Source organism: Periplaneta americana, chromosome 11, assembly GCF_040183065.1.
Source record: "Periplaneta americana isolate PAMFEO1 chromosome 11, P.americana_PAMFEO1_priV1, whole genome shotgun sequence".
NCBI classification, from domain to species: Eukaryota; Metazoa; Arthropoda; class Insecta; order Blattodea; family Blattidae; genus Periplaneta; species Periplaneta americana.
Genome location: NC_091127.1, coordinates 80586451 through 80730629, shown reverse-complemented (window position 1 = coordinate 80730629; position 144179 = coordinate 80586451). Strand labels below are relative to the sequence as shown.

The following is a 144179-nucleotide window of genomic DNA, read 5'->3' as shown; positions in this document are numbered from 1 at the left end:
TGACCCCGAAAATCCAATTCTTGTTTTCCTAGAAAGCAGACTGCGTTAATAAGACGCAGTAAAATCTCCCGATTTTTTTTCACAAGAGCATTGTGTTGGTTGATGTGTAGAGCTTTTTGCTTATCTAGCTGTAAATCAGTTCTTGTCTTCCCAAAGTTTGCAAATTTCATGCTACTATAAATATGAGCTTTTGATTTGTCGTGTTTTAGGACTGCCGTTCGAAGGGAGTTCATATTAGAAAACCCCTCTTTTGACCACCAAAGACGTTATAATAGTATACTAGACTCACACAGAGCGCTGGTGTGCTGTCCAAAATTGAAACCAGTCTGCGCATGTTTACGCCGCCATGCTACTGGTAGAAATAGAGCGGTAAACACGATTGTCATACTTGTCCTTTGTTTTGTCTCGGGTGTTTTTAGTGAATAGTGTGAAAGTAATGGCAATATAATTTTGAAAGATGATATATTATCGCCGCGGACTCATGCTTAACATGTCGGCATCATACAATAACGTGCGGTGTGGTTTAAAAAAATAATTTTGCCGACCGATTGTTGCTCTGTAGGTTTCACTCTAAGCGTCACGTTGTCACGTCTACTTTCTCGATAAGAATAAGCACTAGTTTGTTATATTGTTAAATGGCTATTATTATTATTATTATTATTATTATTATTATTATTATTATTATTATTATTTCATATACGAGTACGTTGGCTTTCTTAACTCTTAATAATAACTCTTTAATAATAATTTTTAATCACATACCTTAATGTTCGTCCTCAGCACAAGACATTGCAACCTCGGGTTTAGTCTACGTGGATTAGACAAGTAAGTGTCATTTAATAATAATTGAAGCAGCTTATTGGTTGCATTATTGAAATTGAGGCGAGTGATTGGAGCGCGACACAAGAAATTGAAAACAATAATACAATTAAATTTCAAAGACCTGCCGAACGCATGAGGCCGCTCAAAGACCTGCCGAATGTTAACCATGAGAGCGCGGCGATAATACCATCCCTGTTTAATTTTCCAAGCTATTTGCAAAAGGTACGAATAATATTATCTCTGTTGTTACAATATCAATATCATTAAAAATCAATCAGTAGTTTACGACAATAAAGAATACTTAATTGTTAGTACAGGTATATCAGACTGTAGAGAAATCCCACTGAGTAAATTATTTAGACTTACACATCAGATGTTAAAACATTAGTGGAAAGATAACTTTTTGTTTTTATTATGTAAATGAATTTATCTGCAAGATAACAAACTTTCATTCAAGATCCATATATGGATAAATAAATATACAGATAATAAATAAATAAATAGCTATAATAGCTAAGCCTCCTTTGTGAATTTATGATTCAGAGTTCACCTATAAATAACTCTTTTACATTTTTCCGGATATATTTTATTAACAAAAGCAAGGAATAGCATCTTATTGATATTGCATATGTGCATAAAAATTATGTACCATCACTCCGCAAGCAATGATAATATATCTATTTTATTTATTTAAAATAAAAATACAATATGTAAAAAATCCACACATAAAAAGTATGTGGTTTTTTATCTTGCATAAAGTGATTGTTTAGTTTTTAGATCTTACCTATTGTTTGCAATGTATTAGGTACTGATACTTTTTATAATTGATAGCATTCCCTTTATTAATTGAAGAATGAATTCAATGTAATTTGGCTAACTTCGCACATTATATTTTGCCAGATTATCTATGTCCTGTGGTCTAAAAGTACCGGTAATATAATTTATTTTTGATTCTCTAAAACTTAACAAGTCTATACTGATTATCGCATATTTATTTCACTTAGGAATTTGATTATAACAAGAACTTGTGTAATCAAGGTGCATATATTTATGTCTTGTGATCTAAGAGTTAATATGTTAATATAATTTTAGATTCTCTAAAACCTAACAATTTTCTGATTATCGTAAAATTATACAATCTATAATGTGTATTGTGTAGGCCTATTTATGGATGTATCAGTATGTTTTCTATAAATTGCTGCATACGTATTTTCTTTTCTTTAATGTTCTAACACATATCAATGAAACTTTGAATATGTTTATTTCGTCCTAATTTTACGTTAAACGTCGAAAATGGCCATAATATGTCAATTTTAGATCATCACAGCGTTAAATTGCATGATTTACGCACTGCTATTATTTGTCTGCTCTCCAATAATATGGCGGCAAGCGCAGCGTTCAATTTGCCCCGGTTTCCTCGTTTCGCGCAGCCGAGACTGTAGGGGCTTGTTGACCACACATTAGTTTCGCGGCTAAGGCCCGGTTGCAGAAACGCAAATCAAATCAGTCCCTGATCGCCAATCAGTTGATGTCTGATTTATTTGATTGTTCTTTGCGTTGCACAAACGTGAATCTCCAATCAACTTGTCTCAATTTACTAATTGCTGATTTGAGAAAGAAATACATTTGACAACAGCGCTATTTAGCAACCACAGCCAATTTGATGCTCTTTAAAAGTAGGGAAACGAATGCATCAAGTGGGCGGTGACTAGGAAAACAAGAGAATGTTCAAGTGAATGTTTTGCTGTTTTGTTGCTTTTTGTAGAAAGGAAACAGGCGGATTCTATTTGTATATAGACTACTCCGTTTTTAGTTTGTCTTTATCGAACATTGGAAAAAGCTTCACACATACATTTAGGTCATTTTCAGGAAATGAGCTTTGTAGCATTCAAATTTTCCTTGACACAGAAGAGAAGATAATATCAGATGATCTATGAAGTGGAATCGGGTGTTAGCTTGTTTGAAAATGAGGTCACACACTTCCTTGGCTGCCGCAACCCTTGTCTGAATCCCTTCGAGCTTACGACGCTTTTTAGGGTTTTAATTTTCACAGATCTCGCTGCTCATCTGTGCACTGTTCCGTATTGTCTGCATGGCATTAACAAAGCTTGATATGCAGAGTCGGCCTCGGTAGCATAGTCGGTTGCGGGTACGATATCGGCCCAGATCGATGGCATTTAAATGTGTTTAAATGAGACAGACTCATGTCAGTAGATTTACTGGTATTTAAAATAATCCTGTGGGATAAAATTCCGGCACACCGGCGACGCTGATATAACCCCTGCAGTTCCGAGTGTCGTAAAATAAACCATAATTTAATTTTTTATATGCAGATTTGAACCTTAGAAATATATAACTGGCGATGTTGTAGTTGGTTGTATAATATATCTAAATGATAAATCAATAAATGAAAAAAAACTGAGCCAGAAATTGAATTCAGCACCTTCAAAAGTACGCACCAGGGCGCTTGCCTCATTTATTGTGATGTTGTTAGATGTTTCAGATTCCATTATGGTTTGAAAATATTCTAGCAATGGCTCCTTCTTCTCATGAACAACATTTACTGTTCTTATTTTAAAACTCTAGGCCTATCTTGTTGCCCCAGCTGATGGAATTGTCTTTGAAACACATTAATCTAATACAGACTGTGTGGAGATCGAAAGAAGAAAGCAGGGATACTGGATAAATTAGCAAAAAATATGCGAGCTTTGTAGGCTATTTTGTTTAGCTGCTCTTTCCATTATGAGATTCAACTGATGGGCACTTAATTTCACATTTCTCCTGAATTGTTAAGGTACTGAACTGAAAAGACTGTAAATATTGCACAGAATTAAACATTGTTGCACTTGTTATACTCACAACGTTAAAGAAGATGTATTTAAAACTGCGCGCTACTGACAAACTGCTGCAAATTTTGCAGCGCCTGGAAAAACTGGATTCACGGCGAGGGGCAGCAGAGGGAGGGGTAAAACTAACGCACAAAAGCATCCGAGATGAGACTGGCAGCTCCAGGGGAGGAAGTGGCTTCACCAATCCGTCCTTGTCTCTCGTTTCGCTCTGGCAGCACCAGGGGAGGAAGTGACTTCACTAACGATTGCGTGCATGTCAATGAGAGAGAAATTAAAAAAAAAAAAATTCGAGCCGCTAAATAGAGACTGTATAATAAATGTATTTCACAACATAAAACGAGACATGAGCCACAAATGTCTGGGGGTGCTGCAGCTCCGCAGCCCCCCTTCGAAAGCCGCCCCTGATTAAGTTTAATAAATAATAATGTATTCTAGGACAAATAGCGAGAGTTCAGATAACCAATTAAACTTTATTATACAATAGGAACAACGTATAACACTTACTGTGCTAGATATTTTCTATGAAAAATCTTTGTGCACATAAATCAGAAAAAGGAAATCAGCTATATTCGTCCTGATGTCACATGACTCGTCTGTGTTTAGCTTTCTTTCGCTTCTGGCAACTTCTGAATATTGTTTCCTGGTGGTCACTATCTGGGCTTTCTCAGCATTCCCCAGGATTTGTTTTTCTGTTTCTTTTGCTTTTCTTTTAATGATGAAAACGTTGAATATTTTAAACGTTTGCTAAGCAAAGAAAATTGGATTGAAGTAACCAACTTAACAGATGTGGATGCGAAAACAAACGAATTTATAAACTCAATAACTCATTATTTTGATGTTGCTTTTCCACTAAAAAAATGTACACTTACAAATAAGCAGTTCAACAATTCAAAAAATTGGATAACGAAGGGGATTGTAACTTCTTGTAGGAGGAAAAAGGAGTTATATAAATTGTGCCAAATTACAAATAGCCTAGATCTTAAATTACATTATAAACGATATACCAGCATATTAAAGAAAGTTATACATGCAGCTAAACTGAAATTCAATGGAGAATTCATTATGAAAGCACAGAACAGAGGTAAAGCTATATGGGAAGTTGTAAAGAAAGAAACTTGTAAAAATACCAAAGTCTCAAATCAAAACTTTTCAATAATACATAATGGTCAAACAATTCAAAATTCCTTCGAAATAGCTGAAATTTTTAATAAATTTTTTGCAAATGTAGCAGACAATCCTAATAACCAGGTAACAGGTAGTCAGGAAACAAACTTACATGGAACAGGAAATGTAAACACCATATTTCTATCTCCCGTGACTGCAGATGAAATTCTCGATATAATAAAAAAACTAAAAAATAATCTTTCCTGTGGACCTGATGACATTCCGGATGGTATTGTAAAGAAATGTGCTGTACTACTAGTAGCTCCACTAGTACACATCTGCAATTCATCTTTAATTAGTGGTAAATTTCCCGAACAATTCAAACTCGCAAAAGTATGTCCTATATTTAAGAAGGGAGATAAACAAAATATTAACAACTATAGGCCGATATCTCTATTATCTACATTCTCCAAAATCCTTGAAAAAGTTATGTATAATAGATTAGTTCGGTTTTTAGATTGTAAAGGTGCACTATCAAATGCTCAATTTGGATTTCAAAAAGGCAAAGGAATTAATAACGCCATATTCACTTTCACGGAATTTATTCTAAATTCAAAAGACAACAAGAATCAAACAGTTGGGCTATTCCTGGACCTGAGCAAAGCATTTGACACAGTTGACCACATGATACTGATCCAGAAACTACAATGGTTTGGCATAAGGGGGTTAGCTAAAAGTTGGTTTGTTTCTTACCTAAGTGCAAGGCAACAATTTGTTGAAATAGGCTCAATGAAATCATATCCCACTATCATGAAAAGCGGGGTGCCCCAGGGTTCCATACTTGGCCCAATTCTATTTCTCCTGTATATAAACGACCTTCCCTCAAGGATAACACAAGCTAAAACCGTTCTCTTTGCAGATGACACCAATATTGTTTTCAATGCTCTTGATAAAAATAATTTACAGGAGAAAATAAATGAAACCTCAAGACAACTAGAACAGTGGTTAGCTAGCAATAGACTAAAACTGAATGTCAGTAAAACCGTTTGTATGTATTTCAGTCAGAAACAACTACATGACTCCATTGAAATACTACTTAATAATACTGGAATAAAGGACGTCGATTGTACAAAATTTTTAGGGATATGGATTGATTCCAACCTCACGTGGGAAAGTCATATTCAATTCTTAACTGATAAACTAAGTCGTTTGTGTTATGCTTTCCGTGTCCTAACCAATATAACTCCCAAGGAACTACTTAGAGCGGTTTACTTTGGCTATGTTCACTCTGTATTATCATATGGGATAATTATCTGGGGGTCGTCATCAAAACTTGCACAAGTGTTTAGACTGCAAAAGAGAATATTGAAAATTATAAAGAAAGTACCTATTCGCTCGGATAGTAAAAAAATATTCAAAGAGTTTGATATTTTGCCCCTACCTTGTATTTACATTCTTGAAACAGTCTGTTTCATCCACCAAAATTATGATAGTTTTAAAATAAACTCTGATTATCACAGCTACAGCAAAGAACATGCACTAATTTACATTTTAATCATCATAGGTTATCCAAGAGTCTCAATAGCTTATCACATACAGGGATAAGACTTTACAACAAACTCCCTGTTGAAACTAAAGCCCTTAACTATGCTAGATTTAAAAAGTCAGTGAAACATATTTTACTTTTCCACATGCCTTTTACTGTCAATGAGTATCTTAGTTTAGCACTCCAAATTTAGCTTACAGTAGTTAGTATCTCCTTTTGTGTTTACTGCTCTTCTTTTCTATCTGATTCATGTCTGGGGTGAGACTGCCCAAGAAGATAAGGAAACCAAGAACCTTGTACAAGTAATGGTCTGAAGAAAACTGTGGAGAATTGACTTCATTACTGAATGTGTTGATTGTATATTATTTGTATATTATTGTAGATATCTTGTATGTCGGAATAACATGTATGTAACCGCATATTTATTATGTATTCACTCTGACGATGCCATGAAATCATTGTATTTCCTAAGGCTAATAAATATCTATCTATCTATCTATCTATCTATTAAAGAGTCGGCCATGGTAGAGTAGTCGGTATAGCACTGGCCTTCTATGCTCGAGGTACGGGTTCGACCCCGGCCCAGGTCGATGGCATTTAAATGTGTTTAAATGCAACAGGCTCATGTCAGTAGATTTACTGGCATGTAAAAGAACTGTGGGATAAAATTCTGGCACACAGGCGATGCTGATATAACCTCTGCAGTTGCAAGCGTCGTTAAATAAACCATAATTTAAAAATTAATATTAAAGATTTTGTTACGTATTTTCCTTGAGCTGTTAACTGTTGTCAATGTATTAACGTTCTTCAAAGAAAAGCTGCTCAGCTTTTTAAGGCAATTCAGCAATGTGTCCTAAGCACATTGGTTACTGCAGGAACAGTTATTTTTATAGATACATGTGGAAAGGCTAGGATTAATTTAGTAGAAATTTATTACCAGTAGTGTTTCAGAGATTTTAGGAAACTTGAGATAAATTCTACTTCTCCTTGGCACCGGTACATTTCATTCTCCAATCATAAATCTGTTTAAACTACATGATTGTAGGCTTATAGGCTACCCTATTCATTCTTCCATTACTTTAATTTTTACTCATATACCGGTAAGTTACTTCATTTTTATGTATTTGTTTCATTAAATTATAAGTACGAGTATTATCAAAACATTATAATAAAATTCTTATAATGACAGAAATCTATAAGATATACCATAGAATTGAATAAGAACTAGTTAGATAATTATTGTGTGTCAGGGACTGAAAATAAAATTCCTGTTTTATTAGAATTTACAATCTCGTGTTCATAAATTTAAAAAAAAAAAAAAAAAAACTAATTGTGTTAATGCACTTAACAGGTTACATTGAAAATAATAGAAAATTTTCTTGCACTGAAGATTGGTGAAGTGTGGTCAGAGATAGAGTACGATTTGAAAAAGTTGGGTGTAAAGCCATTAGCTGGGGATGGAAATGTATTACAGAATTTATTGACACACCACCGTGATTGGTCTTTATGCGTCCAAGACTGGCAGAATAAAATTCTACTTGCAGCTGTTCAAAAGGTACATATTAATATTTTATTACATACGCCTACGCCTATTATTTCTTAACACTGTCAGCAATATAGTCATTAATTTTATTTTAAGTATAAGTACTGGCAGTGGCAAATATTAAACCTTTGAATAACTTTTAGATATAAAGTGATCAGAGGTGAGAGGTACAATTCTGTTTACATGAAAATGTAGGATACATTCAAAATTTGTTTTGACATAAAGAGAGAAATTAATCCACAGAACAACAAAATAATAGAAGTACAAGATGCATATTACGACAGGGAAGCAGAGAACAACTGATGCGCTCCTGGTGGCCTGGCTGTGAAGCTTAACTATTTGAGAGCAAAATTGGTGGTTTGTTAATCAAAATATAATGATTGTTAAAGGTGAATTTTATTATTTTTGTGTGTTTGTTATTTAATTAAGATAATAAGTAAAAATTTCATTGGATCAAATATAAATGAATCGGGGATTGCAGAAACAGCACATGTCAATATGCCTACAGCACACATAGTGACGTATTCAGATGAAATTTTCACTTATTTTCTTAATGAAATAACATAAACACACAAACGACTCAAATAACATTGTCATCAGGTCCTAATCTCAAAACAAATATGGTGGCTATTTTGTTGTTCTGTGTGACTTTTCACACCAGCATCCAATCAGAAAATTCCATTGAAACGTTTAGCGCCCCTACTGGTGGCCAGGCAACAAAACAACAGCGTGGAGTCTTGCTACCATAAACTATCTGGATAAATCTGATTCTCCCACAATTAGGTCCTATTATATATTATGGTTCGGAAGTTTATGTAAAGATTGATATGGATCACTCTTTATTATGTAGGCTACGTACCTACTACAATAAAACAGTATAGAAGATAAAATTTTAAGTGATGGAAGTATAACTTCTAGTTTCTCATCCAGCAAAAACTACAGTGCGTTCAACTATTCCATCTGCAATGCACTGCCTACTTACTAGGACGATACCAGTACACCTTTCTGTTTATTTTACCCTCACCCTTGTATTAAGATACACTTGACTCAGCGTGGACATGCAAAAATGAACCTTAAGAACTACACTTGACTTGTGGAGGAATTAGTTGAACGCACTGAGTCTTGTCTAGTCCTACAAGGGTGAGGGTGGAAGAAAGAGAAAGGTATATTGTCCTTACAAACAGGCAGTATGTTGCGGAGGGAATAGTTGAACCACAAATCACACACAGAGTTGAGCGTGCCATACTTTAGAACTTTAAGCATTATTGACAATCAACCTAATCCTGCATTCTGAGCCAGTAAGTGCATAGGAGCCATTCCATGGCAAAGTGAGCCTGACCCGAAACTTTCAAACATCTTGTATTACATCGAATTTTGAAGATTATGCATGAGAAAACAAATAAGTTATCTGTGAAAGAAGAAATATGGATATCAGATCATCATTTATCAAGAAATTACAGTTTAAAGAGAGCAGTGGAAATTTGCAAGCCTGAACTAGATTTTGTACTGTAACTCAGTATTAGTCTTTAAAGCTCTCCATTCCATTTGTTTGTCATTTTATTGTCCTGAATGAGAAGATAGTCCACTGTTGCAGCCACAATAATATTTTGTCCTGAAAGGTAGGCATATTTCCTAAAATTGGTGCATATTATACCGTAGTGCTTGTTTCAAGTGCCTCTGACAAAATAACTCAAAAAGTTTATTCCTAGAAAAAACAAAGCTGGAGGTGAAAGTTGAAGTTATGTATAAGTAAACTTGTCCTCACTAACATTATGAATCCAGTGTTTCAGATTGGTACACAAAGAGGTTTTCGAGATTTATCGTAATTATTGTGTCTCCCACCTGTGACAGATTTTATGGCAACATCTCTTTCAACACATGGGTGAAACGACATCAGCTGACAGGATGCAGAACTTGCTCAAAGAAGATAAAAGGAAGTATGAAAGTCATAAAGATAGAAAAATAGAGAAGGACAAAAGACGGCAGGAAGAAATGAGAAGAAATGTAAGAGAATCGAGAAGTGCATTAAAAGGAAACAGATGTAGAGGAGCTGAAAAGAAAAGATAATACTGGCAAAAGATGCAGGATAATATTGAAAAGAAACAAAAACAAGTCCGTTGTTGTTCCAAATTAGGACCATAATAGGACTCCTCAGGCATATGCAAAGCAGAGTTGAGAAAGTTCTTTCTCACATTCTGAGGAAAAAATTGGTTGTAAAGAAGCTTATGTTGGAATGTGTACAGTACCTAATATGCCAAAAGAGAGGCCAAAAAAGTGTATTCGCTAATTATAATTAAGAAGATATAGTTGCTAAAGTTCAGGAATTTTATATGGTAGTCTACTCAAGATCATATCAATCTGCAAGCCCCTGGTATCAAAGATGTTTGTGAACATTCTAAAAGTGGTAAGAGGATAGTTTACTACAGAATTGTCACATGATTGTTACTGTCAAAGAAGCATACAGTGTGTTGAAATCAGAACACCCACCAACCAAAATAAATTTATCAAAATACTATGAATTTCGACCAAAGGATACCCTTATGTCAAGTGAAATGCTATATACTGTGTAAGTTTCACATAAATTTTAGCTTGCTATCAACACTTCGCTTCTAATAGTACAGAACTTTTAGAGATAATTTGCTGTGATTTACAAAATGAACAGTGCTTGATTGACCTGATTGCAGTCAAAGCATTATTTCAAGGGCTATGATTCTGGCAACTTAATTATTAGCTTTATATATCTACCAGAACTAGTGAAATACAAGGTATTTAAGCCCTATCCTGACTCTGATAGAGACAGTGAATGTAAAAATGACGATTGCAGAAAACTGCAAGAACTTATGTAATCTTCATCTTACGATGTTTGGATGACGTATATACGTCCGTTGATGTGACATATTAATGAATTAAATACTATTATAGTCACAATCATGCCATGGTATGAAAGAGAAATTTCACAACCTCGAGCGGGAATCGAACCTGCGACTTCCTGTTTTCTGGTCAGGTGCTCTACCACTAAGCTATCGAGTTCGTCTCATGCCAAAGGCTCGGAATTATTCTTTCATACTGGCGACTCTGTTATAGAGTACTGTCCATAGCGTCTGATCTTAGTCAGCACTGCTTATGGGTGGAAAGAAACTTTACAAATGTAATCTTCATCTTACGATGATTCATTAATATGTCACATCAACGGACGTATATACGTCATCCAAACATCGAAAGATGAAGATTACATTTGTAAAGTTTCTTTCCACTCATAAGCAGTGCTGACTAAGATCAGACGCTATGGACAGTACTCTATAACAGAGTCGCCAGTATGAAAGGATAATTCCGAGCCTTTGACGTGAGACAAACTCGATAGCTCAGTGGTAGAACGCCTGACCGGAAAACAGGAAGTCGCAGGTTCGATTCCTGCTCCAGGTTGTGAAATTTTTCTTTCATACCATGGCATGATTGTGACTATAATAGTATTTAATTCATTAATATGTCACATCAACGGACGTATATACGTCATCCAAACATCGTAAGATGAAGATTACATTTGTATAGTTTCTTTCCATCCATAAGCAGTGCTGACTAAGATCAGACGCTATGGACAGTACTCTATAACAGAGTCCAGTATGAAAGGATAATTCCGAGCCTTTGGTGTGAGACGAACTCGATAGCTCAGTGGTAGAGCGCCTGACCGGAAAACAGGAAGTCGCAGGTTCGATTCCCATTCGAGGTTGTGAAATTTTTCTTTCATACCATGGCATGATTGTGACTATAATAGTATTTAATTCATGCAAGAACTTAGTTCAGGAACAACAGCATCAGCAAGTCCTGAAATTAATCCAAGATCATCTGTGCTAATGGAATTTATTAATGACACTAGAAAAACTCTATATCAAAGCATACATATGCAGCCATCTGGCAAAGTAATGTAGATGAGAATGGTGATGTGAAAATAACGTGCAGACGAACTGTTGTGATATGGTGAATCAGGGAAAGTTTCCAGAACTAGTGACTCTGATGTGTCATATGAAGATACGGAAAAATTGTGGGTGTCCTTTCCCAACCAGTAATGGAATAGCTATGTGAGAAATTGTATTTTCTATGATTTCAATGAAACTCTGGACATACATAAGAGAGGATAAATTGATAATTTACACCATATCCCACCTGCAACATTTGGCTGCCCCATCCATGACAATAATTAATCACTTATATTTTGCATGCACACTACTGGTCAAAAGTTTTAGATCAGTTATGAAAACAACTATATACTTTATTTCAATGTACAAACACATCGGAAAAACTAAATAGACCAGCAAAATAAATATTTTCTCTCTCTAGGATTATGGAGGAAATTAAACGCAGAATAAATATGGGAAATACCTGTTATTATTTGGTTGAGAAGCTTTTGTCATCTAGTCTGCTGTCAAAAAATCTGAAAGTTAGAATTTATAAAACAGTTATATTACCAGTTGTTCTGTATGGTTGTGAAACTTGCACTCTCACTTTGAGAGAGGAACAGAAATTAAGGATGTTTGAGAATAAGGTTCTTAGGAAAATATTTCGGGCTAAGAGGGATGAAGTTACAGGAGAATGAAGAAAGTTACACAACGCAGAACTGCATGCATTGTATTCTTCACCTGACATAATTAGGAACATTATATCCAGATGTTAGAGATGGGCAGAGCATGTGGCATGTATGGGCGAATCCAGAAATGCATATAGAGTGTTAGTTTGAAGACCAGAGGGGAAAAAGACCGTTGGGGAAGCCAAGATGTAGATGGGAAGATAATATTAAAATGGATTTGAGGGAGGTGGGATATGATGATAGAGACTGGATTAATCTTGCTCAGGATAGGGACCAATGGCGGGCTTATGTGAGCCTGCGGGTTCCTTAAAAACCATTTGTAAGCATTGTGATATGATAGAATATTCAAAACGAAATTCCTGTTTTAACCACAAATCCATAGTTGTAATAGGCAATCGAAAACTTTTGACCGGTAGTGTAAATGTTGTTGTTGTTGTTGTTTTCTAATGCCAGGCGTTTGACAATAAAGTCATTTGACCTCTTGCACTCCAATATTTTTCAAAGATATTATCATGACCAGCCACTGAAGCACAGATTTTGAGGTGTTCCGAATCCATTTCTTGGTTTGAGTTGCACAATGGGCAGTTAGGGGACTGCTATATATTCCAATTCTATGCAGGTGTTTGGCCAAACACTCATGGCCTGTTGCCAATCTAAATGCAGCTACAGACGATTTTCGTGGTAAATAGGGAATTAACTGTGGATTTTGATGCAGAGAGTTCCATTTTTTCCCTTGGGATTCTGTTATCAAATTTTGTTTGTTGAAGTCTAAGTATGTAGATTTAATAAATCTTTTCACAGAGTAGTAAGGAGATTTAGTAACAGGTCTGTAAGTAGCAGTGCTGCCCTTCTTTGCTAATGCATCCGCATTCTCGTTTCCCAGGATTCCACAATGGGATGGTATCCATTGGAATACAATTCTTTTATTGAGTGATATTAATTGAGAGAGCATTTTAGTTATTTCTGTTGTTTGAGATGAAGGTGTGTGTTTAGAGACTATTGATAGAATAGCTGATTTGGAGTCGACAATATAACTGCATTTTTAAATTTACTGATGTGGCATAGAAGATTCCTGAGACTTTCACTTATTGCAATGATTTCTCCATCAAAACTTGTTGTTCCATACCCAAGAGATCTATAAAGTGAGAAGAGACAGCACGTAACACCTGCACCAGCACCTTGTTCTCTGGAGATCAAGGATCCGTCAGTGTATAAATGAAGCCAGTTTTGTGGAGGGTATCTAATATTAATTGTCTCTAAAGACAATTGTTTTAGTATTTCAGTGTTTACTTCTGATTTCAGTATTTCTTCTGTTAAATTTAGATTATATTCCATATTTAATAGAGTTAAAGGGTTTAGTTTAATTTGTAGGTTTTCTTTTAAATTCGGGATATTGATTTTCTGTTTTAATTCTTGAACAATGGATATGAAACTTTTCTGAGTTTTCAATCTACAGAGAAGACTGTATGAATGCCAATTGTTTCCTGGTAATCTAATAAGTTTTTCATATTGAATCAGTGCTTTTTCTTCTATTGTCATTTTGATGCTGTTAATATTAGTGAGGAATCTCATAGAATCTATTGGAGTTGTTTTGATTCCACCAGTAATGAGTCTGAGAGCTTGGTTTTGAACATATTCTATTTCGTTTATGAAAGGTGAAGTAATTAAAATTTCTCCGCAGTATGTCAGCACTGGCTGTATAAACATTTTGTATGTAGTGTTCAAAGTATTCCTAGAGCATCCCCATTTCTTTCCTGCTAGTCATTTTAGAAGGGAGAATCTTTCACGAGCTTTTTCAGAAATGTATTTCAAATGGTTGCTCCATGTTAACTTACTATCGAAAATAACTCCAAGATATTTGGATTCATAAGTCCTAGGAAGGTGTTGGCCATTGTATTGGATATTGAATTCCCTTTCTTTTTTATCAAGAGAAAATATTTGGTAGTTACTTTTGCTTAAATTGAGTGTCATCAAATTTGATGTATTCCATTCATGTAGTTGATTTAGAGCTTTAAGAGCAGAATTTTGAATTTTGTCTCTATGCCTGTAAGATCCGGAAGTCCACAAAACTATATCATCTGCAAATAGTGCTGTTTTATGTTTGATTCCTCTAATAGGGAGGGTAAGTCATTTATATAAATATTGAATAAAGTTGTGCTGAGGACAGCGCCCTGAGGTAGACCTCGATATGTTTGTCTGTAACTAGAAAGTGAGTTATTGAATTTAGTGGCAATGAATCGTTGACTAAGGAATTCTGATATCCATCTGAACATATTGCTGGAGATACCTAATTTCTGGAGTTTTAGTAATAATTCATTTCTCCAAACAGAGTCATATGCTAGCTGAAAGTTAATAAATATTCCCAAGGTATCTTCTTTCTTGTTAAAACTGTCTTTTATTTCTTGGCCGAGGCGTATGACTTGTTCATTGGTAGAGTGTAGTTGTCGAAAGCCGGCTTGTCTTGGTGATAAAAGATTTTGGGATTCTAAATACCAAGTTAATCTGTTGGAGATCATGGACTCCATGATTTTTGCTATCATGCTTAATAGTCCTATTGGTCGATAGCTATTAACATCATGAGCAGGTTTCCCTTTTTTGTAAATTGGTACAATGATTGCTTTTTTCCAAGCTGCAGGAACTGAGGTGTTCCATGATAAATTGAAAATGGATAAAAGTACAGACTTGGCTTTTTCCCCCAGATGTTTCAAAAATTCGGAATGAATGTTATCGGGGCCAGGAGATTTCTTGGTTTTTAAATTTTGTAAAGCTAGAGTTAATTCTTTGGAAGTAAAATTTTGATGAAATATTTCAGGTTTTGTACTAGTAATATTGTTTTTATTATTTTTATGTAATTCTCTTTTGATAAATTTGTCAGTTTTTTTGGTATTGGGATGTAATCTGTGAGAGTTTGAGTAGTGTTTATTAAATGCGTTTGCTATATCTCTACTATCTGTTAGTGTTTTGTTTTGTGTAAATGTAATTATTCTTATTTTATGCAGATCATGGTGAAGTACAACTCCTCTTGTATCAGTCTGAAAGTGTTCTGAATTTCTTTTACCAAGCACTTCACAGAACTTAATGAAACTTCATACAGTGTCATGCTTCATGCCCATTTCGAAATTGAATAATATTAATACTGGAGCAAAGATTTCTTTAAAATTCACAAATGATGAAAGATTTTACTGTTAAGAGCGTAGAATATAAGATAGTGGTTTCTCATTTTTGTTCCTATTTAATTAAATATTTTTCATACGAGCAGAAAAACTACTATGCAAATGTTACACTCGTGAAAATGGAATGGCTCCTAGGTATATACAGTACTTATAAGACTTCTATGTTCGTTATATCGCGGAAATTAAGTGTGTTTTGTTTTGTTATATAGGGCCTATTTGGAATGGAATGGAATTTTTGGAGGAGGGCACTACGACCCAGCACTGCAACCTTTATAGGGCTTACTTAGTTTTTTTATATACAGCTTTGTTTCTTGCAGGATATGGACAATGAAGCAGATTTTTATTCATTACTTGAAGAAAACAGATTACACAGCTCTCTTGACGCACTACGAGAATTAGATTATATAGCACGAACCACAGATCACGAGTTCCTTGTCATGAAGAAGAAGTCTCACCTGAAAAATGCTAAAGAGGTCAACTATGTCCCTAGCCAGTTGGATGCCTTCCGAACACATCGCACATACAACGAATTAACCAATATCACAGTAATTAATTCTTTCTTCATTATTTTAATTTTTTATTTATTTTCAAATGGCCCTTAATGAGCTACTGCTCTACCTAGGGCAGTGCATATAAATATGTTTTATTTTGTGGCGGTAACTATTGCAAATGATTGTATATATACTGAATTACGTAAGATTGTAGAAAAATTAATATTAATTTAATTTATTGTTATTGTTATTATTATTATTATTATTATTATTATTGTTATTCTTATTAATTATTGTTATTGTTATTGTTTTTATTATTGTTGTTATTATTATTATTGTTATTCTTATTCTTATTCTTATTATTGTTATTCTTATTATTATTGTTATTATTATTATTATTATTATTATTATTATTATTATTATTATTATTACTACAGTTGATTTTTCTCATTTTTCTACACAGAAAAAAAATTGTACATGGCTTAATGATACGGATTTAATCAAGTACTTATCACAAATTATTCAGCATTTAGGAAATGTCGGACAATGTGACATAGGCCTATCTAAAATTACTGATTTTTGGAGTAGTGGTAAAATATGTTGTAGATGTAGAGAGAGTAGTTGCTGGACTAATGTCTTTGGTATGATGCCATTCGTTGAGAGTATTATTGGATGTATGGTGACTCGGGTGACCTTTACATCTCCTTCATTTCTGAAGCTAATTCCATGTACAGTAGAATCCCTCCTAACCAGCACCAATGGGGCCAGGCAAGTTCCGGATACGAGATTTTGCCGGATAATTGAATAAGTATTTTAACAAATTGCCTGTTCGTATTTTATGATGCCAATCTGTTGAAACTGCAGCCATATGAAGCTTATTTCTCAGTCACTTGATCATAACTAAATAACATAAAACTTTGTGGATTCTCTTTATTAAAACACATCACTTAACACAAAAATACACTAATTTTGGGTTCGAATATTCACTGAACGATTTTTGTTTTGTTTGAAGCCCTTGAGCGAGGTTTCTGTCGCACATGCTAGTGTTGTAGGAAGACACCTCCATAATAAATTAGTCTCATTAGCATTACCGGTATGTATTTGTTCCGCACTAACATTACTCTGACACAATTTTCTGGAACTGATTAATAAACTCATCCACGGACACTTCGAAGACATTTCTTTGTTCACCGGACACATCTAGTTTTTGGATTCCATGTCTCTCTTTGAATCTGTTAAGCCACCCAATCGAAAATCCACATTCACCTTGCAGTCTCATTTTCTGTGCAATTCCTTGGCTTTTTCTTGTAGCATCAGCCCAGAAATGCACAGTCCCTCAAAAATTTTATTTGCGAACCGTTCATATAGAACACGATCTAATTCTTCACAGTGGGACTGATGTACAGTTTTCCAATCTTCCGCAACTTTCGTAGATTCAGTGTTAGGCCTACTTATGAATCATTGGAGTTGACTGCCTTGTTTCTTTATATTGTATAAAATTGAACTTCCAACTTTATATCGTCCATTAATTTGGATCTACTAACTCCTCTCTCCATTTTCTCGAATAATTATAGGTTTTGCTTCAGTGTGAGGATGTTCCTCTTGCACTTAGCGGTAGTAGCCATGATGCTATCTATCACACGAATGAAAGTTTTACACGTTGTAGGAAGAGAGAATTTCACACTTTCCTACTTAGACTCATCCAACACCCCCTCGTGGTTATAACCAGAAGACTAATGAAAACGCTCGATGCAAACGAGTCAGTGGAACAAGCAGGATTTAGATCAGGATTTAGCACTACCGACCACCTCCAAACTGTGAACTAACTAATAGAAAAGACACAGGAGTTCAACCAACAAATTTATATCGCCTTTATAGACTAAAACAAGGCATTTGACTCAGTAGAGCATGAATACGTATTATAGGCACTAATTCGACAGGGAGTTCCAACCAAATACGTCCGAATCTTGGGGAAAATGTACAAAAACAATAAACCAAAAGTAAGGACAGAAAAAGAGGGAAAAGAGTTCCAGATAGAAAGGGGAGTGAAGCAAGTAACCCCCTGTCACCTAAACCAATCACTAGCCTCTTAGAGCACCAGTTTAGGAAAATAAAATGGAAGACATAATACGGCATAAGTATAGACGGGCAATGTATCACACATCTCAGGTTTGCTGACGACATCATAGTAGTAGCAAAATGTGCGCAAATTTTGGAGGAAATGCTCAAGGATATAGACATGGTCAGCAAGGAAGCAGGTCTAATGATGAGCGCCACAAAAACGAAGGTGATGGCAAATGCCAAAGAGGATCCAGTTCAGTTAAACCAGGTACCCTTAGAGTATGTACAGCAGTACATATATCTAGGACAAAACATATCGCCTCATGCAAGCACAGAGAAAGAAGTCAAATGGAGGATAGGTCTGGCATGGAGGAAATTCTGGTCCTTAAAATTTATCCTAATGGACAAAAAACAGAAAATAAGTATAAAAGCGGAGATCCTAGAGAAATGATATATGGCTGTCAAACGTGGTCCCTGACTGAGAAGCAAAAGCAGGCACTCCACATCTGTCAGCGACAGATGGAAAGAAATATCCTCCACATCTCACTGAGAGATAGAATCCAAAACGAAGAGGTACGCAGAAGAATAGGCATGTGCGACATACTCACTAAAACAGTAACACAAAAATGGAAATGGGGCGGTCATGTAGCACAGATGGATCACCAGAGATGGATACGAGTCACCATGTGGGACCCAAGAACAGGATGGAGGAACGTGGGCCAGCAAAGAACCAGATGGGCTGACCACTTCAAAAATGTAGCAGGACAATGGTCAAGAGTGGCAAAGAATAGAGAAAGATGGAAACACCTGAGTTGACAACCAGAACTCAATAACAGTGATTAGTGAAAGTGCGTCAGTGAGTAGTGAAAGTGAGAAAGTGAATAGTGAAAGTGTGAAAAGAGGCAAAGAGAAGGAACAGGTAAATGCAAACAAACCGCATAGGACCCCACTAAGCTCCCTAGGACTCGCTCACCTAAGAAGTGAAAGTTGAGCTAGTCCCTGCGTAGGCAGGAGACCATGGCTCTTAGGGAATGAAACAGGCTAGATTTATTTATTTATAACATCCCCTCGAAAGGGGCGAGTTAAAGTGGTAAATTTAAAGATATCGTCTCTGTGCATTGTTTGCAAGGCCCGAGTGGCAACTTACCAATGCACCCGATCTATTCCAGGAACATAACATAACTTCAATTATTGTGATTTTTTACTGACTGACCTCAATGTCAACCAGTCGCAAAAATTACAGCGTGTTCATAATTCTTGTGTTCACTTCGTCTGTGATGTCCGTCGCGCTGACCACATTATCCCATCCTTCCAAACTCTAAACTGGCTACAGCTTAACGAACATAGAAATTTTCATTCTCTTGTTCTCCTTTTCCAAGTCCTTCACACTTCTACACCTACCTACCTTGCCTCCCGTTTCAGTTACCTGTCATCGATGGAGGGATAGAAGTCATTCCTGAATGTTCAGAAGAATTTATGAGAGGGGGGATAACTTTCCAACAGGGGGAAATCCCCCCCATCCCTCCCGTTAATTCGCACCCTGCCTATAATAGCTTCTCAAATTTATCACGATGCTGGGTGGGCACTGGTCCCATATACTGACTGAAATTTCATGATAAAATTTCTTCTCCCGTGAGAACTCAAATCAGCACTCATTCAGTAATGCAGGACCTCAGAATGATTTCTTAGATCATGACGCTACAGCATAGGATTATTTTCATTTTACAATATACAAAAGTCCACTCCTGTGGAGTAATGGTTAGCGCGTCTGGCCGCGAAATCAGATGGCCCAGGTTCGATTCCCAGTCAGGGCAATTTACCTGGTTGAGGTTTTCCCTGGAGTTTTCCCTCAACCCAATATAAGCAAATGCTGGGTAACTTTCGGTGTTGGACTCCGAACTCATTTTACTGGCATTATCACCTTTATCTCATTCAGATGCTAAATAATCTAAGTGTCGTAAAATAAACTAAAAAAAGGATACAAAATAAATACTAGCAGCTTTTATGGGATTTCAATTTCTGATTTCACTGTGTAACAGTGCCAGAACTCTACTGGATTTTTTGCTACTTAAATCAATTCTATTTAAGACGTAAGTTCATACTACTAGCTGTGCTACTAGTTTGATTTTGTTCCTATAATTTATTGGAGATTAACAGAATTACATAGGCCTAGTAATCACTAATCATGTTTCCTCTTTTTCCTTTATCTCTTTCTGTCTCTTGTGTGTCTATCTCTTGCTCTGTGAAGCTGAGCAAGCAAAATGTGCTTACATGTTGAGAAAATTTAATTTCTTGTAAAAGTTTCACATCAAGTCATAGAAGTTTGAAATCTTATAATTCCTAAGACTTAATTTTGTTAAAAAAATGATCAGCACTTGAGATATAACATTATACTTAACTCTTAAATGTTGTGTAATAAATGATACGGTATTGTATTAAATAACAAATGTTGTTTTTAATAGGCAAACTGTAATCAGATGGTGACTATTAAAAGTGTCCATGAAAGAAAATCTGAGGAAGAGCTTGACCTTGTTTCTTTGGAAAGTGGACTACATGATTCACACCTTGGAGATGAGAAATGCAGCGACATTATATGAAATTGCACAGAATAATTTCCTTTTGATTTTATATGGGATCATGTATGAACTACTCCTGTAAGCATACTATTTATAAATTATTGAAATTAAACTTTATATGTCTAAATCATGTAAGAAATGACGAATAAAGGCTTTTGCGATATTTGTATAAATATAATTTAAAATTAATTAACGCATAATTAATTACAATCAGGGCTTTATTTAGGGGTGTGGTAAACAGGGCACTTGCTCATGACAATAGATTTTAGGAGGCAGCAAACTCCTGGGAACTTTTACAAAAACTTGAATGAATTGGGACATATCTTTGATATAGGCCTATAGTATAAATTGTTGTTTGCTAATGTCAGAGCAAAAAGAAAGCTCCTTTTGATATAATTTAGTGTTCTGGGCCTTAAAGAAATCCATTTGGAAGCTCATATAAATTTAAAGGTATTAAAATGACAGTGAAATAAGTAATATTTTCAGAATAAATTGTGTTTCAACAGGGGAGAACTATACCGTAACAAAACCAAGGTTCTAAATCAGTGTAGTTAGAAATGAGCAATGAAGTAACAACAAAATCTTTATTAAAAAATCAGCAGACGACAGCCTTATACCTACATGAAAATAGCCTACATTCAATATGTGAATTTTGAATTTTTGTGAAAAATGACAGAATACACCACTGTGATTATGAACACGTCATTTATTGCATTATTTTTAGGCAAGTGCAAGAAGTCAAAATTAAAATCCTATACAGTACCAGTATATCTTTTATTTGGAGGAGAGACTATACTACAATTTTTTTGTTGCCCAGGAGCCATAAATACGGTCCTGATTATAATTAATAACAATTCCTTGTTCTGTAACTCTGTCTTCAGAAAATTCTTACTCTTGGCATTTGGAATGTATATTATGGCACTGTAATAAATGAAGCGTGCATTTCCAGAACGTTGTAAGTGCCAATTTGTAAAGTTTACAGTAGGAACAAAAATAGTTTATACAGTACATACAACGTTGTAACTTGCACAACCTGAAAGTGCACTACTTTATTACTTGGAGCAGCACTTTCCCCATAACCTTTCGTAATATTGTCAAACAGGGCATCTACAACTGATATATGTGAAAAAATAGATTCTCCCGGTTTTGGCACTTTTTTTTAACAATTTATTGATCGATCAGCGCATTTAGCGCTATACAGATCATTTCTAAAAAATATAAATACAATATATGACACTGAATTGAGGGCAGCCTAGATTGGGCTCCTCAATGAACAAAAATAATTGTTAATAAATAATTATTTACATAAGTTGGTGTGATGATGAATTTTGATTATAATATGAGGTCCATTGGAAGTCAGCTCTTGATTCTGGTGGGAAATATGGATTTCCTTCCGAGAGAGTAATGGATGACGCCTGGAACATTTTCTAGGTTGTTATAGAACTTCTTAGCTTGTGAATGAATAAACTGTTTGATTGTGTCAATACCAATTTCTCTGTGTAGTTGGCTGTTACGGACAAACCAAGGAGAATTGAGTGAAATTCGTAGGACTTTATTTTGAAATGACTGGATGTGTTTAATTTCACTTATTGCAGCTCCTCCTCAGACAGGACAGGCATAAAGCAGTAGAAGTCGTAATAGAGATGTGTAAAGTAGCATGCAATTTTGTAGCTTTGTAGATGATTTCTTGTTGAGGAGTGGATATAATTTAGCGAGTCTTGAGTAGGCCAATTTAAGTTTGTTGTTGATGTGATGTTTCCATGATAGATGGCGATCTAAGTACACTCCAAGATATTTTACATCTTCATCCTTTGGTTTCCACGGTATCACGTTGGTTGAAAGATTTATGCATGGAGGATTAGCAGGACGACACAAAGTAAATATCATTGCTTCACATTTATTGTAGTTCAGTGCGATGCACCAATTTTCAATCCAAGGGCATATGATGTTTAAGGCTTCCTGAAGATGATTTGAGGCTATGTTAATGTTGCGATGGGTTGCATAAATAGCTGTATCGTCTGCATACATAGCAATTTGTGCGGTTGGTGTTGCAGGAATGTCCGAAGTATATACATTGAATAATATTGGACCTAAGATAGAACCTTGTGAAATGCCAGCACTAATGGGTCTAACAGAGGAGTGAGTACAACCCACTCTGACTGAGAATGTGCGATTTGACAAGAAACTAGTCATTATGTTGCATAGGTAGTCTGGAACGCCGGACTTGCGTAATTTGTACCGAAGACCTTTATGCTAAACTCGATCAAATGCTTGAGTGAAGTCAAGAAATGCGACTGCAGTCTGTTCTTCGTTTTCAAAGCCCTGTGCAATTTGTTCACTGATACGAAGCACTTGATGGTTAGTAGAATGATTTCGACGAAAGCCAAACTGATATGGATGTAGGATGGATGCTTGAAGTAGAAACTATCCAAGCATTTCAGCAAAACCTTTTCAAAGACTTTGGATATAGTTGATAAAAGACTTATGGGACGGTAACTTGTTGGATTTGAAGCAGGTTTTCCAGGTTTATAAATTACAATTATTACTGCATGTTTCCAAGTATCAGGGAAATATTCCAGACGAAGTAGAGCATTGAATAATGAAGCTAAGTTTGCTAGAGCTTTAAGAGTAAGATACTTCAATACAAAGTTTGGGATAAGATCGTATCCAGATTTCGAGATTTCTTTGTTGGAAGTTTCTGAATTATTGAGTGGATCTCATTTGACGAGGTGAAGTTTACGGGCAATGGTGCTGAAGGATAATTATTCGGAAAATATTCTATTTCTTCGTTGAATTCTTTATTCTTGATTGGGTTTGGTATGAAAGAGGCTTGAAAGATGTGTGCGAAAATTTCACACTTTTTATTGTCACTTGCATATTGACAACCGTCTTGTTGTAAAGGTGGGATTATACATGGCTCTTTCAATACTCTCTTTGTCTCTTTCCAAAGGGAGGAATCTTCTGGAGATAAAGTAGATAGATGGCGTTGATAAGATATGAATCTGTGTTCGTCCAACAATTTTTTTACCTCTCTGGTTAGTTGATTTAGGCGGTGATGCTGCCATGGTTCTCTATTTTTTTGCCACAATCGACGGGTTTGATGTTTTTCCTTTATAAGCCGTTTTATTTTTGAGGGAAGAGTTCCGTGATAAGATTTTCTATGTACCCGTATTGTCAGAACCGTTGCTGCTCGAATAGATGAAGTAATAGCATCAGTGAAAGTACGAACTGCTGCAACAGCATCGGTGATTGTTTTCAAGTTATTGGTGGGCTGCAAAACATCGTCTAGGTTTAGTTGAAAGTTGTTCCAGTTTATAGTACCCTCCATAAGTCCATTGGGAGGAGGGCGAAGCATAGGGTTGTCGTCAAATGAAATCAGAACAGGACAATGATCGGAGTCTAATTCATGTAATACACGCATGTTTGAGGTGTTCTGAATATATTTGTGTAAAGCTATGTCCAGTATATCAGGTAATATGTTAGGTCGATAGAACGTGGGTTCCAAAGGTGCATCGATATTAATAGAGTTTTCCTCTGAGATAGTTAGTAAACGTCTTCTGTTAGGTGTGGTTACACAGCATCCCCATATTTGATGTTTACTATTTAAGTCTCCTAAAAGTATTGTTGGTGTAGTATTAGAAAAAAGATTAACAACATCTTGAGAATTCAAAAGTACTTTTGGTGGTTTATATGCTGAAATTATAGTAAACTGTGGAAGGTTATGTGAAGTTATCTTAATAGCACAGGCTTCTAAACAGTTCAGTTCTGGCAGAAGTATTGAGTGATGCTGTATATTTTTCCTAATTATAATTGCCACACCACCAGAGGCTTCCGAAGCAACACCGTCAGTTCTATAAATATTGTAACCAGGAACTGTAAACTTCTCTGAGTTTCAGTAACACACGCTACAGCTACATTGTGTCGAGAGAGAAATTCTAAGAAAGCTCCTCGCTTAGCTTTGATTCCATTTGCGTTCCAGTTTAAAATAATCAGTTCAGAGAACGTTTTATTAACATTAATGTTCATTATTGAGAAGGCATGTGACAAGTTGGAGGAGGAAAGTTTTAATCACAGGTAGGTGTGGTTTCAGGGAAGTTATCACTAATTGAATTAAGTTTCCAATAACATCTGTAGCAGGAGAGGTATCTTGAATTGAAGTATTGGTAACTTACAACGTTATGGAAATGCACGCTTCAAATACGTAATTTGTGTCAAAGTCGGCTATAAACAATTGCATAACCTGTAGAATTAAAGGGCCGTATTCATAGACATTTTTAGCACGGGTTTCCGGTGGATGATCAGCGTTTTTCGTATTCATAAACCAGTGTTAGCAATAGGATATGATTTGAATTCTGTACAAGTAACCAGTCGATAGCCGGGGCTAGCTTAGTACGCTCGTAGCGTGTGCTGTGAAATGTCTATGAATAGCACCCACAAAGATCACAGATATACAGTGTGTTCAAAAAGTATGAAATATTACTTACAACTTCTTAAATTTTAATTTTACAAAAAAAAAAAAAAAAAAAAAAAAAAAAAAAGTTTTTTATACAAAAGATCAATCAATCAATCTTCTTAATGTATCCAGCTGTTTGCTGACAACATACTGTAAGGTCCACTATAGTCCACTGTAGTCTTTTCAGTTCTTGTTTTGTACAAAAGGTGTTGAAAATAAACCATACATATGACACCAGTGTTCGAAAAAAGTTTATTATTCAAGCATACAGAGACAGTAAATTTCATTTTCTTTTTAAAGGCCATCCTATATTAAAATTTACAAATTCCGAATCTTCATTAAATGTCATGTATCAACGTGTAAAAATTTACCCATTCACGCGTTTTATATCTTTTAACACTTCAGTACTTGTATGGGAGACACCTGTCAACCAACGTGTTTCTTTTCGTTGTTGTATTTTCTAGAAAAGGTTTACAACCGTGACGTTTTAGGTGCCTTCAAAACCAAGCTCACATAATAACATTCTTTAGTTTCAGTCTTGAAGTTGCTCTTATAACTTGTGTAGCTAAGGTTATATTCTTCTTGTCAACCACGCGACTTTTTACATTACAGATTCTGCAAAGTTTCGGTAAGTATTCATTATCGCTTTTGTGAGTGACAAACTATATCTTTAGGGATAATTTGTTTATTAAACTTTGAAGGATTGTAAATCTACGTTTATCAGATTTCTTCAGAGATTAGAAGGTGTTCTGAAGTATTATTGCAAATTCAAGAATCCGCTACACCAGCCCCAGAACAAAGGAATGGATCCAGGGGCCATTGTTATCAATTTGGTACCGGTACTGGTAGGTCTCGAGACAAAACGACTGGAAACAGTGTGTGAAATGTTCAAAACGGATATGCCGACCATTTGAGGGATATCTGTGTAAATTTCTTGTAAATAATTAGGTATTGTAAAGACATATCTGCAGAAAGTATTCAGGAATAAAGACTTTTCAAGAATAATCCAAGGACAATAGGACACATGCTATTTAGGTATTATTGTACACAAAGATTTTCACAACAAAGCAGGGATTGTAAACTTGTTTCCAGTGTTAATTTTGTAGGGAAATGTAGAAAGTATATTAAATTTACACAAATAATATCAGTGCTACAGTTAGAAAAAAAAATTAGGGGGTACTGTTGAAATAGACTCTGTACGGACTCGTACTGCACTTCTTTTTCAAGGTTATTGCATTGGCATGCAGTCTCTTTTGTAGATGTCATTCCAGATCGCAGCCACAATTGCATATATGGCATGGGGTTAAATACTGACACTGGTGGCCCAACACATTTTTGGAAACAAAAGCCTAGAACTTCTTTTACTAGAAGAGTACCAGTATTCCTTTTCTTAATCCAGATACCGTTCATTACACTAATGTGCCTTCGCATTCTGAAGTTGAAATTTGAATATAATCTATTATATGTAACAAACTACAAAGCTTTGGTGGTTTCACATTGAAGGCAGTATATTCCCTGATAACCTGAATGTACTTTCACTTGTCTTCAAGATGGAAATGTTCATATAATTTTGAGATGCATGTATCACTACAAGTTACATGTTTGTATTTACAATTTAAATGTTTCAACAGTCTCTTTTTTTTTCCATTTTGTATTAGCTACTAACCTTAGACTGTCAATATAAGTACGGTAGTATGTTTGTGTGGGATTGATAAGCCTCTGCTTGAAGTTTTCTGCCAGGCTTCTGTAAAATTGACCAGGGTTTATTTCAACTATCTTTGTCCTGCTGTGTAGCTATCTTTGAAAACTTTCTGTTTTGAAGCAACATAAGATCCTGGCGAATGTGCCATAGATTCAAAGACCTTAACAGTATAGTACTGGTACCTACGCTTTAAGTTTCTGGAATTGTTAGATCTCTCGTAATAAGGTCATCACAGACTACTGCCATATACCGGTACTGAACAAAATCAACAGACATCGTAATTTTAGCTGAACTTGAATATTTAGAGCTTTATTTAGAGTCTCTTTAGGCCTACTTATCATTGGAAGTTTCAGTCTTGAGGCGCCGTGTCATCAGATTGTAGGCTTATTAATTATAAATACCACGATGGTCTGCAAGTTTGAAATTAACAGATCACAACTATTTTTTAGGTACCAGACTATGGTTTCCTATAAAACAACGAATTTACAACGTTTAAGCATAGGATATGTGATGCCAGCCATTTCTTTTATGCCAGATACAAAATCAAATGTTTTTTAGACATCTTAAGGCTCAGTGGAATTGAACCGAATCGAAATGAAATGTCTGCCAGTGCTCACATCTAGTGGAATCGAACCGAAGCATGTAGGCCTACAGAATAAAATGGATCTCATAATGGCTTTAGTATATTTACGTGAAGGCGAAAACAGGGAAAGTAAATACTGGATACATGAAGAATGTTCACTTTGACTATATTATGAGAGGTGAAGCAAAATTTCGTTCTTTAGCGCTGCTTTGGATTTTAATTTTTACCTGATATTTGCGTTAATAATTTAATTTCTGTTCAAGCATTATCACAGGAATGATTATTGCGGTAGTACTTTTGTGTTTTGTCATACAATAGCGGGCAATTTGGAAAAAAATTTATTAATTTTTCGTTCATATTATTGAATTGTAATTTTCTGTATACATACTATTTCAGCAATAACTTTCAATAAATAAATTGCTACATCAAATATGGATGACTCATTTGTTTTTTCACGAAGGCTTCACAAGAACATACAATCATAGCCAAAACAAAAAGTTCTGTTCTGGCAGTGGAATAAATATTCAAGTTCATGAATTCTATTCAGTTCAGTTCAATTTGATGCGCCGTTTTCTGCTATCTTCCATTTAAATACATCGTGAAGAGAAATTCAAAATCAACTTCAAGAGAGTGTTGTTCATCTGGAGAGTGCGAGTGACAATGACAAGGATGACTAGATTTTCAAGCATTTCATGACTAGATTGCTTAAAGTGTATTCTTTTATAAACTTAATACCTATCCTACAAATTAACATTATTGACAAAAAAAAAATTTAGTTTGAAGATATACTGGCATGTAAACAGTATTTGACTTAAGTTTATTGGTATAAAAGACATTAATACATATTATTTACGTTAAAAGAAATTTAAAATAAAGCATAATTTGAAAAAAGATAAACCATATGCAATTGGCATTGTAAGAAACATTTTGGGACCTATGAATATGCTCGGATACTCATTTTGTTGACCAGGCCTTGGTCAACTTGTTTTATGGTGTGATCTACCTTTTCCCATTAAGACCAGCTGCAAGCTACTACATCTATTAACTCCTTCTCAGTACTACAAATAGATAAAGTTTACATACAATAGTACTGTATCAAAATAGATATATGTATGCATTTTATAACTAATACAAAATACTACAAATGACACAATATTTTAAGATACTGTACCGGTACCATGTTAATGAGAAGATTGTGGTTTCATGTCGTCTACTAAGCTTTCAAAATCAAGCATATAGCCTAATGTGGCAGGGCTAGTCTCAAGAAACTTTCCAAATGCAAATCCGTTAAACTGGAGCAATGTTTCGTCTTCGTTAGTTTCAACTATGAAAATGCAAATTCACATATATGTTGATTCAAAGCAAGAATGCATCATTTCACTACATTTTGTAATATTGTTATATTTGTCTCTGCAAACATATTCCCGAAATTCTTCTTCTGATGACTGAGCCTTTAAGAACAGATTATACTGAAGAGATTATTTCATTTTCAAAAGGAGCATTATCCATGTGATTTTTTTCTGCGATATTCTTTCTGTCTTTGCTGGCAGTGGCGGTGGTGTAAATAAACATCTATCCTGTCAAATAATTCACGCTTCGCCACTGCTGATACTATCCCAGTATTCTACCGGAAGGACTTTTGAAGCCTTGAAAAATCGAAGTCAAGATAGCCGATCCCTGGGATGGAACCCTGGACCTCCAGAATACTAGAGGGAAGTGATGACCACTACACCACAGTGATTGGTTTAAAAGAACTTAAAAAAAAAAAAGCATATAGAACCCTAGATTTAAGCTGAAAAATAATAAATATTCCGATGTAATCTTCATCTTACGATGTTTGGTGACGTATACACGTCCGTTGATGTGACATATTAATGAATTTAAATACTATTATAGTCACAATCATGCCATAGTATGAAAGAAAAATTTCACAACCTCGAGCGGGAATCGAACCTGCGACTTCCTGTTCTCCGGTCAGGCGCTCTACCACTGAGCTATCGAGTTCGTCTCACGCCAAAGGCTTGGAATTATCCTTTCATACTGGCGACTCTGTTATAGAGTACTGTCCATAGCGTCTGATCTAGTCAGCACTGCTTATGGGTTTGAAAGAAACTTTAATAGTACCGTAAAGTGGGGTGACTTTGAATGCCGAGGTGAGTTTGAACAGTAATTTAACGCCTTTCTAAATTAAATGCTGTACCCAATTGCGAAAGAACTGAACTAGTTTATTGACAACTTAAACAGTTTTATCGCAATAGGGTATAGCATTTAATTTAGAAAGGCGCTAAATTACTGTTCAAAGTAACCTCGGCATTCAAAGTCACCCCGCTTTACGGTATTTAAATTCATTAATATGTCACATCAATGGACGTGTATACGTCACCAAACATCGTAAGATGAAGATTACATTAGTAAAGGTTCTTTCAAACACATAAGCAGTGCTGACTAGATCAGATGCTATGGACAGTACTCTATAACAGAGTCGCCAGTATGAAAGGATAATTCCAAGCCTTTGGCGTGAGACGAACTCGATAGCTCAGTGGTAGAGCACCTGACCGGAGAACAGGAAGTCGCAGGTTCGATTCCCGCTCGAGGTTGTGAAATTTTTCTTTCATACCATGGCATGATTGTGACTATAATAGTATTTAAATTCATAAATATTCCGAGTTATGTTACTTAGTTTCGAAACTTGGACTCTCACTTTGAGAGAGGAACAGAGATTAAGGGTGTTTGAGAATAAGGTTCTTAGGAAATATTTGAGGCTAAGAGGGATGAAGTTACAGGAGAATAGAGAAAGCTACATAATGCAGAACTGCAAGCATTGTATTCTTCACCTGACATAATTAGGAACATTAAAACCAGACATTTGAGATGGACAGGGCATGTAGCACATATGGACGAATCCAGAAATGCATATAATGTGCTAGTTGGCAGGCCGGAGGGAAAAATTCCTTTGGGGAGGCCGAGACGTAGATGTGAAGATAATATTAAAATGTATTTGAGGGAGGTGGGATATGATGGCAGAGACTGGGTTAATATCTTGCACAGGATAGGGACCATGGCGGGCTTATGTGAGAGCGGCAATGAACCTCCGGGTTCCTTAAAAGCCATTTGTAAGTAACTACTTTCAATTATGCAATTTCGAAATATGGAGCTTGTATTATATTGCACGAAATTATATAGGAAATATGGAACTTCATGAATACATCATCCTATCTTAAAACTGTCACTGTGTTCCAGTTTTATTTTATTTATATTTATCAGTCACTTTACAAATTCAACAAGTTACAATAAATATTACATTATAAAATAAGTTACCTTTGAGATCAACTTGCAATGAAAATATATCTGAATAAATTAAGCATACATATAATAAATGCAAATGCATTATATTATTATTGTAAATATTAAGGAAGATTGACAAGTGAAATTATATAGCATGTTGGTGAAAAGCAACAGTGAATGACGTTTAATCTTAGAATGCTGACACACAGTTTCTTAGAATTTGAATTTTAACACAACTGGAAAGTAACAGAAAATAAAACAAATGTTATATCTCTTACATTCTTCTGACTAGTATAAAATATACAAACAAAGCATCACGTAATAAGTGTGAAAATAATTTTAGAGCTTACTGTTATGGTTTAATCACTATTCGGAACAAACTATTTCAATACTACAGACATTATAAATTATCTAAAAGATAAATTGGATCTGAATGAACAAATTCAAATTGTAATTATATATATTTTAAGAATATCGTACCATAACATTCTTTCCTTAAGACTAAGGGAGACAATTTGGAGCATAATTATGTCCCAGTCCATAGTACATGATTTTATTAAATATATTAAATAGCCTACATACTATGGTACCGTAAGTTTTTCTTCGTGGCTGCTCACGTGTCTTTCACAGCATGCAGAGGCGCAGCCATGTGGAAAAAAAAAATAAATTTACAATGATAATACCATTTATAACATATAACAGGGGCATCTCGTCCTCTGGGACTTTCAGGGCATAGCCCCGCATGAAAATTGCTACCTATTAAATGTAATATGTATTTTAATATTATTATACGTAAGTATATTGCACTAATATAAACGAAGTTTCGTTCTGTTTAGACTTTATTTGCCTGGGGATGCTAGATCCTCCAACACAGGTCGTGCTTACAGCTAGGGCTACAACTTAGAGTGTCATAGAGTCGCAGATCCTCGAACATTAAATCTCAGGTGGACAAAGTTGTTGGAAGGCATGCTAGCCAGATCACTGAGGGGGGAAAGACGAAGAGCTGATGTCTTGTTGGAGGCTACTCGAGTTCTGTTGTGTCGTGTACAGTGACAACAAGATTCTTACAGTGTAAAGTGTAAAACACTTGCAATATACAATAATATTATGAATAAAGCTCACTTCTTGTTAAAAATTAATTTATAAAATTAAGTGATCAAGAGAAACTTAATGTCAAACAATTATGACCAGATCGTCCAACTTTTAATATCATACAAAGGCAAAAGATACAATCACGACCTTGGAATCCTGACTAGTACAAGAGAGAACCATGGCTTAGAGCTAGTGAAAATAAGAAATCACTACTTTGTTTTAATTGTTTGTTATTTGACGGTAATGTTTCTTGCATTATTAATGGTGTGAGTGACCTGAAACACCTTTAGGAAAGAATTAAGTCCCATGAATTGAGCTCCTCTCACATTGAAAACTTGCCTAAATTTAATTTGTATGGCAAGGTGGATGTACGATCACAGACAGATGAGGGACACAGTTGCTCGTTACAATGAACTCGTTCGCAAAAACTTGACTGTTTCAAATTTTATTATCGTCATGAAATTGCTCTTCAAAGCAATCCGAAAATGCTAAACAGAGGAGTGTTCTTAGATTTGGTAAGTGAAATAGGAAATATGAATAGTTGTTTGAATAAACATCTGGAAGATTCAAAATTGTAAATACACGTAAGCCACAATTCAGATCAATTATTTGAATGTATTTATTTATTTTTATTTTATTAGGTTATTTTACGATGCTGTATGAACATCTCAGGTCATTTGGCATCTGAATGAAATGAAGGTGATAATGCCGGTGAAATGAGTCCAAGGTCCACCACCGAAAGTTACCCAGCATTTGCTCGTATTGGGTTGAGGGAAAACCCTGGAAAAAACCTCAACCAGGTAACTTGCCCGACCAGGATTCGAACCCGGGCCACCTGGTTTTGCAGCCAGACGCGCTCACCACTACTCCACAGGTGTGGACCTTAGGGCTGTTGATCGATCAAAATATTTAATCGATTAACTATTTGAATTTAATCGATTAATCGAGTTTTGATCGAGATGAAAAAATGTTTTGATATACCGTAATACACAATTATTGTTAAATTTAACTTGTGTTCAGTGATAAGCATAAGTATTAAATGTTGTATATCTGTATTATATTGTATCGTTATATTACAAAACAACTATTTTAATTACTTACTAACATATTTATTATGAGCCTTATAATTTATTGTACCTGGTAGCAGTTTCTCTGGGAATTTTTGAGACAAACATAAGTAACAAAAAGTATGAAGACTCACCTAGTTAATACTGCTTCATCCATGATTTTAAACATGTGAGTGCATTCACATGCTCCGAATTAAGTGTCGCTCTATGTTTAGTAACAGTATTTCCTGCATCACTAAACATGAAAAAACTTTTTTTCTGTCAAGCATTTCTCCACGATCATTCAACTTAAATCCAAACGTTTCACCGAGTTTACCTCTCAAATTCTCATATGACATAATAGAGTTTACACTTTTCACAAACCACAGAAAACTCATTTCTCTTTCTTTATCAAACTAAACACACAACCTTCATATACAAACTCAGTACAGAAACTGCAAAAGTACAGCGGTCCCCTATTGTAATAATAATTACCAGATTTTAGAAAGAGAAGAAGGTAGTTACCTCTCACTTGCACACAGTGTAGACATGGCTATTTTATAAGGGATGAGAGGGACAAATCCCAGAAAAGTATGTATTTCATATGCTAGGAAGATGAGCTGACAACAAGGTGGAAGTTTTCTTGGAAACCCACAAAACTTAATAAGAGTTTCGTATTGTGTTTCAACTTTCAATAGAGGTAGACTAGGTCATTGTCCTCTTATCTCTATCTCTTTCTGAAGTGTCTTGAAAAGATTTTCCCTACGCTACCTGGTTTATAGTTAGAAAATAACAGTACTATTGTGCTTTTAAGCAAGCAATTTCCGAGAGAGAAATATTGTCGGAATTTTTAGTATGAGTTTGTATTAAAATAATAATTAATATCAACTACAACCGATTAATTTTAATCAACTCGATTATTCGATTAAATAATTTTGATCAATTAATCTTACAACAGAAACTGATCGATTAAATCCCACAACACTAATATATACTGTAATTAGTTTAGAGAGGCTCTTTAGGTGGACATCAATAATGCCTTGTTTGCATCGGTACAGGCTAATAAGACCAAAGATATTTTTAACAAGACACAGCTAGTCATTTTGTGCAGGATTCAAAAGTAGTAGAACATTTTCATAGCTTTGTACAAATAAATGATAGATGTGCTGTATGGATTTCACTCTGTGTTCTACAAGCATTAGAACCATATAACCTGAAAGAGAATTTGGTGTCCCAAGCTTACAATGGTGCTTCTGTTATGTGGCGTTCACAAAATGGAGTTCAGCAGAAATTAAAGAGATATTTATTCCTTTGTTCACTACACATACCGCTCCACATAGCAATGATTTACTCCAAGAAGTGTGTTGTCGACGACTGTCACGTCCCAGTCAAACTAAATGGAATTTTCAGAGCAGGGCAGTGTTTTGAAACAATATAAAATTATTGTGGGTGGGACTCATTGTCGGTAAAGGAATCGAATGCATTAATGAGCTATCTTGAAGATGAATTCCGTTTTCTCCTGAAAATTGTCAACCTAATAAACGCCATTGTTACCACGCTTTAACATACTGCAGAAGAAAATCACAACAGTGATGTCTATAAAGGGGGCATCTTCAGACGTTTTACAGTGCTATTGCTGACATCAGAGAAGAGCTTACTCATTTGCATGTTGAGAACACTGAGAGAAAAGAGAAAAAGGAACACAAATAAAATAGCTTGTGTTGTGACATCATCACCAATCACGCCGAAGGAAGATCTGGTACTAATGTGCGCCCGTTTGGTTATGTCGCATTCCCGGTTTCTTCCATCCACTTCTGCTGACAGACTAGTGGCTGGGCTGTTAGGCCAGTCTTGACTCTTAGCTGAAAACATTTACTGTTCGGAATTGGACGTCTACATAATATTATAAAATAGTCAAAATAATTTAAAGAAATAGATCCCATTAAGTACATGTCGTGTGACTTCTCCCCCTTTCGACGACCCTTCGACATTACCACTCACACAGACAGTACTGAATATTTAGAGTGCTTCAGCTTAGTGAACCCTGCTTAATTCAATGATTTCAAATCACAACTCCCCGAAGATTTATGCAATTGTTCTAAATACTATCCTTTTATAGAACAAAAACTGAAGATTGAACTCAGCATTCTCCACAACAGTGAAGAATTTAAGGGCATAAATTCCACCAGTGCTTTATTTACTTTTTTAAGAAACAATAACTTAAAGGATATATTTTCAGAAACAGTAAAACTATTGTAGTTCTCACTTCTCCAGTTAAAACAGCTGAATTCGAAAAGTGTTTTAGTACCTTAAAGAAAAACAGCATGGGACAAGACATTAAATGCGGTGTCACTGCTTTCCATAGAAAAGGAACTACATTTTCACCACTGGAGATTCTAACTACAAGGTTATTCAGAAGTTTGCTGAGCGAGTCGAGTTTTTATTCGATTGAAGGCAAGTTAATTTTTTAAGTAATGAGCTTCAATTTTAATTTTAATTTTGCACATGCTTTTTTTTTTTTTTTCACATTAGTCCCAGATAAATTTAAAGCCACGAGACGCCACTGTAATATAATCTAATACAACGTAACCATAGCATTAAGCACTTTATAAATAATTATTTAAAAATTCTTGTCATAGGTATTGATTATTGTGATGATGGCAGTTTGGGAAACATTAACATACTGTAGTTTTTGTGACGAAATTATATACAAATGTAGTGTACCAAACAATAAGCTCAATCCTTCGTTGGTTTCCTTTAATACAGTCTTACAGATGGTATATGCACACAATAACAGTAGGTAACAGAAACAAAATGTCAGTACATTACAAGATTGTCAAAAACATTACATATACAAAGATACTTTCATTAAGATGGAAATAGTACATAATGTTTGAAATTCTATCTACAAATTGGCCATAAAAATCTAGATGCAATATATTAAAAAAAATCATCAAGTTTTCAACAAAAGACTCAGCATCTGAAATATGCAAGCCACATTATGTACGCTACAAATAATGGTCCATCATATTCAAAATTGGGATTCAGATTGCCGAACAAAATAAATAATTATACATATAAATAAAATCTTGACTTTGCAACTAAAGTAAACACTTAAAATCTATTCTGTACAATACATAAAAAAATGCTGAATTATCAAATTCCAACAAACACCGATTATAGTATCATACCAGTGTCTTAGATTAACGACAAATGCAAAGAAAGATTTATTTTCCTAATGTAAGATAAGGTACAGTGTCAGAGGCATTGTTCGTAGATCTCAGATATTCAATCATATGGATAATTTAGTTCTTATATTCATGTTAGAATGTTGCCAGTAGAGACGAGATTCATGTATGTGGTATTTTGGAACAGAGGAATAAAAATAAAGAATCGAAAGTAACCCATAATTGACTGCATTAAGAATGCTCCAAAGAAAAGAAGAAGTATTAGTAGTGGTGGTGGTGGTGGTGGTGGCAGCAGCAGCAGTGGCAGTAGTAGTAGTAGTATTGGTAGTGGTTGTAGTAGTAGTAGTAGTAGTGATGGTGGTTGTAGTAGTAGTGGTTCTAGTAGTAGTAGTGGTAATGGTTCTAGTAGTAGTAGTAGTAGTAGTGATGGTGGTTGTTGTAGCAGTAGCAGTTGTAGTAGTAGTAGTAGTAGTAGTGGTTCTATTAGTAGTAGTAGTAGTAGTAGTAGTAATAGTGGTTCTAGTAGTAGTAGTGGTGGTTGTGTTATTAGTGGTTGTGGTTGTAGTAGTAGTAGTAGTAGTAGTAGTAGTAGTGGTTGTAATAGTAGTAGTGGTGGTTGTAGTAGTGATTGTGTAGTAGTGGTGGTGGTGATTGTAATGGTAGTAGTGGTGGTAGTAGTAGTAGTAGTAGTAGTAGTAGTAGTAGTAGTAGTGGTTGTGGTGGTTGTGGTGGTAGTAGTAGTAATAGTAAAATGAATGTGTCATTCTTGGTAGATACTTTTCCAGAATGCAGTGTGAAGAATTATATTTTGTGACATCATTCTTTTGCTTAAAGAATTTGGTTCCTTTACATACATTAGTAACATGTCTTATATTTTATTTCCATTTTTTTTTTGTATAAAAGCTATTAAACTTATAATTGGTACAGTGGTCATATGTTCAGTTTACAGATGCGTTAGTTTGTTCCAAAACATAGGTATACCAATATTCAGAAAAGGTGGCTGCTTTTGTTTTCTTGTTAATGTAATTACTTGTGCAGCACAATATGGGGCACAGAACGTGAAATACTGAATTTTTGTATTCATGTTCAGTGCGGTACCAAAAAAAAAATTAATATTACTAATGCAGTAGGCCTTAATATCTAATGTATGCTTTATTGTTTCAATAAATGAGACAGCTATTATGTAATATTATGAAATTAAAATAACCGCAGGATAAGCGATCTTCAGATATGCACTTTGTTAGAAGAGAATATTAATACACATATCCTTAATTCTGAATTTACGCTCATCAAAAAATGTTTAAAAAATGTGCAAAGACTGCAAATGTTATTTATCTTGCCTCAGAGATTACAGCAGATATCTTCAATACAATATTCAATACAGTTCCCCATCACATTCAATACAGAAGTCAAATCATATAGTACATACTGTACACAATAGCTAACGTGCATGGACATGTGCACACATAAACTAATATTCATATTTTTGTATTCTCTACAATAATTCTAAAATTGCAAGATTACAGTCCCCCTAACAGCTGGGCATATTCTGAATCTAATTTAGAGGAAGCAGATATGCATAACCAAAATACAAATTCAAGTTATATATCAGACTGAATTAAGTAACTATAACTACAGTCAAATGACTGTTCTAAGTCCAACTTTTTATAAGAAAGAAATCTGTGTTTCATTGTGTTCCAGTTCTTGTCTGCATATATGAATCGAATAAAATTATAAATAGCCTATTCCTCTCCATAAGGCTGCTATGAAGCTATTCAAAATTGTTTCATGAAGCTTTGAATGTCAGGAGCTTAAAATAGCGCTCATTAAAGACAAAAAAAAAAGTAGAATGGACTTGGAACAGTCTGGTTCTGGGCCATCAATTTGTCATCATTAAAGAGCAGTGCGAAGATAATTTACATGTTGCATCAAATGTTAAGCAGACAACAATTTTAAATTAATTAATATAAAATTGTATTTACTGCAAAACACATTTCATATACCAATCAAATTGCATAATATTTACATTGTCTGTGTGTGTTCAAAATATTACTGCTGTTTATTGAAACTCCAACAAAACAGTCTTATAAGTTTTTTTAAATGCAATTTCAATGTACAAAATATTTATAAAATAATAGTACTTAAGCTGTGCTAGAAAAAGTGAGTGAAGAAAGAATAATGCTGAAACTAATCAGGAAGAGAAAAAGGAAATTGGCTGTATCACTGGCTAATAAGTAAGAAGAAACTGCATACTGAAGATGCACTGGAAGAAATGGTGAACGGGAAAAAAGTTTGGGGCTGAAAAAGATATCAGAGGATAGACAACATTAAAATATGCAGAGACTAAGAGGAAGGCGGAAAAGAGGGAAAATTGGAGAATGCTGGGTTTGCAGCGAAGATCTGCTGTTGGACAGAAAACTATGAATGAATGAATCGCACTTACGAAATAACATTGAACGATTTCCCATTTTTATTAAATTGTTCAAATGTGTAAAAGCATATGGCGGTGATAACATACACATAATGCAGTAATACTGTATAGCCTATCCAGCTAACTGCAGTGAAAAATCTTACAATTTAAAGCAACGAAAAGAAAAAAAAATGTATTAACTATGATTTTTATTTTTTACCATCATTAATAGTTTTATGTACAAAAAACGTATACAAGTACACTATATAATAGGGTGCACTTAATAATGTTCTCTGAAGGAACCTAATTTGTAACCAAGAATGTAATTTGACAACAAACACAGTAAATCAGTCAGAAAAAGAAAGCAATATTGCTATGGTCGTCTTTTTGTTAATAGATAAGGACGACAGTTCCCAATTCAACCCTAGCCTTCATTATATCTTTTTCGAAACACGTTACTTAAGTATGAAAAATTCTCTTACAGCACATTGTTTGTATAAGACAATCGTTCATTCAAAACTGTTAAACATGCCTTTTCTTTCTTTTTCTTTCTGGAAAGCTCTGTTTAACTCCCGAGATTTTTGTATAAAGAAATACTCTCTTAAGAAATTTGAATACATTCATCTTTATAACTTTTGCTGGGTCTCTTCAAGTTGCTCATCACTGTAAAATTCTACTAACTAGTGAGCAAAGTATAACATTTAATTATGAGCAATATTCAAAGTAATCACCTCGCAGTATGTTGAAAAATGTAAATTATAATATGCATGAGTTTTAAGCAAAAGAGTGATGCTGTGTTAAGAAAAGTTAGATGGCCAATAGTTTAATTTAAAAATTACGGTACTGTAGTGATTTTAAGCTATTACTTCTTTGATATTTACTTAATGCTTTAAACTCGGTCCCGGTAGTAGTACTAGTATGCCTGGAAATTAAATCGCCAAGAATCTGGCAGTAGTACTAGTATATCTGCATCCTGCACACATATTCAAATTTGCGATTTTTTTATCGAGGAAACCTACCGTAATATCAATGTAAATTCTTAGCCATTCGACACTCCATTTTGTCTAATATCCAGGGTAAAAAATAGAACTCTGACAACTGTTCTAGTTGCCCCCTATGGTATTGCAGTTACCATGTGGGTCCGTCAGATCCCGGATTCATGGATTCAAATAAGGGCAAGGACAATGAAATTTAAAGGGAGATGACTTCTTTAGCAGGGCTTCCTCTGGGAGAGAAATAAAGCCTAAAAACCACTGTCACAGATTTATAGCATGTGAAGTAGATTATGCCTAGAGGACTTCAAGCAAAGTTCTGCATTTTCTTCTTATGACAATGAAATTTTTGGAGAGTAATAATATTTTACATTAATTTGTCAATGAAAGCTCATTTATTAAAGCAGTATTATGACAGTAATAACCATAATAAATTTAAAGACTACTATGACATTCTTTTCATTTTTCTCAATTTCAAAGTTTGTAATGTTTAAACAGTGTAGATGTTATTTATGTACTACAAATATTTTAATTATATTTAAAAACTCTTATTTTTAAAACAAATTTGAATCAGAGCGATGATTTCTATGAGAATCCGCAGTTCTAACAGACTACGTTGTCACTCTACATACGAAAGTTCGCCGGGGGGGGGGGGGGGACGCATTTCTTTAACTAGCCGTAACTCACAAACCAGTAACGATTTTGAATAGCAGCCACTTTTAAAAGTAATTGCCATTCTTCCTAACATTTTTCTCACTTCGACCCCCTATCTAACGTGAAAAATAAAAAAGTTTGTCGCTTATCATGTCAATGTCTATTTTGGACGGCTCACTTCGAAGTTAATAATTTTTTTTTCTCACTTTCCAAAGAGGATTTTGATTTAGAATTTTTTCTATGCTTCCGTTAGACATTGATCTACGTATCCTAAAATTACAATGTGTTTGATTTATTATCATAGGAGCTACAACATGATAATGTTTAACAGTGCGGCAAACAGATTCCTCGTCTGGTAGTTCGGCAACGAAAGAACAAAAATGGCGAACGATAACACCTACCTAGACTTTATAGAGCCTTCACTTCCTAAGGTGTAGGAGGAGTCATGCTGAAAATAACAGCAATACGACTATAACATAAAATATTGCTTTGAAAAAACAGCTACAAAAACTAGGGAAGATAGTAAGTAGTTTGAACTATTAAAACTATATAAATTGACAAACATTTATAAGGATATGACAGCCATTAGATTTTTTATGAGTCAATTACTAGTATACCGTATTTACCTTATTAATTAATACATTGTGTATTATGTTGGCTTAAAAGAATTGATTTAAAGCAGCCAATAATTAATGATACAGAGTGTTTCAAAAGTGATGGTCAAAAGTTTAGGAATGAGAAGTAAAAACTAAGAGAAGCAAAAAAAAAAGTTCCGGTAAACATGTTCCAAAAATTAACTGTGTACGAGATAAAACCAATTTTTTCTGGTTGGGAGCCAGTGAACTGAGCCCCTAGATACGTTAAAGTGGCAACATTCATGCTTTATATGTATGTCGTACTCTCCCATTTCCTTCTAAGTGTAAGACGATATCTAAACAGACGATATGATGAACTGTGGATAGGCAGAGGAGGAGCTGTACCTAGATCACCAGATTTAAATCCTTTGGGGTTGTGCAAAAAGCCTAGTTTATACAACAGACATCACCACACCTGAAGAATTACAACATCGGATTGTAGATGCCTTCCAACAAATGAAGAATTACCCAGGATTGCTCGAGCATATTCATGGAACTTTGCACAAAAAACTAGACAGATGCATTCAAGTGCATAGTCAGAATTTTGAACACCTACTGTAAAATTCTTCAGTTAACATGTTCATACTGTGCTATATCTTGTTTTTCCACAAACTTACTGTTATCCAAACAAAAAAGTTTTTATTGGTTACTAACAGATAATTCTGTAGGACCAGAAAATTAATAATGTTTACATACAAAGAAGTTTCTTTATGTACGTATGTTCAATCACATTTCTGTGGTGTTGAAGCCACCAGAATTATTAATTTTACTGTCTCGTGATTGATGAATTAATAAAATTATTACTGTTTTTGTTGGAATTAGTACTTAGTATTTAGCAAGTCCCAACCAGCACAAAATGGCATTATCTCATAAACGGTTAATTTGTGGACCCATATTTACTGTAACTTTTTTATTTCTCATTGGATTCTCTTTATTTGTTTTCTAATATGTCATTAAACGTCTATAATGTTAGTAACACTTTCATCTGAAATTTTGATAACTTTGCAGTTTAGTAGGCCTATGTACTGCAAGTTCATACTATAAGATAGTAGGCTATATGTACGTGATTTTCTTAAGATAAATATTTTAAAATCATTACAGCACGATTTGTAAATTTAAACATTATGGCCATCTTATTCCTCTTCAAATATATAAAAACCTTTTCTCACAATCTCTACACTGTACACTGACTTATAAAAAATGTATTCAAGAGTCCTCGTGTTACTACTCGTACATACGGTAATAAAAAATTTAACCCTATTTTTTATTTCCCAGCCAATTACATTGACATTGCAGTGATACATTTTGAAAATCTTTCGGATTTCATGTTTAACCTTGTAATTCTTCACCCACTGTAGACATAAAAACATGTAGATTAGTTAGAAATTTAAACATCTACTATTATACGAAATCAGAAAAAAAAAAAAGTAATTAACATCAAAATCTCTTCTTTACAATGGCTTTTCAGTCTCATTATCATACTGAGGAATTTTTTGGTTTTAGCAATTAATTTATTAATATTCACAAACCAGTATATAAATTACGAATATTTTTACATATTACTTAGACTGCTTGGTTTGGTGATTAGCAATGGAGCAATAAGTAGGTACGTACTGGTATTTATTTGAAATGTAACTTATACTTACTTATTTACAGATGTATCAGTACCTATTTGAAATATACGTATCTGGAATTTGTAAAGAGAAAACTCTTATTTAATCTGAGGAAAATTACAAATGAAGTAGAAACTAACAATGTAATGTATTATGATCAGACAGCGGATTTTGGGTCCCAATACTGAACACTAAGGTGAACGTCAGTTGCAGGGAGGTCACTAAACTCATTGCTGTGCTCCTTCCGTAAGCCAAAGGACATGACATTTTGTTGCTGTGTAGGGACCGAAAATCCGCTGTCTGATTATGTTTATATGTTTAACCAAACAGATTTGTGCAATATTAAAAATGAAATGTTATTTTAATGCTACTTCAATATCCATAAAATTCCTCAGTTTCCTCTATATAATTAGATTTTGCTTTTTGTGTGTTACAAATAACAGTTTTAACGTAAGTCCACGTAATAAAACGCAATCACGATAAGTTAAATCACACTAATCATATTTACATACGCGCTTACACACAACATATACACGTCATCAAAATATATTATCTGACCCCTTATAGGTAGGGTTTGCTTTAAGCACTCCAGCAAACTGAATATTAGAACTGCAAGGACATATAGTAAGACACCGAGACAAAAGTAGTTTCATACCTGGACTACATTCTTCAACTAGAAATAGTTTGGACATTAGAAATTATGAACTGCTGGAGTCAGTATCGAATTGCTGAAAATATGGAGCAATAAACCTGCAATAAATGTTCAATTATACATGTTAAGGCCTCCATAAAACTAAAACAGAGTTTTCTTCTTTTCCAATACTTTGCTTTCATACTGTTGTCAGAGAAAATTATTCCAACAACATAATTAATCATTGGACTTTAGGTGATCTGCTATGCCCAATCATGGAATAAGTTGTATATACAAATTCGAAAGCTTATCTTTCAAGACCACATTCACTGACACTGCTACTGTCATCCTAATATAAATAAAAACGTTGGCCTCACATTGAACTAAATACAACCTAACTTTTAAGACATTTCTTTTGTCACATACAGAAAAAATTTCATGCAAAAAGGAAAAACTTTACAACACAGCCAGGAATCCTAACACACAAGACGTTCTAAATACAGCTATGTTATTCTTCCATGGAAGAAAACATTTTTATACTGAACCATATCTAACACAGTACAAGTGGACTCCTATAGTAACCATTCCACAATTTGCAGTGTGCTAAATTTTATTTGTACTGACATTATTTACTGGTAGTGATAGAAAAGAAAAGAAGCTTTTTCCATGCTGTGTACACCTTACACACGCAGTGCCTAAATTCACTACATTTCCACATATTTTACACAGTGTTCAGGACTAACACTACCGATAAGAAAGTTGTATAACTCAGTAATTAATACATTTAAATGCTGTTTGATGCTACAGTCAGAGAAAAACAGCAAGTTTTATGGTGGCAATATCGTAATTCCATTTCTCGTAATTTCCACTAGATGTTCAATTATTTATTGTTAAGTTTTATGTCAGTGACTTGTTATTCCATTCATTGGCGAGAAACTGAATACGCCCACCAAGCCACATGAGGTACACATGTGGAGATTTATTGACCACCATAAAAACTTTGTGAGTTTCTGTTTTTTTGCAGCAAACGACATTAAGGATAACTTTGTTGGTTGTTGAGTTATAAAACTTTATCAGTAATGTTCGTCCCAGATACCCTGTAATATTAGTATATTTAAATGATGAAATATTTGTCTCTGTGTGTAAAATAAAATCAGATTCTTAATATATATATTCAAGTAAGAACAATAAGTGAAGACAGAATAGTTGCTTCCATAATATGAAAGTAACATCATGGTTGAATTATGTAACATAAAATGATAAACTCATAGAAATGTAATTAAACATTGGAAGATATACCATAGTTAAATCACACAAGACTATTTGTTACTTATTTTAACAGTGAATGGATGGACCTGAAATCTTAACAGAGAAATGCATGCATGGGAACTTTAATAATGTATGTCAGCTATCATGGTTTTGATGGAAATTGGTGTATAAAAGCTATAGTACATACTGTAACAATTTTAACACTGGATTTCATATGTTGAGAATAAAGTAGGAATGAAAGAGTTGAAATACACATGTGATCAAATAGACACAGTACAATAGTTTTCTTAAAATGTTATGATTAAAACAAAATATACCCCTTTTGTGTAGTAGTAGTAATAATAATAATAATAATAATAATAATAATAATAATAATAATAATATAATCGTCCATAAAAAGCTTGCTGGACGAGATATTCGAGAACTGAACTGGGGAAAGAAATACAATTAAGACACAGAAACACAAACTTAAGGTTTGCTGATGACGTGGTACTATTCGCCAGTAATGCAAACGAGCTACAAGATATGATCCAAGAACTAAACAACAGCAGCAAAAAAGCCACCCTATTGACTCCAAAGTACTACACTATGTACCAAAGTACGTATATCTAGGACAACTGGTAGGAATACAGAACAACGTGGACAAAGAACTAAAACACAGATTAGCAATAGCATGGAAAGCTTTCTGGGCCCTAAAATTCATTCTGTTAGACAAAAAACTAAGCCGAAAAATCAAGATCAAAATACTAGACTCCTGCATTTTCCCATCACTACTCTACGGATGCCAAACTTGGAACTTGACAGAAACACAAAAGAAACACATTCAAGTTTGTCAAATAAAGATGGAGAGGAAAGTCTTGAATTACCCCTTAAAGACAAAGTACCAAAAACCAGGATAAGGGAAATAAGCAAATTGAAAGACGTATTCCAACGAGCCACCAACTTGAAATGGAAACAGGGCTCCAGAACACAAGATGGGCGTACATTTCTACAATGTCGACTCCCCGCGCTGGCAAGAGACGACGAGGCAGAGCAGGAATAAGATGGGACGACACCTTCAAGAAGGAAGGAAGCAGGAGCACACTGGACTAGGACTGCACGAGACCGCAGCGGCTGAAGAGACATCCGAAGAAGGCAGGAAGTGCTAAACAAGATCATCTAGTGCCCGACCGGGAAAAAGGGAGGAAGTGCGCGAAGTGCGGAGTGATGCACACAGTGCCCGATCGCAAAGAAGTGAGACAGGAATAAAGAGGTGAAGTGCGGAAGTGATTCAGTGACCGCCCAGAATTGAGCGAATTCCAACGAAACAAACCACTTACACAGACTAGCTCTCTGCGTGAGTTTTACTGAGCTACCCTTACAAGAGGAGGCCTTAGCCCTTCAGGAGCAAATCAGCTATTCATTCGTTCATTATTCATTCATTCATTTATTCATGAAATATTTAAGGCAAGTCCAATAACTTATCAGTATCCATCTTTGGATTCCTTTGTTAATTTCTAGACACCTCCATTACAAATACTTGAATTATTAGTACAAGGTACCGCATTTGCAAATACAGAAGTGATTTTAGAATCCTTTTCTTTTCACAAGAAAGTATTAGTCTCCTAACTACTTCTTCATGCTTGTTGTGCGTGAAGAAAAGTTTGGTATAATTATTTTCCCTTCGTCACTTAAAATATTAGGCTCTGTGGTGATCTCAGCAAAGAATTTTTATTCCATCTCTACAATTGACAATCTATAGACCTTCTCTCTTTTTAGACAAATGGCTTCGAGATTCTGCTATTCATTTTTTGTAGGTTTTACATATTTAATTTATGATGAAAAACGTAACTTGAAATTGGACGCGCGATATGAGAAAAATGATGTGTCAGTGTGCATGACTGAGATGTCAGATGTGTAGCACTTCGTAGAGCTGGTGTTGTCTTCTCTCATGCTATCAAGAGCTGGCTAGCATATTAGCTGCTTGCTGTTATAAAATTAACAATTATTAAAAAACAGTGTTTACAGATTGTCCTAAGTGTGATTTAAAGACTACAAAATGCCAGATTGTGCCATATTCAGATGCAACAATTATAGCAGGAAAACCAAAGGCAGAGGTCAGAGGTCAGTGAATTATTAAAATCAGCAATGTCGGAAAAAGAAACCGACTCCATTGTAATAGGACTGATAGAAGAGTCAAATAGTGTTTCTAATGAGTTACATAAGAACTAACAAATTGAAGTCTTGACAAAACTGTGATGCTAGAAAGTGAAAATAATTAATTGAAAAAAAAAAGAATGAATAGCTGTTAAAAAAAAGAACTATATGTCAATCAATTTAATATTACGAATGAAAAAATTTCAGAGGAACTGTCCAAAATATTAGGACACATTTTTGTTCCAGGCCAAATTCAATTCTTAATGAATTGAGATAGGAAAAAGGTAAAATGGGGCTCAGATGATATTTCAGCAACCATCTCCCTTAGAAATGTAAACCCAAAAGGATATAGGGCCTATGGGTACTGTAGATATACTGCTCAAAAAAATTGTTGTCTGCTGTAAATTTTTGGTATAAGGCAATAGCAGTAGCAGTAATAAGCAGTAAGATGAGCTGCTGCCAGGAAATCAAAAGGAGCACAGCAATGGCCATGGAAGCTTTTAATAGAATAAGGAGCATCTTCTGCGGTCCTCTGGAAAAAGAACTAAGGAAGAGACTAGTAAAGTGCTTTGTATGGAGTATGGCATTGTATGGAGCAGAAACATGGACATTACGACGAAGTGAAGAAAAGCGAATAAAAGTATTTGAAATGTGGATATGGAGAAGAATGGGACGTTTGAAGTGAACAGATAGAATAAGATATGAAGCTATGTTAGAAGGAATGGGTAAAGAAAGAATGATGCTGAGACTGATCAGGAAGAGGAAAATGAATTAGTTGGGTCACTGGCTGAGAAGAAACTGCCTACTGAAGGATGAACTGGAAGGAATGGTGAATGGGAGAAGAGTTCAGAGCAGAAGACGATATCAGATGATAGACGACATTAAGTTATATGGATCATATGAGGAGACAAAGAGGAAGGCAGAAAATAGGAAAGATTGGAGAAAGCTGGGCTTGCAATGAAAGACCTGCCCTTGGGCAGAACAGTGAAAGAATGAATGAATGATATCACCATTTGCGTTAACATCTTTTCTATTCAGGAAACACGACATTTGGTTTTCATCTTCAACACAGTCCAACAAAACTGGATAGTAATCCATAGCTTTATCATTTCCATTTGACTACGGCCGTTTTAGAACATACCGGAGGCTATGGTCATTACTGTGGTCTAATTCAGATTTCAGATGTTATTGCAAAGGAACTATAAAATGGTTGATACCAGGGAAGTTGAAGTTGCACGAGCTGTCACCTTCATTCAGCAGGGACGGACTTACCATCAGATTGCCAATGACCTTCGTTACTCTATGTCAGTTGTGTATAGAGCTGTCAAACGTTATAGGGAGTTTGGGCAGTATGAAAGGATACATGGGCAAGAACGTAAATGAAAGATAACTGGAAATCAAGAGATTTTTAGTTTTTTCTGCTTTGCGTTGGTGTACATCCGCTGCTTGTGACCTGCAAAACGACCTCATATTAGTACGTGGAATAGTACTCAGAGACCACTGTGTGCCCCTGTTTGGAGGTTCATCACAAACGAGTAAGGTTAAGATTCGCTCTGGAACATGTAAATTGACAACTTTGACACTGGAGGCAAGTACTGTTCACAGACGAATTAAGGTTCTCCCTGACTTCCTGTGATGAACGATTATGTGTCTGGAGACGTCAAGAAGAGAGTGTCTCGAGAACCTAACATTCTTGAAATTGACAGGTTTGGTGGGGGCTCAATTATGGTCTGGGTCAGCATCAGCATTGTCCTGGCCGGCTAAATGCAACTGGTTATGTTGAGAATATACTGCGACATGTTCTGTCTGTAATGGAACATATGGGTGCTGAATTTGTGTTGATGCATGACAACACGAGAGCCCACATTGCCGCTGTCTCCATGAACTTTCTGAACGAGCATAAACTTCCTATAATGGATTGGCTAGCGATTAGTCCAAATTTAAATCCTATTGAACACGTATGGGTTATGCTTGAAAGATGCATCCGTAGCTGCCATCAAAGCCCACAGAACCTCGAAGAGCTTGCAATGGCATTTAATGAAGAGTGGGTGAATTTACCCCAAGTCAACATTCAGCGGCTTGTGAGAAGCATGTCTCGTAGATGCCAAGCAGTAATTCATACTCATGGAGGCCACACAAGGTAATTAATCCATGTAGAGATCGTGAGGACTCATGATTGTTAGAATAAAGGAACAGATTTTTCACTTCGTTTTGTGCAGCATCAAGTAAGGTGACTATTGTTGACCACAACTTGGTTGTAAATGGCCATAGAAAATAATTTGTTGTAAACTATAGTGTCTGAAGTTCATGCTGTACTAAGCACAACATTCTACGTTTTCATGTTCAATAAAAAATTAATTTCAAATCTTGTTCCGCTAATTTTTTTTTTCAGTATATTTGCGAGCAAACAATTTCCCATTACCAGAGCTTTCGATTTTAAGCACTTGGGCTTCATCATTAAATTTCAATCCAAGGATCTCTTGCCCACAGGATAACAGTTCAACATTTGGCGTGGGATTCTAGACTGAGGCTTCTGTTTTACATGTGATTTTCATTTTTGCCTGTAATTTTATAGGTAATCTACGATTGGTTCAATCTGTAGTTCCTCCATGATGCCCCATGTGGTTCATTCTTATGTATCCTTATGTATATGTACATCTCATATATTTCTGCCGCAGTTAATCTCTGTATATCAATACTAGGAACTGTCCAAGTATTATACAAGATGTATTATTTTTAGTGAAAGGAAAATCATCTGAGCTAAGTGTTTTGGGACGTTTGAAGGTTATAACATTTGATGAGATTCACATCTCAAATAAAACATGCACTGATAAAAGAACCCAACGGAAGTTAGGCCAGAAGAAGTTGCCAAACAGTAATGGCTCGAGGTTTAATTGATCAATGGAAACAGACAGTGTACTAAGAATTTAACCTTACTTACAAAGGACTTTTAGAGAACCCGGAGGTTCATTGTCACCCTCACATAATCGGTCCATTTAAATATTATTCTCCCATCTATGTCTCGCCTCCCCAAAGGTCTTTTTCCCTCAGGTCTCCCAACTAACACACTACGCGCATTTCTGAATTCAACCATATGTGATAAATGCCCTGCCCATCTCAAACGCCTGGATTTAATGTTCCTAATTATGTTAGGTGAAGAATACAATGCATGCAGTTCTGTGTTGTGTAACTTTCTCCATTCTCCTGTAACTTCATCCCTTTTAGCCCCAAATATTTTCCTACGTACCTTATTCTCGAACATCCTTAACTTGTTGTTCCTTTCTCAGTCAGAGTCCAAGTTTCACAACCATACAAAATAACTGGTAATATAGCTGTTTTATAAATTCTAACTTTCAGATTTTTTGAAAGCAAACTAGATGACAAAAGTTTCTCAACCGAATAAAGTAGGCATTTCCTGTATTTATTTTGCATTTAATTTCATTTCTATTTGTTACTTTGCTCCAAGACATTTGAATTTTTTCACCTCTTCAAAGGACAAATTTCCGATTTTTATATTTGCATTTTGTACTACATTCTGGTCACGAGACATAATCATATACTTTGTCTTTTTGTAATTTTCTTCCAAATCTATCTCATTACTTGCGTCAAGTAAAATTTCCGTGTTTACCCTAATAGTCTGTGGATTTTCTCCTAACATATTCACGTCATCTGCATAAACAAGCAGCTGATGTAACCTGTTCAATTCCAAACTCTGTTTTCCTGGACTTTCCTAATGGCATATTCTAGAGCAAAGTTAAAAAGTAAAGCTGATAGTGCAGCTCCTGGCCTTAGCCTGCAGTGAACTGGAAAAACGTCAGACAGAAACTGGCCTATACGGACTCTGTATGTTTCACTGAGACACAATTTAATTAATCCAACTAGACCCACCAAGGTAATATAGCATAATCACAAATAACCTCAAAACTGTTTGATGCAGAGTTTATTATAGTTAGCATTATATGTGATTTCAGTTCTGGAAATATGGGTTTATGATCACAGTTAAATATTGGACATATCATGAACTGCTTCTTTACTCATCCTAGAGAAGAATCTTTAAAACCATTTTGTTTTGTTGATGTACCTCATCTGCTCAAATTTATTAGGAATCATTTTATTAAGCTATAAGCACAGCTCAGTGGGTCAGCCAGTTCGCACCATTGTTAAATTATTTCTAGATAATATTTGCAATTACAATGGACATATAGGCCTACTGTATATGTTTAACAGGTACACATGAGAGAACTAGTTGCTGTTAAACTTCTTGAATATCACCACTGCTGACACACCATTTTACTCACATCATGACTGGATGAACGTTGAGTTCTTTCATGACGACTTCATTTCAAGTCCACTCTGTATGGTCAATTAGGAATGGGACAGTAATAGCCTCAAATAACATTGATACCGATACTTAGTGATGATGAGTATCATCAATAGTATCAAAATTATATTACAAACTTTTGCGATAATATGTTGTTTTTCTTAAAACCATTATTGTCACTTTTCTATAAACCATGTTCGTAATTATCATATTGGTTGTGCCTATAAACTATTTTCTTTTAAACAGCTTTCATTTACCTGTACATACAGGAAGATAGTTAAGCACTTGAGGTCTTACTTTCGATATAAAGTGAAACGAATAGTCTGTGTAGGCCTAACAATAGACATTACTTTTTTTATAGCATTATCAGTTGTAATAAATATGTAGCATAATTTTGAATAAATTAAAATTAAGTTTAAATTAACAAGCTTTTTCAAATCATAAAATGTAATCTTCATTTAAATTATTTATAATTACAGTTTAAGTTTAAAATGTTCTGCAAATAAAAGTTCAGAAGATGCAGCTGAGTAATTAACAAACTGACTATTATCCCACGTTTCTGGGGTACAGTAATTATTTTCTGTTCTAATCTGGCATAAGTTTTAGTTCAGTAATTCATTTCACTTTAGTAACTATAAAAGAATAAATTGTCAAGTATCAGACTTTTAATTTTGATATCAGTATTTTGAGTACAATATTAAAAGATTCTAATACAGAGTTCAATCCCAAGTGCCTCTAACACCTGCCGGCAATCTCACAGCCTGTTGCAAGCCCTTCCCTCTCACAATGGGACCCACTTTCACTGTGAAATACGCAAACAGAAACTACTCTTCAATCTTATGATTAAACTACAGAATTAAAAGTGTAATTAAAATATGTCGGTTGGTTTCTAAAGTGCTGTTTTGGTACTATTTAAGTTAATAACAGTCTGTGTTATCACGTCATTTAATCTTACCTTAGATTACAACAAATGTTCGAATGATTGATTAAATGGTTAACTTACTAGTGTTAATTATATAAACACGTGCTTATATAATTAACATTAGTAAGTTTGCCATTTTATCAATCCTTTGTATTTAAGTGTTAGAAGTAGTATACGCAACATTCAAGATGAAATGTTCGAAGTTATATCCATCTGCTTGCAGACAAGCTTCATATTGTTTCAATACATTGTTAAACATAGGTCCAGTTATTCTTGTGTAATGTTTGGAAGAACATTAAATGGGCGCTCATGTAAATGATATGGTGTTTTCGTACTCCAACAATTGCTTTGGGAATTTATATACCCTAAGAAATGTAGCCACATGGCAGTAAACATGAGAGCTGGATTCATAATTCCATCATGCGTAGACTGCAAGACAGGAACCAATTTACAGAACTGAATTAGTATTGCTATCAAGATTAGTCAGTCTTTTAACCAATGAAATCTTATAGGTACGGTTGCAATTTGAGAAATTTTGTTACTGTATGTGAAGATCCAACTGATAATATACAGTGTGCTCCTGGACGATTGAGGGATCTCCTTGAACATTTTTCTAATGATCTAATTTCTCTTCTGTTAAAACAGCCCTTCTCCACTTTGCTTTCTTGTCCAACACCAACCAGTAGAACAAAATGCCTCATAAAGTCTATCATTGACTTGCTTGGGACAATAAAGTTACACTAGAAAACTTTCTCACAAATTTAAATCTAAACTCACAATAGGCCTACGATCTATACAGTATTTAGCAAAACATCATCATAAATTGCACAACGAAGTAATTATTTATGTAAATAACTTAACAGTTTTTTTAGTACATTCTTTATCTAAAACTTTCTGCCATTCCTTAATGACACTGTTGATATGGGTGAAAGATGACACTACTGACTGTACTTTTTATGGATTCTATACGGTTTGTTTGAATTTGAATTGTAGTATTTATATACAAACTTTGAATTGCCTTAGTTAAATGTTCAGGGATTCCTTGTTTTATTAGAATATTTCATAATATTTTTTCTATTCACAGTATCAAAAGTTTTATGTACAATCAATGAATGTAAGTAGAAATCTTTAGTTCTCTATTTTATACCTATTACCTGATTAATTACAAATACAGAATCTATACGAGATCTACATAAACGAAAGCCATTCTGTTCTCCAACAGGACCGTCACTAGGGGAGTGCGAAAGGGTGCGCAAGCACCCCATAAAAATTGGAGTACCCCTTTCCGCACCCCAAAGGACATTTAATACCCTGATTTGGGCAGTTTATTAAAAAAATACTAGGCATAAGTTATTTTGAAGAACAAAAACAAACATATTCCTGTAAGAGTGTAAAACAAATTTCATTAAACGCGAGAAATAATAACTAGCCATCATTCAAACTGTACATAACATTTGACATTTTACACGATTCACAGTTAAACGCAAATCAACGTTAATCTTATTTTTATTCCATCACTAAATAGCGTTACATCTGCTTGAACGTCGTTAACATTAATATGTATCGGTGCAATACAGTCGACTCGACAATGAACATTCCCGGATGTCAGACTCATTATTGGTAAGCCTATAGGTTATATTAATTATTATTTTTCAATATATTTAACATTTTTATTAAATGAAATTAACATGACTATAATCTACGTAGAACAACAAGACTATTTGTGAAGTTTCAGGAAGATTAAATGAATCTGAATTTTCATATGACGTCATATTAGCTATGTTACGAACTGAGCGCGTATCGCGACAATAATGTACCTATGTAAATCTTTCATCAACGCGACAGTGCAGTATACAGTTGACTTCTAACATAGTGAGTGTGTTCTTACAAGTTACTAGTTTAAATAATATTTTATTCATAATTATAAAATATTAAGTGATTTGGTTGTAAAAAGACAAATTCTACAGTCTGTTATAATATCTACTGGGCAAAACGTAACACTTCGGACTTCTTTTAAAAAATTACGCAGAAACAAAGAAAAGTAAGTGAAGATGAAGATGTTACAATAGAATTTGAAAGTGAAGTGAAAGCGTTAGAGTATAATGTACTCGCGCTTAATGAGAGTGAAAAGGGCTTCCCTCTCGATATAGCTGAATCAGTTTCCGACAATCCTCAACAGTTCGTGTTAAATGAATACCCGAAAAGAACATTTGGGAAGGAGGAGAAAAGAAGTTTCCAATCTGAATGATTTAAAACTTTCCCCTGGCTGGAGGATATTGTTTCCCAAGATACTGCATTTTGTTTCGCATGCCGTTTTTTCCGACTGAGAGTGGTCGTTGTTCGTCTCCAACAAGGAAGGGCGGAAAAAAGCTGAAAAAAAGCACTGTCCGCCGACACAGAGATAAAAAACATGAAAATGTTGAATCACATAAGAAAAGTTGTGCTGCATGGGAAGAATACCGACGCATTGAAAATAAGAGACCCACAAACATCAGTTGGGACCTTGATAATCGAAGCATATACAATTAAGATGCGAAAAAATCGTAGGTTTACTGCTATACAAAGTATCGCTCAGAGAGGCAACAATGAAACCCAAGATAATGAAAACCGCGGAAATTTCTTAGAGTTACTACAGCTAATATCTAAAACAATCCCATTGTAGAAAAAAAAAATTAAAAGAAAGGCCAAAAAATGCTAAGAATACTCATCCATCAATTCAGAATGAAATCTTAAATGCCATTGCTAGTGTTATTCTTGAATTAAGAGCAAACAAATAAACAGCGCTATTTATTTTGCTATTATGGTAGACGAAACTAAAGATGTAAGTAAAACTGAACAGTTATGTCGTCGTTCGTTTTTATTTGAATGACAAAATTCATTATCACTTTTTAGGTTTTAGACTAGCTAGGCTAACTTATTGGACGCCACTTCACTTTGTATATTTTCACTTTGAAGTTATATGTTTTTATGTCAGGATCTGCCACGCATTCCCTTTTTATTAATGTTCAGCATGAAATGAGAAAATCTGTTATAGAACTGAAAGATCTGATTGAGACGAGGTGGATTTGCAAGCAGCAGCCTGCGAAGAAAACATTGCCTGCCATTATTGTCACACTTCATAGACTAGCAGAAAATAGAGGAAGAGGAGATCGATCACAAGAAGCTTATGAGTTACTTAATTCAATAGATATGGAATTTTTAGTTCATTTGTGCTTATTTAGCGCCTTGTTGAAAGATATAAAAATTCATTGATTCTGGTTCACGTTAACACTTTGTTTAAAAAACTTTAAATTGCTTAATGACATGTTAAAAGTGTTAAAATTTTTAAAAAAAGGTTATGTACCTGAACTGATTCTGGTTCATGTTAACACATTAACTGAGTTCGTAGGACACTGAAGACGATGCAGCACCAGTACCAAAACGAGCCATCTGTCTAAGGTACATAACCTTTTTAAAACATTTTAACACTTTTAACGTGTCATTACACAATTTTAAGTTTTTTATGTAAGAATTGTCTCATGTCCTGCAAAGTAAAGATTGTGACACTGGTAGTGAGTACACTTTGATTGAAAGCATTATTGATCGCGTTAAGATTTCACGAAACTATAGGGAAGATTTTAGAAAAATATGGTTAGAAGCTTGTTTACTGAAAGAAGAAAATGGAATTCAAGACAGCAGACGTGGAAGGTCACGCCGTCTTTCTGAGCACTTGGAAGAATTTGTTATGTACAGCACTGTCATAAAGAGAAACTTGAGTCAAAAGATGATTACTATGCGGATGCCTTTCTGCCAATTCTTGAGAAAATTTTTAATGAATTGGAACGCAGATTTTCTGAATATAGCTCAATAATTAAAGGCATGAAGTGTTTGCAACCCGGATCTAAGAATTTCTTGGATGTGAAAAAACTACGTCCCTTAGTGCATTGTTAAGGATGTGATGAACAAAGTGTGGAAGCCGAAGTGAAACTAATCCCTAAAAGAATTGAATGCTATGAGAATGAACATGATGTCACTACTGACAACATTTTAAAATTTGTTAATTTTCTTCAGGAGTATAAATTGGCATTTCACGAAATTCACAAACTTTCCATAATTTCTATCGTAACACCAGCATCTAATACAGGGTGTGAACGTGCATTTTTGTGTTTATGTCGCATTAAAACTTACTTGTGGAACAGAACGGGCATGAATGTCTTAGCAATCTCGCAGTCCTTCTGTAGAGCAGGATATCGCAAAGGCGCTGGATAGTGAGGATCTAATCGAAAAATTTGACGCTGCCCATGGTAATCAATGTATAGCTTTACATTAGGAAACTCAACACACATTCCCAGGTAAGTAGTAATAATAATAATAATAATAATAATAATACAAGTAATATTAATAAACAGATGTATAGTATGCGTGCAAGTGCATGAGAGAACATTTTGGATTTTTTATGTACCACATTTTTAGAGCTCGCACCCCCCTTGCTCTGATCCTGGCGACGTCACTGTTCTCCAAAAAGAATATTATTTTTATCACCCGAAGTAGATGGGATGTAATTTGTGCACACATTTTATATCCACAAATTGAACAGACATCCCTACATACTGACTACAATTTCTTCTATCTCCTTTTTAAAAAACATATAACTAGCATTGCGTTCCATTCTTCTGGTACATGTCCATAATGCCAACTGATATTAGTAGATCTAAAATCCTTCTGATAAAATTTTGGAATACGTATTTGAAGAGTTCCACATTTTATCTATCAGTTCCTGGAACTTTACGATTTTTTAAATATTTTAGGATAATTTGAAGCTCTTCTTCAGTTATGCTATCTACTCCTGATTGATATAGTTCGAATACATAATGTATCTTCCGTTGTTTCCTTGTTTAGCTAATGTATTCACTAATAACATGCACTGTTGCTCACTGTACTTCATTTTAAATCTACCTTGACCTCAGGATCACTGGGCTGCAATAAGAACAAGAGATTACTTCAGTATAACGCGTTCGTTTTCTAAATGCATGTGGCAGGTTTTGATACTAATAATGTAGCGACCGCTGCTGAGTTAAATGAGTGTGGTACAGAAATACCTGACTGCACATCTCCCCTTGCGATCCTAGGCTTCATTCACAACAAAACATCAGTGCTCCAAGCTCAACTGCACTTAGAAAATGAACGAGTAACACCAGGTACCGTGTAATAAGTGCAGCATCAGTCCAACTGCCTGAGTACCAGGAATTGTGAATGGATTTCACCATATAGAATTCCTAAGAGAGAAAGGGCGTTCGAGATTGGAAGCCCTGTATTTTCCCACATTTAACATTATTGTTGTTTAGTCAACTGTCCGAAGGTAGTTTGGAACCTCGTGACACTAATAAGGCGTCACTCATGAGGCAATTCAGACAGGAGATAATGGAGTAGGATGACCAGTTCCTTCCCCCCTCCATTGCATACATTGCTGATTAGCAACATATTTCACTAATCAGACTTAAGATGTATACAAACAGTTGTTCTTCCTCTGACATATATCGTGAAGTGAGACTTTCTTAATTAGAGCTTCTGTTAAATACTACAGTCTGCACAGTCACTGCAATTTGCCACTGAGTGAAAAATATTTAATGATAATATAAATTGCATTTTACATATAATCATAATAACTACACTAGAGCAAGGAACTTTCAAATAACTCAGATTTCAGCGGTTATTTCAAGCATTAAAACAAAAGAATATTGTCACAAAACAAGTAGATCTGATTGAAAAGAGTTTTTGTTCGTAAAACTTGGATCAATTATGCTTAAGGGGTTAGGTACAGCTTACAGCAGTAACATTTTGGAAATATTCAACTTTTTTTTCCCTCCATTACTGTATCTTGTACAACAATGAAAATTAGTATGTGTAAAACACTGTCCTTCTGCTATATGAAAAAATATTTTTACGATTTAAAAAAATTATTTACATTGTTTTTTCAAAATGCAGTTCACTGTGCAGTGATGAAGCGTTTCCCACATAACTTAAAAACTATCCAATATTCTGTGATGACATTTTTTGTGTGTATTTATGCATGTCATATCTACAATATGATGCAAGATTACTTCTCTACCTTTGATAGATTGTCTAATAAAAATAAATTCATTTAAAAATGGTCAAATATCAGTATTTTTTTCTAACACAAAAAAAAATTATTTATTAAGGAATGTAATTTAAAGAGCATGATATTGTAAACATGAGTTTCAGCAATAAAATAAAAGAGAGAGAACATAAAAAAGTTAACAAGTTTATGAGTTATGAGGGAAACGCTTCATCACTGCACAGTGAACTACCACCATTATGAATTTTGAAAAAAAAATATATATATATACTGTATATATATAAATAAATATTTTTCTTTTAATCGTAAAAATATATATTTTTTTTTTTCATATAGCAAAAGGACAGTGTTTTACACATACCAATTTTCATTATTGTACAAGATACAGTAATGGAGGAAAAAAATGTTGAATATTTGAATATTTACAAAAATTTTACTACTGTAAGCTGTACTTAACCAGATATTCAGATGTGATCTATGAGCGACCTAACTTGCCCAATCAATTTACATTAAGACGAATTGTTTTATTGGTAGAGAAATGTATTTCAATAATAGAATACTTCCTGCTTATTTTTTGGAATGACAGTGAAGAATACAAGAATGGAAATTTCAGAATCTTTGCTTCTGTAAAAATCAATTTACATTGCAAGAAAACATTGCTATAATTGTCACATCTGTCGTTCAAAAGTGGTTAGGATATTTCTGGCCATGATGTAAAATTAAATCTCTGCAAGATTACTCATTTGGCTCTGATATTGTAGATATAACATCAGAGTTTAGTTTAGATGGGGATGCCGACGTAGTTCTGCTCTGATATGTGTACCCCCTAGTATCATGGGAGTACGCCTTCTGCTAGGAGTTCGCTTCATATCCTGTGTCAACCTTTTTATATTGATTGTAACTCCTGCTGTCATACTGTAGTGGTGGGTTCGCTTCCTTTGGCACTACAGGGAAGCAGCACCATAGAATGAATGCAATGAATGCCACAAATGTCCCAATAAGTAAAATAAAGTCTTCAATTGTCTGTAAGAATACAGAGAAAGAAATTCTCAAAAGAGTTTGTAGTATATCTATGCAAAATATAACCAGCTCTGAAGAACTAAAATGAAAGTAGCTGCATTTTTATTAATCTGAATATAATATTATCAAAACATGCAATATTGATATAAACAGTACAATTTTACTTAGGCCTACGTTTCTTAGGCCATCTCATTCAGTGGGTAGGTTGCTTGAGTTAAAAGAATTTTGTTAGAAAATGAGAAGCTTGCTTATTTTTTGTCACACAAAATCTGGGGGGGGGGAAAAAAAAAAAAAAAAAAAAAAAAAAAAAAAAAAAAAAAAACAGTTTTTATAACACGAAGTAAACAGATATTAAGAAACTGAGGTAGCCTACAACATAACAATACATTGTTATTAAATAGCCAACTAAAAAAAAAAATTTCAGCAGTGACAAAATGTGAAATTTGGAATATATTTTCGAATCACACGTAACTAAAGCAATCTCCTATATACAATATAGTATAATAGTCTCGCACCATAGAAGTTCAACTATAGGCCTATTTAAAATACACCTGTGTATATACACACACGCACACATATGGACTGAGGCGCATAACATACCCACCTTGATTACCTCCTTAATAAATGTTGATATTTTAAATTAAAAGTGATAGAGTCTTACAAATATAGAATATAATTTATATACAGGGTTTTAGAGAATTACAAGGAAATTGGTTTTCATCGTATTTTTAAATGGCACATTGTTTAAAATAAAGAAGTAAGAAAGAGAAAAAAATAAAAAGAACTAAGGAAGAGACTAGTGAAGTGCTTTGTATGGGGCAGAAACATGGACATTACGACGAAGTGAAGAGAAGCGAATAGAAGCATTTGAAATGTGGATATGGAGAAGAACGAAACATGTGAAGTGGACAGACAGAATAAGAAATGAAGCTATGTTGGAAAGAGTGGGTGAAGAAAGAATGATGCTGAAACTAATCAGGAAGAGGAAAAGGAATTGGTTGGGTCACTGGCTGAGAAGAAACTGTCCTCTGAAGGATGTACTAGAAGGAATAGTGAACGGGAGAAGAGTTCGAGGTAGAAGAAGATATGAGATGATAGACGACATTAAGATATATGGATCATATGCGGAAATAAAGAGGAAGGCAGAAAATGGGAAAGATTGGAGAAAGCTGGGTTTGTAGTGAGAGACCTGCCCTTGGGCAGAACACTAAATGAATGAATGAATTATATTCCTATCAAAAATTAAACTATTAGACATAATAAAAATGACAATGATTTTTGTTATACCTAGGTACATAGTACTGATAGTTCAAGGAATATTAATCAAAACGTTGCATAAAAGAGATTTAAGGTGATATTCGTTTTCTATATGACACTCCACATCAAGAGTCTCTTGTTTAGTACCAAGTGTATCTCTTGGTCCTATTTTTCGGAATGTAGGCAACACTATATTTTATGGGGTGCCACTGGAATTCATGTGACTTTCGTATAGGGAAATCTCCCTGAACACAATCCAGACGTTTTACCCCTACTCTACTGGTGACTTTGATAAACAAAGGAACAGTTAGTTGTAGGTACGAAATCCCCTCTGCACGTTAGCTCATGCAGCACAGATTCCCATTTACGGCACTGGCTGTGAATGTGACGGACTACCTAACGCAAAAAAAAAAAATGTAGGGGCAAGAGTTACACTATATATATATATATATATATATATACACTCGCTCTCAAAATTGAGTGTACAGCTTCTTTATTAACATAAATCTTCATATATATACACGACTGCAGTTATTTAACTGAATTAAACTTTTACCGTACGAACTCAGAGAAGAGGACATGGAGATGGAGCACCCGGCTAATTGTGAAACTCTTAGGACATTTGTGGACCTTCCATCAAAATATTGGGAAGCAAGAAGGATGATGACTTCATTGTTAAATCCAGAGCATTAGAGACAGACACACACGCACGCACACACACACACACTCTTTTACGAACTTAAGTTATTATTATTATTATTATTATTATTATTAGCCTATTATTATTATCATAATCATTATTATTATTATTATTATTATTATTATTATTATTATTATTATTATTGCCATCCATGTAAATGTATTGACAAATAGACTACAGTGGATATAGTGGACTTTATGTTGTCAGCAAACAGCTGGATACATTAAGAAGATTGATTAATTGTCGATTTTTATTGTTCAAGTATACTCTATATGTGGTTGGTATCCCATGCCATAAAGGCAGAAGGAGTTGCTTTGGAAATTTTGAAAATAAATTATCATGATCATTTTCTTTGTATACATTGCTGTATACAGTGGAAACAAATGTATAAAACAAAAAACAGTGTCTTTTAGGTGTCACAAAACTAAGTACCGGTATACACTTTAATTACACTGTAGCAAAGCATGTATTCATTACTGGGTGACACTTTCTTTAGCTTTTACAACAGCAGCCAACCTTATGGGCATGAACCATACATACTTCTGGGTTACTGCAGAGCTAAGTTTTTGCCACTTTGTCTGCAGAATCCTTTTTCAATTCAGTTTCTTTTCATTTCTGCTTACTTTATGCTTCTGCTTTCCTTTTTCTGATTCCTGCCACAGATTCTCGATGGAATTCAAATAGGGAGATTGTGGTGGAATCTCCAGTCTCTTCCGTATGTTGAACAATATCCATTTCTTCACAATATGAGCAATATGCTTGGGGTCATTGTCTTGTTGAAAATACTGACTTCTGTGAGATGTATATAGTGATAAACACAAGATTTTAGTTAGCACTCACAAATACTTTCAACATAACAATTGTTTGATGTTTTAGGTACTTCTAAGTATATTCTAATACACTGTCGCAGTTCACTTCCCTTACTTGTTATCAATATAAATAAGCTTAACATCCGAGAGTTCAGGATGCAATACCGTACTAGAGAAACGGAGCATTTCCCTAGTAATTCGCCCAGAACTTTTCGTATGTTACGTTGGTACGGTAATTAATAGAGAGAGAAGAGAGATGTGCCTCCTTCATTGAAATTCTTCTTTGTTGATAACACAAAATCTGTATAAGTTACCGGTACGTTAATTTTGTGAGTCCCTATCTATCCTTTGATTTCGTGGAAACAACACATAAATAAGTAAAAGCATTCATTTAGGAGATATTCAAGGTACCGTAGCCCTAATGTTAGACGCATCATATATATCGTATAATACAATAATCCGAGACGCGACAACCCATGAAGAGCCAAGGCCAACCAGCCGACTGCTGGCTTCACGCTGCCTCCACAGAGGTGACGATCATCCAACTAGAACGGGGGTATCGTGTGGTTAGCACGATGATTTCCCCTCCCTCCAGCTGTTATAGCTGGTTTTTAGAAACCGGATTTGGCTAGGCCTAGCTGTCATAGCTCCCAAAATTCATCACGATGCTAGGTTGGAACCGGTCCCATACATTGGCCGAAATTCCCTGGTAAAATTCCTTCCCCATGAGATTCGAACCAGCGCTCATTCAGTAACTCGAGTCCTAGCAAGATCCCTCAGACCACGACATTAGCAGCGCGAGAACACACACACACACATACACACACGAAATTATACATTCATGGTAAAACCAGAAAGATGACAGAATTAATGAACAACCAAAAATTATAATCACAAACTGAAATTACTTACTGGTTCTTCGCCTAGGAGAACAGAGTTCATAAGATACATGAAATCATCAAAAGGTGTCATATTGTCAGAATTTAGTTAACCATTATTTTTTGTTATTTTTTCATGGCAAATTGTGATGCTATTCCTTTGAATCGATTTACTTCCTATTCATAATCACCTGAAATGATAACAGTTGTGTAAAGATCACATGCAATTCTTCACATCTAACATTACCAGAATAATATGTTAATACATCATTTTGGGTGTTCACATTATTCAATAGCTAAATGCAAACATTATCGTACATGATGATTCTGTACAAAGTGTAAATCTTGATTAAAATGAAGTATTATAATGAGAAAAACTGAGAAACACAATTTTGACAGTTTTGCGTTTGCAAATAGTTTCAGTAACAATATTTTCATAGTGAAATAACATTACGCAATTGATATTTTAGTTATTTCACATCACAGAATTAATACTTTTTATACGGCATATATATTAAAAATTCTAGAATCTCTCTAATTTTTCTCATTTGGTAAATGATATTGAAAATTGTCCTTTACAGATATTACAAATTGGAAGTATGTATGTGTAATTTTTCATACATTTAAATCCGGAAGCAGGTGGTGACAGAAATATATAGTGTTTACGAAAGTGTTCCGGTCTGATTGTCAGAAAAAGGAAACAATAGTACTTTGCTGGTAAGTGTTTTTGTCTATTTCGTCTTGCTCACTTTATTAAAGAAAATTTAGAATGAAATTGTTTTTTTGCTGGTTTTCAATATGGCTTGTTGAGTAGTCATCGCTTGCGAAATACGTTTAGCTTATGCTGACTATTTTTAGCTGTCAAACAAGTTTTTGCATATTAATAGCTCAACGGTGCGACATCTGCTTTTAAAACTTTCAATCGGCACTGTAACATTTATTCAAAACTTCATTGCTTAGAAGTACGGATACGTTCTTAATATAAAACAGTGCTAAAGTGCGAAGCCTAACCTTAAACTTCGTAAGTGGAAGATGCTTAATAAAAGTCGTACTGCGAGATAAAAACATTCCAAATCATCAAGCGTAGAATATTTCATAAACCTTTTTTTAAAAATGCACACAAATAAAGATATAACTTTGTTTGTAAAAGCTGGCAAAGACGAAAAAATTTTAGGGGCTTGCCCTCAGAGTCAGCGTGTTCTAATGATAGCAGAATTGAAAGTTGCAGCGAATGTATTGCCTCAGTTCAAGACTATTCCTGTGAATGTCTCAAGACCACCAGAAACTTTCCGCCGTTTAGGTTTGAGATTAAGAGTTCCAGCTTTATATTTGGGTTCAGAAGATGATCCTGTTGATGTTGCGGATGATATAGTTACTCTTTTGGAAACTCGTTTTCCTGGAGGACTTTTACAACAAGAAGATCCAGAAGCAGAGTTGGCTACAAGGTAAGCTAAAAATTAAGTTACAACATTATTCAGTAGATAGCCTATTAATGTGCATGTACATTTCATATTCTTTGAATTAGATTAGATTGTATTGAAAGAGATTGATCACAACCTTTCACGTGACGTCATTTCATAACTATTACTCTGTCCCCAAACTATTCCCCAATAGCCCAGCCCTGTGTTTCAATGAGGGAAACTTGTTGTCTGATTAGGATTTCATATAAATCACTTAGAGTGGGAACTGCTAGATTCAAGTTGGCCTTCCGATATATGGCCTTAGGTAGGACTTCATAGTCTCACAGTAATCTAGGTGATGCTGTTTCATCATAAGAGTTAATATTATATACAGGATTTATCTTCTAAAATACCAATCTTGTGGAGGTGTCCTTTCAGTATGCAGCTCTGTAAGAAGATTAACAATACATCTTAGTTGGTTTCTCCCTAAATATAGTAGATTTCTTTGTCTGCAGGTTTATGATGCCTCATGCAGTCTTATGTTTTTCAAGACAAACTAGTTTTCATTCTTGGACTCACACCATTAACTACAGTTCCAGAGCCACTGTCTTTCATCCTGGATCCACCTGTAAACGACCATTTCATCATTACAGTCGGGACAATTCAAAAGTAATAATATTTTAATATCCGCCGAGTTAGCTCTGTGGTAGCGCGTCTGCATCCAGACTAGCCAGCCTAGGTTCGATTCCTGTCAGCGTCAGAAATTTTTATGTAAAATTTCTACCTTGGGACCAGAAGAGGTGTCGGTGCACAATTTCTAATAGCTAGATTGTGCACCAATATGCCTGAATTAAATCCCAAATCTCTCCGCAGTGCATATGAAGAAAAGGCATAGCTATGTCACTGTCGATAGTGATCCGTCCATTGGACAGGGACGTTAAGCCTGGCAGGCCCATTGGTACATTTGACAGGAGTACGCTATGTGCCAGCACTGGGTTTCATCTTCTCCCGTCCTTATATTCATCATCTTCTTCACCCATTTCCTATACTGTACTACACTTACACGAACACTCACTCTAGTACATGATAATGTAACTCACCATAGATATACATTATGCACAGTGTGGCCTGCCAAAGTGGTGTGCAACTTGAAAATGAGTCACAGTCCTGCCATCTATCTGCAATATGCGGAACCCGAATCACGCAAATGAAGTGGGTAGGCATTGGATACACACATACACATTTTAATATCTTAATGTGTTGCCAATTTTACCAAGACTAATAAGAGCATTTCATAATGTCCAGTATGTCTTAGGCCTACTTTTAATATTTTTAGAAAATTTTCTTTTTGAATTAATCTACTTAGGCTAAATTAAAAAGAAATAATATGAAATTAGTATTATGGTAAGGAAAAGAAACTTTCAGTATTAAATTAAGCCAACAGAGTGGCCCAGAGTAGAACTTTGGCTCTATAATCTTTTTACCATGAGTTCGAATCTGTGTCGTGACACAATTATTTAATTCTTACCCAAATCTGGCTTTCAGGTAGATGCTCCCTGTGAAGCAGGCTTAAATAATTTCAAGGGAAAAATTGTTCCGGGGCCGGGTATCAATCCCGGGACCCTTCACTTAGTGCACGAATGCTCTACCGACTGAGCTACCCCAGGAACTTATACTACACTGTCACAATTTTTCCCTTTATATCCACACAACTCAAATGGGCTGACAAGACGCCAGAACCCAACTTTGAGTGCACACAATTCTATGTGACTTAAATTGTGGCTTTCTGTTAATGTACCTGCAATAACAAATATACAGGGCGATTCAGAAAGATGGAAACAGTTTTAATTTGCTATATTTCCTGAACTATGTGTTGTATTTTAATTCTGTAAATTACATATGGCTGTGAAACTTGGACTCTCACTCTGAGAGAGGAACATAGGTTAAGGGTATTTGAGAATAAGGTGCTTAGGAAAATATTTGGGGCTAAGCGGGATGAAGTTACAGGAGAATGGAGAAAGTTACACAACACAGAACTACACGCATTGTATTCTTCACCTGACATAATTAGGAACATTAAATCCAGACGTTTGAGATGGGCAGGGCATGTAGCATGTATGGGCGAATCCAGAAATGCATATAGAGTGTTAGTTGGGAGACCGGAGGGAAAAAGACCTTTAGGGAGGCCGAGACGTAGATGGGAGGATAATATTAAAATGGATTTGAGGGAGGTGGGGTATGATGATAGAGACTGGATTAATCTTGCACAGGATAGGGACCGCTGGCGGACTTATGTGAGGGCGGCAATGAACCTTCGGGTTCCTTAAAAGCCATTTGATTGTACATACATGGAAGTTTAAAGATGTTCTACATGCCCGCCTCCAGCTGCACGGACAACATCTAGACGGTAGCTGAATTCGTCCCACACTTGTTGCAGAATGTCTTGCGTCACTGAGTTCACCGCAGCTGTGAGACGGTTTCTTAGCTCATTCAAATTCATGGGAAGAGGTGGTATGTAAACTGCATCTTTTGCGTACCCCCACAAGAAAAAGTCACAGACTGTCAGGTCGGGGAACCTCGGTGGCCAGAACTGAAGTGCCAAATCTGCATTTCCCATGCGGCCTATCCATCGTTGAGGTAGAGATTCATTCAGAAAACGTCGAACATTCAGGTGCCAATGGGGCGGAGCTCCGTCCTGCTGGAAGATGTAATCTCCTTAATCTTCATTCATTTGAGGAGCAAGCCAGTTTTGCAGCATTCTAAGGTATGTTACTCCAGTAACCGTATTTTCGTCAAAAAAGAAAGGTCCATAAACCTTTTTCAACGAAACAGTGCAAAACACATTCAATTTAGGTGTGTCCCGCTCATGTTCCAGTGTCACATGGGGATTTTGTAGCCCCCATATCCGAACGTTATGCCGGTTGACTTTCCCATTTATGTGAAACGTAGCTTCATCATTAAAAATTACACGAGACAGAAACGAATCGTCTTCTTCCATGTTTCGGAGCATAGCATTACAAAATTCTACACGCCGTACCTTATCGTTTGCGCAAAGAGCCTGTAGCAGTTGTAGGTGTTATGGTTTGTACACTAAACGGCGCCTCAGTACACGCCAGACAATTGTTTGCGGTAGCCCAAGTTCCCTACTCTCTCTACGAGTTGATTTCATTGGGCTACATTCAAATGTCGCTCGAATGCGGTCCACGTTCTCCTCCGATACACGCGGTCTACCTGGGCTTTTACCTTTATTCAAAGAGCCAGTTTCGTCGAATTGTTTATTCCAATGATAAATGCTCTCCCTCGTTGGAGATGTAACATTAAACTTACGCCGAATTGCACGCTGCACAGCAGTCACAGACTCGCTTCTACTGAATTCACGAACGTAAAAAATCTTATGTTCCATAGTAGCCATCTCGATTACAACTGACGTGGTACTGTACAGTGCAGCGTATTCGAAACAGCTGATGGTACAGTGCGGTGGGGCACTCTAGTGGTAGTATTCGAAACTTTACACCTTCCTCTTTCAAATATACTCGACAGAATTAAAATACAACACATAGTTCAGGAAATATAGCAAATTAAAAGTGTTCCCATCTTTCTGAATCGCCCTTTATTATGCAAATCTGGCTTTCACGTAGAAGCTCCCTGTGAAGCAGGCTTGAATAATTTCAATTTCATTCATTCTATTTTTTAGCATTAAAACTCATAGAAGAAAGATTATAAAGCCAATGCTCTACTCTGAGCCACTTTGTAGGCTTGCAGACACTCACTGAAGTAAATGTATCTACTACAGGGAGCATTTCAAACTTACTATAGTGGGCAGTTTATTGATATTTTAAACCATTTTCAGCATTGTTACAATACAGAATGTTGGAAAGGAATAACGATAGGCCCTTTATTAGTGCATATCTAGATTGAAACTATGAAGGCATAATCCATTTAGAAACATGTTCTCTTGTGAATGCTGCTCAGACCTTCCCGCACATGCACAAATCTGCTTTTCAGAGACTTTGAAAATTCCAGCTGGCCATTTTTTGAGGGGCAGGGGACCATTGTACATTACTATAAATATGAAAAGGTTGTAGAAATGCAGTAATGAAACAATTGAAATATAAAGACTAGCATAAACGAAATAAATGATGATGAGTGTTGTGTTTAACTAGACAATACAAATACTACTGGGTGGGTACAAAGTCCCGTTACCCCCTATAAATATGTCAAATATACGCACTATTTATATAATTCCAGTCATAATGCAGACATATAGCCACTTTACACTAACTGTGTGTCCTAAGTGTCCAAAGGGCCAGTATGTCCTCCATCATTCTCCTCACACAAAATAATGCGTTGCCAGGTTCAGAGTGACATTCGCCCCAGAATTGCTTGTGTAATATGTTGGAAAGCACGTTACACAGCATCCTTCAATTCATCAATGGTGTCCATACCATTCCTGTACAACACTCTTGAAAGCCCACAATGTATTGTCACAGGTTGTGAGGTCAGGGCAGCAAGGTGGCCAGTCGACAGAAGCTGGTAAGATGGGGGACCCATTATGCCATTTCCGTTCGTGAGTACCTCTATGAGGTGTTTCTACAATGCTGGATTGGCTGTGGATCACCCATCTTACTATCTCCTCTCAACTGGCTACGATCATTGTGTAAGTTTAGTAAACATGCTTTAGAGTACTTAAAAATAGTGCTCTACATTTAATCATACACAATAACAACGGCTGTTGTCATAGCAACCAGTTTTATCATTCAATACTTCGACAGTATATCCAACTATAATCATCAGTTGTCTCATATCACATGCGAATCCGTTTGACCCATTCCCAACAGTGTTGTCACTACTTTATTTAGAACCAACATATAAATAAATGCAAAATGTGACTTAATATGAAAATCATGTTTTTGTTGTACTGGAGATTGGGCTGTTTCACTGATATTTTCTTCTTCAAATTTATAGAATATCTTGAAACTGTGTGCACTGGGTTCACGGAAATTGAACTGGAAGCAATAGTTACAATGTTGTTATCATTCTATTTTGCGACAACAATGTTCTCATTCTTTTCTACTTTATAGGCCCTACTCATATGTTCCACGTGCTGTTTTCGTCATTTCTTTGATTCCTGCAAAGAACACTTTGATGTACGCATTTCTCTAATTGTTCCCATACCCTATATGCCCCTTCTGCGTATCTGAAAGCAGTGGTACTGAAGTGGAAAGATTATCAAAGAATAAGTGATAGGGTAATGCACCCAGATTTATCACTATATCTGCATATTGAAGAATCACACTAGCATCCAAACCCAGATTCATGTTCTCTCCTGAGACACTAGTTGCAGCTCCTTGGTATGGATCTATCCACAATATGTATCAATTTTTAATAGCTCCTGTCCATGTTTTATAGCCATACTACCTTGTAGGCTTTTCCCAGATAAATTGTTTGCATCTATTTTTCCCGAAATAAGGTACCATTGCTTCATCTACAGAATGATTTTCCTCATGGGGAGCATATTCCTGAAATTGTTTGTTCAGATGATCAAATAAGAGCCGTACCTTAGCAAATTTATCAGCTGCATCAATTTCATCATTATTGTATGCGTGGAAATTAGCTGTTATAAATTTGAATCTATCGCAAGACACTGCATTCACAACTAGTGGGTTATGGGTATCCAAGCTATTTTCCCAATACATTTGGCGCCTAGGTAGATCTATTTATCCACTAAGTAGCAGTATTGAGATAAATATTTTCATTTCACTATTGGGAACATCACCAATGAAATTCTTCTGTACTGAATATTGGTTAGTAAATTTAACCAGCTTATCAATAATATCATCATCAAATAATTGAAAGAATAATTGCGATGGAGAAAAGTTTGTTGAGGCCCCGAGTTTAGTGGGCAAAATATTAGTATTTCCCTGCTGTATGCCACTTTCTTCCCAATTGAAATGTATTATTCTTTCTCTTCATCTGTATATCGGTTGCTGAACCACTAGTATTTCTACTGCAATTCTCACCATCGCCTTTACTATATTCATCACCACCATTATGACTTTCGCTATCACAATCATCCATTTCCTCTCCTTGTATGTTGAGGGTTACTTGCGTCTCACAAGCAAACATGTTGATGAGGGCAGATAAAAAAGTTAATTTTTTTTCTTTCACTATGTTAGAAATGTCAAAACAAGTGCTTATACAAATTTTGGCCACTTGACCGCAATTACGAGGGCCGTAAAAAATAAGTTCGCTAGGGGCTATTAACAGAAAGAAAACACAATTTCATTGGAAACATTTATTGGAACAAACACAGCAATTGTTCAGCTACTTTTCAACATATTCCCCACTGGAACTGAGACATATGTCATATCACGGGAATGACAGAGAGGTGCAGATGGCTGTCAAACGCTGGTTCCGATCTCAGGCAGCTGACTTCTACGACACAAGGATACAAAAATTGATCCCGTGGTATGACAAATTTTTCAATTCCAGTGGGGGACATGTTGACAAATAACGCAACAATTGCTGTATCTGTTTCAATAAATCTTTTCATGCAGTTGTGCTTTTCTTATGTAAACGACCCCAGGGAAAGTCACTTTCTGGACGACCTCGTAATTGCGGTCGAGTGGCCAAAATTTGTATAAGCACTTTTTTTGACATTACATGGTGGAAGAAAAAAAAATTAACTCTCTTATCTGCCCCCATCAGAATGTTTGCTTGTCAGCTCGCAACTGACTACCAGGCATATTGTCAATTGTAGGGTTCTTTTCATCAACAGAATCCTCATCCATTATGTTACCACACGCATTTGTTGGTGGTAAAATGGTGATGGAAATGTCATTGCACTTAGGTGTACCAACTTGGTCGTTCTGAATCACTTTTAAAGCTTCATTTAGTGAAAACCTCCTATAATAAAATGAGTACTATCAGTCTCACGAAATGCTCCCTCTTATGACTGACATACTACATGTAGTACACCTAACTTTACCATAATATGACATAACCCTAAATCAAAAATTGAATCTAATTATGAATTATTATATACGAAGTACATCATACGAGTATGCCCTATCAATATCAAAAGCATTATACCTATAGCATGTGATATATACCGACTTCGAGAACAACACAAATATGTTCACAACAGTGACTATGACAGACTGAACATAAGAACAAAAATTGGAGGCAATTTATAACACCTAAGGATAATGGCATCATGGTTGCCAACTATGAAAATCTTACACAACAACGTTAAAAAAAATAAAATGTCTGGTGTCCTATATATAGGATGTCAGTCTTATCTGGGTTAATGACTCCATACCTTAAATGACTTACCCGTACCTTAGTAAGGAAGGTAGGTTAATTTCTCTAATTTAAAACATATAAGTTATTACTCACACAAAAGTTCCTACTCCATAAAATATTGTAATGAGCATTGACAGTACATACCAACATGATCACCAGTACTTTCACTGATGAGTGATGACTTCTGTTATGTGCTGACTAGGTAAGTAATCAGCTTCATAAGGGGGATAAGACATGATAACTAAAAGTTCCCTAGTTTTCTCTCTCTACTCAGAGAACACCTTTATCAAGAGTGGTGTCTCTGGAATAACTTTAACTTGCTTTGACCAATGTACAAGTTGTTACACTACCACTGGGATCATTATAAATTAATGTACCCCAAGTGTTGTTCTCAAGACCTCTGACACTCCCCTTGGCCATGATGGTGTGCTCTTAAAGAAGGAGTTCGATATCCGTATTCCCCTTTTCTTCAGTGTTGAATACATCTTCATGAGCCCAAGGAAGCGATTCCTTTGGGCTGTACTAGATGAATCACAAGAATCTCGCAATTAAGGTCCAGGAGCAGTCACACTCAGTCTTTCATCCTCGCTCTTTTTCACTTTTTTTCTCCTTTTCTTTGTTTTTATTGTAATCTTTGTGGTTTTCTTTTTCTTTGAACAGCTAAAGTCTCCAGATCTTTTGCAGGAAAGGCTTTGCATCCAGTTTTCCCTGAGTTTCCTCTTAGGTTCCTGGTTAATGAGGAAGATGAGCCTTTGTTCTTCAGGTTCCTTGATCATCTCTTCTAATATCTTCCACATATCTACATTTAGTTCTGGTTGAGTGTATACATACTGCTTAGAAACTTCTTCACCTCTTAGGTTCAATTATATTGAGTTCGAAAGATAACCTTCACTGGCTTGGGTAGATCTTTGGCATCAAGTTCCTTCCAGAGTTTTCTTAAGCAATTTTTATTACTGCACAAATTGGCACCAAAATTACCAGAATGAAATTATTATATTATTGTTAGGTACTATATTACTATTGTTAGTATTGTTGTTGTTGTTGAACTCACGGATGATAGCTGATACAGCCGGTAAAGAGGAAGAGATATTCTTAGGGGCACAGGAGCCTTCGATGTGGGGAGTGAAGGGGGTGTTGTCCACAATGAGTAGCGGAATGAAGAGTGTTGTAAGAGAGAAGGCAACAATTGATCGTCACAGATGGAGTGTCCTCAAATACAGGTGAAAAGGCAGGACTGTGGTCCCTACTGAAAGAATTAGCAAGATCAAGCAGTCTGACAAATGCGCAAGACAGTATGCCTCCACCGGCTCCATCCCTTCTGAAAATATGGTGCTGCATACACAGGTCAAATCTAGCATGGAGAAGTGTCTGCATACAATTTTAGAACTGAATATCATGCTTCAGAACCTGTTTTCAATTTGCAGGTTTTTCCACGTGTCTGGACTCAGAATCAGGGAACTGTGCATGATAGCTAAGGAAAGTAATGTTGATTTAGTCACACTTCCTGAAATTTTCGAGGTTCGCTGGACTAAATTTACGTATGCAATGGTGGAGGCAGGCTTTAGTTTTGTACTTCACAAAAAACTGTGCCAATAACTCTTGCTATGGTCACCTGAATTTTCTCTGCGCGGAGAATAACTTGAGATTCTCTAAATTTTTTACTGAAATACTGTCCGTCTTCAGCAGATATCAGAAAGCACTCCAGTCAAATTCTACCAATGTTGTTGACTATGGCTAAATTAACTGAATTCGTGAAGTAAAAAATATCATCTTTGAAGGTTGAACATCGACACTCGCAGAAAGCATTATTGTACTCCCATATGGTTTGAGACAGTTGTAGGATGTTATCTGAATTCCAGATCTGGTTGCAGCTCCAGATAATTGCGACCAAAAAGAAGTAAGGGACACAATCTCTATGTTACTGATACTCAGAAATTTCTTAAGCGACTGTTTCAATCTAGATGAAAGGATGATTGACATTGTGAAGCCATTTTGCGATCTGTTCAAGGATGCAGATATACAGACTGTATTTAATACCATTGGCAGTGATCTCTATCTATCAGAAATAGACCTTGAGTATCAAGATCTTAAGGATTTTCCAAATATACACATTCTTTGTGGCAAAACACTTGCAGAAAAAAGCAAAATATTCTGCCTCTTCAGCGAATTACAAAAATCTAGCAATTCTTTTGCTCAAATCTTTGTGGCTAAGCCTCGCAGTGCTGATACGGAGTGGCTTGTGAGCTTGAAGAACACGGAACATGCCAGAATGAGTACTGAAACCGAAAACCTTTATTTCTTTGTTCAATATAACATGCCATCTCTGGCTGAATGGAATCGTCGGGAAGCAGTACTGTTCTGGCTCTGGAACGACATACCTGCGATCGTGCAAAGCTATCACAACAAGAGTAGGCCTACTTCACTGGCATATTCAGCCATGCCAAGAAACGTCAAGGAGACAGCCCACGGAGGATAATGGCACAAAAACCAAGAAAAAGACATTCTAAGATACTATTGGTCGTTACGAGTTAATTTCTTATACAGTATCAATTTTGATAATTATGCTACAATTGTTTACATTACTTGTACTTTTCTGTTTATATTGTAACTGTGTGTAACGTATACAATGCAAATTTCCATGCATACAAGGCTATTGCTTTCACTTTGTATCTGTTGTTGTCTTTTACCTTTTATTACTGCACAAATTGTGTATGACTGCACACTAAAAAAACTTTGGTTCCTTCAGTGTACATTCACCTAGTTTGTGTCTGTTTAGTTTACTTATCAACCACTGGCTTGATTGCTGGTCATTACATAGGCCTACATAAATCATGATACTGCCCAGCAGACTGAAATTCTTATGAATAACAATGGTTGTCTAGTTTAAGTGGCCCTATCAGTTCCCTTTAGTATAAGCAGCTGAATATTAGATACTGTACATCTTGCATTGCAAACCTCTTGTTTGATTGACTTCTCTGTCTTAAGGAGGCAAGACCATCCATATAAGTACTTGGTCTGTTACTATCCTGTGCCTCTTATGTGCTCTAACTTGACCTGCAGGAAGAGTTGCAGATTTTAATCGGAGTCTCTCTCTTTTGAACTTACTGAAGGTAGGTTACATTTCCAGGTTCCTGGTTGCATGGTAGCTTTCTTTCAGCTGCACTTGACATACTAGGTTTGTTAATTGCATTCCATGTATGTTTGATGACATAAGCTTGATTGATATCAATTGACACAGGTTTGCTGGAACTGCCAGCTGCCTGTGTCAGTACTCCTTCAGTGTGGTTTCTTTATGGATCCAGGAGCTAAAATAATAATAACAATAATAGTTTATTTTCCCTGGCAAAGTGAAGGCCTTCTCTTTCACTCAACCAGGATCAAAGCACATACAGAAAAATGCATACAAGTATTAACTTAAAAAAAAAAAATAATAATAATAATAATAATAATGATAATAAAAATATCATCATCATCATCATCATCATCATCCTGTCAAGCACTAGTTCCAAAAGAACTGTTACGGCCTGAAAAAGCGATTTTCTTGCCCTCTTTTCATAGGTCGACCGAGTGACCGTTTCCCATTTGAACAATACTTCATTATTGCCTTAGGGTACGTGCACGTTGGAGCAACGATAAACGATGAAAGAAACGATCTAGCGATGCTTTGGTATTATCAAAGAATCAAGTGTTCATATCGGAGCAACGAGGATGCTGGAAGCGAACATTTTGATTTATCAGTAGAAGATATTGTATGCATCCACTTAATGAAAGACGATAAATAGGAAATATCAGCTGCTAAGTTCAAGGTTAATATAACTTAAATACGTATAAAATTAAACCCGTTTCTCATCCCAAAGATAGTATAAATTCGTTGTGTTGTGATTGGTTCTTGTGATCACATAACATATGACGAATAAATACACAACTGATCAATTTGCCAATATCTACAATAATTAATTTCATCATCATCATCATCCTTCACGAATTAGGCCTCTGTAGACCTGTTTCGGCCCCATCTAGCAGTCTTCTTAAAGGTCTTCCTGGTCGACGATGTCCTCTAGGTTTAATAATTAATTTAATATGCCAAATTTATAATAAATCGATTAATATTCGGATATATTGATAACCACAGGTAATTATACAGATTAATATTATCTTAATCAGAGATCATATGAACGACAAGAGCGAAGAAAATGGAACTTTTCTTTTTCGTCGCTTTTATCGTGTATCTTCGCTTTTATTGTTACTCCAATATGCACACCTCAATAACAATGCATGCTTAAATTCTCTCTGATATAGCATCGCTGATTCTTTTATCGTTTATCATCGCTCCAACATGTACGTACCCTTAGGGATCCTGGATGAAACCATTCTTGAGATGTGTTCCTTCCAGTTTAAATGACATCTGGAGATATAGTCCAGTATTGAAGACACATTAAGTTCTTGAAGGATGTCTTCATTTTTCTTTCGATCCCATTTAGTGTAGCCAGCTGTTCGGTGCATGAATCTTATCTCGCAAGCTGTTAGTCTGCTTTCATCTTTTGTCCTTATAGTCCACGCTTCACTCCCATAACATAAGACTGGTCGAGCTATTATTTGATAAAGACGAGCACGAGTTGATTTTTGTTCTAATGAAGATTTTAAAACTCTATTAATGATGCCCATTGATTTGTTGAATTTTACAATTTTCTCTGATAAATCCAAATTTTCAACAAAAGAAAATTCATATCCTAAATAATTAAACTCATTAACTCTTTCCAAAATTGTGTTACTTAAACAAATTTTGCTTGGTATTGGGTATTTACCACAAAAGGCCATTATTTTTGTTTTGTTAATGAATATTTCCATTGGATATTTTTGAGCTATTAAATTTAAATTATGCACTGACCATTGCAAATCATCTTCAGATGTTGTTAGTAAAACAAGATCATCTGCAAACATTATTACATCTAATTTTAAATTTCTGTTGATAGTGATATATCCGTGTTTTGTTTCTCTAAAATCTTTCATAATGGCATTCATATAAACATTAAAAAGCAAAGGAGAGAGACCACAGCCTTGTCTGACTCCTGAGTTTATTTCCGTCCAATGGGTTATTTTTTTATTTTATTTTTACTGCAATAAGGTTTGATTTATAAAGGTTATAAATATTATATATGATCTGCTTTGGAATCTGATCCTTTGTCAAAATTTCGAATAACAAACTTCTCTTCACTTTATCAAATGCTTTTATAAAATCAATAAATGCCAAATGTGTTTCTATATTAAATTCTCGATGCTTCTCAATCAAAATTTGCATTGTAAAATATCCATCACAGCATGATTTGCCCTTCCTGAAGCCATTTTGTTCTTCACTAAATATTCTTCATAATATTTACATAATTTATTCTTAATAAATTTTATAACCAGAATTTAACAAACTGATCCCTCTGTAATTGTCACAGTTGGTCCTATCTTCTTTCTTAAATACTGGAATAACTAATGATTTTGATCAATCTTGAGGTGGATTTTCTCCTTGCCATATGATATTTAACAGATTTAAAAATCTTATGAGAAATGACTGACTGGAATGTTTGAATAGGTCAGCAGGTATACCATCTTCACCAGGTGCTTTGTTACTCTTTATATTTTTCAAAACCATTTGAAGTTCTTCTAAAGAAATGGAGTCTCTTTGCAAATCATCTAACTCTTGTATCTGAATGGAGGGACAGTTGTTTGTCCATAAATTTTGATAGTAATTACTCCATTTATCATGGGGGATTATATTTAATCTGGCATTATCTTTGTTTTCACTATTTAAATTTTTCAAAATTTTATATATTGAGGGTTGGAGTCTTGTGACATCATTTTCTAAAAAGGATACAAATTATTCCCAACTTTTTTTATGTGGTACTTTCGGACTTCACGTTTGGCAATGGCTCTTGTGGTATTCTATTTTATCTACCTCTTTCTTTGTACTAATACATTTTAAATATGCTGTCTGTTTTTCTTTTATAATTTTTCTAATTTCATCATAAAATTTCGTAAACCTTTTGTCCGATGCCATTTTCGTTTTTTGCCAAGACTTTCGTTAGCTGCTTGTATTAAAATTATTTTGATATATTTTCATTCCTCTTCTACATCAGAGCTTAAAGTGTTGTTTTTACCAAATTATCTAATCGTCTTTGATATAGCCATTTTATACTAGTGTCTTGACGTAAATTAACTTTAAATGAAAATTCTTCATTCTGGTTTGTCTTCTGGTTTTTTTTATACCAACGTGGTTTCAATCTTACTGGGAAAACTAATAAATAATTGTCAGATTCAATTTCTGGATCTCTAAAAACTCTTGTATCTAATGTAAGGTTGGCTAATTTTGTATTACAAATCACATAATCTATTAGTGTGCTATGCATAGACATTTCGCTAGCCTGTGCTACAAGCATGCTAAACTAGCCCTGCTATCGAGTGATTACTTGTACAGGATTCATATTATATCATATCGCTAACACTGGTTTATGAATACGAAAAACGTTAGTTCGCTGATCATCCACCGGAAGCCTGCGCTAAGAATGTCTATGAATATGGCCCTTATTGATTTCGAACATCTGGCCTCCCATGTAAACTTGTAACTATCTTTATGACCGAAAAATGTATTCATAGCTTTCAGTTTGTTATAAATAAGAAAATCTATTAATCTTACTTCATTATTATTGCATGTCTGTTCTCCGAAAGTTCCTATGGATTGTTCCACTTTATAATTTCCAACTTTTACATTAAAATCTCCTATAAAATAATATAATAATTTTGACTTATTTTATTTAAAATAAATTGTAATTCATTGTAAAATTTATCATTTTCCTCTTCCTTTCCCTCTGCTGGTGCATAAACTCCAATAATGGAAATATATCCTCTCCCCCATCCTAATTTGAATGAGACGTTCATTCCAAAATTTATAATCAAAGATATTGGGTCTAAAGCGTTTATGTGTCATTAACATAATCCCAGCTCGTGCTCTTACTTCTGAAGGTACTCCAGAATAAAACTGAATATAATTTTGGGTTTCTTTTGTTCCTTTTAATTTTTTCTTTGTTTCAGAAACAGCCGCAATATGTATTCCTTTCTTTGCCAAAATGTCGTCTAATTGTTCTTCTTTATAGGCAATTCCCTGAACGTTCCATGTAGCAAATTTAATAAAAAAATTTTTTTTCCATTCATTAGCCTTATTCATTCGTAAGTCATCATCAAAATGATCCGTCTGACTTTTCCTTTTATCAGGCTTGAAAGCAATAGAATGTCCCACCAACTAGTTGCTAGCAAGGAGGTGGTAAGTTCAGTGATGGGATTGCCATCTTTAAGTATCTGGACCTGCTTCAATACTGCATTTCCTCAGTATTAGGTGGAATTGTTATACCACCATGACTCAGTCCCCAGAGCCTCGTTCGTAAAAACAGGTTGCACCACGAGAAGGTGAGGGTGGGAAATGAATAGGAGAGGTTATGTGAGACACATCACTACCCCTTGCAACCCTAATAATAAATATAATAATAATAATAATAATAATAATAATAATAAATAAGTAAAAAAAAGAGAGATTATATGAATATAATCACAAACAGGAAAATACATTCTAGTATACAAGTATTAACTAAAAAAAAAAGGAATTAATACTACATATAAATATAATCACACAATTAAAGGAATAGTACAATTAGTATAATCAGCATGGGTTACATTGAGACAATGACAGTTACCTAGATATTAGTGTTAATTGAAAAAGCAAAGTAATGATTGTTTAAAATAATAATAATGATAATAATAATAATAATAATAATAATAATAATAATAATAATAATAATAATACTTACTGGCTTTTAAGGAACCCGGGGGTTCATTGCCGCCCTCACATAAGCCCCCTATCCTGAGCAAGATTAATCCAGTCTCTATCATCATATCCCACCTCCCTCAGATCCATTTTAATATTATCTCCCCATCTACATCTCGGCCTCCCCAAAGGTCTTTTTTCCTCTGGCCTCCCAACTAACACTCTATATGCATTTCTGGATTCTCCCATACATGCTACATGCCCTGCCCATCTCAAACGTCTGGATTTAATGTTCCTAATTATGTCAGGTGAAGAATACAATGCGTGCAGTTCTGTGTTGTGTAATAATAATAATAATAATAATAATAATAAATTATACCTAAAAAACTAATTCTGTGCATTTAAAATATTTCTAAACAACCTAATTTTAAACGACTCAGGACTAAGACTACCCCTGATTTCCAGTGGCAGCGAATTCCATGAGCATGCCATGGCTATTGAGAAAAAACTTGAGTACAGAGATGTCTGATGACGTGGTATTGATAGCAACAGTTTTGTGCTGTGAACGTGTATTGTGATTATGATGTGAAGCTAGGAGAGTAACTCCCTTATAAGTGTTCATTAATGTTATTTTCTGCTCCATTCCTGTCTCACGAATGTTGGAGAAAATAAGGACACCATTCACAGGGCCTCATTATAGATAGAAGGCTAGTTACAATGAAGGTTTTGCTTCATATGTCGAGAAATTGTCATGGTACAATGTCCGCTAACCTATACAATTCAGCTCTTGACACATTATCTTGCATTCTAACTTGGGTATACCATTATCCACTAAGTCTTCAACTGGAAGTACCTTACTATCATCTCTTTTGGCATGAACATGGGTATAGATTTTGGTGTGTTTGTTAATTGATCCTTTTTACATAACAGTTGAACCTTCTCATTTCACAAATGGGCTTGGGATAACCAATGGTGAAGTTATATTTTTTAAAATAGTAACAGCATCACCTTTAGTTTCTGTCAGACTGCCGCTAATTGTTCTGCTGTACTTAAGGCTTTGTTTTGTCATGTTCATAAAAACAGTTGTTATATTTAGATATGATATGAGAATTTATTAAAAATATAGGAATTCTTAAGATTTCTCATGTCATTACCAAGATCTGGAAGAAAAAGTGAGACTGTATGTCCCGTTCAAAGAATTTCTTGTAGGCCTAACTTTTTATGTCACTAGTTTTATGAAGTTATACATACATTATAATTTGTTACTTAATCGTGAACATTGTTCGTTTGGTACTCATAATTTGTTAACAGGGATTTCTTCTCGCGGTTCTGCTTCTATATCCGTGATGTGTCAAAAGATGCAAGCCATTTGGAGTCTGAGCTTCGGCGTGTGAACCACTACTTAAATACTGTTGCTAGGGACAACAATGGCAACAGTGTATTTTTGTGTGGTCATAAACCATCGTTACTTGATTGTGAAGTGTTACCGAAGCTCCATCAAGTTCGTGTTGCTGCAGCTGGGATAAAAGGTTTGTTTTATTGCAGTAATGTATTGTACTGGACGAAGTTTATAATTTCAATAGGATGGTTTTATCAAAATACTTTTAGTCATTCGTCCTTGAGTGCAAGTGTGAGTGAATGTAAGTTAAAACTAGCATCATCTTTATAAACTTCATACTTAATATTTATCTTTTTACAGTTGCTCATAAAATGATTCTAAATATATTCCAAGTCCCATTTGGAAGCAAGGAGACTATACATGATAAAGTTTCTTAATCCAGAATTATTCGAATTATGCTCCTTAGCACCCCACAGGAATGTATGGTACTATATGCAGTGTTTATTTATTGTTCCTTGTACTAGGACATACTAGGACTGTTTGAAAAGTTCATGGCCTGACATAGAAATAAAATTAGAATTATTTCGAAACAATTTTATCTTCCATCATAATCATATGTAGAAGAATTAATTATATGAGACAGGGAATCGTCCAGATGAGTTAACTGTAGAAGACGAAGCAGCCGTATCAGAAGACGAAAAAGGATTTTCTATTTTAAGAGATGAAGTCGAACTAGTGCTTAAGGAAATGAAGAATGGGAAAGCAACAGGAGTTGATGGACTCCCCATAGAATTAGTGAAATGCTTGAATGAAGACAAAAAGGAAATTCTGTCATTATGTAACGAAATATATGAGGAAGATAAATGGTCTGAAGATTTTACAGAGACAGTGTTGCTGCCAAAACCGAAGAAAAGCAATGCCAAGAAACGTAACGAGTTCAGGACTATCAACCTGATAGCAAAGATTCTCCTGCGAGTACTGAATCGACATTTATATTCTAACAAGATGAAAGGAAGTTGGAAGAAGAGCAGTTTGGCTTCAGAAAAAGAAAAGGTACAAGGGATGCAATTAAACTAACTAATTGTAACCAATTGTATTCTATTAGAATTAGAGTTTGGCTGGGCGGAAGAGAAGGCCTACTGGCCTTAGCTGTGCCAGATTAAATAAATAAATTATTATTATTAGACTACTACGAACAATCGGCTAAAGATACTTCAAGAAGAATGAACAAGTGTATATAGTATTTGTGGACCTAGAAAAGGCGTTTAACAGAGTGGATTGGAACAAACTGATGGGGATCCTGAAGAAAATAGGTATGGATTGAAAGAGAGGAGGCTGTTCAGTAATCTTTATATGAAACGAGTCAAAGTCAGGATAGGAGAAGAAATGTCAAAAGGAAGTGAAATAGGTAAAGGAGTACAGTAAGGATGCCCTTTATCACCTACCCTGTTCAGCATCTACTTGGAGGATTTAGTGAAGTACTATGTTCAGAACATGGGAGGGGTGATAGTAGGAGGAAGAAAAATGAAATGCATAAGAATTGCTGGTGATATGGCGTTGTTAGCAGAAGAGAAGGCGATACTAAGGGATAGTTTGAATGTAGCTTTGCCTAAGGCTTCGCAAATCCTAGTATCACCACTGACAACAGCTTTGTTTGCATCCTGTAGCACTCGTTTTACAAAAGGTATTATATCAAGATGTGCAAAAACAGGGCAAAATCCATTCAAGAATACGTCAAAGAGAGAACAACCTTTCACATTTGTGCGCATTTGTACAGTAAAACTTTATTAAACATTTTTATTGGAGTGAGAAGAAGAAGAAGACTCATCACAAGTGAAAAAAGAATGTATAACTGAAGTTACATTTAATAACATCCGAAATAGAATTTGAAGACTGTATGGGAAAAACGAGTTAAGTGAATTTAGTAAAGCTTCAATCTTTGAGTCCGTAATACAGTACTCATATTTATAAATTCTTGAAGACTGTAGGATTATTTTTAGGAAATCTTAGCTGCTTAAAGTCAAAGATGGCTACTGTATTACATTTCAAACTCAAATCTAGAAAATTTTACGAAATTGACTTACCTTATTCTTCCCATATGATCTTCTTAATAACATGTGATTATTAAAAAAAAAAAAAGTCAGTTATTTTGGACTGCTTGCTTCTAACCATGCCCTCAAATTGTGATGAATGTTCCAAAATTTGTTCACTTACATCATGGTGTGTTACAAAATATTTACCGTTTGTAAAGTATTTACAGCATCATTAAAGAACACAAAATTATTGGAGTCGAGCATGGACAACTTCAAATTTTCACGAATTTCAAAGTGAGTCACATCTTAATAATGAACACATACTGTATTTTTGCTTTCTTACATTTTCACGGCAAACTTAATTTCGAGAAAAATTAATATAGAACATATTAATGACGTTTCGTATTTCTTAAGGTTTAAAATACAACCTATAAACATAGAAAGTGTAGGAATTTTTCTGGGACATCGGGGGGTGGGGGACTAATAAGTGTGAAAAATGCATAAGTGCGAAATGTATAAAAGAAGTTTTACTGTACTTATTTGTAACAGCTTATAAGCTCAGTTGTATTTTCTTAAAATCGGGCTGAATTACATTCACCATGTCCTATTTTATTTGTACACAAGCTGGATTCATTTGACTCCTCAGGCAAATGCATCAGTGATAATTCTAGTTCTCATTTACAAAGACGCATTAACTAGTTTTATTTGTAACAGTTCTCTGGCTCTTTTACAACAGAAATAAACACGTACACATGTGGGTCACAGTGTGTATGTCTTCATTCTTTAAACAAAGTCAAAACAAGAAATGATTCATGCACATGTGTGTGCATCTTTAAAGCACATCCTCATTTACGTCATTTGTTTACTTTATTATTTCAACAAGCTTGTCATGTTCAAAATACTGGACACAGCCATAACTCAGTTATTTTAATATCTCTTACCAAGGAACCGAAGTTCAATCTTTGGCAGGTTCTATTACATTTGTAGCAGGAACAGAGTGACTATAGAGCATGTATTTGTACAATTACTTGAGTTCTCTCCTGACATCCTCATTCTGTCATTACTTAATGACTAACATATTACCTCAGTACAACTTCTGTAGTTTAAAACAACGATTAAATAAAAAAAAATTCTGAATAGCTATTGCAGTTTAAGGGGGTATGTAAATAAAAAAAAAACTCATTGTAGTTGAACCTTCTCATATTATTACTGAAGTTTTTCTTTTTTATTCCTCCTTTTGGCCTCCCAATAGTTACAAAGTACCAGTATTTTTATCTTGCATTTACACTATCCAAATTTAAAATTTCTACCAATTCACCTGAGCTTCGTGTCAATGCAACTATATCAACATTACATCGTGTTGAACTAGGACATGAAGTTATATTTTACATGACCGATGCTCACAGCGAATAAATAACATGCTACCTGTATGTTGTTCTCTGTTATCACCATGAACTTTTCGAAATGAGATTTGTACTTTTTTAAATCATCTCCTGGGCAATATTATCACGAACTTGATGATACATCATTGCTAATAGATTTAGCTTTCTTGGCAGATATCACTTCAAAATTAGACAGATAGATGGATTTATTGAGTAATATTATACATACAGATGTTATATTATCATAATTTTCTCTTAAATCCAATGCACGGGTCTTCTGACCATACATGTTTTGTACCTAAAACAAGTCCTACTTTGTAGATTTCATCCCCCTCACCTATAGTTATATCCACTCTCCAAAAGAACACACAGATTAAAATAAAAATGGCACAAACAAAACACATTATGTAATATATCCTAACTTAAACAGGCATAAAAGTGTATAATTGAGTATCCCTTTGTCAGTTCGCATCACAAACTTCAACAGCTGAAGTTCTAATCTGTCTTCAAAATTAAATGAGTTAAATCTCGAATTGCAAGGAATAGATCGTAATATTTCGGCTATATTAAGTGTTGTTAATACTTACTTACTGTCTTTTGAGGAACCCAGAGGTTCATTGCTGCCCTCACATAAGCCCGCCATTGGTCCCTATCCTGAGCAAGATTAATCCAGTCTCTATCATCATATCCCACCTCCCTCAAATACATTTTAATATTATCTTCCCATCTACGTCTCGGCCTCCCCAAAGGTCTTCTTCCCTCCGGCCTTCCAATTAACACTCTATATGCATTTCTGGATTCGCCCATATGTGCTACATGCCCTGCCCATCTCAAACGTCTGGATTTAATGTTCCTAATTATGTCAGGTGAAGAATACAATGCGTGCAGTTCTGTGTTGTGTAACTTTCTCCATTCTCCTGTAACTTCATCCCTCTTAGCCCCAAATATTTTCCTAAGCACCTTATTCTCAAACACCCTTAACCTATGTTCCTCTCTCAAAGTGAGAGTTCAAGTTTCTCAACCATAAAGAACAACTGGTAATACAACTGTTTTATAAATTCTAACTTTCAGATTTTTTGACAGCAGACTGGATGATGAAAGCTTCTCAACCGAATAATAACAGGCATTTCCCATATTTATTCTGTGCTTAATTTCCTCCCGAGTATAATTTATATTTATTACTGTTGCTCCCAGGTATTTGAATTTTTCCACCTCTTCAAAGGATAAATTTCCAATTTTTATATTTCCATTTCGTGCAATATTGTCGTCACGAGACATAATCATATACTTTGTCTTTTCTGGATTTACTTCCAAACCTATCAAGTGTTGTTAATGCATTTGAAAATAAATTAAAGTTGTGGATTGCCCATTTAAGTAGAAATTCGCCTTCACACTTTCCAAATTTTAAAATATGGCAAAAGATAAAAGATCATGCTTGTCACCATTTACCATTTCTGGGAGCAGCTCTGCTTATAGTACGCCCCAAGTATTTGAAGCTGTCCACTTGCTCTACTGCCTCATTTAGAATTCGCATGTTTACCTTCTTCATTTTTCTTCCAGTGACTATGGTCTTCGTCTTACTTACGTTTATCTTCATCCTATATTGCTCACAGCTGTCATTTAGCTCCAGTAGCATATCCCTTAGTATCACCTTCTCTTCTGCTAACAACGCCATATCACCAGCAATTCTTATGCATTTCATTTTTCTTCCTTCTACTATCACCCCTCCCATGTTCTGAACATAGTTCTTCACTAAATCCTCCAAATAGATGCTGAACAGGGTAGGTGATAAAGGGCATTCTCTCTGTACTCCTTTACCTATTTCACTTCCTTTTGACATTTCTTCTCCTATCCTGACTTTGACTCGTTGTTTCTTATAAAGATTACTGAACAGCCTTCTCTGAAAATGACAAATAAGTCAAATTGGGAGAATTACTAAAATTGAGTAATATATGTATGCATCCATGTCCACAAGTGCAAATTCAGTATAGGTGTGCTATTACAAAACAGCATTTAATGTCATAATTGAAGGAAAATTGAACGAGAAAACATCAAATGTCTTATAAGAAACATTAAATAAACATAAGATTTGATATGCAAAGTAAGTATAACATGGTGACAGTTATATAAAGATTATTATTATTATTATTATTATTATTATTATTATTATTATTATTATTATTATTATTCACAACATAATAGTTTAAAATTACTAGTTATCAAGTATTATCAATATTATTAAATATTTTTGACAGAAAAACAGATGAAATGACAGAAAATGATGGAATAACAGGAATATGGGAGATAAGTGAAAATAATTGAGATCGATAGATTACATAAGGTTAAATAAGTATAAGAAAAAATTAAAGTGCAAGGATCACTTGTAGAATCTATAAAAGCAAAACATTTGAGATGTATACATCTTGATTACACAACTTTTAACACTGTATCACTTCGGAATATGTATGATAAGAACTTTGTGTTAAATTTTAACGTACCTTGTTTACATGTTTCGACCTATTTTCGGTCATCTTCAGAACTGGTCGTTGTTGGTCTTGGCGCCTCTTGTTTCCTGTGTGGGTGCTTTCATAGTGTAGAGTCAAAGAGTGTATGTGTTTTGAAATTGAGTTGTGTGTTGAGAATATCGTTGGGGTGTGTTTTCGTGTGTCTGTATATTTCATATTGTTCTAGTGTGTTGAGGTTCTGGCTTTTTGGTTGGATGTGCAGTATTTCCATGTCTGTGTTGATGTCTCTGTAGGTGTGGTTGGCATTTGTGATGTTTTCTGCATATGTGGTGGTGTTTTGTAATTTTGTTATGGCTGTGATGTGTTCTTTGTAACGTGTTTGAAATGATCTGCCTGTCTGTGCTATGTAGAAGTTGTTGCAGGTGTTACATTTGAGTTTGTATACGCCTGTGTGGTAGTATTTGTTTGTTTCTGTTGTTTGTGTGTTGAGATGTTTTTGTAGAGTGTTATTTGTTCTGTATGCAATGTTGTAGTTTAATGTCTTGAATGAGGTTGCAATTTTATGTGTGTTTTTGTTTTCGTATGTTAGTGTGATGTATTTTTTGTGTTCTTGTGTTTGTGTTGTATTCTTCTGTTTTTTGTGGTTTTGTTTTGTCTTATGTATTATGTTGTCTATTATGTTGGGGTTGTATCCGTTTTCTTGTGCTATGTATTTGATTGTGTTTAGTTCTTCGTTGTAATCCTGTTGGTTCATTGGTATGTTGAGTAGTCTGTGTACCATTTGAGATGGTTTGTTCATATGAAGAGGATGACAGAAGATAGATTGCCAAAGAAGGTGTATGAATTGATTCCAAAGGAAAAATGAAGAGGGGAAGACCAAAATTAACATGGACAAAAGCAGTAATTATAACAGTTAGAGAAAGAGGATTGGAAGTTGGGAGAATAGAGAAGAATGGAGAAAAACTATAGAATCCTAAAATGGACAAGGAAGAGATATTGTAAAAACTTACAATAAATAAATATGACACTTATTCACTTCAGTTTGCATATTGCATTACCTTTGTTATAATACCCTGATTTCAGTTGTCAATTTTTTGACATGATCTTAATTTATATACGGTAATTATACTTTTGATGTATTGTATGTGTGAAAGTACAGTCATTTCTTCCTTAATATTCAAGTTTGGTGCAGAAATAACAGTGCTAGTACAACAAAGAAAAAATAATAAACCCAATTCGAAAGAAATAAAACCAGTAAAGTAAGGAATTACAAATCAAACCAACAAAGACAAAAATAATCTAAAAATAGGAGCAAAATAATAACACAAATAATAATTAGACAATTACAGGGTTAGAAGTGGGCATGTATGGTGATGTGTGTGTGTGTCTCTCTCTTTCCCCCCTCTCTTCTCTCCTTCCCTCTCGGCTACCTGTACTACATTCAGACACTTGATGTTTTGGCTTTCACTTTATTTGTTTGCATGTTGCATAATCTATATTTATCTACTATGCCGTCTCATTATATATTCTAGTTGCAAGAGAAGATATTGTATTTCTTATGAATTGATTTGTATATAGAAACAAGGAAGATTGTAAGAAGGGTAATACTACTATTACTATCACAGTCTAGTATATACAGTCACGAAGCTTGAGTTTTGAGGGTGCTAGGAACAATAGACTGTGCAGGTACTATTTCGCATGTCTATAATGAGGCAATAGTACCAATCCTAGTGGTTAGCAACTATCTATGGATGCATATTTATTACGTATTGAGCTTCGTGACTGTACATATTAGACTGTGATTACTATTTTACATTAGAATAACAATGCCTGACAATGTTCAGTCTATCTTTTCAGCATTTTTATATTGGTATATTTATGAAGTTTCTAATAATACTCGTGCTTTTTCAGGTTATGAGATTCCACCTAGCTTGACTGGATTGTGGCGATACCTTCATGCGGCATATTCTGAACCGGCATTTGTCCGTACTTGTCCATCAGATGCACAGATTTTGCTTCATTGGTTTGAACACATTGGAGAATCACCAGCCAATATTCGGAAGCATCATCAACTGGTGTTGAATGAAAAGACACCTCAATACTCGTTCAGTGTACCTGTGTTTGCGAAACCAGTTATACTGGAGTAAATTGTGTGTCCATAGTAGTATCAGATCGTTGCTTATGTTATAGGTGTAAGCTGGAATATAACAGCCATAATACAATGCTCAACTGGTTCCCGAATAATGCTAAGTGCTGCTACTAGGAGTGCGGTATGTCTCGCATAATTCTATCAGAACACGTGAATAATTTTGACATTCGGAACATTTACAGGACTTATCATTGCTTATTAAATGCTTGGTATATTTCAAGGGTTCTGGTTGTCATTCTTGGTGTTATAAGATATTACATATGAACCAAGGCATTGTTTTCCCTCTAAATGGACTCATATAGCATACAGGAAAGAAACTTAATATACTGGTATCTTATATGTACGCTGTACTCTTTGCACTTATTATGATAAAAGAAATTAACACCAAGGTGTCTTCTTCCATCATCTTGAATTTATTTTCAAGATTGGAGAAGGTTAAGATGGCATAATGTGTTCTTCAAATGTTAAGTGCAGATTATTTATAGTTTCGTAATCGAGATTATGCACTACTTACCAAGAAATGGTCTGGTAAAAAGATTTATTAATTTTTGTAATGATGAAGAAATCCCCCCCTCTCTTTTCCCTTTTTTTTTTTTTTTTTTTTTTTTTTTTTTTTTTTTTTTTTTTTCCCCCTAAGAAAAATTTAAAACCTTCTATTGGACGATATTGCCAAAGATATATTTTTATTATATATGAAGTGGTTAGGATGTTTAACGAAATGCCCCTAAAGGATTTAAAGTGAGCCTGCTTTTGATAATATAACTTCAATATTTGAACTGTTTTGTTGTTAACTAATGCTGGGTTCTTGGCAATAAAGCCATTAACTCTCTTGCTTCAATATTTCTCACACACACTTTTGAACTGAATTATTATCTAGATAGACCCTTAAATGTTACCATTTTATAATATAATACAGTTATAAATGTACCTTCTTAAAACGATACCTGATTTCAGAAAGTTTCAAAGTATAGATTTAAGATTAAATTTTTAAAGATCATCCTCTGGTCAGAATTCGAAAGTATAGTAGGATTTTCATAACTATTTTTAATGTATACTGTTATGAATAGTGAGGAAAGTGAGACGGTATGAATTGGTATGGAATACTGCCATGGATTTCTGTGACCAGAAAAATGACATACTGTCACTGAAAAAATGTGATCCATAAAAATTTGTTTTTACATTCCTTCACAGCAAAGAGTACTATCTGTTTGCTTTGTAGATCTAAATCACAGCCTTCTGGAACTGTATTCAACGTGTATTTAGACACGTTTATTTGATAAGTCAACTCCTGGAATGCTTACAATGGTAGCATTTCAAATGTAGAAAACTGTGGTCTGTAGCTTATGGTGGCCATTGTTGCCAATTTAGTGACTAGGTAGCATACCGCATCTGGTTTTTTTCCACTTCCCTCACTGATTATGAACACCACTTAGCAAATACCATACGCTAACCTACAAAGACACACCTTCATATTTCTGGGTCCTTATTTAGCCCATAAATTTTCAAATAACATTCTAATGTGCCTGACATACTCAACCAGTAATTCACAATTATTCAAATCATTGTAAGATACACAGTGCATAGTAATAGGACTGCTCTTCATTTTATGATATGTCAGAACAAACCTAGTGACAGAAATAGTAGTAGTAACTCTCCACGACCTAGTTGTGCTCTATGTATATTCCAGCTTATAGGCCTATCTACAACTTAAACAGTACTTCATATGCAGCGATGAAGTTTTGTTCAAAATGGTGTACTACCAGGTAGCTGTGTTTAGACATTAACACATGCATGCTGATTCTATCAACGGAAATGTAGTAGTTCGTCAGTGATGCAAAATCAACAAATCATTTATGCTTAAATAACTAATTATTTTGTGTTTACGAGACTCACTCTAAATCAGACAACCTTCCCCCCCCCCCCCGCATCCATTCAAATTTAATTCTAAAGTTTATAACTGCACCGTAATAACTTCTAATTTGTTTGGCATTTCTTTTTAATCTTTAAATTTCTGTAAATATCTCCATCATGTGATACTAGGGCTTTTGAATAAGTAAATTAAAAGAAAAATTATAATAGAAGGGAAATTTAGGTAGACAGTTGGAGAGAATTTTCGTTTGATTGTGTTGGCAACACCTACCAAGTTTTCGTTCTCCCCACTTGTGCCTAGCTTCAGTAGTACCTCGGAAGCCATGCAGGTACCCTTGCACAATGTGTCTGACTGCTAAATATGGTCTATTATTAAATTTTTCTCTGTGAGAAAGATAACAGTAGCAGAAATTCATGAACAGTTGATTGAAGTGTATGGGCCAAAATGTATGATAAGACCTTTGCAATGGTTGACCTTTGGATGAAAATGTTCAGAGAAAGAAGAGAAAACATTCACTATGAGAACGAAGGTTGCGACAAGTTGAACAGGCACAACAGTTGTTGATTCATTGATTCTGGTTCATGTTAACACTTTGTTTAAAAAACTTAAAATTGTTTAATGACACATTAAACGTGTTAAAAATTTTTAAAATAGGTTATATACCTTAGATAGACGGCCCGTTTCGACAATTGTTGAAACTGTTCAACAATTTGTTGAAGGTGAATGTCGCATCACACTTGACAAAATCCTTGAATGTTTACTGTCCCCAATATCAGAGAATGTGGGTAGATCGTCTCTTGGAAAAATTGCCTCTGAAGATTTGATTCTCAAAAAAGTGTGTGATGTTGGGTGCCATGCAATCAAGCACGTCCAAGGGTATCTTCATGGCTTCTGAGGCACCACTGAAGTTAGGCACAAGTGGGGAGAGAACGAAACTTGGTGGGTGTTGCCAACACAACCAAATGAAAATTCTCTCCAAGCAGCATCTGTGTAGCTGAATTTCCCCAGCTGTTATAATTTTTTTAACGTACTTATTGGACGGTCCTTGTATTACTGCAGCATTAATGGTTTTGTTAGAAACTCTGGTTTTGATTATGGCTTAGCTCTTTTTTTCTTTTCTCTTATAAAGCCATCACATTGTTGTGCTTTTGAATTGGTATCCACCTTTATTCCGAAACTGAAATGAAGCAAAAGAACTATTTAAAATGTTCATTTTGAAACATTATTTCAGTATTTTGTGTGGCAGCTGTTGAATAAGAATTGGAGTAGGAGAAATCTTGAGGACACCCATTAAGTCGGATTCTGTTAGCCCCATATTATAGGATGACATACAGTACGAGTATTGAAGTAAGCAGGATGGATGAAGACAAAGGTTATAATGACGGCAAAATGAACCCAGGGTCCAGCCCGGAAAGTTAAGCAGCATTTTCACTTGATGGGTTGAGAGAAAACCCTGGAAAAAACCTCAACCAGGCAACTTGTTCCAATCAAGATTCGATCCCAAGCCCGCTAGTTTCACAATCAAACACACTGACCACTATTCCAGAGCGGTGGACTGGGAAAATAAATTCCGCACTGAATAACATGTATCATCATTGTTCTGAGATGTTAACTTAATCTTTTGTAATTTTGGAAAGATAATACAGTTGCCTGGTAGTTTTATATCTACTTTTAGATTCTAGAGTGTTTTTTTTTAATTAGTACAAAATATAATTGCCATCTCAAAATTATGAATGAGTTATGTCCTCTGTTTTTGTTTAAACAAATTTCTGGATAACTTGCTAGATAGAAATAGTGTAAATAGATATTTTATCAAAGACTGTTGAATAGGGATGATCAAAATGTCCTGCAGTAAATGTGATTTAGCAACCTGGAAGAGAAAGATCTATACCTGTCTTTGTTCTTATATACCTGAATATTATCAGTGTGTACCAATTTATCATTTTTCTTACATTGTAATCAAAATTTATTACAGAGATATTAAGTTCCCGTAATGAATTTTACGTGTAATTTTAAACACCTGCAGTATAATTATAGCAATTGTAACTTTTTTATGTATTATTTGTAAGGTTACTTACAGAATATTCTATGTTTAATATTGGTATTTTCATGCAAAGTTCACATTATTTCTGTGACTAACATGTAATACATATATACATTTTCATTCAGTTAGTGATGTACAGTTAAATCAATATAATCTCCAGGAGAAGTAAGCCTATACAGTTGATCACATTTTCCCAGAAATGTGGAAGGTATAATTATCGTTACATACACTGGCATTGAGTTGGATAGAACAACTTTATATACACTAGAGTCGACGGCAATTCGGAAGGCGGTAGTCTGCTAGCATTTGCGTCGAGAGAGAGAGATAGAGAGAGCAAGGCAGTGCACAACATTGCCACATCGTACTTCATGCGCACGTGCAATACAAATGGCCCAGGAGAGAATTTAAATTATCAAAAGACAATAATGATCTTAGCTGTTGATTACTGTAAGCATAACACCAAACAAACCCTATTTCCTTCACTAACAATATTATTTGCACAGTTCAGTTCTCAATCCCACACCACATGCTTCTGCAGTCATTTCTTGCGCATTGGCAACGTTGCTGCTAGCATCAAGAGTGCTGTCAGCATTCTGCTCGTCAACATTTTTAAAATAATTATACACCTTAAACACTATTTTCCGTGCTTGCCTGTGCAATACTTGTCTTTTTAAAGTCTCGTCTTCCATTTATTTATCTTACACACACACACACACACACAGTAAATGTTAGTTTTAAGTAACTGCTTAACTAGCGGACTTACTCGTGTTAATTATGTAAGTCTGTGCGGCTTACAGCTGTATCGGTGCTTCATCACACCATCCTCAGAGCCTACTCTGTGTGATGAAGCACTGAAACAGCTGTAAGCATCACAGACTTACATAATTAACACGAGTAATTCCGCTAGTTAATCAATTACTTATATTCAAGTGTTAAAAGTAGTGTATGTAAGATTCAAAATGTTAGTTTTACTTATTCAATGTACTGAAACACTCACACGTTAACAAACGAAGTACTTGTTACAGACTGATTCCGATTGGTTCTATTGTACAAGCTTGATGACATCACATACCAGAAATGCTACAGCGCATATAGCAGCTGACCGTCTTCTGAAATGCCGTCTAGTCTAGTTAATAAAAGAAAAGACTATGTACCAGTATGTAAAACAAGTCCCTTTTGGAGATGAACAGTGGCAAACCACATAATTACTTTTTTCTGATAAAAACATAAATTTCTCTTCACCTATGATATTTCTCTCAAATGCGTGTATATCAAATTAAACATTCAATAGTGTTTTATATCTATTTAGATTATATTTTTATACAGTTTTAGAAAATTATAATATTCTTAATGCACAATATTGTATATTACATAATCATGTCATTATTGCTTATTTTGTCATACCAAAGAATTGCGTATTTAATTTTCTGTGGAAGATATTCGAAAGATGTTGATTTGCTGTTTCCTGAAAATATGAATTATTGTGTTTTTCAGTGCGTCTGTTTCAAATTATTCATATTTACTCAAATCAATATGTAGTAACATGTTACATACTGTAACTTAGAAACAAACAAAGACATACATTATGTGGTATGGAAGAAAGAAAGGATAAAGTCACAGTTTATATAAATTTATGTTTGTAATAATATTATGAAATATGACCAAGAAGAATAACTAAAAGTCTGCCTGGGTGCCACAGTTGGTATAATGCTGATCTTCTGTGCTCGAGGTTGTGGGTTTGATCATGGCCCAAGTCAATGGCATTTACGTATGCTTAAATGTGATAGGCTCATATCAGTAGATTTACTAGCATGTAAAAGAACTCCTGCCAGATAAAATTGCTGCACACTGGCGACACTGATATAACCTCGAACATCGTTAAACAAAACATAATTTAATTTAGAATAACTAAAAGACATGAACAAGCACAAGCTTAATTTATTGATGTACCGGTATGTTGATTTTAGTAAGGGAAAGGAGGGGATTTTATATCTTAGAAGGTAGTTGACACATTGCTGTGTAATGACCAGTAAAAATAAATAGTATAAGGGACATAGGATTTGAGTAATGTCTTCCACATGGCTGCGTTTAGAGCAATGATCGTCAGCACTCGAAATGGGTAAAGTACAAGGAGTGCAACGAAATATGCTCCTTCGTGCAGAAGGGATAGGGAGACAGCATACCTGCCAACAGCCTTGGATGCATGCTAGTGCAATGTCATATCCGCGAGTAAGAGACGCTAGCCCAAGAGTGCACTGTGTTGATGACTGCTGATTTAGAGTAATAGGAAGAGCAAAAGATGCTCCTAGCGTGTCATTATTATAGTGAAAATATTATATAGTTGCTTTCACTGTAACAATGAATTTTGATAACCAAAAATGATGATGCCATGATAGTTCAGAATTAATCTCCTTTTGTATTCAGATCTGATTAGACAATAAATTAATAACTGATATTTATAACTAGGGTGACCATATGATCTTCATCAAAAAGAGAACATTTCAGCATTATAGGCCTTATTGCTAATATGCCCCAAACTAAACACTCCCAAATTTACAAGTATATTACTAACTTGGCATAATATTCTATTATGCAACGTGCTATTGGCTGAATGAGATGATCTGCATGTTCAAATCATTTTTTAAAATGCTATGCTATTAGAAAATATTTTCTTAGTTTGTTATATTTTTAAATTCTCAGGTTTACCTTACATGACCTGATTAAAATATTTTCAAACATTGTCTATAATCATCTCGTTAAACATCAACATTTTCATTCCCACTACAAAACAACTAAATCTCAATTTTTGTTTAAATACGAAGTATTTAAAAGGTCCTATTCCATGCAATAGTTTCTTGTTTTTTTTTTAACAAATAACAATGGAAGTCAGCACAATTTAAATGTCTCAAATTATATATAAAACTGACAGGTACCAGTACTTTTATGGTTTCTATTTGAAATTCTCTCTCTTTTGTCTGCTGAGAATTTATAAAAGAAAATACCCTTTCAATTTTAGCATAGGCTTAATAAGTCTTAGAATACAGGAGAAAAATTCTATCAGTCTTAATTCTTAACAGCTCAGAATAACAATCAATAATTGGCGAATTCTTAAAATATTTACACCAAACATCATTTGACAAAATCTCTTCAATTCTGTTGTCTGTGTCAGTATCCTGAGATATGCAATCTGTGTTCAGTATACATGAATCATGACGCGCAATTTTTTAATTGAATAGTTTGATGAAACCTTTAAAAGGAGGATATTTTCTGAATTTAACAAAAATTTCTATTATAAATTTTAATTTTGAGGAAGTGCCAATTAAGTCTAGGTATTGATAAAGACTATTTCCGGCAACCGAAGTAGGTGTTCGTATGAACCAGATTTATGAGCTTTTATTGCAAGAGTTATACTGCTTGGTGCATAGGCGAAATGACAGTACATGGCCTACCCACAGACTGTTGTACAGTTTAAAAGTGGCTCTGCATAAAAAGTTAAGTGATATTACAGTATTTAGTGAAAATAACTGTGTAGTTAGATTGTAGGCCACAAAGATCTTACAAAACTATTACTATTGATAAAATTCTCATACCTCCATTTAAGCAAAAGTGGCAATTATAAAGATTAGCCCAATTCTTTACAGTTTTTTTTAGTGCGATCTTCATTTTTTTTATCCCACTTCAGGTTGTCGAAGTAAGTCATTAGTGAGCTTTTGCTCCCTTGTCATTCTCTAAACAGTTAATGCTATGTTGACATCAGTACTAACATATGTGATGACATATGTTCACATCTATTAGTGAGTATATAACGTTAAATGTAAGCAAGGAAGTATTCATGACATGTTAATATTGTATATAGATATATTCGTATTGTCAAATGTAAACCAAGGCATGTAGTACTGCATGAACTAGTGGTGGAGCATGCTGTTGTATATAGACTTCATATATATATATATATATATATATATATATATATATATATACATACATACATACATACATACATACATATGTTCACATCTGTAAAACTTCGGAAAGAATCATAAGGGATCGATACATGTGTTCCTTCAATATCTTCAACGAAAAATTCTTTCTGGAGCCTTCTTGTACTTCAGCCTGAATATTTATCCATCTTACACTGTCCTAAGTACGAGGGGGATCCAGGAAATAACGACCGTTCGCGCATACCCGCCGCACAGCTGACTCCCCTTGTTTGAAGGTCAACTGGCTTCCTTAACATGTGTTCTCATAATGTTGTGAGTACTGGTTGCAACAAGTCGCCATTGTGCATTTTGTGTTACTTCAAAATGAACGACGTGATTGATAATCCCGCCGACTGTGAGGTGAGGAGTGTGATTCGATTTTTGAATGCCCGACATTTGAAACCTGCAGAAATTTACCGGCAATTGAAAGAAGTGTATGGTGATACTGTAATGAATGGAAGAAATGTGAGAAAATGGTGCGAAATGTTCAACAATGGGCGAACAAATGTCCACGATGAAACTCGACCCGGACGCCCATCACTCATCACAGAAGACCTGAAGACTAAAGTGAACGACAGAATCTTGCAAGACAGGCACACATCACTCGACGAATTGCATATTGCCTTTCCTGACATTTCTCGTTCTTTGCTTGGTGAAATTGTGTCGCAACATCTTGGCTACCACAGAATCTGTGCCCGCCCGCACACTGCTGCTTCAACTCGGGAATTGCTGGATCAATTTGGTTGGGAAATCTTTGATCATCCAGACCTTGCTCCTAGCGATTTTCATCTTTTCACTAAGCTGAAAGACTTTCTGGGTGGTACGCGTTTTGGAAGTGATGAAGAGTTGAAGAAGACAGGGAAAAACATCTGGCTTAATGAACTGGCAGCAGAGGAGTATAACACGGGAATTCTAAAGCTAGTGAACAGATACAACAAATGTTTAAATGTAGGTGGTGATTATGTAGAGAAGTAAAGGAAGCTTCAGTTATGTAACAGACTTTGTTTTTTCAAATAAATATATTTTTTTAATTATTACAACAAAACGGTCGTTATTTCCTGGATCCCCCTCGTAGTTGAATATCGTCTGCAGTGGTAAATCTCAAATGGAATGCCATGTTTTAACACCGAATTAGACATACGGTAAACTTTGTTCATGTGTACATTATCCACTTAAAGATAGCCACTCCACCTGTTGAAATGACGTGAGGTGAATGGCTCTGATTGGCTTTTTCATCAATGACGCCAGCATAGCATTAGGCCTAACTGTTTAGTGAATGAAATACGTCAGAGACTTCGAAAAGAACAATCAGAAAACATGATTTAAACCTATCATTGTTTGGGAAATTGAACACTGCAAGACAGTTTGGCAGTAATTCTTTTAATTGTGGATCATAATGATGAAATGTTTGGTCCATAGTTAACAGTATCATTCAAAAAGTTTGGAATAATCCTGTTCAAAATGGTGACAAAGCAACTTAGACATTGTCACTCTGAGTTGTTTCTGATCAAATTTAAGGAATTTAGAGATCCATTTAACAGATAATTTTCTCATACCAAAATTATAATGTACGATATGAAAGACAAGTTCATTGGAAATTTTCTAAGTCTCTGATGTATGTTTGATCCCAGTTTGTCAGTCCAAAATTATCGACATTTTTTTTTTTTTTGGAGTGGTTACAGAAACATCTCTCGACATAGTGTTCATATTATGTGATCTCTATTCTTCCTCTCTTAAATTCCACGACCCAAGTTGTATAATGGCGTAAGAAGGACTGTGATGCCTCATTATATCTACCATATCTCCATCAATTTTATCAAAATTGTATTTTTTATCCAACATAATTTCTGTAAAACTTCACAATATAGAACTGGTTGAACTTTTTGCCATTAAATTTGCAGTAACTATTTATCAAACAACATACTCTTTTCCATAGTAAACTCTTTTGCTTTGTTTATAATGAAGGTCGACAAGACAAGGGTGCGAAAACTCTTTATTTTAATTTAAAGATACATTATTTTGTAAGTTTAAAATGCATGCCTTTTTGACTGCTTATAGAATGTGTATTTCAGCTTACTCTGATTTGATATTATTTTTTATATCGATACTTTGTTTTTATACAGTCTGATTAAGCATTGTTTACTATTTACAAATAGAGTATAGGGCATTTTTAAGATTTATAAGTAAGCAGTCTGCCTGTAAATTGGCAGTAGTACAAAACTTATGTTGTGTTCACTCACCAAAGAATTAATTAATGTAGTATAAACAGTGTTGACTTACCCACAATAATACATTAGTAGCAGGGATTATTTTTAAAATGGCTTCTACAGTGAATGTTAAGTGCACAATAGTGCATTGTTTTATATGGAAGCATAGGTTCAAGTCTACACTTATATGAATAACTTGTGCAAAATTGTCGACCATGAACTTTTGTGTTTTCTACACCTTTTCCAGTTGTATTTCAGAAATTATCAATTGTATTTCAGATTTGTCAATTTAATTTCAGATAATATAATTTGCATTTCAGATTAGTCAATTGTATTTCAGATAGTATCATTTATATTTCAGATAGTATCAATTGTATTTCAGATTTGTCAATTGTATTTCAAAAACTATCATTTGTATTTCAGAAGTTGGTGGTGATTGTGCTCGTGTAGTACAACACAGTACAATTCATCATGCTGCAGCTTTAGCATATGGAGAATATGCCTATGGATGCTAAAATGCAATGTACTGTAGTTGAGGATTTTTTAAATCCATTTTCCATTTTTTAAATATATGTTAAAATCTCAAGTAGGCCCACATTTGTTATTTTGCGAAATAAAAGTGACTACCTGTATGTAATGTAAATGCATTGCTTATTTTCTGACATTAAATTGACTACGTACAGTACTTTACTGTACTGTACAGTAATACATCTGTCAAATTAGATTGTTCGTATGCATGTAATAATTCGATAAATAACTTTAGAATTTATTACTGCATTAGGAAGTACAGTACTTTACAGTACATTTTTGAAAATCCTTATATGCTTTATAAGAATAAAAATAAAACAAAAAATTGAAGGTACAAAATCTGAAATACAATTGACAAATCTGAAATACATTTTATACCATCTGAAATACAGTTGACAAATCTGAAATGCATTTCATACCATCTGAAATACAATTGACTAATCTGAAATTGAATTGACAAATCTGAAATACAATTGATAATATCTGAAATTAAATTGACTAATCCGAAATACATTTGACAATTTCTGAAATTAAATTGAATTTTCTGAAATACAACTGGAGAAGGTGTAGAACATAATATGCAACACATGGTTAGCATATTCATGCTCATTTCATAATAGATCTCTGTATTTTGTATATTATCTGATTAAGTTGATGTAATGCTTTTTCTTTAAACTAGTCTGTAATACCATATCTTGTCTACAAAGTGCACTTACATTTCTGTATGAGTATTTTGTTTGAATTCCTTTGGTATGACTATATTAACTGTGTGAATAATAAATGTTTCTTGCAATGTTACCAGTATTTATGTCATAGTGAAATATTACAATAAATAATTTGTCTAAAATTGTTCACTGTATTAAATATTGAAGTTAATGCTGATTTTCTAAATGCTGAAAAAACTTCAATTTAAGAACTATAGTAGGCCTAACCAGAAATGGCAGCTAGACAGAGGAGCATTACAGTATTATATTTTCTTTTTGTGTTATACCTTCACCAGCTCAACTTCACACAGTTGCAATAATTCTTTCTAAAAGGGTAGAGATAACAAGCTGTAAATGACTTTCTAGGCATTGTCGTCTATTCATATATTGACATATAGGTACTAGATATTTGTTGCACTGAGTAACAGTAGATTTTTGTAAATCTTGCCTATGTTGCTGTTTTGTGAGGGATTATTTCATAGTAACAGAGTTTGAGGAAGTAAATGGTCTCGAGGAAAAATGTCTTTTGTTGACAAGTGAGAAGGAAAAAGATAGAAAATGCATCTGTGTAAAGAAAGCACTATTTTCCTCCATCCACTCACCACCTCTGCCTTGCTCCAGTGTAAAAATTGTCATTTTAAAGAATGTAAACTTTCCTTAAGTAGTATTAAGCATCACAGAGCTCCATTATATGTTCAAGATAATGATTCTACATCTATTCCTCTTTCTCAGTCTATAATAATCAGTCCAAGTAACTGATGGGTTATCATGCCCTTAAGGATATATTATGTGCCAAATGGGAAAATTGAACACACATTGTACAACTATAGACTTTGTCCATTACAGTTTCCACATTGAAGTCATTGAACCAATGGCAGCTCATCCAGTAATGTTTAGCAAAATTGAACTCTTCTTGTAGCTCCATTATTAAACAGAAAAGCAAATTAGATGTGTTGTTGTATATTGCTATGAGTGCAGCTGACTAAATCATAGACACAGAAGTCAGGTTTTGCAGCCCAGTAAGAACAAAAGCAAGAGTGTGTATTGTTGAAGAAATAGTGACTTGACATGTTTAAGAGTACAAAAGCTGGCATTATAACTATTTTTACATAAAAGATCAACATTCAAATTTACTTCCTGTAAGAAAAGAAAGCAGACTTTATATACACGGATAGAACAAACACTGTAAGTCCACATCAAACTACATCCCAACAACATTAACAAGGACGATGGGTTACAACTCAACATCTCAAGGGGAAGTCTATTCCAAGATCATACTTAGGAACGAGGAACCAGTGTCTCCACATGTATGCGGCGCCCCTTCATCCGGACAACGGGCACGGAATCAAGGTCACTCCACACAGACTCCCGTATTTTTTCGGACCTTATCAGGGGCAGTCTTTAATATAAATACTCTGCTCCCACCATGTAGACCACAACCAGATTGGATAGATAGAAAGAAGGAACACATCCGAATCTGCAGATATGGCCCATACGAAAATATCAGCAATAGCCTTACACTCAGCAGGTTCAGGCCACACCATCGGATTCGACAATATCAAAATAGTAGATAAAGAAGACAACATATACAAAAAAGACTGGTCAAAGAAGCTATCCACATCAAACTACATCCCAACAACATTAACAGGATGATGGGTTACAACTCAGCAACTCATGGGGAAGTCTATTCCAGATAATACTTAGGAATGAGGAACCAGTGTCTCCACATGTATGCGGGACCCTCTCATCCAGACAATGGACATGGAATCAAGGTCACCCCACACGGACTCCCGTTTTCTTTCGGACCTTATTAGGGCCAGTCTTTAATATGAATACTCCTCTCCATGCAGACCTCAGCCGAATTGGACAACAAAGAACCAATCATATGCCATAAGGAGAACCTACGACCTATCATTGGAAGTCCTCTCTCATTGAGACTCATATATATATATATATATATATATATATATATATATATATATATATATATATATATAAAAGCTCACTCACTATTCCTTATCCACTGCTCTGAGGATGACCACAACACAGCAGTCGAAACGTCAGCCATTAGCACCAAGTCAACACAGTATAAGCCCGGAAGTTTCTTCACAGACCAAACACTATAGTAATTGAATTACGTTTTTATAATTTTATTTCTTTATTCACGTGAAACATTTCTATATTTTTATTAGTGGTTTTAGCAAAATGTTAGTCTAAATGTTTTCAGTGTTTCAATGTAGATCTTCAATATGAAATTTCCATGAGTTGCAAGTAATGTATACCATAGACGCCAGTCGAAGAACCCAATTCAGTATAAGAATATGATAATTTTGTAAAGTAAATAATTAAGAAAATTCTAGATGCCCTAATAATATTGTCCCATTGTTGTTTTTGGATACATTTTGTATATATTTTTACTTAAGTGTACTCTCTCAATTGAAATTATGTAGTAGCAATAGTTTTCTTATTGTGCGAAGCATAAATAGTATTGTGATGGTTTAAAAAGTCGATTTTGAAATTTTTTATGATAATACACATTTTTATACACATTTTTAGCGTCTCGTATACCGAAAGTATGATTTTTAGCATGTCATTTGCCATTCCATCCGTGTACAGCAATTTCTCCTTAACTATTGAAATGTTGTTGATATATTGAGTGATGTGAATAAAAAAGGGAGTAAACTCAGGAATCTGAGATAATAAATGGATTAAGTGTACCATCGTTTCCAACCTTCTGCTCAAGTTCCATGCGATTAAAATTCCTTTTGAGCCAAAGATAGAAACTTGGTCACCTACAGTGATTGGAGTGTCTGCCACCTCCGACCTTGCTTTGTATAAAGAATCTGAATAGCTTGGGAATTTAAAATGCAATTAGGATTAGTGAACCTCTTGACATGCTTGACGTGAAGTGTCAACTGTAAAGATTCCAGATTCTCATATGCTTTTAGCTGGGGCAGGACATGCTAGGCATAGGACCACATGTCTGTCACCACCTGCCTCAGAGATTGAGAGAGAATTGAATGGTCGCAGACTTGCCAAGCCTAGGGTTCCAGATTTATATAGAGTCACTCTAGTTGAGACATAGCGACAGAGTTGCTAGTACAGTACTGTCAAAGCATGGAGAACAATACTATTATTGTTCAGTGAATAAAGTTTTACACCAAAATTTAATACTTGATTTAACACTATCAGTATTATTATTATTATTATTATTATTATTATTATTATTATTATTATTATTATTATCACCATCATCGTCATTGTTGACATCATTTTGAGGCCCCCTGAGGCCATTGGGTTTGCCCTTGCGTTAAAATGACACTGGTCTTCACAAACTCCTTGAAAACCCATGTCATTCAAATAATGCAAGAATATTTTCACTCTCTCATCATGTGATAATGTGCCGTCTCTTTTCTCCTGATATTCCCCAAGGAAATTATTCGTCAGCCATTCTACATTTTACCTACTGAACCTATACAAAGTTTTATCATTTTCAACGCTACTTCCTCTATGTATTTTATACTCTTTTTTTTCTTCTTTTCATGCCTCCACATCATATGCTGAGTGATTGGAGTCGCCTACATAGGTTACTTAGAAAACTACGAGTTAGAGCTCAATAAAGTGAGTGCAAGTTGTACATTATTCACGCGAAGTAGGCTCAGTTGACTCATCGACCAAGCGTCTCTGCCTCTGATGCAGGGTCAAAAGTTCAACAGTGAGACAGAGATATCCGATAGCAATTTTATTCACATCAAACTGAGCAGAACTTCAAAATTTACGAGTTTTGAGTGCAAACTAATCTTCATTCACATCACTCATTATATTATTGCGCCTATTCAACTAGTAATTATGCACATGAAATATTATTTTTAGGACATTTTACCTGAAATCAGCTCCTAACAATCTTTTTCTCATGATTTGGTTACTGTTATAATATTAAAGGAGAAAATAGTGTAGAAATAAGTTTCTACAACGATGTTCTCAGAGAAATTAATTATTATTTATATAAGTAGTATGCCTCTAGTCGAAAAATTCTGTAGATAAAAAACTTAGATCTTAAAGATACTTATACAAATACATTTTTTTAAATATTTTAGTAGTAGATCTAATGGTCAAGCTTTGGATAAATCTATATGCTTCCTGGTGTCTCAATATAGTAAACTGCTTTCTTGTGGTTTGGCTTTTTAAATTTTATAAGTTGCTCCTTATCAATTGTTCAATCTTCTCCTCTACAGATGTACATGTTGGAGATGAATAAATTCCTAAACAATGTAGATGGATGATGATATAGTCATGTCCTGTCAAAAGTCTGAACATTGGTACCGGTACTACTTTCTTAAAGCTCTTACATGGGTCTTGATTAGTGTTGTAAAGCTGCAGTAGAATACCATAGAACACGAAATAGCAATATAAAATACTGATAGTTCACGAAAATGGACTACAAACAGAAATATCATTGGTAACATGGTAAAGAACTGAATTGTTGCAAAATGCGTAAAATATTGGATTGATGCTTAAGTTCGTAGCGTTTTTCTGTACTTTCATTCATTTACTAGTATTATAGCAAATAGCTTACTACTGCAGTAGTGGAAAGAAATGACTAATAACATGCATACTGTTAGCGACAGCAGCTCCAGTGCTATCTAGCAGCTCGCTATGAGAACAAATACATAGGCTATATTTAATCATAAAGAGAAATGTTACATTCATATTTAAGAAACGTAATAACTAAATAAGTTCAAAGTTTTTCTTTTTCTTTTTATACCCTTATCTTTTATATGAATTGTAAAATGAAATCTACGTTTTAATGAAATGGGCTAGTGGGAAAATTACTAGAAAAATAAATAAAGATTAGGCCTACCTACTCATTTGAAACAAATCATTTAGTATTTATTTAATTTGTACAATAAATTTACATTGTATTCATATATATTAGCTATGTCTTATCTTCTTCAACTTTACATTTTTGCAGCTTTTCAAAGCCACAAATGAATATTTTTTTACATGTGCCTTTATAAGGACACTGAAATACTTGTATACCAGCAATTTCCTACAGCTTTTGCAAGCAGCTTTCACATTTACATTATGTTTTAGAAAGCAATTACTAACTTATTTCTAAGTCCATGAGTGCTTTCTGATAAAAATTTGTGAAAATTATTTTCAAATATTTCTGACACCTCAGAGGATAATTTCTTTCCACATTCATGTGGAAATAACATTCTAGAACTCTCTTTATATAGTTTTCATTTCTATATGTAGATTTGTAAGTTCATAATCATTATCAAGAGATGACAATGCAACCCTACAGTCGCTATGAGACAACTTACTACACGCCCATTCCTTTACATAACTCTTTGCATTTGATTGTAGGTACTTACAATTCCTTATTTTTGGGAAACCTGTAAAATTATTTCCGTTCACTTTGTATCTAGTATAAATCTGGCACAAATAACACCTCTTCCAGCCATTTCCTTAAATTACAAGATAAGAAATAAAAAGAAAAATGTAGTTCCTACTAAAACAGATCGTAACTCCCATGGACGTTGCTGTTAGTTATCTTAGTGAACCACTAGATGGCAGTTACGGAGTATGTCGCCAATTTTTATCGTTACTTTCCACTATTGTAGTAGTAAGCTATTTGATTATAGTGACATAGCTACCATACCAACAAAAAACGCTACGAACAAATGCACCAACATAATAAGAAACTTATAATTTCCATGATACCACTTTTTTTTTAATATAATACACAACTATGTTAATAGATTTCTTACTGTGGTATCCACTAGTAATTTATGCAGCATATTTTTTATTCTCCTGGGTGAAGCATGAACCCATTGCACTACGACCATCTCTTAACTAGATGCATGCTCATCCACATTAGCTGACTACACTAAAGTCTACTGCAAACCCAGGTTCCTTTCCGCGCCTCTACATCTGCTCCCTCCTATGTTGCCACCTATATATTGGGGAAACAGGAGAACAATACTACAAATTAGTTGAAGTATCACAGAAAGCTGTTTAATCGGTTGCTTATTTTTTTTCAGAATTTGCTTTGAAGATGAACCCTTCAAATATGAGTGGTGGAGACGGTAACCATCGTGGATCAGACTCGTCTCCTACTCCAACTAACAACGAAATGGGAATGGGAATACTGGAAGGAAAAACAGCTGGACAGCCTCTGTCTGATTTCCTTTTACAACTGGAAGATTACACTCCAACAGTAAGATAGCACATATAAATATTTTCACAGAAAGACATACAGCGTAGGACAGAAAAACTTGCCGCAATCTTGTAGTTGAAAATGTTGTCTATCTCTCCAACTTCGGTTCACTTCATTTGCAACGGGATTTACATGTGATGTTTCTGTGGGCAAATGGGCCTAACCTCTTAGAATAATGTGTTGCTCTTGTCTCTTTTGAGGTATTGCATCACTCAATGAGGCAGCTGCCACAGATGTTGCAAGATCCTAGACTTCGAAGTTAAAAGCTTTCAGATGGTGCTGGTAATGTTTCGAATCCTAATGACTACTTACTTTTATTTATTTAATTTGTCTATCTTTTCGTTTATTTATTTATTTCATGGCGGCTGGGTAGCTCAGTTGGCAGAGCAGCTGGCTACGGATTGGAAGGTCCGAGGTTCGATCCCAGGTGGTGACAGGATTTTTTCTCGTTGCCAAACTTTCAGAACAGCCCTGAGGTTCACTCAGCTTCCTGTAAAATTGAGTATCGGGTCTTTCCTGGAAGTAAAAGGCGGTCAGAGCATGGTGCCAACCACACCACCTCATTCTAGTGCCGAGGTCATGGAAAGCATGGGGCTCTACCTCCATGCCCCCCAAGTGCCTTCATGGCATGTGACAGGGATACCTTTACCTTTACTTTTTTATTTATTTCATATTTAAGGTTTACTCTTTTTTTATGATGTTAATTATGTATTTAGTCATTTATTTCCGAAGTATAATAATAATAATAATAATAATAATAATAATAATAATAATAATAATATAGCATTAACATAATGTAACTTGTAAAACTATACTTTTGCCCTAATTTCGTCGTATTTTGTCCCATAAAGTAGGCGATTTAATACTCCAGTCTGTTGATTTTGTGAGAAGAGTAGACACCATACATTTATTTCCCGTTTTTTAATAAAGAAATGAAAAAAGGAGGAGATACTGAGACTTTAACACTTCACGCATTTGTTTTATGTTTTCACATTGATCTTCTAACCACATATGCCATATAAGAACAAATATAAAATTGGTGTCACTACTAATTATGTAAAACTGCTTTTGGCTAGAGATAAATTATGTGGTCTGGTAAAGTAAGAAGCAAGTAACTATTGTGAATCATGCTTGTCTAGTTGAAGTATTCCAATTAGAAGAAAGAATATGTTCGATCAGCAAGTTCTACTGTCCTAAACTGTACAACCAATGTAGCTAATTCTTCACTTTTCATCTATATATCACCATCATTGTCGCTCTCACCTCCACCCTGCCACTGTCGTCGCCACTACAACCACCACTAGTACCACCACCAACAACAAATAATAGGTCATTAAATCTCTTTTCATTCCATATTGACGTTCAAGTATTTAAAATTACTGGCTGTTCAGTACCTTGCCTTCTCTTTTGTTTGCAGTTATATATTTTGTATGAGCCAACAATTTCTATAGTTTTGTACCATATCTGCAATTTTTTCATCATCATTATCCTGTCAAGCACTAGTCCCAAAAGAACTGTTACGGCCTGAAAAAGCTATTTTCTTGCCATCTTTTCATAGGTCGACCAAGTGACCATTTCCCATTTGGACGATACTTCATTATTGCCTTAGGGTTCCTGGATGAAACCATTCTTGAGACGTGTTCCTTCCAGTTTAACTGATATCTGGAGATTTTAAAATCTTGCTTTACAATCGAACCTCGATAAATCGAATTCCAAGGGAACGGCAAAATACTTTGATTTACCAATATTCAATTTTAATATTACTTTAGCTGTCTTACAATACCTTTCAAGAAAAATTTTGATTGTAAAAGTTTGTTCTTGTTTCTACATTGCTGAAATCTCACTAAACATTATTCAATGTCAGAAAACTCGGTTTCCCCTTTTCTTTTTCGATTTGTTTCAATAGATGCTCCCTCCATAAAAAGAGCTTCATTTTTCAGGATCGTTGAAAATGTGCTGTTGAAATCTCAAATTCGACTGCAGTGCCCTTTAATTTAGCCTGCCTTCACCTTTTTCAATCACCTTCCTGTTTTCAGCAATAGTCAATGATTTGTTCTTCCTTTCTGAATCCATATCAGTTACGAATTCGAACCACAGTTATTACCTTCAGTAATAACCTGATTCTCTGTAGTAATAACCTGATCTGAGCAGTGACAGTTACACTGTATTGACTCAAGAATGACAAGCAAAAACAAAACAAATCTAGTAGAAGGGAAGGGATCTGGAAGAGGGGAGAGGCTTCGATTTATAGAGAGTCAGTCTACCTTAAATTCGATTGATAGAGGTTTCCATGATTAGATTAAATTTGTAGAAAGTCGGATTGCCTTAAGTTCGAATTATAGAGGTTAAATTTCCACAATATCCATCTGGAAATTCCTCTCCAAAAATTCAATTACCTATTGCTTTTTATTCGAATTGGGAAGGTTCTTTGTTGTGCAGCAGAAGGGAACAGATTAAAACTTTCAATTACTGAGTGTTTTGATTTATCAAGATCCGATTTATGAAGTTCGACTATATCAAAAGAGGATATTTAACTATTCCAGGACTATATCCCCACAGAAAGGGAGAAAAAGATTTAGAAACCTTTCTCCAAAAAGTTACAAAAAGGAATATATAAAGTTAAAAGTTATATGATTGATGGAATAGGAAACTAAAAATAGGGAAAATAGTTGGAACATTTATGGAGAACAAACAGTTCATTCTGATGGAAAAAGATATCATGTTAATGGGGCATCTTAATGGTAGAATAGGAAACCAAAAGTTAGGACAAATAGTTGAAATGTAATACAGTATAACACGATTATCCATCACCCTATTAACCAATCGGTGGATTATCTGTCTTTCTTGCCCTGGGATTCTTGAAGCCTTTATCATTACACAATATGTCGTAGGAATGTTTCCGTTCATTTCTGGCAACAGGAGCAGTCACTTGTTACTTGTTTGAGGGAATGTTTCTTCCAACTTCTAAAATAGTCACTATCTGCTTTTAAAGAAATGGCTCCAATAACACAATTGCAAACCCGTGCACGATTTGGTCTTTGTCCTACTGTTCAAGTGGCGGTACTGTTTAACTTCTATGCAAAATGTCTTTCATGTCTGTCAAAAGAAAATGTGTTGTGCTTAGTATCGAAAAAAAAGTGCAAGTAATTGAGGGATTTGGGAAAGTAGAAACTGTAACTCATGTCGAATCAGAATACGAGATTGGCGTTACAACTGTGTGCTATTTAGTAAAAAATAAAGATAACGTGTATAAAGTACAAGAATGTAAATCTACAATATGAGACCTCTACTCCTATCTTTCCACAGACAACCATCACAAGGATTCCCTTGGCACTTAAAACCCATCATTGACAACCAGACTTCAATTAGTGAACTTTTAATCCACTAACTAGCATGTTGAACATAACAGCACATAGAAAATTAGGGCCCAAGTATTAGGTATATGCACTTAATTTATGAAAATCTTTTATAGTACGGATTATCCGATTTTTTTCGATTAACCATTCAGTCCATCCCCTTCATTACCACGAATAATAGAGGTTGTACTGTATATGGAGAACAAACAGTTAATTATGATGAGAAAAGACTCACAAATGTTTGTTCCTTCACCATATTTATGATTAAGAATAATTTTTTCGAACATAAAGAAATACATAAATTTACTTGGCAGGTACAAGATTAAAAATCCATAATATATTATATAACTGGGGCACCATATGAAGAAATGGTCGAAGTTTCTTGTAAACCTTAATACTCGTAGTTCTTAGAGGACTATAACATGACAGGAAGTTGATGATATAATTGGTATTGAGAAAATGGCAAAAATAATAATAAAAGCTATCAGAGTCTATAAAGGCGTTGAATCATAGATAGATCATTAATTTATTAACTACTAGATTATCATTTCCACCATGATGGAAAAACAGTAGAAAATTAAATACTCAAAGGAAGGCTCCAGAGAAAAAATTCAAGGTTCGTCTGCTTAATGATGAAAGCATAAAAATGGATATATAAGTAATATATGAATAAGCACTTACAAGATGTTGAAGAAAGCAAATAAATAGAACAAGAATGGCGAAATTAACAAAATATAATAAAGAAAAATGTAGGAGAGAGTAGGGACGATAAAAGCATTACATAAAAAGAAGTGTATAAAATATGGGATGAAGAGATCAAGAAAGTAATCGAAGAAAAGGGTTTATGAGAAATGGCTAAACATAATAGAACACAAAATAAATTATGAAAGAGTGCAATTACAAAAGAAGAAACCAGGAAAAGGAAAAGAAGTCTTGGGGAAAAACTTGTTACAGATGGAACAGATTTACATAGACCAAGCCTTGAAAAATTCTCAAACACTCACAACAAGACACCCGAGAATCTGGAAGTATACAGTGCTGACAAGATGGTAAAAAAATTTCTAAATGCTATGACAATCTTTGGAAGGATGGTAATTTCGAACAATTAGATTGTAATTCTGACATCTATGAAAATTATCAGTCAATCAATCAATCAGTCAATGTTCTTAATGTATCCAGCTGTTTGCTGACAACATAAAGTCCACTATAGTCTTTTCAGTTCTTGTTTTCATGAGAAATGAGGGGTATTTTGATCGGTGTTCATTATAGATATCTGTTGCTAGTAGCTAGGGTTGGGGTGTAGTCAATATATACTGCAGGGCTGTGTTTTCTGCAACTGGTACTGATGATTTTAATTTACTTCTTTTGTGGTTTATGGATGGACAGTGTGGAAGAATATGTTCCAGATCTTCATCGTGATTATTACACCACAAACAAATAGGAGTATCAGAAAGGTGAAATCGATTTAGGTACAACTGTGTGACAATGTGACCTGTTCTGGCTCTTGTTAAAAATGTTTGAACATGTCTTTGCAAGTTTTTGTACATTTCCAGGTCATTTGGTTTCTTTTGAACGGATTGTAAAATTTTTCCATTGTCAGAAGAGAGTCAATTATTGGTCCATAAGTTTATAGAATGAGACCTTACTGAAGCAAAGGCACTGGATAGAGATATCACTTGAAGAGGTCTTGGTTGCAGATATGTTGCCAATTATAATTGACCAATAATATTGGTCCATAAGTTTATAGAATGAGACCTTACTGAAGCAAAGGCACTGGATAGAGATATCACTTGAAGAGGTTTTGGTTGCAGATATGTTGCCTGTTATCGACTTTCTCGTTTCCAGGTATGCCACAATGACTAGGTATCCATTGAAATGTTCTTTCCTAAATAATTGATTAACTGGCGAACTTGTGTTAATTATGTAAGCATGTGCGGCTTACAGTTGTTTCGGTGTTACTTGACACCATCATCAGAGCCTTCTGGGTCGACCCAGAAGGCTCTGATGATGGTGTCAAGTAACACCGAAACAACTGTAAGCCGCACATGCTTACATAATTAACACGAGTAAGTTCGCCAGTTAATCAATTACTTATATTCAAGTGTTAAAAGTAGTGTACGCAAGATTCAAAATGTGTTATTTCCTTTTGGAGTTTTTTTAATTTACTTAGTTGTTTCTGACTTGTATAGGTTTGGTACATATTTGATTATATTAAATATAGCCCCCTTGGAGTCGATAAGTATGCAAATAGATTTTTCAGAAATTTTAGTAACACACTGAAGAGCAGCATCAATAGTAGCAATTCAGTTTTAAGACTGGAGGAGGATGAACATGGTATGAAGTAACTTTCTTGATATGAAAATTATGAAATCAAAGAAATGGCTTTGAACAAATTAAAAAATGGGAAGGCCCTAAGGGAAGACAATCTTCTTCTTCTTCTTCTTCTTCTTCTTCTTCTTCTTCTTCTTCTTCTTCTTCTTCTTCTTCTTCTTCTTCTTCTTCTTCTTCTTCTTCTTCTTCTTCTTCTTCTTCTTCTTCTTCTGTTGTCGCCACTGAGAAGCGATTTTACATAATTATATACTCATGACAGCAGTTTTACATCTGTTCTCATGGTGCAAGTGGTTAGTGCAATAGCATAAAACAAATGTGTGAAATCTTTTTTTTTTTTTTTTTGTTAACAATGTAACTCTATTTTAATTAGTTTTTAATATATCGTGGAAATATGACCCTGACCATAAATGTATGGTATCTACTCTTTTCACAAAATCAACAGACTGAGGTACCAGCATTAAATTGCCTGCTTTATGGAACAAAATTCGACGAAATTAAGACAAAAGTCATATTTTTGCAAGTTACAGTATGTTAAGGCATATCATCATCAGCCTTCAAGTGTTAGACCCCAGTGGATCTGTTACGGTCTCTTGCCAGCATTTCCTAGGTCTTCCTAAATTTCTTTGACCTCTTGGGACATACGACAAAATCTGCCTGGGCCATCTAGAGCGATCCATCCTCTTATAATAATAATAATAATAATAATAATAATAATAATAATAATAATAATAATAATAATGATTTATTTTAGCTGGCAGAGTTAAGGCTGTAAGGCCTTCTCTTCCACTCAACCAGCAAAAAGTGTATATACATATGCATGAACTTACAAAGAATTCAACAATTTGATTAAGTGAGAGTTACATGTATACAAGAGTTATATACGAATTAAACAACAAAATACTATGAATTATTAATTAAACACTGAAATAAACTGTGTAGCAGAATTAAGCTAAAATACATAGAATGTTAATATATTTCAAATAATATTAGATAATAGAAAGAGATTATTATGAGACAATTTTGAAAATACAGCACTATCAGGATGATGTCTAAAGAATGAAGTAACAATGTAGTCAGTGATAGTTTAAATCAGTAACATTGGAGTGAAATGCTAATAAGGTTATCTTTTAAGCTGTTTTTAAAGGTGTTTATTGTCTTGCAGCCCCTAATACTTTGTGGCAAGGAATTCCATTGACGCGAGGTGGATACTGTAAAAGATGATGAATAACAAGATGTTCTATGAAGAGGTATACTTAGCGTGCCACAGATAAGTGATCTGGTATTTACGTCGTGGTTAGAGTATATATAGGAGAAACGAGACGAAAGGTAATTTGGTGTTGAGGTGTGCAGAATTCGATAGAGTAAAGACAAAGAGTGTAAAGTTCTGCGTTCTTTAAGTTGGAGCTACGAAAGACTTGCGAAGGACGGTGATATGTGATCATATCGTCGGATGTTGCACACATATCTGACGCACATATTCTGAGCTCGCTGTAACTTGACTGACAATTCAGAACTTAGGTCACTTAACAAAACGTCACAATAATCGAAGTGCGGCATTACTAGGGTTTGTACTAGGGTAAGTTTTAGTTGCTGGGGCAAGAAGTTTCTCAAGCGACTCAAACAGTGAATGGAGGAACAGATTTTTTTTTATCGTTTCTTTAACTTGAAAATTCCAACTTAGATTATTATCAAAAAAGAAGCCAAGATTTTTTACGACAGATGAATAAGGGATTAGCGTGTTGTTAAGGGCAACAACTGAAAGATTACTGTTATTAAGGGAGTTAAGTAAACGCTTATGTCCAATAATTATAGCTTGAGTCTTACTTGGGTTAAGTGCGAGTCCGAAATTGGCCGCCCAATTGGAGACAGTGGCTAGGTCACAATTTAACTTGTCAATCGATTCATTGATCGTATTGGGTCTGGAATGTATGTAAAGTTGTAGGTCGTCGGCATAGAGGTGATATCAACAATACTGTAAGTTCTTTGATAGGTCATTAATGTAGATAGAGAAGAGTAGTGGTCCTAATACGGAGCCCTGCGACACTCCCGCCTTTGTGCATCGCCATTGGGAGAATTGATTATCAAGTGAAACACACTGTTGGCGGTCCCGTAGGTAGGAGTCCATCCAGCTCAAGGTATTGTCTTGACAGGTGCAAAGTCTTCATCTTTGCAAGAAGCAAGTCGATACCAACAGAACTAAAGGCATTGCTGAAATCGAGAAGAGTTAGTGCCGTTACTTCACCCCTATCCATAGCTTCACGGATGTCCTCAGTCACTTTAAGTCACTCCTCTTGACATGTGTCTGCCACTGAAACCTGTATTGCTGCAGATAATGGACAATAGAGTCAATTTTTAATTCCTTCAAAATATCTACGTTCTGATGATGGTCGAGAAGAGAGTATCCAGCAGTTTTTCACATGAATCTCATTTCGGCAGTTGTTAGCCGTCTTTCGTCGCATTTTCTTCATGCTTCACTGTCATAAGGCAAAACTGGTCGTGCTAGAGTTTTGTAGATTTTCAGCCTTGTATGTCTTTGTATTTGGGAAGGTTTGAATACACTGTTGATGGTTCCAGCAATTTTTAGAAATTTTGAGATTTTGTTGTCTATATTATCATCAGTGGTGTATTATAGATTATAACCTAAATATTTGAATGAATTCACACGTTCTATTAATGTGCCATTTATAATGATTTTGAATGGAACTGGATCTTTTCCTAAAAAGGCCATGTTTTTGGTTTTTTCGGTTGATATTTTCCATATTAAATTTTGAAGCAGTTATTTGTAAGTTGTGGACGGCTCGTTGCGGTTCATCTTCTGATGAATGCAATGTAATGATAACCTGATCGTCAGCAAAAAGCAGAGTGTCGAGACAAGTGTTCCAGTTGATTTGTATTCCGGCATGATGGCCTTGCCTCCAAATTTTGAGGATGTGGTTCATATATATGATAAACAGAAGTGGTGAGAGTCCATATCCTTGTCTAACACCTTGATTTATTGGAACCCAGTTAGATGTTTCATGTTCAGTTTGTATGGTAATTTCATTCTGGTTATATAAGTGGTAGATACTGGAGATAATTTGATTTGGTACATTATCGTGGCATAGAATTTGATAAGAAAAGTTTCTGTTTACTTTGTCAAATGCTTTAATGAAATCAATGAATGCTAAGTATGTTTCAATATTGAATTCTCTGTTTTTTTTTTCTATTAAAATTTTCATAGTGAAGTAATTATCGCAACAAGAGCAACCTCATCGAAAGCCATTTTGTTCATAGAATTGAGCCAATTTATTTTTTATTACGGCTGCATAAAATTTGTAGCCTGAATTGAGAAGACTGATGCCTCTGTAGTTTGTACATTTCTTTTTGTCTCCTTTATTATAAATGGGTAATATAATAGCTTTTTGCCAACATTCTGGAGGATTCAGCTCTTGCCAAATATTGTTTAAGAAATATAAGAGGTATATTATTATTATTATTATTATTATTATTATTATTATTATTATTATGAGTATTATATTTCAGAAATAAATGACTAATTAACGTATCATAAAAAAGAGTAAACCTTAAATATGAAATAAATAAATAAAAAGTGAGTAGTCAATAGGCATTATCAGTACCACCTTCAAAGTCTAGCATCTTCATTGTAAGCTACTGCAACATCTGTGACACCTTCATTGAGTGATACAATACTGGTACCTTAAAAGAGATAAGAGCAACACGTTTTTCTAAGAGGTTAGACCCATTTTCTCACAGAAACTCTCATATGTAAGCCCGCTGCAAATGAAGTGAGCCGAACTTGGAGATAGGCAACATTTTCAAGTACAAGACAATGGCAAGTTTTTCTGTCCTAAGCTGTACATCTTTCAGTGCAGTAACCCTTAAAGTCGAATTTAATTTACTGACCCATGTTGCGTCATTGGATGTCATTTGGTGTAAGTGAATATTTATTTGAAGTGTAATTTATGTGCATATGTGAATTCTTGTTCTTTCTTTCACTTCCAGATCCCAGATGCAGTTACTGCATTTTACCTGCAGTCGGCAGGATTTGAAAGTACTGATCCTAGAATGTAGGTATTACATTAGAAAATATTGTTTCTTGACAATGAAAAAATGCTATTTATAAATAATAAAACCTGCTCATAAAGACGCAGAGCTGAACTTTCATGGAAGAATTCACTCTTGCCAAATCTTGAATGTAAAGCATGTGGTGGGGGAACTAAGCATCCTCATTAATATGCCCTAATTGCTTTTATTTCTGTCATAATTTCATTTATTCACGGAATAATCTCTATTCCTTCGTCAAAACATGGAGTTCAATAATAATGTTTGTTTTGCACTTGTAATGCATGACACATTTAACTCGCATACTGTCTATATTATGCAGGGTGTAACAGAACTTTGAGGAATGATAGGTCACACAGAGAGGGTCTTTTTTTTTTTTTTGTTAAGGAACTATACATAAAAAAGTTAGATGTCCAGTATTTTTTTTTTACAGAAATAAAATTTAATTTTTCGTGCATGTTCTAACAATTTACAACAGCTGTTAAAATTACATGCCCTATTACAGTACCTCATTACATTTTTGACACATCATACAACTCTGTTAAGCATGGCAGTGTTGTGTTGGATGGTAAGATGGATGAAGATGCACCAGACAGAACAATAACTAACTACAGCAGTGTAAGGCTGGGTGCACACAGAATCAGATGCGACGCGGCAAGGCGAGACGCTACTTTTCCTTTACAACGCCTCGCGACAGCTTAAAACTGTCTACTCGCGACAACTGATTTACTGGCTGTGTGGGTTTGGAAAATTGGCCTAGGCTAGAAAATGGCATCAATAAAAGAGGACTGTCTATATGAAAAATTCTATTGTATTTGGTTATTATTTCCTAAGGACGTTTAATATGCCCAAAAATCTATATGATTGAAAGAGTCTTAAAATTAAATACTACTAATGTACTGCACAAACGTCATTTTGTATGTTTATGACTACTGCACGACTCACAATAAAGAAAAATAATTTATTAAGTCAATAATGAGTGATAGTGTAGAGCAGAGAATTAGGCTTACTACAAATTACATTGGTCAACAGTCATATTGCGCCAGACATAAAACTAACAAATTCTTACTAATTTCGACCTCCTGAATTAAAAAATAACAAGTACTTCGGATTTGCGAGGTATACAATATAATTCATTTTCTTTGCATTTTAAAAAATCACTGCATTTCGTGTGTAACTATTTTGTTTTACAAATGTGAAGACTCATTATGTGAAAAAAAAATATTAGTAAAGGGTGGTTCAAAAAGAGACCCGGGTTTGATATATCAAATTAAGAAGTTTATTTCTACAATAAACAGAAACAAAATACATAAACATGTTCATATAACCTTCCCATTTCATGTATGAAACATGATGTCGGGCATATGACCTCCTCTGCTGCACTGGCATGCAAGAACTCCATCCATGAAATTCACTATGACTGCACGACAAGTTTCCACTTCCATTTCGCCGATAACTCGTCCAATTTCCTCCTTCAAGTCATGGATGTTTCGGGATTTATTGGCATACACCAATGATTTAAGATGACCCCAAAGAAAAAAGTCACAAGGAGTTAAGTCACATGACCTTGGTGGCCATTGATGATCAGCATTGCGCGAAATGAGGCGATCCGGAAACTGCTCATGGATCAACTGAATTTTGTAGGTATGGTAATTGAGATCATAACAGAGAATTCTCCACACTGAAGCCCAACTGTTGGGAACGTCGACGAATTGATTTCATTGGGCTAACAGCCACACTGTCACGAACCACCGCAATGTTCTGCTCAGATCAGCCAGAACGACGACGCCCAGGACTTTCAAGGTTTACTGTTGAACCCGTCTCAAAGAACATTTTCATAAGTCTGCGAACTGTTGGTTCATTCGGTGCTGCATTACGCCCTAGAATTGAGCGAAGTCGCCTGACAGTTGCAGCATAACTTTCTCCATTCTGTTAAAAGGTTTTCACGATTAACACATGTTACGCATAAGTGAACTGCTCCATTGTCAGACACAGAATGCAAGAAATTCAAACTGAGACACCAATCGGAATGTTCCTGGAAATAGAAACTAAACAAAACAATGTCACCAACCGAGAAAGGAAATTTTTCCAGCTGTTTCAAAACCGGCGCTCTTTTTGAACCACCCTATATAAGTAGGCCACCATGTTAGAAGCACTTGTAGAAACGGAAATTATTTTATTGCCCTTTTACGAGTCTATTTGGAGGAGGTGAAACAGATTCGCGGTATGAATTCGCTTGAGTTTACCTGATTTTACTTGAGATATGTATTCCTTTCACTTAGCTTTAATTACATTATTGTAGTTTATATTTTGCAATAGACCACCCTGTCTAAACCACTTTAGAAGTGGAAATTGTTTTATTGTCCTTTTCGGTTCCATTTGGAGGAGAAGAAACAGGTTCACCATATGAAATCGCTTCAGTTTACCAGGAGAATTCCGTGGTGTTAGTATTCTGTCTAAGACGTGTATTTCTTTAAAGTGTGCTTTAATGATAATATTCAAAGTAAAAATGGTTTATATGTGCGGATTTGAAGGTTGTAGCATTGCTTTTTGGAATGCAATTAGGCTACACAAAATTTTGCTGCTTTCTGTGCGAATGGGACAGTCGCGCTCGAGATAAGCATTATAAAATAAAACAACGAACACTAGAGCCAGAGAAAAAAAAAATTATACATCAACCCCTTGTACCTTAAAGCAAAGTAATTTTACCCCTTTACACATTAAGTTAGCGTTAATGAAGAATTTTTTGTTAAAGGGATGAATCATAAATCTGAAGCATTTAAACATATCCAGGAAAAATTTGCTGCTATTAATGATTCAAAAATAAAAGAGGGAGTTCTGAATGGACCACAAATTAGAGAAATAATGAAGGACAATCACTTCGAATCTTTGTTGGAAGGAAAAGTGAGAGCCATCTGGATTGCATTCAAGGAAGTTGTATTAAATTTTCTGGGTAACTGTAGAAGTGATAACTATAAAGAACTAATGAATAATTTAGTGTTGGCGTATGAAATTAGTGGTTGTAACGTGTCCCTGAAAATTCACTTCCTTCACTCCCATCTTGACTTTTTCCCCGAGAATTGTGGCGATTTCAGTGATGAGCATGGTGAGCGTTTTCATCAAGAAATTTCAACTATGGAAAAAAGATCTAAGGACAGTGGAGTACCAATATACTAGCAGACTATTGTTGGACTTTAACTCTTGATGTACCTGATGCCCAGTATAAAATAAAATGCAGAAAAAGAAAGCTGTAATCTTCTGAACAGTGAATATTTAATCTTATTGTCATTATATAAAGCAATATTTTGAATAGATATAAATTCGAAACTTTCTCAAAAACCGTAACTAACAACTATTTTTTATTGTCATATTCGTATTCAGGAGGCTCAAATTATATAGAAAACATGTATCACATGCCCAGTGCAAAAAAAAAGTTAAAATTTGTTACGCAGTGTTATTATTATTAATTATTATTCACCTGGTGCTTTCATCTCACTTACAATTTTTCAGATTTTTTTTAGAAACTACATTATTGTCGTAATATTGTTTCAAAGACTACAGAATGTATCTTTCCTGTACTAAAACAACTAATTTATCCGCATCGAGCTCCATTATGAATAATGTGCACTACACAACAATAGTATTCGTAGATAGTGAAAGCATGCAATCATAGCCACTACTAACGCATGCGCAGTACTCTGCAGCTATCAGACAGTCTCCTCGCGACGAACTTCTAGCAGTCATTCAATGTTGTCTCTTCGTGTCTCCTTGTGTCTGCTCGCGACCGTCGCACCGCGTCTGATTCTGTGTGCATCACATCATAAGAAATCAATGGGAGACAAGTACCAACAGACAAAATGTCGCGTCATGCCACACCGCATCTGATTCTGTGTGCACCCAGCCTAACAGAGATTGATAAGGACTTAAGGCGCACATTTATGCAACATACGTGATGCGGAATGCGCTTCTAAAAAGGATCTATAACTCTTGAAGGACGTGTCATCGAGCATATGTTCTTTAACAAAATATGACCCTCTCTGTGTGATTTATCATTTCTTAAAGTTTGTCATTGAGGTCCTGTATTTTTGCTTTTATCCTAAAACTTATTTAATCTTAAGTATCCTGTTTATTTTATATGTTAAACATATATACTGTTGAAATTGACTGGTGAAGTATTGATTGCATGCATTTATTTTTAGTTTACTTATAGATGATATTGTGAACAGTTAGTTGTATCAAAAGTATAAATTAAAGCTTTAAGACTCTGATGTACTGTGAATGAATGTTTTTCATAACTTGAATACCGCCAGAATTTTTAGTATTTTACGACTTTATTTTAAAATTTAGTCATAGCATGGTATTTCAATTTCGGACTCATTTGCAGATATTTTTACAATGAAACATACCAGTATCACAGTATTTTTTTTTTTTTTTTTTTTTTTTAAGATTTTAAAGATACGATGTGACAACTGAAATAGTGATAATGAGTCAGAGTCATATTTGTTTATCTTCTAATAATAAGCATATTATTTCCACAGAAGTGATAGATAGATAGATAGATAGATAGATAGATAGATAGATAGATAGATAGATAGATAGATAGATAGATAGATAGATAGATAGATAGATAGATAGATAGATAGGTAGGTAGGTAGGTAGGTAGGTAGGTAGGTAGGTAGGTAGGTAGGTAGGTAGGTAGGTAGGTAGGTAGGTAGGTAGGTAGGTAGGTAGGTTTGTTCCATAATATTCTTACATTTGCTTTACAGCATAGAATAAAGAACTTGTCCAATTCTTATGTTTAACAATAAAATGCAATACATATAAAATGCAAATATGAAATATGTACAGAATTAATACCTTAATAACAATAATATTTTATACAATGTAATATGTTTACCATTTGATATTATTATAATATTTACATAGTACTGTGAAATGTCAAGAATTCATCTACAGAATAGAAAGTGTGAGATATTAAGTAATTTTTTAGTTTTGTCTTAAATAATGCAGGGTTTTGGCTATGCTTCTTAATGTCTTCAGGAAGACTATTGAACAATTTTATCGCCATGTAACGTACTCCCCTTTGAAAGCATGATAAATTTGATGATGGCGTATGAAAATCATTCCTTCTGCAGGTATTTATACTGAGTTAGTTGGAAAATTTTCTTTATTACATAAGAGGAAATTTATTGTAGAGTATATGTATTGATTTGTTAAGGTTAGAATCTCTAATTTTTTAAAAAATAATCTACATGATTCTCTAGCCTTTGCTCCAACTATTATTCTAATGGCTCTTTTTTGTAATAAGAATATATTTTTACTATCTACAGAATTTCCCCAAAATATTATTCCGTAGGACATAATGGAATGAAAATAGGCAAAATATATTGTCTTTAAGATACTGCTGTTTCGAAATTGTTGTAACGACCTAATTGCGAAGCATGCTGAGCTAAGTTTGGGGGTTATTTCTTTGATATGATTTTTCCAATTTATTATATTATTAATATGCAAACCAAGAAATTTGGTTGTTGATGTTTCTAGTAGAGGTATATTGTTGATAGTTGTGTCCAATGTTTTAGAGATTAAATTTGAAGTGGCTTTAAATTGAATTATGTTAGTTTTATTAATGTTTAATGCTAGTTTATTGGTTGTAAACCAGTCATAAATTTTAAGGAGAATTGTTTCTGTTTTATATTTGAATGTGGCAAAGTTATTGTCTGTAATTATGATACTTGTGTCATCTGCAAATAGTGTAGGATAACCTATTCCTTTTATTATGGGGCCAAGGTCATTTATAAAAATTAAAAAAAAGAAGAGGGCCTAATATAGATCCCTGTGGGACCCCTGTATGAACATTTCCCCATGTTGAATTAGATTTAAAGGAGTTATTAAATGCGTTGATTTCTACTTTTTGTTTTCTGTTCAGGAGATATGACTCAAACCACTGATATGCTATGCCTTTAATACCATAGTATTCTAATTTTTGTAGTAGAATTTTATGGTTAATACAATCAAAAGCTTTGGAGAGATCACAGAATATCCCTCCTACTTGTAATTTTTTATTAATAGCTTCCAGAATTTTATCAGTTAAATTAAACGTCGCTTGCTCAGTTCATTTATTCTTTCTGAATCCAAATTGTTCCGGAATGAGAATGTTGTATCTATCAAGATGATGATATACTCTTTTATATATAACTTTTTCGAAGACCTTTTAGAAGACTGGTAGAATGGATATGGGCCTGTAGTTTTCGGGCGAGGTTCTGTCCCCTTTCTTGAATAAAGGAATAACAACTGAATATTTCAGTCGCTCTGGAAATACACCATTAAACATTGAAAAGTTACATAAATAAGATAGGGGCTTGGCTATTATTTGTGAACTGGCTTTTAATATTTTACTAGTAATTTCATCATATCCCAAGGAATTTTTAGACTTTAATTGCTTTAGAATTGTAATTATTTCTCGTGAATTTGTTGGAAAAATTTGAATATTTGGGAAAGTTACAGGAATAGATATTTTCAAACAATCGATGGCATTATTATTATTATTATTATTATTATTATTATTATTATTATTATTATTATTATTATTATTATTATTATTCTGTGGGATGTTTAGGTTATCAGTTATTGAGAGAAAATGATTGTTGAATATGTTCGCAACTTCTGTTGCATCTGATGTTTTTCTATTATCTGTTACAAGAGTGTAACCTTGTTCTTTACTTCTACACTTTCCATTTTCTTTTTTTATTATGTTCCAAGTTGTTTTGATTTTATTATTCGAGTTCAGAATAATTCCGTTATAGTAAAGTTCTTTGGCTTTTAAGATTACTTTGTGTAATATTTTAGAGTAACTTTTTAAAGTGAGCTATTCAGTAAAGTGATATTCAGTAATGATATTGAAGATAAATTTGAGCTGGACTTACATGACTAACACTGGACCAATGTGATCAGTTGTTACCCATATCTAAATTTTGTAAATATACTGCTTCTTTTCTAAAACGTACTTAGAACAATGCCCTAAGCTGAAATATAGTTAAAGAAAGATTGCAATATTTTGTTACACTTATCATATGTTTGAGAGATGTTTAGTTGCTGAATATACAAGTAGTTTTATCAAATATGACTTTAGAAGATATAGTATGTTTATCAATCTGGCTTTAGAAACTGCAAAAAGAAAATAAATAAAGAAAAACTCTAGAAACATGAAAGACAGTAAAGGGCCACTCAGCATTCAGGAAAATTATCTAAAGAATACTTGAGAAAAGTTTTTTGTTACTACTTCTTGGAAAGCAAGATTTATCTTTAAGGGATACGACGAAAAGAATGATAAATATAATTTCTTGGAATTTTGTGAGATTTCATCTAGTTGATGATGTAGTTAAAGTAAACTTGGGTAAAAACGTTTCATTTTGTAGCAAAACTATTCAAAAATTTTTTAATTTTTTGCTATTGAGTCAAGGTGTCATAAACAGCAGCATTTGAGGAATTCCAGAAACATGTCAACCTAAGACATGAAATGTAAAATGTTATAGTTTAAAAAAACAGTATGTATATTTAAAAAGTGCAACTTTTTCTTCAGTTACAAAATTTTATTAAAAATTGATAAATAGCCAAAGACATGTTTTCATATGATATGTTAAACAATAATTAATGTTTCCAAGGTAATTTAAAGTATATAGTCTTTCAGTAACATCACAAGATAAAATAGGTCCATGGGTTATTGTCATTTGTGGTAAATTTCATAATTACTTCCCATTAATTATTGCACATAATTTTGGCATTAATTCTGTTTTCTCTATGTTCGTCATTCTGTTACCAGAGATTTAGCAAAAGTTTTATCTAACAGTCCTGTAATGAAGGATAGTAAAGAATCAGGATTCTGTGTAAAAACAACTTGAATAAAGCAGTAGAGTGCCTATGGGGAAAAAATTGTGTTCACCCTTATTTTTTTAATCATGGTGACAGGCTGACAAGATAACAAATTGACATAACAACAGACTGACATGAGTTCTCATTCTTTGTCTGTAGTATTAAATTTACCTTGTATGTGCGTCCTGTCCCACACCTTAGCCGCATGGTTTAAAGTGGCATGGAATGAACATTGGTTTGAGTCCTAATGAGAAAAGAAATTTTCTCGTGAAATTTCTATCAGTTTATGGGACCAGTGCCATACAGTGTCATGATGAATTTGGGAACTGCAGTCAGTTGCGAAGTTTGGTTTTGAAAGCAAGCTATTACAGCTAGGGGGATCAATTGTGTTAATCACACGTTACTCCCTTACTGTTTGGATGATCGTTCACCTCTGTTAACGCAGCTGACACATTCACTGTAACACAACAATGAGCTGGCTTTGACATCTGGCTCCACATTTTTCATCTTAAATATATGTCTATTACAACTCATCACTACAAGTGATTGAAAACCAAACTCACATAGGATGCCAATGCTTGTACCTCTTCAATGACTTTTCTTATCTGAACATAGTATCACTAGCTGGTAATTACTGCTATTTTTAAACTTTTAAATATTTTAAATTTCAAATATATGTATACAACATGACCTAAATTGTTATATAATATTTATAGACTCAATTAAAGTGTGGTTATCATTATAAGACTAATTTTAATATATTACAAGTTTTATTAAATGTTATTTATTGCATGCTAAAATGATCCAGAACCACTCTAGTATTCACATATAATTTTATAATGTTTTTATACATATTCAATTTTATAATATTCACAAATGTTCTCTCACTGCATATCACCTGTGTTCAATGTGCCATTTATTGTGTTCTCCACCTGATGATGACTTTTTAAATAAGTCGAAAATATTTGTGGAAATATAACTTTGTAATGTAATAAAACAGAAAATTAATTCTGTATTAATATAGATTGATAAATTGTGACTGAAACTACACAACTATAATTCAATATAAATTTCAACTTATCTGAAATCAACTTTCAAAATGACTTTAAAATCTAACTTATTAAGACAATTATCAGCCTCGGCTTCTAGATCTCTTGATGCATTAACTTGACAGTTATTAATAATTTGCAACATAAGACAATTATACCGTTGAATGTATGCTTCCCACATAGCTCGAAATAACTCCAAGTCTTTAACTTCAGGGGAACTATAAATCATGTAATCTTGTGTATTATGCAGGAGATTTAAAATTTGTTTTGAAGATGACTTCAAGAGCATATCAGTACCGTTCAAAAATACTTGTAGCATCTTTTCCAAGGGTGTCGATTGCATTAAATAAACAAGTGAGGGCCATAGTGAATAATTATCCTTCTCACTGCTTAGGCCGTCAGAGTAACGGCAGACAAATATGTATCCTTGCATCGACTGTTACACTGATGGTGTGGGTGACGTAATGGAAACAACATTTCCAAACCATAGAATGGAATCTCTGAACGTGGTTTTAACTGAGACCATGTTCTGCCATCTGTTAGAAGTGGAAAGAACTATATTTCATTTCTCTCTCTGCCTTGTAGTTGCAAAAAAATCAGCAGTTAAAAGGTTAATAATTATGTTCAATTTTTTATCTGCTCGAAGTAAAGGAGGTGAAACTAATCTGTATAATTGTTCTTGAAAATTTCTCGTTATCGATTTGTATCTAAAATTATTTCATCATTATAAGTAATTTGTAAATATTTTATGTTTTCATTTTCGTTTGTTGACTCAATGTTAAGGTCAGGTTTCAAGTGTACCTTTGTTAGTCTCCCATTACAAATATTTAGTACTTCAGTTTTTTTTAACATTAACGTTTAAACCAACTTCCTGAAATTTAGTTCTTGCCATAGTAAATAGGGCTAAACCAGTATTCAAGTTTTTTTTTTTTTTTTTTCTATTAAAACAGTGTCATCTGCAAAGCCTAATACACTGAGTTTAGGCAAGTTTTTTTTGTAAATTGTAATTCTATCGGTCATTTATTGTGTGCTCTGACAACTCAAGTAGATCCATTGCTAAATTGTACAGCACAGGAGAAAGTGGAGCTCCCTACATCAACCCTCTTCTTAAATGGATCATCTTAGTTTTCTAGTGATTTAATTCTACTTGTATTTTATTTCCCTCTTGGAGATTAATGATAATATCTTGTAATTTCTCTGGGGTAGGTTTGGAATGTATTACAGATTTTAAATTATCTAATTCAATGTTGTCATAAGCCTTACTAATATGCAAGAAAAATACAGTTAAATTTTCCTTTTTCCCCTGACATGTTTCAAAATACCTTTAAGAATAGGTTAATTAATCTGTGTACCTGAAGTTGCCGTAAATGCTCGTTGGTTTTTATTGAAAGATACTGTACATAGTCCCTGAGTCATCTTTCACACACTCTCTCTCTCTAACTCGACAAAAAAAGAACAGATAGACATTAGCTGCCAGTTTTGCAGATTCTTCTCTTCACCATCTTTAAATATAAGAAGTGTTTGTGCTTCTTTAAAACATTCTGGAATCCATCCTGTTGTCGATATGATTGTAACAACCTTAGCTAATGCAGTCCAGATAATCTGGACTCTGTACTCACCAAGCCTATGGCCCAACCTGCGACTTAGTCATACAGCTGGGTCGTAAGTTAGTCATACAACTGGATCGTGCTGAAGGAAACACTTTTCTCTACCACATCTAGGTCGCGCGACTCAACTGCCACGACCAGTCAAAGCTCTGGTTGTATCCTTACTCACAATATCAGTCGACACTTTCGTAAGTTTTAGAATAAATCTCTGGACATCATCATCACACAATGATATTTTTAAGTAGTCCATTTTCTGATGGAGTGAAGTCAGGTTAGTTCCTTTCTTTTGATTCACTTAAGTTCTGAGCCACATCTTGATTCTTCTCATAGCAGAAAAATTCCTTCCCCATGCTGCTGAACTTTTGGGAATAATAACGGCCTTACAAGTTTAAGCAAATTTGTATGTAGGTTTTTCGTGATTATACTTCTCAAGTGACTGAATGCAGATTCTACATCTGACTCAACTACTTTGTTTTTAATAAAGTTTTTGATAATTGCCATTTCTGTATTGAGAAAAGTTTCATCTACTTCCAAACACTCAAGTACATCCTAACAGAGTGGCTTTTCCAAAATACAAATGAAAAACACTATTAACAGCATTTGTCAGATAGGTTTACTGTAATAGATGATAAGTTAATAGTATTTAATAGATGATAAGCTATTTAAAATATTAAAAGGATGTGCTGTTATTAGGTACTATGTTCCTCATTTAATTACAGTTTAATTTCATTATTACTGACATACAAGAGATTATTTTGAAATTTTATACTGAATGACATGAGTAATAACCTGTTATTATAGCAAGACAAATTGTGTAATGTTCCTTTTTCGAGTAGCAAGCTTATATGAAAGGCAGAAACTAAAGTATTTCCACATATGAAGGGTACACGGGAAAAACAATCAAGGTCCATCAAAAATCGAAATTGAGTTAATAATGCCATCTTATAGTGGAAACGAAGTACTATCATATGGTCTAGCTAGTAATAAGAAATCATCGTTCTTGACATTCCACTACGTCAGTTTCTATTAAATACACACATAAGAAAGTATTAAGTGCTTAAACTTTAAAAGTCGTTTTTCTCGAAACTTTCTAAAATGGACCTTGATTCTTATTCCCTTGTACCCTTCATATGGAAAAAACTAAGGCCGGGTGCACACAGTCTGCTCGCGACAACTGATTTGCTGGCTGTGTGGGTTTGAAAAACTGGCCTAGGCTAGAAAATGGCGTCGATGAAAGAGGACTGTCTATATGAGAAATTCTATTGTATTTGGTTATTATTTCCTAAGGAACTCTAATACGCCTAAAATTCTACACAATTGAAAGAGTCTTAAAATTAAATACTACTAATGTAATGCACAAACGTCATTTTGTATGTTTATGACTACTTCACGCTCACAATAAAGAAAAATAGTATATTAAATCAATAATGAGTGATTGTATAGAGCATAGAAGTAGGCCTACTACAAATTATTATTATCAATATTATTATTCACCTGGTGCTTTCATCTCATTTGCAGTTTCTCAAATATTTTTAGAAATCACATTATTGTCATGATATCATTTCAAAGATTTTACAGAACGTATATTTCTTGCACTAAAACAACTAATTTATCTGTATCGAGCTCCATTATGAATAATGTGCACTATACAACAACATAGTAGATAGTGAAAGCGTGCAATCATAGCCACTACTACACTACAGCTATCAGACAGTCTCCTCGCGACGAACTTCAAGTGGTCATTCAATGTGGTCTCTCTGGGTCTCTCTGTGTCTGCTCGCGACCGTTGTGCTGCGTCTGATTCTGTGTGCATCACATAATAAGAAATCAATGAGAGACAAGTACCAGGAGACAAAATGCTGCGTCGCACCGTGCCACATCTGATTCTGTGTGCACCCGGCCTAAGAGATTCAATTTGACATTTAAAAAAAATGTTGTTATAAAAATGCAAACAAAAGTAGGAGCGAAGGTTGTTTATGTTTCACTCACATAACAACCACATGCAAGTCATTGATTTATACATAAGGTGACGTTTTTGCAGAATTCGTTTGGTGTCATTGGCAGCACAGAAATTTGTATCAGATGTTGCTAATGATGCTCTACAACACTGCAAGACGAGGGGTGCTTCTCAGACCACTAAGACAAGTAAGGGTAAAGATCGCCGTTATACTCTGACCATGGAAGATCTCACACCTGCTCTCGCTGAGTACGGAATCACAGTCAAGAAACCGAGCTATTTTGTGTGAACATAAATATGATATTCTATGATATCTTCAGATGTAATGGATGGTGACCTGAGTGTTGTGGTAAGATGACTGGAAATGTATTATCAGCTATTAGGTGTTCTCCATTTATCATAATTAAACCACAAGAATAAGACTGATATAATATTTGTCTATGTAATTAAAAAATAAAAATGATAAATGTTTATAGTTTTGAATCTTTGTCATTACAGTTTAGTTTTATGTAAAAATCCAATTTTGCTACAATTTACATATGGTACTTATAATGCTTATGAAGAGAAAAACATACTATATTTCAAATATTTGACTATATTCTCATTGTGTTTATTTTTATTGTTTCTTGCTTCTCTTCGAAGATTCATTTAGTCATGATGAAAATCATATTATATATTGCTTATACCAGGCCTGGGCACTAATACCTCAATTGAGGAGCTTAGAACAAAAAGCAGGTAAGTGACATTATTAAAAAAAAATAGGTAAGTGCGTGTTGTGATAGCCCAAAAGGATGTTTCTTTGGGATAAAATCAGGTAAGTGATCACACTTTGCAGTGCTGCTATATGGGCATCATTTCACCAGACTAGTGTATAATATTTTATTGCATGTAGAACTTCAACTGTAATTTCCTCAAAACTAGGTTTCTGTCACTTACCTGCTTTTTGTTCTAAGCCCCTCAACTGAGCCACTGTCAACTCCCCCTTAACTCACTACTCTAAATGCAGAGAACGAAATGTACTAGCAAAATTAAAAATGTCTTAGTTGAAATATATGAAGTAAATGCTATCGAAACTGTGCCCTTTTCAGTGTTGGTCGAATTCGATGAAAGTACAGATACAGTAACTTACACGTTTTAGTCAGCTATATTTCACTCACTAACAGCAGAATTATAACCGAACTTATGGAACTTGTAAATTTGGATCCTAGGAACTGTAATGCAGAAAACATTTACTTGGCTTTTAAAGACTTCTTATCTTCTAAGGGAGTTAAACAATCTCATAGGAATTTTTCTTGTGATTGTGCAAATACGGGGTGTTTCCGAGGTGGTGTCACAAACTTTTAGGGATGATGACGAAGGGCACATGTATCAATTTGAGATAAGGAACCATGGTCCGGAAATGACTGAGTCGAAAGTTATAAGCAAAAATAGTTGTGTGGAAATGGAATTGTAATTTGGCACCACTTGCCCTCCTTCCCTTAACTTTTGGAACAATCATGGAAAAATGGTATGGGCCGGATGTCTCCTACGTGGGTACTGGGTCCGATACAATCTGTGAGCTTGTCTACTGTTCCTATTGGCTCATCTGTATTCGAAAATTAGGTCTGCTTATTCCGCTCTCGTGTACTCCATTTCACTAGGACTGATCGACTGGACACTGCAACTTGTACACATACACTGCTGTCTACAGACGTACATATCAGGACCGACCATGTCCATTACACATTACGCTATCTGCATTGCTTTAGTGTAGTTTCCTGTCCCCATCCCTCAGACAATGCACTGAATGGAATACTGTAAGTAGACAACATAACGTCAGGTGAATACAGTATGTGTAAGATGTACAGATAAATACACATAAATAAGGAGTACAGAGGAATAAAATTATTTCATTTCCACAGAACTATTTTTGCTTGTAACTTTCGACTCGGTCATTTCTGGACCAGGGTTCCTTATCTAAAATTGATACATGTGCCCTTCGCCATCATCTCTGAAAGTTTGTAACCTCAGAAACACCTTGCATAATGGTTGTTTGTTTCTCGTCTAAATCGAGATGCTACTAACCCTGTTTTGATGTGTTGCATTTGTCATTCTGTGGCTCTGGTATCCAGTAAAGCTAGCAAAAAATTACTTCGCACTGCAGAAGAATATATAAGAAATATTTAACTTACTTGTGTCATAGTTCTTAAGTGTTGTGTACAGTTGACTGAAATTCAGAAGTTCCTAAATTAAAAAAAAAAAATTTTAACTACTTGTTATTGCCATGTTTGAAGACAAGCTTAAAAGTACTGATTTTACTTCGAGTGAACTGAACAACCTTTATGTCCACACCTGTGGAGTAACGGTCAGTGCGTCTGGCTGTGAAACCAGGTGGCCCGGGTTCGAATCCCGGTCAGGGCAAGTTACCTGGTTGAGGTTTTTTCCGGGGTTTTCCCTCAACCCAATACGAGCAAATGCTGGGTAACTTTTGGTGTTGGACCCCGGACTCATTTCACCGGCATTATCATCTTCATATCATTCAGACGCTAAATAACCTAGATGTTGATACAGCGTCGTAAAATAACCCAATAAAATAAAAAACAACCTTTATACAAAAGCATATTTATCATTACTAAAATATGCACCGAATTTTCTCAATAGCTTCAGTGTTCTCTTCCAGAACCATAAGTTTGTGATTCACTCCTAAGAGAATATTCTATCAAGATATGTTTCGGAATTCATATATTATCCATTCTATTTATGTGTTCCATCCAGTCTTCTGTATACTGCAAGAGTTTATCTGTAAGCTTGAAAATATTTAATTCCGTTCTAATATCCTAACTAAGATTTTTGTTTGATATTCTGTAACTAACTATACTCCTCAGAACCTCATTTCTGATACTTCTAGTTTTTGTGTGCCGAGGTCATGGAAAAGCATGGGGCTCTACCTCCATGCCCCCCAAGTGCCTTCATGGCATGTTACGGGGATACCTTTACCTTTTCTTTTTTTTTTAAGCATCCACATCCAGTGTTCTGAGCTTCTGACCCATATAATATTGCTTGAATGGTCATTGTCTTTTAGAATTTTAAAATAGTTCAATTCAAACTTCGTCATTCTGTTGTTCTGCATAAACACTTTTTTTTATATATCTTGATTACACAACTTTTAACACTATATCACTTAGGAAAATGTATGTGTCTTTCTCATGTTAAATTTACATTGCCTCGTTATCATGTTTGAGCCTGTTAACAAGGTAAAGTAAACTTTTTTTTGTGATGTCTTCATTATTTTATAAGACACATTGTTTCCCAGATAATTAAAGGTGTTAACATGCTCTAGTATTAATCTGTTTATTAAAATTTTGCTATTAATGTTTCATAGCCTTTAAAAGCTAACACTTTTTGTCTTCATAGCAGATATTTTCAATTATGTTTCACATATTTTGCTCATTTTATATGTAGTGGCATATGCTGAAGCTGGAGTATACCGGTGAAATGAGTCCGGGGTCCAGCACCGAAAGTTACTTAGCATTTGCTCGTATTGGTTGAGGGAAAATATATATAATTGGTCTATAGTCGCACGAGTTTAGTAGAAATTTCAAATTCATTAACTACTCGTGCTACGTGAGTAAATAAACCGTCTGCTGTTCTATCAGCACTAACATCTACAAAGCCAAGAATCTTTCATAGACATAGGGGAGAACTGTAGATAGTTGAGATTTGTTCTCAATATCAGAAGTTTCATCAAGTATTATAGCTACAAATGAAAATGAGTTAATTTCATTTTTCTATTTCTTCTTTTTCTACATCAGTTTTATTTATTTTATTGGGTTATTTTACGATGCTGTATCAACATCTAGGTTATTTAGCATCTGAATGAAATGAAGGTGATAATGCCGGTGAAATGAGTCCGGGGTCCAGCACCGAAAGTTACTCAGCATTTCCTCGTATTGGGTTGAGGGAAAACCCCGGAAAAAACCTCAACCAGAAAACTTGCCCCAATTGGGATTCGAACCCGGGCCACCTGGTCTACATCAGTAATAGCTTTTATGGTATCATTTTGAATCAATGGAGAAGTTCCTGGAAACACTGTGGAAGAATTTAGATGGTTTTCTAAAAGTAAACAATATTTTTTTAACACATTAAAAAATTCTAAAAAATTTCCTTTGTTCAAAGAACTATCTGATTCGTCATGTTCCCGTACAGGGAGCTCCTGGTTAGCTAGAGACAAATAGCGGCAATAATTCGAATTAATACATCTCTATTTTTCTTTACCCCTTCATTGTATTTATTGGTATCAGTTCTTCGTTGATCATCAAGTAAAGTATCAATTCACTTGAATAATTTCAAAGGAAAAATTGTTCCGGATTCGGGTATCGATCCCAGGACTCTTAACTTAGCGCACGAATGCTCTACTGACTGAGCTACCCCAGGAACCATACACGACACCGTCACAATTCTTCCCTTTATATCCACACAACTCATCTCCATTTAAGTTGTGTGGATATAAAAGGAAGAATTGTGACTGTGTCGTGTATGGTTTCTGGGGTAGCTCAGTTGGTAAAGCATTTGTGCGCTAAGTGAACAGTCCCGGGATCGATAGCCGGACCTGGAACAATTTTTCCCTTGAAATATTCAAGCCTGCTTCACAGGAAGCTTCTACCTGAAAGTCAGATTTGCATATCAATTCACTGTTTGCCAGAAAGTTTTGATTTCAGGAAACATTGTACGTGAGTTTGAGATTTTGAATGTTTTTGAATAATTTCAAGGAAAAAATTGTTCCGGGGCCGGGTATCGATCCCGGGACCTCTGGTTGAACGTACCAGCGCTCTTTCCAACTGAGCTACCCGAGAACTCCACCCGACACCATCTCAACTTTTCCCTTTATATCCACACAACTCGCGCGGGCTGACGAAATGCCAGAGACCCACATCGAATGCACACAAACTCTGTGTGACTTGGAATTGTGGTTTTTCTGTTAATGTACAGAGGTTCCAGAATCGATACCTGGCCCCGGAACAATTTTTCCCTTGAAATTATTCAAATCTGCTTTATAGGGAGCCTTACCTGAAAGACTAGATTTGCATAATATATACGTCACTGTGTACATTAACAGAAAAACCACAATTCCAAGTCACACAGAGTTTGTGTGCACTCGATGTGGGTCTCTGGCGTTTCGTCAGCCCGCGCGAGTTGTGTGGATATAAAGGGAAAAGTTGAGACAGTGTCGGGTGGAGTTCCCGGGTAGCTCAGTTGGAAAGAGCACTGGAACGTTCAACCAGGGGTCCCGGGACTGATATCCGGCCCCGGAACAACTTTTCCCTTGAAATTATTCAAATCTGCTTTACAGGGAGCCTTACCTGAAAGACTAGATTTGCATAATATATACGTCACTGTGTACGTTAACAGAAAAACCACAATTCCAAGTCACACAGAGTTTGTGTGCACTCGATGTGGGTCTCTGGCGTTTTGTCAGCCCGCGCAAGTTGTGTGGATATAAAGGGAAAAGTTGAGATGGTGTCGGGTGGAGTTCCCGGGTAGCTCAGTTGGAAAGAGTGCTGGTACATTCAACCAGAGGTCCCGGGATCGATACCCGGCCCAGGAACAATTTTTCCCTTGAAATTATTCAAATCTGCTTTACAGGGAGCCTTACCTGAAAGACTAGATTTGCATAATATATACGTCACTGTGTACGTTAACAGAAAAACCACAATTCCAAGTCACACAGAGTTTGTGTGCACTCGATGTGGGTCTCTGGCGTTTTGTCAGCCCGCGCAAGTTGTGTGGATATAAAGGGAAAAGTTGAGATGGTGTCGGGTGGAGTTCCCGGGTAGCTCAGTTGGAAAGAGTGCTGGTACATTCAACCAGAGGTCCCGGGATCGATACCCGGCCCAGGAACAATTTTTCCCTTGAAATTATTCAAATCTGCTTTACAGGGAGCCTTACCTGAAAGACTAGATTTGCATAATATATACGTCACTGTGTACGTTAACAGAAAAACCACAATTCCAAGTCACACAGAGTTTGTGTGCACTCGATGTGGGTCTCTGGCGTTTTGTCAGCCCGCGCAAGTTGTGTGGATATAAAGGGAAAAGTTGAGATGGTGTCGGGTGGAGTTCCCGGGTAGCTCAGTTGGAAAGAGTGCATTCAACCAGAGGTCCCGGGATCGATACCCGGCCCAGGAACAATTTTTCCCTTGAAATTATTCAAATCTGCTTTACAGGGAGCCTTACCTGAAAGACTAGATTTGCATAATATATACGTCACTGTGTACGTTAACAGAAAAACCACAATTCCAAGTCACACAGAGTTTGTGTGCACTCGATGTGGGTCTCTGGCATTTCGTCAGCCCGCGAGAGTTGTGTGGATATAAAGGGAAAAGTTGAGATGGTGTCGGGTGGAGTTCCCAGCAGTGGCGGTTCCTCTATATGAGCACAGGAGCACGTGAACACCTTAAAAACCAACAATAATCGTACATATTACTGTATTAATATTATTACATCTATTACTTTCCAATGTGTAATGACGTTCCTACATATTTCGTCTCGAGAGAATGTCCCGTTCGTGTGTCGTGTGTCTTTAAATCTCTATTGGACAGATTGACAGCAGTTCGCACAATTTTTCCGTAGCAGGGTGGAATAGCCTCAGGCGAGAATATTTTCTGGTTTGGTACAATGGTTACAATAGCTCTGGCTCGCACAAGTCTTAACATGCTAGTGACAGAGAAAGAGAAATGCTCCGTCTCCCTTAGGTCTGGCATCCTGTGCCTTTCTCCCTCTTTCCTCGTTTTCTCTCTTTACTGTTTCTTTTCAAAATACCGATACGCACAGGGGCTGATTCTGTTGTCTTTTGTTCAGCAAAGTAAGTAACACACGTGTGTAAAGTTGTGAGGGTGTTAAATTAAGAGAGGATTAAAATATTCCTCCGTAGCACAATGACATAAGAGCGATTAAGTACATTGGCTATGTTGGCCGTGGAAAAAAAACTTGTTAACAACATTAGAGTTATTGATAAATTTGCATCTCTCAAAACTAGGCGCATGGAGTTTCTCTACAAATAAATCTAGATCTTCAACAACAGCAGTGAAGGTGAGTCCTATGAATTAATTTTACTCTACTCTTGTTTAATGGTTTTAATTTTGGTGTATATGTGTAGATTTGGTACATGCATATTAGAACTCGTTTATCTCTGACGTGTGACTCACCTATACGAGAATAGCCTATATCAGTGTGTTCATTACCAATATTTTTTTTTTGCGAACACCCATCCAAGAAAGACACGAGCCGCCACTGGTTCCCAGGTAGCTCAGTTGGAAAGAGCGCTGGTACGTTCAGCCAGAGGTCCCGGGATCGATACCCGGCCCCGGAACAATTTTTCCCTTGAAATTATTCAAATCTGCTTTACAGGGAGCCTTGCCTGAAAGACTAGATTTGCATAATATATACGTCACTGTGTACGTTAACAGAAAACCACAATTCCAAGTCACACAGAGTTTGTGTGCACTCGATGTGGCTCTCTGGCATTTCGTCAGCCCGTGCGAGTTGTGTGGATATAAAGGGAAAAGTTGAGACGGTGTCGGGTGGATTTCCCGGGTAGCTCAGTTGGAAAGAGCGCTGGTGCGTTCAACCAGAGGTCCTGGGATCGATACCCAGCCCCGGAACAATTTTTCCCTTGAAATTATTCAAATCTGCTTTACAGGGTGCCTTACCTGAAAGACTAGATTTGAATGTTTTTGCTGTGCACTACACAAGTGATTTAAGTCAGCAAATCCTTACTTACTCCATACCTCATTTTTGTCAGAAAACAATAAGCATGGCCAGCAAAATAACCTGTTTGAAATTTCACAATCCACTAACCATTCTACAGTACCTGGGCACATTATTATAATCACTCACATTTTTACTATACTTTACATATTACTTCCTCATTTGAACTCTGGTTTCCTTTCTTAAGCAGAATTCACATTACATATTTAATTTCTAAACAGTATTAAGTATAATTACAATTATAACAATGTTAGTTCAAGAAATATTGATAAATAACCAACCACACCTCATTTTTACAGAAATTTCAGTATTTCGTACGACCTCCTTTGGCTTTAATTACAGCTTCAGTTCTCTTTGGCATGCTTACAATACACTTCTGTATTATTTCCTGGATGCTCTCATTGTGATTCCAAACATGTATCAGCCTTTCAATAAGTAGAACTCTGGTAGTAATAAATTCTTTTGCCATCTCTCTTTTTACGAGTTGCCAGACGTTCTCAATGGGATTCAAGTCCGGTGAGTTTCCTGGCCATGGCAAAAGTGGAATGTTTTTGGAAGCCAGAAACATTTTGACTCTCCTAGCAGTGTGGCAAGGTGCACCATCTTGCATAAAATATATTTCTCCCCATTTGGGGACCATTCGTTCAGCTGAGGGATAAGCCTGTTTTCCAATACCTGGATATATTGATCTTGTTTCATTGTTCCCTGAACAATGTAGAGTCGTCCTGAACCTTTGCCTGATATCACAGACCATATCATGACTGATATTGGGTGTTTAACTGTGTTAACCAGGCAACCAGGAGCAAAACTTTCTCCCTTTCATTGACGAACAAACATTGCTTTGTCCATCAAACACTGAAAGGTTGATTCATCGGAGAAGTAAACCTGAAAATTGTCAAAGAAACTGATAAAAACTCTAAATTAAATACTGTATTTAATACTTAAAGACTAAATTTAGAGTTTTTATCAGTTTCTTTGACAATTTGCATCTTATAGTCGTTATTTATTATCCTTATATTTTGCCATAACCTAAATCAGTGGTTTCCAAATATGGTGTGTGATGAACCCTTTGAAGCTTACATTTCATTTTGGTGGACCTCCAGTGTTTTCTGTAATAATCTGGTAATCATTTTGTACTCATTAAACATTTGCATAATGTAGTGAATTAACTACCCTTAATAAGTTGGTAGCTATATTAAATATCAGTTTTAAGTTTTGAATATAAATATACAAATACAAGGTTATTTTATGTTTTATCATATCTTTACTGTCAAAAATAAAACTATACGGTTTCCAGTGGGATGTTTCTTTTGCTGTTAAAATTAACATTACAAAGACTGGGACTTTCAAACTACCTAGTACGACCAGCACAGGTCATTTTGACATGTACGTTTTATCCTAAATTTCTGTCTCATTAGCAGCTTTCATTTGAAATATCGTCTTATTACAGACTTAGTGGGTATAATTAAAGAGTTGCGAGTTAATAATTTCAGAACAAAATTTGAGACCACAATACACTCTTCTTCTAAGAAGAAATTGTTATGTGTAGATGAAGAAAATTTGTTTTATTAACTGTGTATAAGTACTAGCATATTAATTCTGCCATTTCTCAAATGTAATTCTGTTCTTAACATCATGTTCACTCAATTTTACATTAAATATTTTTGACATATATATTTTGTGTTTTCTGAATTTATCTATAGTCTATTGATTATTATAATCACATCTTGCACACACACACACATGTACATGATTCTACACTTTGCACACACATACATGATTCTTTCAGAATTTGTTATACTTTGCGCAGACATGTGATGTCTTATTTCTGCTGTGACACCCTCCAATCTGACAGGTCTTCCTCTCTGGTTTCCTGGACACTGCTGGAATATATAATCTCGCGAGATATAACTAAAATCACCAGTCTCATTTTCATCTTCGTCACAAACACTAACTGGATATTCTCTTTCCTAATCTATTTCTGACAGTGTTTCTAAATAATGCAGAATTCTTCATCCCTCATAATCTTTCATAACAGAAGTTCATCGCTCAAACCCTTTCGTGCCATGTTTGCAAAATAACTACAGTACATGGCAAATAGAAATCTTGAGATAGACTAATGAAATACTTCACACAGTTGCCAAAAGAATTGCCGCTGTTATCCAGAATATATTGACTATATTGTAATGTCATAGGAGAGCGGTTATAAACTCCCTATTGTCGTTCTTATGTTTTGAGTATCAACCAGTCTACATAAAGGGAATATTTTCGGTAATATGAAAGACTTGCCACATACATTCAGTAAGCTTGTCACATGGGGACAATGTAGGCCTATTGAGTTCATTATTAGGAGGCGTAAGACGATCATAAAACAGCAATATTTGTAGTTTGCTGCTGCATGAAAATAAGACAGTGCAGACCAGTAAAAATGACCTATGTTCGTCCTTCTAGGTAACTGTACTTTTATCCCCATAAATAATGATAGGGACTTGACATTTTCAGAGGATTTAAAAAGAGTAAATTCAATAAATGTCCTGAAGGACTAGATTGATGAGCAAATACACAGAGGAGGTACAAATTAATTAAATATCGAAATGAGTCAAATGATCGGTTGGTTCTTCTAGTGTTAAACAAGTTTTATTTTATACTTATAAAATTATTAGTGGAATGGTTGAAGTCGCTTTGCGAAGTCTGGCTGAATTGTAGGTACTCTAAAGCTGCAGTTTGTTTACGGCGATCATTGCTTGGAGTTGCTGGCAGTTAAAATGAATGAGCACTGTTTCTTTACAGTGATGATTGTTGGACGCGGTGCAGATCGCTGGAGGTTGCTTCTGAAGCAAATTCAGGACGCATATCACTCCATACATCGCTCATTTGCGATAAGAGTGACACAACTTAAAAAAGTGTTAATTTTACAGGAGAAGCATTTCAAAATTTTCATATTCTTAGAAATCAAATTGTAGGCACACGCATTTTCCAAACGGAATGCAATTTTGCATATATATTATATTTCTAGTGTTGTAGCGTATAGTACCATAATTATTAATTAATTTCAATAATTTCAACAATTATTTTAAGTTGTGTCGTTCTTTTTTAAATAAATATATGTCTGTTTTTAGTTATGACAGTAAGAATATTTACCTGACGTACAATAATTGTACAATTATTGCAGTTGTACAATAACTGCACAATTATTGTGTTTCTAGAAAGGAAATTTTTCGATAAAGTAATGCAAGGGAATAATTTATTGGCATGTCATTACAGAATAATATTGTAAGGATGCTCTGTGACATTAATTAATAAATTTAAATTTTAACAAAGATGTTGTTTTATTGACAAACGAATGTAATAACTTTTTATAAAAATTATACTTTATAATTAACCATATAACTTAATGACTCTTTTTAAATACATGACTATGAATTATGTTAGAAAAAATAATATAATAGCAACAACCTAGATTGAGAAAGCATTATAAAAGATCTGAAATTCTTTACACAAAATTATTTCAGAAATAAATTGCCCAGTAAACATAAACTACAGCACAACACTTTCAATACAGTTCACAACACTTCTCTACACTTTCAAAGATTCAAAGAATTCTTTATAGAAGCTTGGAATGTGATTCAGTTTAATGAGATCTAGTAAATCTGCTTCTTTTCTCTCACTTATACCTATTTTTTTCATTATAAACTTGTGGCAATTCTGGAGTCTCGGTTTTGGTTTCAGTTCTTGAAGAACTTTTTTTAGTTATACTTCTTGAAATTCTTCGTCGAAATAGAATGTTTTGTAGAAAAATGACAATGGATGACTTTGATGCACTGTCAAAACCTTTACTTCGTTCATTTTCCTTGTGCTCCTGAAGTAATTTGCGTTCTTGTAATTTGTTCCTAGATTCTTGATATTGAAAAAGTCCTTATGGGATATTTCCTTGGTTTTGTAGGTCCGTCCTATTTTCTTTGCAGCTTTAACAATAGAGACAAAATGATGTGGAGTGTAAATCGGACCACTTTTGGACACGCGTTTTACTTCGCTCTCGATAATTGAAAGGGCACTATCATCTTCATCCTGAGTGTGTCCAGTTATCAAGAATTTATGGATAATGGATTTCAGATTTGGGAATTTGGATACAGTGAACACGTACAGATGGATCATGAACCTCAGAACAGAAGTCCTCAGCAATGCTCAGTATAGAAAATTATGTTTATGACTTCAGCCGACATTTTCTGTTTTTCTTCCAAGAAGTTAAGTACACAGGTACCTATTTCATTGACATCTCTTTCTGCTTCTCCCACATGCCAAATGAAATAGGTGACATCAGTTGTTTTCAAGTCAAAATGTTAAATTAAAAACATTCTATTTAGAATCTGCATCAGCATCATTTACACTAGCATGCTTACTTTATGTAAATAACAGGGCAGATCATTATTCATGTTACATATTTTAAACTTATTTCATTTACAGGGACACTGTTATTTCTTTTAAATTTTTAATCAAGGCATTAATACTATTCATCTTGATAAAATTTTCGGTATATTATTGAACAAACATTCGAGTTGTGTTTGAGTAACCGGCTGCCAGACATCATTGTCTAAAAATGTTTGTTTTGACAGCTTTAGAATTACATGGGAACGTAATTGACTCATTTCCGTGTAAAAAAAATTACTAACCATATTCAAAATAAAGGTAAAACGTTATTATACTTTTCAAATAGACAGACATAACATTAAATAATTATTAAATTAAAATAGTTTTAATCATAAATACCGTCACAATATTAAATGTAAGCTTACTGATAATAAGGGAAGTTAAGTAAGTATTTGTTACTTTTCTAAAATAATGACACAACGCAGAATAATTCTTTGCCGCTGAAAAAAAAAAATTATTCAATGAAAAGACGCAACGCAAATTCTGTCACTCTTCATGAAAAGATTTAAACCTTTCAGTTTGAATGCTTCGTAACAACTAAAATTAAGTCTTTGTTGTTGTAATGATTTTGTTAGATTAAAACAATTTAATAAAGACACATCTGCCATCTGGGGGAAAAATAATGTAATCATGTATTTGTCGTTATTCACGATGAAAATATACTACTTTTGGAGTTCATTTTTGTAAAATCTCAAAAATGAAAAATTTTGAGTTGTGCCTCTCTTGTCGCAAATGAGCGACATGTTCAATAATCGATTTTTAGAGAAGGCCATGTAGAAATATTTAATCGAGTTAAAGTAGCAAAACAAATGAGAAATGACAGCGATTTACACTGATAAAGATACCACTTCCTGACGATCATCGCCAGCATTTATAATCGCCGGCGATGTGCGTCCGGTGATGATCACCATAAACAAACCGTAGCTTAAGTTGCAAATCTACCTTAAGATTATGTTTACTTCTATACTCGTATTTGTTCTTCAAGAAGACCAGAGCAGAAAATGTACTCTCACTCAAATATATTGATGCAAATGGCATTAAGTGTAGTACTGCAATCCAGAAAACATTGAGATATACTGGTGAGTCATGGAACCAAGATTGCAACAGAGATGTTTTAGGAAACACAATTTTTAACCACGATATCAGTAGATAATTCTAATAATTTTAAGAGACCCTTTTCTTTGGTCAAACTATTAATTGTTTGTCATCGGGAATGAATTTTTCATACAATTGTCTTTATTAGATAATATTTCCGTAATTTTAATGTCAATCAATGAAGATACTTTTATGCTTCCAAACATATTGGACGAAAGTCACGGAGTGGAACATTAATCGAATTCTCGATTGATAACTCAGCAAGACAAGTTTAATTTCTTTATTGTTGCTTTAGTCTTATCCTGAATGCTGAACACAGTTGGAACCTAGAGATTAAAATAAAGAAAAATAATAATAATATCGGATATGTAAGCAAGAGTTTCAAGCCAAGGGAAGTCCTTGGACAAACTCATTCCTGTTAAAATCTTAGAAGTGTGAGATAAAAAATATTTCAGCCAGCTGATATGTCACAGAATGCGATGAAGTTAAATTTAGTTAAAATAACGTTTGAAAACATACATTGGTTCCACACACCCAGGTGGGCAACCACTTGCTTAGGTAATTTGTCAACTATGAATGCCATAAATTGTGTATTAAGTTATACTTCAATATTGTATAGCATTGTTACATGTTTTAATAATTTTTGTCCTGTAAACATCTTACATATTATTGTAATACAGTTTCTTGATGGTTTCTTGTCCATTTTGTTACTCAACTGTGGAATAATAAATAATAATGAATATAGGTCTATGCCGGTAATAATAAAAAAATATATATTTTCTTTTTCCGAGATGTTCCAGTCGAACCAAACCACTACTCTCTATAGAGTTCAAATAATAATCTTTGGCCTACATCCTACTTCATCTTTCAAACAAATTAATTCGATTTTTAGCTAAACTAGTGCTGAAGTAGTTCCCCGCTTATATACATGTTGCATATACGAATCTGTGACAGGTTAGATTTGGTTAGTTTAGGCTTTTGTTATGCCATGCATATATTTGTCTATGATGCATATACGATCAACTGTATCTACATAAAAAGAATCCGTTATAAATTCAACAATTTTCACTTCCGAAAACACCAGAACTACCTCAGCGCTAGTTTCGCCGCTTTATTAACATAGGAATATCTCTTCGAATTGTTAACAAGGTTGAGATCACTCTTAATTTTACTGGATGTGATGCCCCTGGTTTTATAAATTTGCACACAAAGTGTCTTGCAGCCCCTCTGAAGTTGGCATCTACGTTTGGTGATATTTATTTGCATATCACGACATTCATAAGTTGGTTTACAGTTGAAATATCCAGAACTACCTCAGCGCTAGTTCTTGCCGCCCCTCTGAAGTTGTAGGTGGAATATTGTGTTGGCCAAGTTTAATATCAATACTACCACCAGAAATTAACTCTTAATACATATAGCCTATCAAGACTTATGAGGAAATATTCTGGAATACAATTATACGAAAATAAGGTTTGACTTGGATAACAAGAGCTGGAGTAATAATTGCGAAATCTACCAATGCACTATTATTATAATTACGTAACTTGTATCACCGAAATGTAAATAATATATGATTGTGACGAAGGTGAATCTAGCATGCGGTGAATAAAACAATTTTTATGCTTACAACGGGGCCCAGCATCACACCAGAAACGGAAATACTACACCGATTGGCGCATGCGCAAAAAGAGAGCCGAGGGTGACTTCTATCGTCTCGTCCGACTTTCATAACGGTCTTTTGGGAACAACTGGATAATACGCACGGCAGACCAATATCGATAGTCGACTCTACTCGCTGGCCACTAGTCACCGGGCCGTACCGAGCCGTATCAAACAAAATATAATCGAAATGGTGGTAGTCAAATTCGCGACTATATTCTTAAATAATTCACTCCATTAGTCAAGTTCAAGGCTTTACGTAGTACAACGGCGGTTTTTTGAATGCATTAAATGAAAATGAAGATGTAATAAGATCATAAACTAGGTTATCACAAGGAAATTAACAGGAAAAAAGGTGTTTCACGGAATACCATTAAAATGACGGAAAGTAAATTTCCGGTTAATGTTCGCCAAAGCGTAAAGTACGTAATTAAGACGGCGTTGCTGTTTTATTTCTGGCCTATAGAAAACTACCTAGCCTTTTACGAAAAAAAATTTAGGGACCATGAAATTATTCACCGCTTTCATTATAGGCCTATTATTTTTTTACGAATCAAAAACTGTCATATTATATCATTTTAACTACTACATGGACGAATGAAATCAAGCTAACCTAACCAAAGCTAACCTAACCTAACCAAAGCTAAGCTAACCTAACCAAAGCTAATCTAATCTAAGCTAAGCTAACCTAACATAACCTTCGTAAATGCAAGGCCTGTAACCGGAGCAAGAAGGGATCTCAATCATTTAATCTGCAAGTACACACAAAAATAAATTCAAGTAAGGATCACGCTCTCATTGCATGAGAGGTCCGCGCATGCGCTACAGCAAAACTGTTTCTGTCCCGAGCCTCTCATCTAAGGCACTCGTCATAATTTACTCGCAATATTTACGCAAATACACATTGTCGCTAACAGTGGTGCTATCTCTCAATAATGTTCAGAACGAAGGAGGTAGACAGAGAGAGAAAAAATTTCTCCCGCCAACTACGCCACACACCAACGTCATGTTCTTATGTTGGTGACATTGTGTATTTACTTAAATTTGGTGGTAAACGTAACGGCATGGTTCAAAGCGACCGTGCTAATTCTCCAGTATAGCGGTCTTTTGTTGTGCTGCACATGCTTGTAGTTTGTAGAAGAAATGCCAAAAAGAAGATGTAAATTTTC

General features: G+C 34.8%; 2 protein-coding genes and 1 long non-coding RNA gene across 6 annotated transcripts; all 3 read left to right on the top strand.

Annotated features, from left to right (window-relative positions):
* The first annotated feature begins 2300 nt into the window (after nucleotides 1–2300).
* On the top strand, nucleotides 2301–20908 carry LOC138709134 (uncharacterized). Of its 3 annotated transcripts, none has more exons than XR_011334837.1 (3): nucleotides 2301–2554; nucleotides 15937–16164; nucleotides 20634–20908. It is a non-coding gene; the product is annotated as an uncharacterized lncRNA (long non-coding RNA). The 3 variants fall into 3 exon arrangements; XR_011334838.1 differs by having other exon boundaries at nucleotides 2549–2680; XR_011334836.1 differs by lacking the exon at nucleotides 2301–2554 and adding an exon at nucleotides 2702–7876.
* A 42072-nt stretch (nucleotides 20909–62980) lies between these two features.
* On the top strand, nucleotides 62981–128554 carry LOC138709137 (transcription initiation factor TFIID subunit 10-like). 2 transcript variants are annotated; one of them, XM_069839673.1, is made up of 4 exons: nucleotides 62981–63136; nucleotides 105677–105852; nucleotides 115542–115606; nucleotides 128168–128554. In XM_069839673.1, the coding sequence occupies exons 2-4, from the start codon at nucleotides 105691–105693 to the stop codon at nucleotides 128370–128372; spliced, it is 432 nt and encodes a 143-aa protein (XP_069695774.1). In that variant the 5' UTR covers nucleotides 62981–63136; nucleotides 105677–105690; the 3' UTR covers nucleotides 128373–128554. The 2 variants fall into 2 exon arrangements, with proteins under 2 accessions (XP_069695774.1, XP_069695775.1); XM_069839674.1 differs by lacking the exon at nucleotides 62981–63136 and adding an exon at nucleotides 63311–63440.
* On the top strand, nucleotides 63447–88896 carry LOC138709136 (chloride intracellular channel protein 4-like). The gene is made up of 3 exons (XM_069839672.1): nucleotides 63447–63864; nucleotides 80240–80457; nucleotides 88059–88896. Exons 1-3 carry the CDS (start codon nucleotides 63533–63535, stop codon nucleotides 88292–88294), a joined length of 786 nt encoding a protein of 261 aa, XP_069695773.1. The 5' UTR covers nucleotides 63447–63532; the 3' UTR covers nucleotides 88295–88896.
* Nucleotides 128555–144179: the final 15625 nt, after the last annotated feature.

Excerpts from the sequence above, each read along its gene's own strand:
- LOC138709137 (XM_069839673.1), top strand. The coding sequence starts at position 105,691 with ATGAACCCTTCAAATATGAGTGGTGGAGACGGTAACCATCGTGGATCA. Across the intron at positions 105,853-115,541 it reads TGGAAGATTACACTCCAACA|ATCCCAGATGCAGTTACTGC; the intron begins GTAAGATAGCAC and ends TTTCACTTCCAG. Across the intron at positions 115,607-128,167 it reads GAAAGTACTGATCCTAGAAT|AATTCGTTTGGTGTCATTGG; the intron begins GTAGGTATTACA and ends ACGTTTTTGCAG.
- LOC138709136 (XM_069839672.1), top strand. The coding sequence starts at position 63,533 with ATGCACACAAATAAAGATATAACTTTGTTTGTAAAAGCTGGCAAAGAC. Across the intron at positions 63,865-80,239 it reads GAAGCAGAGTTGGCTACAAG|GGATTTCTTCTCGCGGTTCT; the intron begins GTAAGCTAAAAA and ends ATTTGTTAACAG. Across the intron at positions 80,458-88,058 it reads TGCTGCAGCTGGGATAAAAG|GTTATGAGATTCCACCTAGC; the intron begins GTTTGTTTTATT and ends GTGCTTTTTCAG.